General features: G+C 50.2%; 4 protein-coding genes across 8 annotated transcripts; 2 read left to right on the top strand and 2 right to left on the bottom strand.

The window, feature by feature from the left end:
- Positions 1-13485: 13485 nt before the first annotated feature.
- CAPNS1 (calpain small subunit 1) lies at positions 13486-82714 on the top strand. Of its 2 annotated transcripts, none has more exons than XM_075323470.1 (11): positions 13486-13579; positions 66182-66313; positions 68039-68072; positions 68572-68661; positions 68775-68832; positions 70095-70159; positions 79968-80036; positions 80511-80589; positions 80868-80984; positions 81589-81647; positions 82437-82714. In XM_075323470.1, the coding sequence occupies exons 2-11, from the start codon at positions 66195-66197 to the stop codon at positions 82461-82463; spliced, it is 717 nt and encodes a 238-aa protein (XP_075179585.1). In that variant the 5' UTR covers positions 13486-13579; positions 66182-66194; the 3' UTR covers positions 82464-82714. The 2 variants fall into 2 exon arrangements, with proteins under 2 accessions (XP_075179585.1, XP_075179584.1); XM_075323469.1 differs by lacking the exon at positions 13486-13579 and adding an exon at positions 62292-62397.
- Positions 22975-55012, bottom strand: LOC142250376 (adenosine deaminase domain-containing protein 2-like). Of its 3 annotated transcripts, none has more exons than XM_075322534.1 (9): positions 54653-54742; positions 52723-52806; positions 50301-50423; positions 50089-50227; positions 49713-49877; positions 48614-48822; positions 48190-48424; positions 25426-25549; positions 22975-23443 (listed from the first exon to the last, which is right to left on the bottom strand). In XM_075322534.1, exons 2-9 carry the CDS (start codon positions 52787-52789, stop codon positions 23276-23278), a joined length of 1230 nt encoding a protein of 409 aa, XP_075178649.1. In that variant the 5' UTR covers positions 52790-52806; positions 54653-54742; the 3' UTR covers positions 22975-23275. The 3 variants fall into 3 exon arrangements, with proteins under 3 accessions (XP_075178649.1, XP_075178648.1, XP_075178646.1); XM_075322533.1 differs by lacking the exon at positions 54653-54742 and adding an exon at positions 54944-55012 and having other exon boundaries at positions 22976-23443; XM_075322531.1 differs by lacking the exon at positions 54653-54742 and adding an exon at positions 54787-54899 and having other exon boundaries at positions 22976-23443.
- Positions 82715-85707: 2993 nt separating the features above from the next.
- On the top strand, positions 85708-101552 carry LOC142250375 (synaptosomal-associated protein 25-like). 2 transcript variants are annotated; one of them, XM_075322529.1, is made up of 8 exons: positions 85708-85794; positions 91043-91150; positions 91420-91461; positions 93646-93694; positions 97524-97635; positions 97981-98106; positions 100746-100890; positions 100968-101552. In XM_075322529.1, exons 2-8 carry the CDS (start codon positions 91082-91084, stop codon positions 101034-101036), a joined length of 612 nt encoding a protein of 203 aa, XP_075178644.1. In that variant the 5' UTR covers positions 85708-85794; positions 91043-91081; the 3' UTR covers positions 101037-101552. The 2 variants fall into 2 exon arrangements, with proteins under 2 accessions (XP_075178644.1, XP_075178645.1); XM_075322530.1 differs by lacking the exons at positions 85708-85794; positions 91043-91150; positions 91420-91461 and adding an exon at positions 92151-92189.
- A 3622-nt stretch (positions 101553-105174) lies between these two features.
- On the bottom strand, positions 105175-124124 carry LOC142250374 (cytochrome c oxidase subunit 7A1, mitochondrial-like). The gene is made up of 4 exons (XM_075322528.1): positions 124018-124124; positions 109152-109241; positions 107007-107091; positions 105175-105298 (listed from the first exon to the last, which is right to left on the bottom strand). Exons 1-4 carry the CDS (start codon positions 124030-124032, stop codon positions 105243-105245), a joined length of 246 nt encoding a protein of 81 aa, XP_075178643.1. The 5' UTR covers positions 124033-124124; the 3' UTR covers positions 105175-105242.
- Positions 124125-135154: the final 11030 nt, after the last annotated feature.

Here is a 135154-nt window from a genome sequence, read left to right as displayed (position 1 = left end):
GCTGCGCACCCCCCATCGTGCTCCATCCCCCATGCTGCGCACTCCCCATCGTGCTCCATCCGCCATGCTGCGCACTCCCAAACGTGCTCCATCCGCCATGCTGCGCACTCCCAAACGTGCTCCATCCGCCATGCTGCGCACTCCCAAACGTGCTCCATCCGCCATGCTGCGCACTCCCAAACGTGCTCCATCCGCCATGCTGCGCACTCCCAAACGTGCTCCATCCGCCATGCTGCGCACTCCCAAACGTGGTCCATCCGCCATGCTGGCCGCAGCATCAGCCTCTGTGCCCGCAGCATCAGCCTCTCTGCCCGCAGCATCAGCCTCTCTGCCCGCAGCATCAGCCTCTCTGCCCGCAGCATCAGCCTCTCTGCCCGCAGCATCAGCCTCTCTGCCCGCAGCATCAGCCTCTCTGCCCGCAGCATCAGCCTCTCTGCCCGCAGCATCAGCCTCTCTGCCCGCAGCATCAGCCTCTGTGCCCGCAGCATCAGCCTCTCTGCCCGCAGCATCAGCCTCTCTGCCCGCAGCATCAGCCTCTCTGCCCGCAGCATCAGCCTTTTCTGTCCCCAGCATCAGCCTCTCTCCTCCCAGCCTACCCCAGCCTCAGCCTCCCCCAACATCAGCCTCTCTTTTCTCAGCCTCCACCCTCCCAGCCTTCCCCAGGATCAGCCTCTCTCCTCCCAGCCTCCTCCAGCACGCCGTGCTCCTCTGCAGACACTCACAGATCCGATCGTATACACTCACACACACACACCCACCCACCCGATCGCATACACTCACACCCACCCGATCGCATACACTCACGCACACACACATTGACGATATTACACATAGGCGCTCATACTCACAACATCCGGAGATACCACATGCTTCTGGCCATGTGATCCTCCGGCAGGTCCTGAAAGCTCACAGCACAGTATCGCCGCCGAGAAGCAAGCGATATCCCAGGATGTTGTGAGTGTGTGGATGTGATGTGTGTGTGAGAGTGAGTGTGATGTGTGTGTGTGTACTCACATGGGGCTCCGTGTCAGTTGGGGGAATGCGTGCGGGGGGAGGGGGCCAGAGCGAGCGTGCATTGCGTGAGGGGGGCGGGGCCTGCAGAGAGCTGGGGCGAGAGGTCAATCCGTGTGTGGGGGCGGGGCCATGGCGAACCCAGCAGCCAATCAGCTTTGTGTCACCGTAAGGACACAATTTTGGAGCATGACAGACAGACAGACAGAATAAGGCAATTATATATATAGATATATATATATGTATGTGTATATACAGATTATATATATGTATGTGTATATATATATTATATATATATATTATGCATTTTTTACACTGGGAATATTCGAGACTCAACGTTCCTGATCTGTCAGAAAATGTACATGTACATAAGCAAAGAAGGGAATTTTGTTACTTACCGTAAATTCCTTTTCTTCTAGCTCCTATTGGGAGACCCAGACGATTGGGTGTATAGCACTGCCTCCGGAGGCCACACAAAGCATTACACTAAAAAGTGTAAGGCCCCTCCCCTTCTGGCTATACACCCCCCGTGGGATCACGGGCTGCTTTTAGTGCTAAAGCAAGAAGGAGGAAAGCCAATAACTGGTTTAAACAAATTCACTCCGAAGTAACATCGGAGAACTGAAAACCGTTCAACATGAACAACATGTGTACCCGAAAAAAACCAACAATCCCGAAGGACAACAGGGCGGGTGCTGGGTCTCCCAATAGGAGCTAGAAGAAAAGGAATTTACGGTAAGTAACAAAATTCCCTTCTTCTTCGGCGCTCCATTGGGAGACCCAGACGATTGGGACGTCCAAAAGCAGTCCCTGGGTGGGTAAAGAAATACCTCATGTTAGAGCTGCAAAGACAGCCTTCCCCTACGGGGAGGTAACTGCCGCCTGCAGGACTCTTCTACCTAGGCTGGCGTCCGCCGAAGCATAGGTATGCACCTGATAATGTTTGGTGAAAGTGTGCAGACTCGACCAGGTAGCTGCCTGGCACACCTGTTGAGCCGTAGCCTGGTGTCGTAATGCCCAGGACGCACCCACGGCTCTGGTAGAGTGGGCCTTCAGCCCTGATGGAACCGGAAGCCCAGCAGAACGGTAGGCTTCAAGAATTGGTTCTTTGATCCATCGAGCCAGGGTGGCTTTGGAAGCCTGCGACCCTTTGCGCTTACCAGCGACAAGGACAAAGAGTGCATCCGAGCGGCGCAGGGGCGCCGTGCGGGAAATGTAGATTCTGAGTGCTCTCACCAGATCTAACAAATGTAAATCCTTTTCATACTGAAGAACTGGATGAGGACAAAAGGAAGGCAAGGAGATATCCTGATTAAGATGAAAAGAGGATACCACCTTAGGGAGAAACTCCTGAATAGGGCGCAGCACTACCTTGTCCTGGTGGAACACCAGGAAAGGAGCCTTGGATGACAGCGCTGCTAGCTCAGACACTCTCCGAAGAGACGTGACCGCCACTAGAAAGGCCACTTTCTGTGAGAGACGAGAAAGTGAAACATCCCTCAGAGGCTCGAAGGGCGGCTTCTGGAGAGCAACTAGTACCCTGTTTAGATCCCATGGATCTAACGGCCGCCTGTACGGAGGGACGATATGACAAACCCCCTGCAGGAACGTGCGCACCTGAGAAAGTCGTGCTAGACGCTTCTGAAAAAACACGGATAGTGCCGAGACTTGCCCTTTAAGGGAGCCGAGCGACAAGCCCTTTTCCAACCCAGATTGCAGGAAGGAAAGAAAAGTAGGTAACGCGAATGGCCAGGGGGATACTCCTTGTGCAGAGCACCAGGATAAGAAAATCCTCCACGTTCTGTGGTAGATCTTAGCAGAAGTGGACTTCCTAGCCTGTCTCATGGTGGCAACGACTCCTTGGGATAATCCTGAAGACGCTAGGATCCAGGACTCAATGGCCACACAGTCAGGTTCAGGGCCGCAGAATTCCGATGGAAAAACGGCCCTTGGGACAGTAAGTCTGGTCGGTCTGGTAGTGTCCACGGTTGGCCGACCGTGAGATGCCACAGATCCGGGTACCACGACCTCCTCGGCCAGTCTGGGGCGACGAGTATGACGCGGCTGCAATCGGATCTGATCTTGCGTAGCACTCTGGGCAAGAGTGCCAGAGGTGGGAACACATAAGGGAGCCGGAACTGCGACCAATCTTGCACTAAGGCGTCTGCCGCCAGAGCTCTTTGATCGCGAGACCGCGCCATGAACGTCGGGACCTTGTTGTTGTGCCGCGACGCCATTAGGTCGACGTCCGGCACCCCCCAGCGGCGACAGATTTCCTGAAACACGTCCGGGTGAAGGGACCATTCCCCTGCGTCCATACCCTGGCGACTGAGGAAGTCTGCTTCCCAGTTTTCTACGCCCGGGATGTGAACCGCTGATATGGTGGATGCTCTGTCCTCCACCCACAACAGAATCCGCCGGACTTCCTGGAAGGCTTGCCGACTGCGTGTCCCTCCTTGGTGGTTGATGTATGCCACCGCTGTGGAGTTGTCCGACTGAATTCGGATCTGCTTTCCTTCCAGCCACTGCTGGAAGGCTAGTAGGGCAAGATACACTGCCCTGATTTCCAGAACATTGATCTGAAGGGTGGACTCCTGCTGAGTCCACGTCCCTTGAGCCCTGTGGTGGAGAAAAACTGCTCCCCACCCTGACAGACTCGCGTCTGTCGTGACCACTGCCCAGGATGGGGGTAGGAATGATCTTCCCTGTGATAATGAGGTGGGAAGAAGCCACCATTGCAGAGAGTCCTTGGCCGTCTGGGAAAGGGAGACTTTCCTGTCCAGGGAAGTTGACTTCCCGTCCCATTGGCGGAGAATGTCCCATTGAAGTGGGCGCAGATGAAACTGTGCAAACGGGACTGCCTCCATTGCTGCCACCATCTTCCCTAGGAAGTGCATGAGGCGCCTTAAGGAGTGCGACTGACCATGAGGGAGAGACTGTACCCCTGTCTGTAGTGACCGCTGCTTGTCCAGCGGAAGCTTCACTATCGCTGAGAGAGTATGAAACTCCATGCCAAGATACGTTAGTGATTGAGTCGGTGACAGATTTGACTTTGAAAAGTTGATGATCCACCCGAAAGTCTGGAGAGTCTCCAGCGCAACATTCAGGCTGTGTTGGCATGCCTCTTGAGAGGGTGCTTTGACAAGTAGATCATCCAAGTAAGGGATCACCGAGTGTCCCTGGGAGTGCAAGACTGCTACTACTGCTGCCATGACCTTGGTGAAAACCCGTGGGGCTGTCGCCAGACCAAAAGGCAGAGCTACGAACTGGAGATGTTCGTCTCTTATCACAAAACGTAGAAAACGTTGGTGCTCTGTAGCAATCGGCACGTGGAGATGAAGGGAATTTTGTTACTTACCGTAAATTCCTTTTCTTCTAGCTCCTATTGGGAGACCCAGACGATTGGGTGTATAGTACTGCCTCCGGAGGCCACACAAAGCATTACACTAAAAAGTGTAAGGCCCCTCCCCTTCTGGCTATACACCCCCAGTGGGATCACTGGCTCACCAGTTTTAGTGCAAAAGCAAGAAGGAGGAAAGCCAATAACTGGTTTAAACAAATTCACTCCGAAGTAACATCGGAGAACTGAAAACCATTCAACATGAACAACATGTGTACCCGAAAAACAACCAAAAATCCCGAAGGACAACAGGGCGGGTGCTGGGTCTCCCAATAGGAGCTAGAAGAAAAGGAATTTACGGTAAGTAACAAAATTCCCTTCTTCTTCGGCGCTCCATTGGGAGACCCAGACGATTGGGACGTCCAAAAGCTGTCCCTGGGTGGGTAAAGAAATACCTCATGTTAGGGCTGCAAAGACAGCCCTCCCCTACGGGGAGGCAACTGCCGCCTGCAGGACTCTTCTACCTAGGCTGGCGTCCGCCGAAGCATAGGTATGCACCTGATAATGTTTGGTGAAAGTGTGCAGACTCGACCAGGTAGCTGCCTGGCACACCTGTTGAGCCGTAGCCTGGTGTCGTAATGCCCAGGACGCACCCACGGCTCTGGTAGAATGGGCATTCAGCCCTGATGGAACCGGAAGCCCCGCAGAACGGTAGGCTTCAAGAATTGGTTCTTTGATCCATCGAGCCAGGGTGGCTTTGGAAGCCTGCGACCCTTTGCGCTTACCAGCGACAAGGACAAAGAGTGCATCCGAGCGGCGCAGGGGCGCCGTGCGGGAAATGTAGATTCTGAGTGCTCTCACCAGATCCAACAAATGTAAATCCTTTTCATACTGATGAAGTGCATGCGGATAAAAGGAAGGCAAGGAGATATCCTGATTAAGATGAAAAGATTTACCCGTTTCAATTGCGACAAAATGGAAATGCAAGCCCTACAAAATTTAGAAAAAGATCACAAAATCGTAATAAAACCCTCAGATAAAGGAGGTAATACGGTGATCCTAAATGCGGAACAATACAAGGAGATGTGCCTACAAATCCTTAAGGATAAAAATACGTATGAAATTCTGAGATCTAACCCCACCATACATTATCTTGATGAATTAAGAGATATTCTAAATAATGGCCTTGCAGAAGGTGTAATCACCAAAACTGAGTTTGATTTCTTGATGCCAGACAACCCAGTGGTGGCGACTTTTTACAGCCTGCCAAAGGTGCATAAGGGTCTCAATCCACTAAAAGGTAGACCCATTGTGTCTGGTGTCAACAACATCAGCCAGAACAGTGGGCTCTACCTGGATGAGATCCTTGCTCCATTTGTGTCAGCGTTACCATCACACGTGAGGGATACCTCAGATCTATTACTAAAACTTGATGGTCTTTCCGTAGATCCCAAAACCTTACTGGCCAGCATTGACGTGGAGGCTCTGTACTCCTCCATCCCTCATGCAAGAGGGATGGAGGCAGTAGACAGCTTCCTAGGCACAAGAGGGCTGCAGTTCCAGCAGCATAACCAGTTTATCAGACAACTCTTGAATTATTGTCTTACTCGCAATTTCTTCCTATTTGACCACAAATTTTTCCACCAACTCAGGGGCGTGGCAATGGGGTGCCCTTGTGCCCCCACGTACGCAAACATCTACCTGGGTTGGTGGGAAGAAACAGTAGTATTTGATACATCGAAGGCCCATGGGAACTATCTGTCTAAGGTGGAATTATGGCTCCGTTATGTGGATGACATATTCATCCTATGGTCAGGAACACAAGAGGAGTTTCGGTCCTTTGTCAGTCTGCTGAATATTAATAACCTGGGTTTGGCTTTTACGTCTGAAATTAAGGAGACAGAAATTGCATTTCTAGACGTCTTAATTAAAAAAAGCGTAACAGGGGATATCTGTACGGATATGTACCGTAAACCGACAGCCTCCAATTCCCTCTTACGCTGGGAAAGCAGCCACCCAGTAGCTTTGAAGCGAGGGATACCAAAAGGACAATACCTGCGGGCTCGCAGAAACTGTTCTGATGGGGAAACATTCAGCAGACAAGCAAGGGACCTGAGACAACGATTCCTGGACAGAGGGTACCCAGGTGGAATCTTGAAAAAGGCATACGGAGAAGTAATAAACAAGAACAGAACACAACTTCTAAACCCAATTAAGAGTCCTAACATCAATGAAAACGAGCCTTTCAGATTCATTACCACCTTTGATAATGGAGCCCAACAAGTAAGGGAGATTTTGCAAAAATACTGGGGTGTGTTGCATATGGACAGTGATCTTAAAGGAGGCCTCTGTGAACAACCGAGTATAACATACAGGAGGGGGCGCTCCTTAAAGGATCGTCTAGTCCATAGCCACTTTCAGGCACCTACTAATGAAACCTGGCTGAAGTCTAACATCAGAGGTTGCTTTAAATGTGGCAATTGCATTGCTTGCCCTTTCATCACTAAAAGCAAGACCTTTGCCAGCCATGTCACAGGGAAAGAGTATGACATTAGAGAATTCATAAACTGTAAGACTGAAGGCGTAATTTACAAAATGACTTGCGCTTGTAGCAAAGAATACATCGGCAAAACAAAGCGTGAATTACGTCGCAGAATTGGCGATCATTTGGGAGATGTCCTACACAAAAGGGACACCCCAATCGCCAGACATATCAACGCCTTTCACGGCGGGGACACAAAGGCCATGAGTTTCCAGGGCATTGATATAGTGAGAAAACCACTCAGAGGCGGCCCTTGGGATCAGAAAATCCTACAGAAAGAATCCAAGTGGATCTTTATCCTAGATACAATAGCACCAAAAGGCCTAAATGAACAGCTCAGTTATAGCTGCTTTCTCTGACTTTCTTGGCTCTGAACATCTTTCTCTTTCTCTCTCTCCCTTCAACCTATCATTTATAATGCACAGATCTGTGTTAATGGTACTCGAAAGAACCTGTTATGGTCTTTACTGGCCAAGAAACCTCATGTGAGCTAACTGATGAACCTTCAGTGAGCTCACTTCATTTGTCTTTAAATACATAATGTGATCAAACAAAGGGTTAATCCCTCTAGTTATGGTGTAAATTAATTTAATGGAACGTATTCTATATAATCTATACCGCCAAAATTATCACATTTATCTGTTCTATTGATACTTATATCCTAGTTAAGCCTTGGGACTTGGTACGTCATGGGATTATCTGGCATATCCAATTAACCATTACAACGTCTGTCTAATTTTGGTTATGTTTAATATCAATTTGATTATATTTAGGCATGACTTATCCTATAGCATCTTGGGGGTTAAAATCTGTGCTGATTGCGCAGCAGCATGTTTGCCTGCTTCTGTTTGTTTAGTCGGCACCAGTTCCCCTCATATGCTAAGACTAAGCATCTTAGGGGTTAAAATCTATGCCGATCGATCGCACAGCAGCATGTCTGGCTGTATCTGTTTGTTTAATCAGCACCATTTCCCCTCATACACTAAGATGCTCGATGACGTGATCTTGGAGGTGGGGCAGTGTGTTCAGCACTGCCCCACACTGTGCACGTCACAGCCACCATCGCCTGGAGCATTCTGGGTTTGATGATGCTCCCAGCTGGGCGGGACTAGATGCCCACACCCTGCACGATCCTATACTGGATGCTGTATGCTGTGCTTTTTGTCTAAATCGGCTCCAGTCCACTCCATGTAGCATGGCATTGTGGGATTGATGACGTGGGTTTGGGGGCAGGGCGGTGCTGTGATTCAGCACTGTCCTGCACTATGCATGTCAGTCAGTGTGGTGTGTAGCATTCTGGGATTGATGACATGCCCAGGTGGGCGGGACAAGATGGCTGCGCCCAGCACTGCCCCACGCTGTGTGATGTTTTGCTACCTATAGTTACCTGTTACAACAGGCAGGTGAGTTTAAACACTCGTTTTGATGTATTATTGGTTGGTTTTTTTGATTGTCTGATTGGAGCAACAATTAATGGTCTATTTAATAGTGGACACTTGCAGTGGCAGCTTACCCTAGAGTCTGACCACTTGTATGTTGGGGTCGCTATACCTGCATCTTGAGCCCTTCACCTACAGTATCTCCCCTGATGAATCCTGGCGGAGGAAACGCGTCGGGAGGTTCCATGGTGATGAATCTTTAGGGCTAATTTAATCAGGGTCAGTTTGGGACGGTCCTTGTAAGGGCTGGAGCTAATAGGGCTTGAGGGTTCAGCTAGTTCCTGCCAGGGAGAGAGCTCCTGCCCGGCCATGGACAGCCACCCGATTCATCTATCCTGATGACCCCCTTCTAACTACTGACCTGCACCTACAACTGGGTGAGACCATTCCATTTCTCTATTTATAATTGCATGATGTATAAATGAGCCGGTCATTATAAGCAAGAGGCAATAATTATACCTATATGTTTACTGCCGTGATTATACTCTGAATTAAATCCAAGAAACACCACTGTGATCTTGGATGGATTTTTGTTAGATTTCTGTTAGGTTATGGTTGGTAATTGGTGTTTACATGTATGAAAAGCTTGTTTTTTGGGGGATTTAGTAACCCCATACTGTATATTACATTGGTGAGTCCTATTGGGGGGCTTGGTTCCCACTGGAATATATCCTCCCATGACCCTAACCTGACTAATAGGATTATAGGTTGTTGCCCCATTTATCCGGCCCATAGTAGTCATCAATTCACAGTGTCTATGAATCTTGGACACTGATTTGGCGTCGAAGCCCCTCAATGTCCATCTGGTGATTATGGTCTATCATTGACGGACACCACCGGGGGGGCTCCAACGCTATCTTTGTTGGTCCTCTTGGACATGAGTATTGTTTCATTTTTTTGCACAAAAAATTAATTTATAAATTGCAGCACTACGCAATTTTTCTAATAATTCTAATAAAAGTTATGTATTATTCCCTTTCTCACTGCTGATACTTATCTTAATTTTGAGAGGTAATTTGGGAACGGCTTCTCATCACCTGTTTCTATACTGCTGGTATTTGTTAATTTTTTGGAAGGTATGGCCGGTTTTTTATCAACAGGTATAAATACCGAGTTATGGTTGGAGGAAGCTAAGGAGGTATTTTCGGAACAAGCATTTAGCCAGAGGAAATATACACCGTCATTTAATACGGCCTTCAAAGAATTAACTCAGACCTACCAGGATCAGACCACCTCTTGGTGGGAAACACAGAGCCTTGAGAATTATTTGAAGGCCGGCATAGTCCCTAGGGGACTCAGGATCACGCTCACTCCAGGCCCTAGACATAGAAACTCTGAATTCATCACCAAATGGGAAAATGAAGCAACAGCATGCTCCCTAAAATTTATGCAGCTGTTGTTAGATCAAGAGAAACAGACACTAGCCTCTCTTAATGATAAATTGAAAGAACAAATCGAAATAACAAAAAAATTCTCTAATGAACCTGACTTTGTAACCAAAGAAACCAAATTACGTGATACCATCGATAGATTCCAATATAAATTAAAGGAGAGGAAACACAAACAATTCATACGTGACTTACAAGACTTTAAAAATAACAAAGTCTATTCTCAACTAGGCAGACACATCCCGGAAACGGAGATTGAACCCTCCTCTACAGACACAGAGCAATCTGACACTGAAGGAGGAAACCGCAACACTAGAGGGCAAGGACGGGGTAGAGGGCGTTATTACGGAGGCAATAGGCCCAACACACGACAGTATCAGCAAACTAACCCCTCCCCCTCTTTTTTAGATCACGGGTACTACCTGAGAAACAGAGGCAACACAACGAGGGGTCGCAATTGAAACAGGGGACTCAAGTTATCAACTTGTCTTCCCGAGTACTTACCTCTAAAGAATTGTCCATTCTTGAAAAAGGCCTGTCCTTCGTGCCTAGCTCCAATTTTGATCTCTTTGGATCTATTAAGGATCTAAATTTATTTGTGCGTAAATTGAGGTGGCATAAGCATTTTGCAGCACAGGAGAAACGTAAATGTAATGAATTGGGTATCCCAGTTGAGTTATTATCAGGGGTAGAGTTACTTGCGAGTTTGGATGAACCTGACCCCAATACCCTTGGGAAAGGCCCATTTAGTAAAGTACGTGCTAAGAGCAAAAAGATGCCCCCAATTTCTATGGAAACATCAGCTATCGATGTTTTTCTTGAGCTAGTCTCGAGGGACATGAAGCATCTAGCCCAGACAAAATCATTTACCCGTTTCAATTGCGACAAAATGGAAATGCAAGCCCTACAAAATTTAGAAAAAGATCACAAAATCGTAATAAAACCCTCAGATAAAGGAGGTAATACGGTGATCCTAAATGCGGAACAATACAAGGAGATGTGCCTACAAATCCTTAAGGATAAAAATACGTATGAAATTCTGAGATCTAACCCCACCATACATTATCTTGATGAATTAAGAGATATTCTAAATAATGGCCTTGCAGAAGGTGTAATCACCAAAACTGAGTTTGATTTCTTGATGCCAGACAACCCAGTGGTGGCGACTTTTTACAGCCTGCCAAAGGTGCATAAGGGTCTCAATCCACTAAAAGGTAGACCCATTGTGTCTGGTGTCAACAACATCAGCCAGAACAGTGGGCTCTACCTGGATGAGATCCTTGCTCCATTTGTGTCAGCGTTACCATCACACGTGAGGGATACCTCAGATCTATTACTAAAACTTGATGGTCTTTCCGTAGATCCCAAAACCTTACTGGCCAGCATTGACGTGGAGGCTCTGTACTCCTCCATCCCTCATGCAAGAGGGATGGAGGCAGTAGACAGCTTCCTAGGCACAAGAGGGCTGCAGTTCCAGCAGCATAACCAGTTTATCAGACAACTCTTGAATTATTGTCTTACTCGCAATTTCTTCCTATTTGACCACAAATTTTTCCACCAACTCAGGGGCGTGGCAATGGGGTGCCCTTGTGCCCCCACGTACGCAAACATCTACCTGGGTTGGTGGGAAGAAACAGTAGTATTTGATACATCGAAGGCCCATGGGAACTATCTGTCTAAGGTGGAATTATGGCTCCGTTATGTGGATGACATATTCATCCTATGGTCAGGAACACAAGAGGAGTTTCGGTCCTTTGTCAGTCTGCTGAATATTAATAACCTGGGTTTGGCTTTTACGTCTGAAATTAAGGAGACAGAAATTGCATTTCTAGACGTCTTAATTAAAAAAAGCGTAACAGGGGATATCTGTACGGATATGTACCGTAAACCGACAGCCTCCAATTCCCTCTTACGCTGGGAAAGCAGCCACCCAGTAGCTTTGAAGCGAGGGATACCAAAAGGACAATACCTGCGGGCTCGCAGAAACTGTTCTGATGGGGAAACATTCAGCAGACAAGCAAGGGACCTGAGACAACGATTCCTGGACAGAGGGTACCCAGGTGGAATCTTGAAAAAGGCATACGGAGAAGTAATAAACAAGAACAGAACACAACTTCTAAACCCAATTAAGAGTCCTAACATCAATGAAAACGAGCCTTTCAGATTCATTACCACCTTTGATAATGGAGCCCAACAAGTAAGGGAGATTTTGCAAAAATACTGGGGTGTGTTGCATATGGACAGTGATCTTAAAGGAGGCCTCTGTGAACAACCGAGTATAACATACAGGAGGGGGCGCTCCTTAAAGGATCGTCTAGTCCATAGCCACTTTCAGGCACCTACTAATGAAACCTGGCTGAAGTCTAACATCAGAGGTTGCTTTAAATGTGGCAATTGCATTGCTTGCCCTTTCATCACTAAAAGCAAGACCTTTGCCAGCCATGTCACAGGGAAAGAGTATGACATTAGAGAATTCATAAACTGTAAGACTGAAGGCGTAATTTACAAAATGACTTGCGCTTGTAGCAAAGAATACATCGGCAAAACAAAGCGTGAATTACGTCGCAGAATTGGCGATCATTTGGGAGATGTCCTACACAAAAGGGACACCCCAATCGCCAGACATATCAACGCCTTTCACGGCGGGGACACAAAGGCCATGAGTTTCCAGGGCATTGATATAGTGAGAAAACCACTCAGAGGCGGCCCTTGGGATCAGAAAATCCTACAGAAAGAATCCAAGTGGATCTTTATCCTAGATACAATAGCACCAAAAGGCCTAAATGAACAGCTCAGTTATAGCTGCTTTCTCTGACTTTCTTGGCTCTGAACATCTTTCTCTTTCTCTCTCTCCCTTCAACCTATCATTTATAATGCACAGATCTGTGTTAATGGTACTCGAAAGAACCTGTTATGGTCTTTACTGGCCAAGAAACCTCATGTGAGCTAACTGATGAACCTTCAGTGAGCTCACTTCATTTGTCTTTAAATACATAATGTGATCAAACAAAGGGTTAATCCCTCTAGTTATGGTGTAAATTAATTTAATGGAACGTATTCTATATAATCTATACCGCCAAAATTATCACATTTATCTGTTCTATTGATACTTATATCCTAGTTAAGCCTTGGGACTTGGTACGTCATGGGATTATCTGGCATATCCAATTAACCATTACAACGTCTGTCTAATTTTGGTTATGTTTAATATCAATTTGATTATATTTAGGCATGACTTATCCTATAGCATCTTGGGGGTTAAAATCTGTGCTGATTGCGCAGCAGCATGTTTGCCTGCTTCTGTTTGTTTAGTCGGCACCAGTTCCCCTCATATGCTAAGACTAAGCATCTTAGGGGTTAAAATCTATGCCGATCGATCGCACAGCAGCATGTCTGGCTGTATCTGTTTGTTTAATCAGCACCATTTCCCCTCATACACTAAGATGCTCGATGACGTGATCTTGGAGGTGGGGCAGTGTGTTCAGCACTGCCCCACACTGTGCACGTCACAGCCACCATCGCCTGGAGCATTCTGGGTTTGATGATGCTCCCAGCTGGGCGGGACTAGATGCCCACACCCTGCACGATCCTATACTGGATGCTGTATGCTGTGCTTTTTGTCTAAATCGGCTCCAGTCCACTCCATGTAGCATGGCATTGTGGGATTGATGACGTGGGTTTGGGGGCAGGGCGGTGCTGTGATTCAGCACTGTCCTGCACTATGCATGTCAGTCAGTGTGGTGTGTAGCATTCTGGGATTGATGACATGCCCAGGTGGGCGGGACAAGATGGCTGCGCCCAGCACTGCCCCACGCTGTGTGATGTTTTGCTACCTATAGTTACCTGTTACAACAGGCAGGTGAGTTTAAACACTCGTTTTGATGTATTATTGGTTGGTTTTTTTGATTGTCTGATTGGAGCAACAATTAATGGTCTATTTAATAGTGGACACTTGCAGTGGCAGCTTACCCTAGAGTCTGACCACTTGTATGTTGGGGTCGCTATACCTGCATCTTGAGCCCTTCACCTACAGTATCTCCCCTGATGAATCCTGGCGGAGGAAACGCGTCGGGAGGTTCCATGGTGATGAATCTTTAGGGCTAATTTAATCAGGGTCAGTTTGGGACGGTCCTTGTAAGGGCTGGAGCTAATAGGGCTTGAGGGTTCAGCTAGTTCCTGCCAGGGAGAGAGCTCCTGCCCGGCCATGGACAGCCACCCGATTCATCTATCCTGATGACCCCCTTCTAACTACTGACCTGCACCTACAACTGGGTGAGACCATTCCATTTCTCTATTTATAATTGCATGATGTATAAATGAGCCGGTCATTATAAGCAAGAGGCAATAATTATACCTATATGTTTACTGCCGTGATTATACTCTGAATTAAATCCAAGAAACACCACTGTGATCTTGGATGGATTTTTGTTAGATTTCTGTTAGGTTATGGTTGGTAATTGGTGTTTACATGTATGAAAAGCTTGTTTTTTGGGGGATTTAGTAACCCCATACTGTATATTACATTGGTGAGTCCTATTGGGGGGCTTGGTTCCCACTGGAATATATCCTCCCATGACCCTAACCTGACTAATAGGATTATAGGTTGTTGCCCCATTTATCCGGCTCATAGTAGTCATCAATTCACAGTGTCTATGAATCTTGGACACTGATTTGGCGTCGAAGCCCCTCAATGTCCATCTGGTGATTATGGTCTATCATTGACGGACACCACCGGGGGGGCTCCAACGCTATCTTTGTTGGTCCTCTTGGACATGAGTATTGTTTCATTTTTTTGCACAAAAAATTAATTTATAAATTGCAGCACTACGCAATTTTTCTAATAATTCTAATAAAAGTTATGTATTATTCCCTTTCTCACTGCTGATACTTATCTTAATTTTGAGAGGTAATTTGGGAACGGCTTCTCATCACCTGTTTCTATACTGCTGGTATTTGAAAAGAGGATACCACCTTAGGGAGAAACTCCTGAATGGGGCGCAGCACTACCTTGTCCTGGTGGAACACCAGGAAAGGAGCTTTGGATGACAGCGCTGCTAGTTCAGACACTCTCCCGAAGAGACGTGACCGCTACCAGAAAGGCCACTTTCTGTGAGAGTCGAGAAAGTGACACATCCCTCAGAGGCTCGAAGGGCGGCTTCTGGAGAACAACAAGGACCTTGTTTAGATCCCACGGATCTAACGGCCGCCTGTACGGAGGTACGATATGACAAACCCCCTGCAGGAACGTGCGCACCTGAGAAAGTCGTGCTAGACGCTTCTGAAAAAACACGGATAGTGCCGAGACTTGCCCTTTAAGGGAGCCGAGCGACAAGCCCTTTTCCAACCCAGATTGCAGGAAGGAAAGAAAGACAGGTAACGCGAATGGCCAGGGGGATACTCCTTGTGCAGAGCACCAGGATAAGAAAATCTTCCACGTTCTGTGGTAAATCTTAGCAGAAGTGGACTTCCTAGCCTGTCTCATGGTGGCCACGACCCCTTGGGGTAATCCTGAAGACGCTAGGATCCAGGACTCAATGGCCACACAGTCAGGTTCAGGGCCGCAGAATTCCGATGGAAAAACGGCCCTTGGGACAGTAAGTCTGGACGGTCTGGTAGTGCCCACGGTTGGCCGACCGTAAGATGCCACAGATCCGGGTACCACGACCTCCTCGGCCAGTCTGGGGCGACGAGTATGACGCGGCCGCAATCGGATCTGATCTTGCGTAACACTCTGGGCAAGAGTGCCAGAGGTGGAAACACATAAGGGAGCCGGAACTGCGACCAATCTTGCACTAAGGTGTCTGCCGCCAGAGCTCTTTGATCGCGAGACCGCGCTATGAAGGTCGGGACCTTGTTGTTGTGCCGAGACGCCATTAGGTCGACGTTCGGCACCCCCCAGCGGCGGCAGATTTCCTGAAACACGTCCGGGTGAAGGGACCATTCCCCTGCGTCCATGCCCTGACGACTGAGGAAGTCTGCTTCCCAGTTTTCTACGCCCGGGATGTGAACTGCTGATATGGTGGATGCTCTTTCCTCCACCCACATCAGAATCCGCCTGACTTCCTGGAAGGCTTGTTGATGTATGCCACCGCTGTGGAGTTGTCCGACTGAATTCGGATCTGCTTTCCTTCCAGCCACTGCTGGAAGGCTAATAGGGCAAGATATACTGCCCTGATTTCCAGAACATTGATCTGAAGGGTGGACTCCTGCTGAGTCCACGTCCCTTGAGCCCTGTGGTGGAGAAAAACTGCTCCCCACCCTGACAGACTCGCGTCTGTCGTGACCACTGCCCAGGATGGGGGCAGGAATGATCTTCCCTGTGATAATGAGGCGGGAAGAAGCCACCATTGCAGAGAGTCCTTGGCCGTCTGAGAAAGGGAGACTTTCCTGTCTAGGGAAGTTGTCTTCCCGTCCCATTGGCGGAGAATGTCCCATTGAAGTGGGCGCATATGAAACTGCGCGAACGGGACTGCCTCCATTGCTGCCACCATCTTCCCTAGGAAGTGCATGAGGCGCCTTAAGGGGTGCGACTGACCCTGAAGGAGAGACTGCACCCCTGTCTGTAGTGACCGCTGCTTGTCCAGCGGAAGCTTCACTATCGCTGAGAGAGTATGAAACTCCATGCCAAGATACGTTAGTGATTGAGTCGGTGCCAGGTTTGACTTTGAAAAGTTGATGATCCACCCGAAAGTCTGGAGAGTCTCCAGCGCAACATTCAGGCTGTGTTGGCATGCCTCTTGAGAGGGTGCTTTGACAAGTAGATCGTCTAAGTAAGGGATCACCGAATGTCCCTGAGAATGCAAGACTGCTACCACTGCCGCCATGACCTTGGTGAAAACCCGTGGGGCTGTCGCCAGACCAAATGGTAGAGCTACGAACTGGAGATGGTCGTCTCCTATCACGAAACGTAGAAAACGTTGATGCTCTGTAGCAATTGGCACGTGGAGATAAGCATCTTTGATGTCTATTGATGCAAGGAAATCTCCTTGAGACATTGAGGCAATGACGGAGCGGAGGGTTACATCCGGAACCGCCTGGCCTTCACGTGCTTGGTGAGCAGTTTTAGGTCCAGAAGGGAACGGAAGAGCCACCCTTTTTTGGCACCCCAATCAGATTGGAGGAAAAAACCGTGTCTTGTTCCTGAAGAGGAACAGGGATTACCACTCCTTCTGCCTGCAGAAGAGCATCGGCTCGGTGGGGGGGATGAAGAATCGAGCCGGAGGACGAGAACAGAGCTCTATCCTGTACACGTGAGACACAATGTCTCTCACCCACCGGTCTGTGACCTGCGGCAGCTAAATGTCGCCAAGCGGGAGAGTCTGCCACCAACCGCGGATGCGGAGAGAGAGAGCTGAAGTCATGAGGAGACCGCCTTGGTAGCGGTTCCTCCTGCAGCCTTCCTTGGGCGTGATTGAGCCCGGCCGGAATTTGAGCCCCTCTGAGCCTTTTGAGCCCTTTTGGACGAGGACAATTGGGACCTGCCCGAGCCTGGGAAGGACCGAAACCTCGACTGTCCCCCCAGGACAGCATTACTAGGGTAAGTCGCAATGCAGACATTGCGAGGTTAAGGACACCACCTGCGGCACAGATGTACATGTGCTCAAGACCAGCTGCGCAAGACCAGCTGAAATAGCTTAGAGTGCCCATACGGCTGCGAATGCCAGAGCAACCGACACGCCGATAGCTTCACAGACAGATTTCAACCAGAGGTCCATCTGTCTGTCAATGGCATCTTTAAGGGAAGTCCCATCTCCACTGCAACTATGGATCTAGCCGCAAGCCTGGAGATTGGGGGATCCACCTTTGGACCCTGGGTCCAGCGCTTTACCACGTCAGGGGGAAGGGATAACGTGTATCCTTAATACGTTTGGAGAAAAACGCTTATCTGGTAAGCGTGGTGTTTCTGAACTGCTTCTCTGAAGTCAGCGTGGCCAGAAAAGTACTCAATATACGCATGAGATACTGAAAAAGGGATTTCTCCTGCTGTAAAGCTGACTCCTCCACTGGGGGAGCTGAGGGAGCAATATCCAACATTCCATTGATGGACGCTATAAGATCATTCACTATGGCGTCACCATCCGGTGTATCCGGATTGAGAGCGGTGTCAGGACCAAAGCCCTGATCAGCTACGTCTGCCTCATCATACAGAGAGTCCTCCCGCTGGGACCTTGACCAGTGATGAAGCCGAGTGCCGCACCCAGCGAGCTAGCTTAGGCTGTCTGGGTCACCCTGGAATGCCTGGGACCCCCCCGGAGCACTGATTATGTTCCAAATGAGGGTGGCCAGGGAGCATTAATCAAGATTGCCCATGGCCTGTCTGGACTGCGTCTATCAGCCGAAACTGCAACTCCGTCCCTGTCCCTGGACAGGGTTCACAGGTGGTTCCTTTGGCCACCTCTAGTAGAGACCCCGGCTGACCAAGTGCTACAGGGGAGCATTGCACACAATGGGGGTCAGTGGAACCTGCCGGTGGAACAGTATCACATGCAGGAAAAGCAGCATAGAAAGCCTGTGTTGCTTTTTTGCTGCTGTATTCTAGCCATCTATGCAATGTATAGCATACAAGCATAAACACTTCAGCACATGCAATACAAGCAGCATAGAAAGCCTGTGCCTTGGCACCCTTGCTTTCTTGCTGCTGTTGTCCAGCCATCTAGGAGAATATAGCCAAGAGTAGCGACCGTACAGTGCAATGTATAGCATACAAGCATAAGTACAAATGAACACTTCAGCACATGCAATACAAGCAGCCTATAAAGCCTGTGCCTTGGCACCCATGCTTTTTTGCTGCTGTTGTCCAGCCCTCTAGGAGAATATAGCCAAGAGTAGCGACCGTACAGTGCAATGTATAGCATACAAGCATAAGTACAAATGAACACTTCAGCACATGCAATACAAGCAGCCTAGAAAAACTGTGCCTTAGCACCCTTGCTTTTTTGCTGCTGTTATCTCGCCATCTAGGAGGGCATATAGCCAAAGATAGCGACCTACAGTGCAGTGTATAGCATACAAGCATAAAATACAAATGGACACTTCGGTATTTAGTGGGGTCAGCACTTCAGGTGCTGCTTACCGCCCGCCTATAACGCGGGTGTGTGGTCGCCAGAGCCCTGTGAGTGGTTGCCCAGAGCATGTCTGCGTTCCCCAGCTCGGACTGCGTGCAGGAATGGCTGCCGGCGTCCTTCTCCAGCTCGTGTGACGAGGGGCGGGCCGTGGGCGTGCCCCAGACAAGAGCAGGAAACTGGCGTCCCACTGTGTCCAGTGAAGGGGGCTGGAGAATGCAAAGCAGACTCCAGCCCTCGGCGCTGACTGTTTGTACAGCGTCCCGCCTCTCCCCTGACTGGCAGGGCTGGAGGCGGGAACGAAACGAAAACTAGGCCGCAAAGCCGGGGACTCGAGTAATAAGCGCGGCCGTCCATGTGCACGGCCAGCGCGGAAGTCCCCGGCGCACCACAAGTCCCAGCCGCGCCACAATGTAAAAAACACCCAGCAGCGGCCGGCGCGGCAGTTCCCAATACATAAAGTCACTCAGCAAAGCTGTAGTGAATAATAGCACGAGCGCTCCGCGCTGTTGCCCCCGGCGCACTAACACTCCCAGCAATGCTGGTGTGTGTGCGCGCTTGCCCGGGGACACAGAGTACCTTAATGTAGCAGGGCCTGTCCCTGACGATACTCAGCTCCATATCCAGCAGGTTCTCCGGGTCTGTGGATGGAGCACGGTCTCAGTGCCTGGAGACCTGTAAGATCCCACTTCGCCCAGAGCCCTGAGGGGGGATGGGGAAGGAAAACAGCATGTGGGCTCCAGCCTCCGTACCCGCAATGGGTACCTCAACCTTAACAAACACCCGACAAAAGTGGGGTGAGAAGGGAGCATGCTGGGGGCCCTAGTATGGGCCCTCTTTTCTTCCATCCGACATAGTCAGCAGCTACTGCTGACTAAACAGTGGAGCTATGCGTGGATGTCTGACCTCCTTCGCACAAAGCAGAAAACTGGTGAGCCAGTGATCCCACTGGGGGTGTATAGCCAGAAGGGGAGGGGCCTTACACTTTTTAGTGTAATGCTTTGTGTGGCCTCCGGAGGCAGTACTATACACCCAATCGTCTGGGTCTCCCAATGGAGCGCCGAAGAAAAGCGTCTTTGATGTCTATTGATGCAAGGAAATCTCCTTGAGACATTGAGGCAATGACGGAGCGGAGGGATGCCATCCGGAACCGCCTGGCGTTCACATGCTTGTTGAGCAGCTTTAGGTCCAGAACAGGACGGAACGAGCCGTCCTTTTTTGGAACCACGAAGAGTTGGAGTAAAAACCTTGCCCTTGTTCCTGAAGAGGAACAGGGATCACCACTCCTTCTGCTCTTAGTGAGCCCACCGCCTGCAGAAGAGCATCTGCTCGGTCGGGATGTGGGGAAGTTCTGAAGAACCGAGGCGGAGGACGAGAACTGAACTCTATCCTGTACCCGTGAGACAAAATGTCTGTTACCCACCGGTCCTTGACCTGTGGCAGCCAAATGTCGCAAAAGCGGGAGAGCCTGCCACCGACCGAGGATGCGGAGGGATGAGGCCGAAAGTCATGAGGCAGCCGCCTTGGAAGCGGTTCCTCCGGTTGCTTTCTTGGGGCGTGAGTGAGCCCGCCAGGAATCTGAGCCCCTTTGCTCCTTCTGAGTCCCTTTGGACGAGGAGAATTGGGCCTTGCCGGAGCCTCGAAAGGACCGAAACCTCGACTGCCACCTCCTTTGTTGAGGTTTGCTTGATCTGGGCTAGGGTAAGGAGGAGTCTTTACCCTTGGACTGTTTAATGATCTCAGCCAATTGCTCACCAAACAGTCTGTCTACAGATAGTGGCAAGCTGGTTAAACATTTTTTGGAAGCAGAATCCGCTTTCCATTCTTTTAACCACAAGGCTCTGCGCAAAACCACCGAGTTGGCAGACGCCATTGAGGTACGGCTCGTAGAGTCCAGGACAGCGTTGATAGCATAGGTCGCAAACGCAGACATTTGCGAAGTTAAGGACTCCACTTGCGGCACTGCTGGACGTATGATAGAGTCCACCTGTGCCAGGCCAGCTGAAATAGCTTGGAGCGCCCACACGGCCGCGAATGCTGGAGCAAACGACGCGCCGATAGCTTCATAGACAGACTTTAACCAAAGGTCCATCTGTCTGTCATTGGCATCTTTAAGTGAAGCCCCATCCTCCACTGCAACTATGGATCTAGCCGCAAGTCTGGAGATTGGGGGATCCACCTTTGGACACTGGGTCCAGCGTTTGACCGCGTCAGGGGGAAAGGGATAACGTGTATCCTTAAGACGTTTGGAGAAACGCTTATCTGGGTAAGCATGGTGTTTCTGGACTGATTCTCTGAAGTCAGCGTGGTCCAGAAAAGTACTCAGTTTACGCTTGGGATACCTGAAATGGAACTTCTCCTGCTGTGCAGCTGCCTCTTCTGCTGAAGGGGCTGGGGGAGAAATATCCAACAGTCTATTGATGGCCGCTATAAGGTCATTTACCATGGCGTCACCATCAGGAGTATCCAGATTGAGAGCGGTGTCAGGATTAGACTCCTGATCACCCTCCTCTGTCTCATCACGCAGAGACTCTTCTCGCTGAGACCCTGATCCGCGTGATGACGTGGAGGGTCTCTCCCAGCGAGCACGCTTAGGCTGCCTGGGACTGTCATCTGAATCAGAGCCTTCAGCCTGAGATGCCTGGGACCCCCTTGAAGCACGGATTAACTCCAACTGAGGGGGACCGGGGAACATTGACGCAGCAGTGCCCATGGTCTGAGTAACTGGCCTGGCCTGCAAGGTCTCTAGGATTTTTGTCATAGTGACAGACATCTTATCAGCAAAAACTGCAAAGTCTGTCCCAGTCACCGGGACAGGGTTCACCGGTGACTCTGCCTGGGCCACTACCACCATAGACTCCGGCTGACGAAGTGGCACAGGGACCGAACATTGCACACAATGGGGGTCATTGTAACCTGCCGGTAGATTAGCCCCACAAGCGGCACAAGCAGCGTATACAGCCTGTGTCTTGGCACCCTTGCGTTTTGCGGATGACATGTTGTCGTCTCCTCAGAGCAATATAGGGTATACAGCCAAGAAGCGACCTTACAGTGCAATATATATATATATATATGGTATAGAGAAAAAAATACACCAATATAACACTGTGGCACTAGTGGGGCCAGCACTAATGTGCTGCTTACCGCCCGCTTAACGCGGGTGTGTGGTCGCCAGAAATCCCTTGTCTGGGTCTCCCAGAGCCTGTGTCCGTTCTCCAGCCAGACTGCATGCAGGAATGGCTGCCGGCGTCCTGTGGAGAGGGGCGGGCCCTGGGCGTGTGCAGACAAAGTGCGGGAAACCTGCGCCCCACTGTGCTCAGTGAGAGGGCTGGAGCATGTAAATAAGACTCCAGCCCTCGGCGCTGACTATCGTACAGCGTCTCTCCCTTGCCCTGATTGACAGGGTGGGGGCGGGAACGAAGCGGAGCTAGGCCGCAAAAGCCGGGGACTAGATTTATAAGCGCCGCCGTCGTAAAAGCACGGTCGGCGCTAAGTCCCCGGCGCACCACAAGTCTCAGCCGCGCCGCCGCTCCAGGGGCGGCCGGCGCGGCAGTCCCCAACACATAAAGTCCCTCAGAGAAACTGCAGTGACTGTAACCCCAGCGCGCAGCGCTACTGTCCCCGGCGCACTAGCACACCCAGCAAGTCTGGAGTGTGCGCGGCCTGTCCATACGGGGACACAGAGTACCTGAATGTTGCAGGGCCTTGTCCCTGAACGGTACCCAGCTCCGTATCCAGCAGGTTCTACGGGTCTGTGGATGGAGCCCGGCCTCAGGGCTTGGGGGCCGGTAAGATCCCACTTCCTCAGAGCCCCTCAGGGGGATGGGGAAGGAAAGCAGCATGTGGGCTCCAGCCTCCGTACCCACAATGGGTACCTCAACCTTAACAAACACCGCCAATAGGAATGGGGTGAGAAGGGAGCATGCTGGGGGCCCTAGTATGGGCCCTCTTTTCTTCCATCCGATATAGTCAGCAGCTACTGCTGACTAAACAGTGGAGCTATGCGTGGATGTCTGACCTCCTTCGCACAAAGCTTGAAAACTGAGCAGCCCGTGATCCCACGGGGGGTGTATAGCCAGAAGGGGAGGGGCCTTACACTTTTTAGTGTAATGCTTTGTGTGGCCTCCGGAGGCAGTGCTATACACCCAATCGTCTGGGTCTCCCAATGGAGCGCCGAAGAAATAAAAAAAATACGCAGCATTTGTCAACACACAGGATTTTTTCCAGCCTTCTGAGCTCTGAACTTGCAGCTCCACAAGCAGAGACAGTGTAAATATCATCTAATGGATCTAGGCTGGGGGACTGGGGGGCCCGATGACCCTGTGCTGCCAATAACACACAAGCGGCACGTGACGAGCACTGTTTATTCACAGCACAAAATAATGCAAAACACGAGAAAAGTAACACAAACCTCCATGTGGATTTGCAAAAGCAGCAAAGGATTTAACCAAAAGGATAAAAAACAATAGGTCTAAACAGATTACCAGCAGTGATCAATGACGGTCCCAGTTAAGCTGAATCCATGAGTCTCTGTCCGGCCCCTGCAGTGATGACACTTTGAAACTGTCCACACAAAGCTTCCGGGGCCACATGCCGTGACCGTGTTCATACAGCTGAGTGTACAGCAGCTCCTTCACCCGCCTGTACTGGTCCGAGGAGGCCTGAAACGCAGAAAGACAACACTCTGCTTATTATATACATAGCCGTACATATAATAACCGTGTATAATGCTCAAATATCCAACGTACACAATAGGAGATGTAAAAGCTCACCTCCTCCTGTTTAATGACCTGAGAACACCTCTATATACAGCTGATAACACAGGACGCACTGTTCACAACAGGCAAAGTCACAGCTCACCTCCTTCCCCTTCTGTATAATGACTGAGAACACCTCTATATACAGCTGATAATAACAGGAGACACCATTCACAATAGGTGATGTCACAGCTCACCTCCTCCTCCTGTACAATGACTGATAACACCTCTATATACAGTAGATAACACAAAATCCACTACCATTCCAATTAGGCAGTCACAGCTCACCTCCTCCTCCTGTACAATTCTTTATAAGACACACACAGATATTATATATATATATATATATATATATATATATATATATATATATATATATATATATATATATACACACACACACGCTGTATATATATTAGTATAAATACAGGATCCACGATTCACAATAGGTGATGTCACAGCTCCCCTTCTTCTGTACAATAGAAAGTATCAACTCTATATATTGTGCAGTACATAGCACAGGATCCACCATTCACAATAGATTGCGTCACAGCTCACCTCCTCCTCCTGTACAATGACTGATAACAACCCTATATACAGTAGATAACACAGGATCCACAATAGATGATATCACAGGGTCCACAATAGGTGATGGCACAGTTCACCTCTTCCTCCTGTACGATGACTGATAACGCCTCTATATATTGTAGATAACACAGGATCCACAAAAGGTGATATCAAAAACTCACCGTCTCCTCCTCCTGTAAAATGACTGATAACACCCCTATATACAGTAGATAACACAGAATCCACCGTTCATAATAGGTGATATCACAGCTCACCTCCTCCTTCTGTACAATGACTGACATTACCTCTATATACAGTAGATAACACAGAATCCACCCTTCACAATAGGTGATATCACAGCTCACCTCCTCCTGTACAATGACTGATAACATCACTATATACAGTAGATAACAAGGGGTGCAACATTCACAATAGGGGATATCACAGCTCACCTCCTCCTCCTGTACAATCACTGATAACACTTCTATATACAGGAGATAACTCAGGATCCACTATTCACAATAGGTGATGTCACAGCTCAACCTATATTACTGAGAGAAACACTCTGAGATCACATCTAACCTATATTACAGGGAGAGACACTCTCACAAAGGAAAAATGTGAAACTGAGATCTGGCTTTATGCATACAATGGGGTCTAAACGTGAAGGAATAAAGATTCCAGTCATAACCTAAGCTGCACATAGCATTTAAATGGGTTTTCTGGTTATAGAAATCCTCTTCCCACAGTTACAGGGTTTTTAACAAAGCAAGGTGCGTACTAATCACCCTTTTTGGATCCAGTGCCGAGTGCCCACCTCTGCCAACTCATCAACAGAGCTTCAGACAATCAGTGAGCGTAGTAGCTTGTGTTGTCTATTGGATGCAGCGCTTTTGACGCAATGTCAATTAGGCTGGGGCCACACGGGGATTACTGCGATCCCCTCGCATGACACTTGGCTCATGCTAACAGACACACAGGGAGGAGCGGTGGAGGCTAAGCAATTCTCCTGGGGAGTAAACTGCAGGCAAAAAAAAGTTGTTTTCAGAAAACCCCCTTAAATGACCGTGGATGTTCTATGCAATTCAAAAATGCCCCACTAGATGGCAGCATAAAGCAGCAGATGGATCCGGATCCTGTAAGAGGCGAGAGCTGAGTATAATGGAGGAGAGAATGGAGCGGCCGAGTCCTGGGGTGTCCACACAGCGTCAGGACATGCAGCGGGCGCACACTGATAAGTGGCACTGCCACGTTTTAGCGCGGAAGCTGAATTATGCTGCACCGTGCAGAAGTCTCCGTGGGCACAAGCCTCGCCTTACCTTCGCCTGGACGTAGCTGTCCTGAAACGGCAGTTTCATTATTGAACACTGGACCTGCATGTTGTACATGAGCATGGCGGCTTTACAGAGTCGGCTCCAAGGAGAAGGCGGCCGGCTGAAAAGACTGCAAAAGTAAGAAGAGGGATGAAATACACGTCTGCATTATAGATCGGAGACATCAACGACCCTAAGGCTACTTTCACACGTGCGTTGTTTTCCTTCCGTCACAATCCGCCCTTTTGGAAAACAGCGGAATCCGTTAACGGATTCCTTTGTTTCCCATAGACTTGTATGGATGACGGATTGCGAGTGATGGACCTGCGTTGCTTCCGCTGGTCGACGCTGCGTTGCTGCCGCCAGGCGGAAGGAACGCAGCATGTAACGTTTTTTGAGCAGTGGAATCCTTAGGATTTCACTGCGCATGGTCTCTCCGGCTCTATGCACCCGTCACCAGGGTACACATCGGGTTACTAAGCAAAGTGCTTTGCTTAGTTACCCGATATTTACCATGGCTAGGTATGCTAGGAGCCAGTGCTAAGCGGTGTACGCTGGTAACCAAAGTAAATATCGGGTAACCAAGCAAAGTTCTTTGCTTAGTTACCTGATATTTACCCTGGCTACGTGTGCAGGGAGCCAGACACGTCCCCGCTTGGCTCCGCCACCTCCCACCCTCCACTCGTACACACGCGTACACACACACGCACGCACACACACACACTCACCTGTCCTCAGCGCCATGTTCCCGCTCGGCTCCACCCACCCCACACTCCGCCCCCCACACACATTCTCGGCGGCCGAACGATCAGCTGATCACCCGGCGACCGGCTGCTGTGAGTGATCAGCTGAGCGGCAGGCAGTCGGGTGATCAGCTGATCGTTCACAATAGTCTGCTGCCGGTGAAACTGTAAAATAAAAAAAAAAAAAAAAAAGCTGATTCCGTTGTTTTGTACAATCCGTTACATCCGTCACACAACGCAATGCAACGGATACCGTTCAACGCAAGTGTGAAACTAGCCTAAGACGCACTGCTGTGTATAGGACAAGAGATCAGACCATCGCACACGCAGACTATTACATACAGTAATGAGTTAAAAAAAAAAAAAAGACAAAAAAAAAATAAAAAATATACATATTTGGTTCATAAAAGTCCGACCTATCAAAATGCTAAATTAATTTGATTGGCAAACGGTGCAAGGCAAGAATTAGGGTTTGGATTTTTTGCAATCCGCAACATTGCAGTAATAGGTGATGAATACATTGTATCTTCCCCAGAGGGTATCAATAACACATCAGCTCCGGGTGCAAAAAAATAAGGGGTCACACAGCCCCAGATACTGAAAAATGGAAACAATGGAGACACACGCAAATTGTTTTTTTTTCCTTTCTGATATTTTTTCTCACCACTTGAGGCTAGGTTCACACTTCCGTTGTTGTGCATCAGTCACAATTGAGGTATTACGATATCCTGCAAAATATTTTGCATGAACCCATTTTTCCCCATAGACTTTTATTAGCGACGGATTGTGACTGATTACCTTGCGTTGCATCCGCTGCCTGACGGATCAGTCGTTTAGTGACCGTCAGGCGGGAGCAACGCTGAATGTAACGTTATTGGAGCGGCAAAAAAAACGCACTCCGCAGGATTCCGTCGCCATCCGTCAAAAGCTATAATGGATGTCGATGGTGCTGGATTCCGTCATGCTCTACCGAGCATGCCCAGCATGTCTGGCGCACCCACTGGGCTGTCCCAAACACAAACGGATGCACAACGGACGCGACGGATCAGTTTTTTCACAGGACTCCTGTGAAATAAGGCTAGTTTCACACTTGCGTTTAACGGTATCCGTTGCATTGCGTTGTGTGACAGATGCAACGGATCGTACAAAACAACGGAAAGCTTTTTTTTTTCTTCTTTACAGTTTTACCGGCAGCAGACTATTGTGAATAATCAGCTGACCGCTCTCACATGCCAGCGGCCGGGGATGCTCAGCTGAGAGCTCTCACATGCCGGGGGTGCTAAGCTGAGAGCTCTCACATGCCGGCGGCGCTTAGCTGAGAGCTCTCACATGCCGGGGGTGCTAAGCTGAGAGCTCTCACATGCCGGCGGCGCTTAGCTGAGAGCTCTCACATGCCGGCGGCGCTCAGCTGAGAGCTTTCACATGCCGGCGGCGCTCAGCTGAGAGCTCTCACATGCCGGCGGCGCTCAGCTGAGAGCTCTCACATGCCGGGGGCGCTCAGCTGAGAGCTCTCACATGCCGGGGGCGCTCAGCTGAGAGCTCTCACATGCCGGGGGCGCTCAGCTGAACTCTCACATGCCGGCGGCCACCGAGAAACAAAATAAAGTTTCTGTGATTTGAAAAAAAAAAAAAAATATGAGCACGCGCAGTGAAAAATAAAGGTTTCCGCTGCTCAAAAAAACGTTACATGCTGCGTTCATTCCGCCCGACGCAGCGTCAAAATAACGACGCTGCGTCGTCCAGCGGATGCAACGCTGACACTTGCGTTACAGTGCGTCGTCCATACAAGTCTATGGAGAATAGCGCAGTGCGTTAACGGACTGCGCTATTCTCCATAGTGACGGACTGCGCTGAACGCAAGTGTGAAAGTAACCTAACATATACGTTGCATCAGTTGACATCTCAAAAGCGACAGATCTGTCCTTGCGTCACAACGACAGACCTAATGGAAGCAAAACAATGGAAATGTGAACATAGCCTAAGTGAAAGGGGAAAAGAAAAAAAAAAAGATGCATGTTTGGCGTCTATGTAATCATACAGACCTGGAGAATCCGATCGCCAAATCACTTATTGTACAGTGAAGATGGTAAAAAAAAAAATGAATAATAAAAAAAAAATAAATTGTGGAATTGCACTTTTTTTTTGCAATTTCACTGCACTTTGACTTTTTTACACTATATGGCGTCATTCAAAATTACAACTCGTCCAGAAAGAAGGGAATTTTGTTACTTACCGTAAATTCCTTTTCTTCTAGCTCCAATTGGGAGACCCAGACAATTGGTGTATAGCTACTGCCTCCGGAGGCCACACAAAGCACTACACTTAAAAGTGTAAAGCCCCTCCCCTTCTGCCTATACACCCCCCGTGGGATCACGGGCTCCTCAGTTTTAGTGCAAGAGCAAGAAGGAGGAAAGCCAATAACTGGTTTAAAAACAAATTCGATCCGAAGAAACATCGGAGAACTGAAACCATTCAACATGAACAACATGTGTACCCGAAAAAACAAAAATCCCTAAGAAAACAGGGCGGGTGCTGGGTCTCCCAATTGGAGCTAGAAGAAAAGGAATTTACGGTAAGTAAACAAAATTCCCTTCTTCTTTGTCGCTCCTAATTGGGAGACCCAGACAATTGGGACGTCCAAAAGCAGTCCCTGGGTGGGTAAAATAACACCTCGTGATAGGGCCGTAAAAACAGCCCTTTCCTACAGGTGGGCAACCGCCGCCTGAAGGACTTGTCTACCTAGGCTGGCGTCCGCCGAAGCGTAGGTATGCACCTGATAATGCTTGGTAAAAGTGTGCAGACTCGACCAGGTAGCCGCCTGGCTCACCTGCTGAGCCGTAGCCTGGTGCCGTAATGCCCAGGATGCACCCACGGCTCTGGTAGAATGGGCCTTCAGCCCTGAGGGAACCGGAATCCCAGCAGAACGGTAGGCTTCAAGAATTGGTTCCTTGATCCACCGAGCCAGGGTGGATTTGGAAGCTTGCAACCCTTTACGCTGGCCAGCGACAAGGACAAAGAGTGCATCCGAGCGGCGCAGAGGCGCCGTGCGGGAAATGTAGATTCTGAGTGCTCTCACCAGATCCAACAAATGCAAATCCTTTTCACATTGATGAACTGGATGAGGACACAAAGAAGGTAAGACGATATCCTGATTGAGATGAAAGGGGGATACCACCTTAGGGAGAAACTCCGGAATCGGGCGCAGAACCACCTTGTCCTGGTGAAACACCAGGAAGGGAGATTTGCATGACAGCGCTGCTAGCTCGGACACTCTCCGAAGAGACGTGACCGCTACTAGAAAGGCCACTTTCTGAAAGGCGAGAAAGGGAAACATCCCTCATAGGCTCGAAAGGCGGCTTCTGGAGAGCAATTAGAACCCTGTTCAGATCCCAGGGCTCTAACGGCCGCTTGTAAGGAGGGACGATATGACAAACCCCTTGCAGGAACGTGCGTACCTGAGGAAGTCGTGCTAGGCGTTTCTGAAAAAATACAGATAGCGCTGAGACTTGTCCTTTAAGGGAGCCTAGCGACAAACCTTTTTCCAAACCGGATTGCAGGAAGGAAAGAAGAGTAGGCAATACAAATGGCCAGGGAGAAACTCCCTGAGCAGAGCACCAAGATAAGAATATCTTCCACGTCCTGTGGTAGATCTTGGCGGAGGATGGTTTTCTAGCCTGTCTCATGGTGGCAATGACCTCTTGAGATAATCCTGAAGACGCTAGGATCCAGGACTCAATGGCCACACAGTCAGGTTCAGGGCCGCAGAATTCCGATGGAAAAACGGCCCTTGGGACAACAAGTCTGGTCGGTCTGGTAGTGCCCACGGTTGGCCTACCGTGAGGTGCCACAGATCCGGGTACCAGAACCTCCTCGGCCAGTCTGGAGCGACGAGGATGGCGCGGCGGCAGTCGGACCTGATCTTGCGCAGCACTCTGGGCAACAGAGCCAGAGGTGGGAACACATAAGGTAGCCGGAACTGCGACCAATCTTGAACTAAGGCGTCCGCCGCCAGAGCTCGGTGATCGTGAGACCGTGCCATGAAAGCCGGGACCTTGTTGTTGTGCCGGGACGCCATTAGGTCGACGTCCGGCATCCCCCAGCGGCGACAGATCTCCTGAAACACGTCCGGGTGAAGAGACCATTCCCCTGCGTCCATACCCTGGCGACTGAGGAAGTCTGCTTCCCAGTTTTCCACGCCTGGGATGTGAACTGCGGATATGGTGGATGCCATGTCTTCCACCCACGTCAGAATCCGCCGGACTTCCCGAAAGGCTTGCCGACTGCGTGTTCCTCCTTGGTGGTTGATGTATGCCACCGCTGTGGAGTTGTCCGACTGAATTCGGATCTGCTTCCCTTCCAGCCACTGCTGGAAGGCTTGTAGGGAAAGATACACTGCTCTGATTTCCAGAACATTGATCTGAAGGGTGGACTCTTGCTGAGTCCACGTACCTTGAGCCCTGTGGTGGAGAAAAACTGCTCCCCACCCTGAAAGACTCGCGTCTGTCGTAACCACCGCCCAGGATGGGGGTAGAAAGGACTTTCCTTTTGACAATGAGGTGGGAAGAAGCCACCACTGAAGAGATTCCTTGGCCGCCTGAGAAAGGGAGACGTTCCTGTCGAGGGACGTCGACTTCCCGTCCCATTGGCGGAGAATGTCCCATTGTAGTGGACGCAGATGAAACTGCGCGAAAGGGACTGCCTCCATTGTTGCTACCATCTTCCCTAGGAAGTGCATGAGGCGTCTCAAGGGGTGTGACTGGCCTTGAAGGAGAGATTGCACCCCTGTCTGTAGTGAACGCTGTTTGTCCAGCGGAAGCTTCACTATCGCTGAGAGAGTATGAAACTCCATGCCAAGATATGTTAGCGATTGGGTCGGGGTCAGATTTGACTTTGAAAAGTTGATGATCCACCCGAAACTCTGGAGAGTCTCCAGCGCAACGTTCAGGCTGTGTTGGCATGCCTCTTGAGAGGGTGCCTTGACAAGTAGATCGTCCAAATACGGGATCACAGAGTGACCTTGAGAGTGCAGGACTGCTACTACTGCTGCCATGACCTTGGTGAAGACCCGTGGGGCTGTCGCCAGCCCGAAAGGCAGAGCTACGAACTGAAGGTGTTCGTCTCCTATAACGAAGCGTAGAAAACGCTGGTGCTCTGGAGCAATCGGCACGTGGAGATAAGCATCCTTGATGTCTATTGATGCTAGGAAATCTCCTTGAGACATTGAGGCGATGACGGAGCGGAGGGATTCCATCCGGAACCGCCTGGTTTTCACGTGCTTGTTGAGCAGTTTTAGATCCAGAACGGGACGGAAAGACCCGTCCTTTTTTGGCACCACAAACAAATTGGAGTAAAAACCGTGACCTTGCTCCTGAAGAGGAACAGGGGTCACCACTCCTTCTGCCTTTAGAGTGCACACCGCTTGCAGAAGAGCATTGGCTCGGTCGGGAGGTGGAGAAGTTCTGAAGAATCGAGTTGGAGGACGAGAACTGAACTCTATCCTGTACCCGTGAGACAGAATGTCTCTCACCCAACGGTCTTTGACCTGTGGCAGCCAAATGTCGCCAAAGCGGGAGAGCCTGCCACCGACCGAGGATGCGGAGAGAGGAGGCCGAAAGTCATGAGGAAGCCGCCTTGGTAGCGGGTCTTCTGGCTGTCTTTTTTGGGCGTGACTGAGCCCGCCAAGAATCTGAGCTCCTCTGATCCTTTTGAGTCCTTTTGGACGAGGAGAATTGGGACCTGCCCGAGTCTCGAAAGGACCGAAACCCCGACTGTCCCCTCCTCTGTTGGGGTTTGTTTTGTCTGGGCTGAGGTAAGGATGAATCCTTACCCTTGGACTGTTTAATGATTTCATCCAAACGCTCACCAAACAGTCGGTCACCAGAAAATGGCAAACTGGTTAAGCACTTTTTGGAAGCAGAATCTGCCTTCCATTCCCTTAACCACAAGGCTCTGCGTAAAACCACGGAGTTGGCGGACGCCACTGCCGTACGGCTCGTAGAGTCCAGGACAGCATTAATCGCGTAAGACGCAAATGCAGACATTTGAGAGGTTAAGGATGCCACCTGCGGAACAGATGTACGTGTGACCGTGTCAATCTGTGTAAGACCAGCTGAAATAGCTTGGAGTGCCCATACGGCTGCGAATGCTGGAGCAAGCGACGCGCCGATAGCTTCATAGATGGATTTCAACCAGAGCTCCATCTGTCTGTCAGTGGCATCTTTAAGTGCAGCCCCATCTTCCACTGCAACTATGGATCTAGCCGCAAGCCTGGAGATTGGAGGATCCACCTTGGGACACTGGGTCTAGCCCTTGACCACGTCAGGAGGAAAGGGATAACGTGTATCCTTAAGCCGTTTGGAGAAACGCTTATCTGGATAAGCGTGGTGTTTCTGGACTGCCTCTCTAAAGTCAGAGTGGTCCAGAAAAGTACTTAATTTACGCTTGGGATACCTGAAATGGAATTTCTCCTGCTGTGAAGCTGACTCCTCCACTGGAGGAGCTAGGGGAGAAATATCCAACATTCTATTGATGGACGCTATACGATCATTCACTATGGCGTCACCATCAGGAGTATCCAGATTGAGAGCGGTCTCAGGATCAGAATCCTGATCAGCTACCTCCGCCTCATCACACAGAGAGTCCTCCTGCTGGGACCCTGACCAGTGTGATGAAGTCGAGGGCCGCTCATAGCGAGCTCGCTTAGGCTGTCTGGGACTGTCGTCCGTGTCAGAGCCTTCACCCTGGGATGCATGGGACACCTCCGGAGCCCGGAGCTGTTCCAACCGAGGGGGACCAGGGAGCAATGATTCAACAGTGTCCATGGTCTGAGATACTGGTCTAGACTGCAATGTTTCTAGAATTTTAGTCATAGTCACAGACAATCTATCAGCAAAAACTGCAAACTCCGTCCCCGTCACCTGGACAGTGTTCACAGGTGGTTCTCCCTGGGTCACCTCTAGCAGAGGCCCCGGCCGAGCAAGTGCCACAGGGGCCGAGCACTGCACACAATGGGGGTCAGTGGAACCTGCCGGTAGAGTAGCCCCACAAGCGGTACAAGCAGCATAGAAAGCCTGTGCCTTGGCACCCTTGCTTTTTGCGGATGACATGCTGTTGTCTCCTCTGAGCAATCTAGGAGGGTATATAGCCAAAAATCACCAGCGACCGTACAGTGCAATGTATAGCATGTAAGCATAAAAGAAGGGAATTTTGTTACTTACCGTAAATTCCTTTTCTTCTAGCTCCTATTGGGAGACCCAGACGATTGGGTGTATAGCTACTGCCTCCGGAGGCCACACAAAGCATTACACTAAAAAGTGTAAGGCCCCTCCCCTTCTGGTTATACACCCCCAGTGGGATCACTGGCTCACCAGTTTTAGTGCAAAAGCAAAACCACCATTAATTGAATAAGATCCATAGTATCATGAATTTTAATATCTCTGAACCATGATCCCAAAATCTACATTGAAGCCTACAAATGATCATTGGTTATCAATAAACCCATAAATAACAATCCAATTGGACACGTCTTTATCTGAAAAATTGTATATAAATCTTTATTATCAAAATTAATTTTTGTGAGGGCACACAATATGGATAGACAGTGTTGTTAAAAACATGTGTAAACCACCATATTAAAAACCAACAGGGCAGTGTGGTCAGTAAGTAATATCATTCAAATGAAGCATAATACAGCGGTCATGGTTAAACATCACAGGCTCAATTGTCCCCAAAGGGATAGTGATCAATGCATTACAATTTGTATAACAGCTTAAGATGGTGTTCCCCAGGTCACATACACTGGGAAACTTCAATCCATAAAACACAAATGTCAAGTCTGCAAATAATCCTGACAACCAGCAAAATAGTGCAATTTATTGGCAACATATATAGAGGTAGTCAATATTTAACCTCATTATTATAGATAATGTGATCATTTTTATCAGCCAAAATTTATCAGTGCAAAAGCAAGAAGGAGGAAAGCCAATAACTGGTTTAAACAAATTCACTCCGAGTAACGTCGGAGAACTGAAAACCATTCAACATGAACAACATGTGTACCCGAAAACAACCAAAAATCCCGAAGGACAACAGGGCGGGTGCTGGGTCTCCCAATAGGAGCTAGAAGAAAAGGAATTTACGGTAAGTAACAAAATTCCCTTCTTCTTCGGCGCTCCATTGGGAGACCCAGACGATTGGGACGTCCAAAAGCTGTCCCTGGGTGGGTAAAGAATACCTCATGTTAGAGCTGCGAAGACAGCCCTCCCCTACGGGGAGGCAACTGCCGCCTGCAGGACTCTTCTACCTAGGCTGGCGTCCGCCGAAGCATAGGTATGCACCTGATAATGTTTGGTGAAAGTGTGCAGACTCGACCAGGTAGCTGCCTGGCACACCTGTTGAGCCGTAGCCTGGTGTCGTAATGCCCAGGACGCACCCACGGCTCTGGTAGAATGGGCCTTCAGCCCTGATGGAACCGGAAGCCCAGCAGAACGGTAGGCTTCAAGAATTGGTTCTTTGATCCATCGAGCCAGGGTGGCCTTAGAAGCCTGCGACCCTTTGCGCTTACCAGCGACAAGGACAAAGAGTGCATCCGAACGGCGCAGGGGCGCCGTGCGGGAAATGTAGATTCTGAGTGCTCTCACCAGATCTAACAAATGTAAATCCTTCTCATACCGATGAACTGCATGAGGACAAAAAGAAGGCAAAGAGATATCCTGATTAAGATGAAAAGAGGATACCACCTTCGGGAGAAACTCCTGAATGGGGCGCAGCACTACCTTGTCCTGGTGGAAGACCAGGAAGGGAGCCTTGGATGACAGCGCTGCTAGCTCAGACACTCTCCGAAGGGATGTGATCGCTACCAGAAAAGCCACTTTCTGTGATAGTCTAGAAAGTGAAACCTCCCTCAGAGGCTCGAAGGGCGGCTTCTGGAGGGCAACTAGTACCCTGTTCAGATCCCATGGATCTAACGGCCGCTTGTACGGGGGTACAATATGACAAACCCCCTGCAGGAACGTGCGTACCTTAGAAAGTCGTGCTAGACGCTTCTGAAAAAAGACGGATAGCGCCGAGACTTGCCCTTTAAGGGAGCCGAGCGACAAACCTTTTTCTAACCCAGATTGCAGGAAAGAAAGAAATGTAGGCAATGCAAATGGCCAGGGAGACACTCCCTGAGCAGAGCACCAGGATAAGAATATCCTCCACGTTCTGTGGTAGATCTTAGCGGACGTGGGCTTCCTAGCCTGTCTCATGGTGGCAACGACCCCTTGGGATAATCCTGAAGACGCTAGGATCCAGGACTCAATGGCCACACAGTCAGGTTCAGGGCCGCAGAATTCCGATGGAAAAACGGCCCTTTGGACAGCAAGTCTGGTCGGTCTGGTAGTGCCCACGGTTGGCCGACCGTGAGATGCCACAGATCCGGATACCACGCCCTCCTTGGCCAGTCTGGGGCGACGAGTATGACGCGGCTGCAGTCGGATCTGATCTTGCGTAGCACCCTGGGCAAGAGTGCCAGAGGTGGAAACACATAACGGAGCCGGAACTGCGACCAATCCTGCACTAAGGCGTCTGCCGCCAGAGCTCTGTGATCGCGAGACCGTGCCATGAAGGTTGGGACCTTGTTGTTGTGCCGGGACGCCATTAGGTCGACGTCCGGCCATCCCCAGTGGCGACAGATTTCCTGAAACACGTCCGGGTGAAGGGACCATTCCCCTGCGTCCATGCCCTGGCGACTGAGGAAGTCTGCTTCCCAGTTTTCTACGCCGGGGATGTGAACTGCGGATATGGTGGAGGCCGTGGCTTCCACCCACATCAGAATCCGCCGGACTTCCTGGAAGGCTTGCCGACTGCGTGTCCCCCCTTGGTGGTTGATGTATGCCACCGCTGTGGAGTTGTCCGACTGAATTCGGATCTGCCTTCCTTCCAGCCACTGCTGGAAGGCTAGTAGGGCAAGATACACTGCTCTGATTTCCAGAACATTGATCTGAAGGGTGGACTCTTGCTGAGTCCACGTACCCTGAGCCCTGTGGTGGAGAAAAACTGCTCCCCACCCTGACAGACTCGCGTCTGTCGTGACCACCGCCCAGGACGGTGGTAGGAAGGATCTTCCCTGTGATAATGAGGTGGGAAGAAGCCACCACTGCAGAGAGTCCTTGGCCGTCTGGGAAAGGGAGACTTTCCTGTCCAGGGATGTTGACTTCCCGTCCCATTGGCGGAGAATGTCCCATTGAAGTGGGTGCAGATGAAACTGCGCAAACGGAACCGCCTCCATTGCCGCCACCATCTTCCCGAGGAAGTGCATGAGGCGTCTTAAGGAGTGCGACTGACTTTGAAGGAGAGCCTGCACCCCAGTCTGTAGTGACCGCTGCTTGTCCAGCGGAAGCTTCACTATCGCTGAGAGAGTATGAAACTCCATGCCAAGATACGTCAGTGATTGGGTCGGTGACAGAGTTGACTTTGGGAAGTTGATGATCCACCCGAACGTCTGGAGAGTCTCCAGTGCAACATTCAGGCTGAGTTGGCATGCCTCCTGAGAGGGTGCCTTGACAAGTAGATCGTCCAAGTAAGGGATCACAGAGTGTCCCTGAGAGTGCAAGACTGCTACCACTGCCGCCATGACCTTGGTGAACACCCGTGGGGCTGTCGCCAGACCAAATGGCAGAGCTACGAACTGAAGATGGTCGTCTCCTATCACGAAGCGTAGAAAGCGTTGGTGCTCGGTAGCAATCGGCACGTGGAGATAAGCATCTTTGATGTCTATTGATGCTAGGAAATCTCCTTGAGACATTGAGGCAATGACTGAGCGGAGGGATTCCATCCGGAACCGCCTGGCGTTCACATGCTTGTTGAGCAGTTTTAGGTCCAGAACAGGACGGAATGAGCCGTCCTTTTTTGGCACCACAAAGAGATTGGAGTAAAAACCTTGTCCTTGTTCCCGAAGAGGAACAGGGACCACCACTCCTTCTGCTCTTAGAGAATGCACCGCCTGCAGAAGGGCATCTGCTCGGTCGGGATGTGGGGAAGTTCTGAAGAACCGAGGCGGAGGACGAGAACTGAACTCTATCCTGTACCCGTGAGACAAAATGTCTGTTACCCACCGGTCTTTGACCTGTGGCAGCCAAATGTCGCAAAAGCGGGAGAGCCTGCCACCGACCGAGGATGCGGAGGGAGGCGGCCGAAAGTCATGAGGCAGCCGCCTTGGAAGCGGTACCTCCGGTTGCTTTCTTGGGGCGTGAGTGAGTCCGCCAGGAATCAGAGTTCCTTTGCTCTTTCTGAGTCCCTTTGGACGAGGAGAATTGGGGCTTGCCCGAGCCTCGAAAGGACCGAAACTTTGACTGCCACTTCCTCTGTTGAGGTTTGCTTGATCTGGGCTGGGGTAAGGAAGAGTCCTTACCTTTGGACTGTTTAATGATTTCCGCCAATTGCTCACCAAACAGTCTGTCTCCAGATAATGGCAAGCTGGTTAAACATTTTTTAGAAGCAGAATCTGCTTTCCATTCTTTTAACCACAAGGCTCTGCGCAAAACTACAGAGTTGGCGGATGCCATTGAGGTACGGCTCGTAGAGTCCAGTACCGCATTGATAGCGTAGGTCGCAAACGCAGTCATTTGCGTAGTTAAGGACGCCACTTTCGGCACCGCTGGACGTATGAAAGAGTCCACCTGTGCCAGACCAGCTGAAATAGCTTGGAGCGCCCACACGGCCGCGAATGCTGGAGCAAACGACACGCCAATAGCTTCATAGACAGATTTCAACCAAAGGTCCATCTGTCTGTCATTGGCATCTTTAAGTGAAGCCCCATCCTCCACTGCAACTATGGATCTAGCTGCAAGCCTGGATATTGGAGGGTCCACTTTTGGACACTGGGTCCAGCGTTTGACCACGTCAGGGGGAAAGGGATAACGTGTATCCTTAAGACGTTTGGAAAAACGCTTGTCCGGATAAGCATGGTGTTTCTGGATTGATTCTCTGAAGTCAGAGTGGTCCAGAAAAGTACTCAATTTACGCTTGGGATACAGGAAATGGAATTTCTCCTGCTGGGCAGCTGCCTCCTCTGCTGAAGGGGCTGGGGGAGAAATATCCAACAGCCTATTGATGGCCGCTATAAGGTCATCTACCATGGCGTCACCATCTGGCGTATCCAAATTGAGTGCGGTGTCAGGACCAGACTCCTGATCACCCACCTCTGTCTCATCATATAGAGACCCTTCTCGCTGAGACCCTGACCCACGTGATGACGTGGAGGGTCTCTCCCAGCGAGCTCGCTTAGGCGGCCTGGGACGGTCATCAGAGTCAGAGCCCTCAGCCTGTGATGCCTGGGACCCCCTTGCAGTACGGATTAGTTCCAACTGAGGGGGACCGGGGAACATAGACACAGCAGTGTCCATGGTCTGAGCAACTGGCCTGGACTGCAAGGTCTCCAGGATTTTTGTCATAGTCACAGACATTTTATCAGCAAAGGCTGCAAATTCTGTCCCCGTCACCGGGGTAGGGTTCACAGGCGTCTCTGCCTGGGCTACCACCACCATAGGCTCTGGCTGACGAAGTGCCACTGGGACTGAACATTGCACACAATGAGAGTCGTTGGAGCCTGCTGGTAGATTAGCCCCACATGCTGTACAAGCAGTGTATACAGCCCGTGCCTTGGCACCCTTGCGTTTTGTGGATGACATGTTGCTGTCTCCTCAGAGCAATATAGGGTATACAGCCAAGAAGCGACCTTACAGTGCAGAATATATATATATATATATATCTGGTACAGGAAAAAGTACACCAATACAACACTGTGGCACTAGTGGGGCCAGCACTAATGTGCTGCTTACCGCCCGCTAAACGCGGGTGTGTGGTCGCCAGAAATCCCTAGTCTGGGTCTCCCAGAGCCTGTGTCCGTCCTCCAGCCAGACTGCATGCAGGAATGGCTGCCGGCGTCCTGTGGAGGGGGGGGCGGGCCCTGGGCGTGCTCAGACCAAAAGCGGGAAACTGCGTCCCACTGTGCCTAGTGAGAGGGCTGGAGCATGTAAATAAGGCTCCAGCCCTCGGCGCTGACGATTGCACAGCGTCTGTCCCATTCCCTGATTGACAGGGAGGGGGCGGGAACGAAGCGGAGCTAGGCCGCAAAAGCCGGGGACTAAATTTATAAGCGCCGCCGCCGTAAAAGCGCGGTCGGCGCTAAGTCCCCGGCGCACTACAAGTCCCAGCCGCGCCGCCGCTCCGAGAGCGGCCGGCGCGGTAGTTCCCAGCACATGAAGTCACACAGCTAAGCTGCTGTGACTCAAACCCCAGCGTGCAGCGCTACTGTCCCCGGCGCACTAACACACCCAGCAAGCCTGGCGTGTGCGTGCCTGTCTGTACGGGGACACAGAGTACCTGAAAGTTGCAGGGCCTTGTCCCTGAACGGTACCCAGCTCCGTATCCAGCAGGTTCACTGGGTCTGTGGATGGAGCCCGGCCTCAGGGCTTGGGGGCCGGTAAGATCCCACTTCCTCAGAGCCCCTCAGGGGGATGGGGAAGGAAAACAGCATGTGGGCTCCAGCCTCTGTACCCGCAATGGGTACCTCAACCTTACAAACCACAAGTGGGGTGAGAAGGGAGCATGCTGGGGGCCCCATATGGGCCCTCTTTTCTTCCATCCGACATAGTCAGCAGCTACTGCTGACTAAACAGTGGAGCTATGCGTGGATGTCTGACCTCCTTCGCACAAAGCAGAAAACTGGTGAGCCAGTGATCCCACTGGGGGTGTATAGCCAGAAGGGGAGGGGCCTTACACTTTTTAGTGTAATGCTTTGTGTGGCCTCCGGAGGCAGTAGCTATACACCCAATCGTCTGGGTCTCCCAATGGAGCGCCGAAGAAATACAAATGTACACTTCGGCACCAGTGGGGTCAGCACCAGAGGTGCCGCTTACCGCCCGCTCAAACGCGGGTGTGTGGTCGCCAGAATCCCGTGTCTGGGTCTCCCAGAACTTGTCTCCCCTCTCCAGCTCAGACTGCACACAGGAATGGCTGCCGGCGTTCTGTGAAGAGGGGCGGACCGTGGGCGTGCCTCAGACAAAGTGCGGGAAACTGGCGTCCCACTGTGCCCAGTGTGAGGGCTGGAGTATGTAAAGTAGACTCCAGCCCTCGGCGCTGACGTTCTGTACAGCGTCCCGCCCTTCCCCTGACTGGCAGGCCTGGGGGCGGGAACGAAACGAAACTAGGCCGCAAAAGCCGGGGACTCGAGTAATAAGCGCGGCCGTCATATATGCACGGCCAGCGCGGAAGTCCCCGGCGCACCACAAGTCCCAGCCGCGCCGCAGCGTGAACTGACAGCAGCGGCCGGCGCGGCAGTTCCCAATACATTGACTCTCTCAGCAGAGCTGTAGCTAGTAATGGCACAAGCGCGCAGCGCTGTTGTCCCCGGCACACTAACACACCCAGCAAGCTGCAGTGTGCGCGCGGACTGTACGGGGACACAGAGTACCTTGACGTAGCAGGGCCCTGTCCCTGACGATACTCAGCTCCATATCCAGCAGAATCCCCAGGGGCTGTGGATGGAGCACGGTCTCAGTGCCTGGAGACCGGTAAAATCCCACTTCACCCAGAGCCCTAAGGGGGATGGGGAAGGAAGCAGCATGTGGGCTCCAGCCTCCGTACCCGCAATGGGTACCTCAACCTTAACAAACACCGCCGACAAAAGTGGGGTGAGAAGGGAGCATGCTGGGGGCCCTAGTATGGGCCCTCTTTTCTTCCATCCGACATAGTCAGCAGCTGCTGCTGACTAAACAGTGGAGCTATGCGTGGATGTCTGACCTCCTTCGCACAAAGCATGAAAACTGAGGAGCCCGTGATCCCACGGGGGGTGTATAGGCAGAAGGGGAGGGGCTTTACACTTTTAAGTGTAGTGCTTTGTGTGGCCTCCGGAGGCAGTAGCTATACACCAATTGTCTGGGTCTCCCAATTAGGAGAGACAAAGAAAGAAACAGGGTCTCATATGGCTATATATATATAAAAAACAAACAAAAAACAAAAAAAAATCAGAAAGCGTCCATGGTGTGAAGGGGTTATATAGGGGGGTGTCAAACAAAAGAAAAAGAAAAATCAAGTGATCAAAAATTCCAAATTTATTCAACCAGATTAAAAGCAGGATACACGATGGGGTGACAGCTATTGGGGATCAAACAGTAATCTGCAGCAATTACACATGTGATGGGACAAACCCTTCAGAGAATCCTCTGCCGTCTGCTGCTTTATATCGGCACATTGGAGCGGTGCACAGTGTCCATAACTACCATGCACTATACCGCAGCGTGGCGTCTCCTCACATAAGTGTGGTCAGATCCGCCCGATGTAATCCCGATGGTCAGGCTGCATTCACACTTCCGTTGTTTTGCATCAGTCACAATCCGTCGCCTTGATGAACTTTTGTATCCTGCAAAATATTTTGCAGGAACCTGTTTTTTCCCCATAGGCTTCTATGACTGACGGATTGTGACTGATAGCCCTGCGTTGCATCTGCTGCGTGATGGATCAGCCGTTTTGTGAGCGATCAGCTGATCAGCCGCCATTTGTGAGCGATCAGTTGATCAGCCGCTTTTTGTGAGTGATCAGTTGATCAGCCGCTTTTTGTGAGCGATCAGTAGATCAGCCGCCTTTTGTGAGCGATCAGTTGATCAGCCGCCATTTGTGAGCGATCAGTTGATCAGCCGCCATTTGTGAGTGATCAGTTGATCAGCCGCCATTTGTGAGTAATCAGCCGCCATTTGTGAGTGATCAGCTGATTGTTCAGAAAAGGCGGCCGCCAGTAAAACAGTAATAAAAAAAAAAAACAAAAACAAAACCCCAAAAGACAATGGCTCGTTTTCTGCAGCATCAGTCACATCAGTTGTGCCACTATCTGCATCCGTTGCATCAGTCACACAATTGACTGTAACGGCTGCAAAGAAGGGAATTTTGTTTACTTACCGTAAATTCCTTTTCTTCTAGCTCCTATTGGGAGACCCAGACAATTGGGTGTATAGCTTCTGCCTCCGGAGGCCACACAAAGTATTACACTTTAAAAAGTGTAACCCCTCCCCTTCTGCCTATACACACCCCCGTGCATCACGGGCTCCTCAGTTTTGGTGCAAAAGCAGGAAGGAGGAAACTTATAAATTGGTCTAAGGTAAATTCAATCCGAAGGATGTTCGGAGAACTGAAACCATGAACCAAAAGAACAATTCAACATGAACAACATGTGTACACAAAAGAACAACAGCCCGAAGGGAACAGGGGCGGGTGCTGGGTCTCCCAATAGGAGCTAGAAGAAAAGGAATTTACGGTAAGTAAACAAAATTCCCTTCTTCTTTGTCGCTCCATTGGGAGACCCAGACAATTGGGACGTCCAAAAGCAGTCCCTGGGTGGGTAAAAGAATACCCCGATAAAAAGAGCCGACAACGTCCCCCTCTTACAGGTGGGCAACCGACGCCTGAAGGACCTGCCTACCTAGACTGGCATCCGCCGAAGCATAGGTATGCACCTGATAGTGTTTCGTGAAAGTGTGCAGACTAGACCAGGTAGCCGCCTGACACACCTGCTGAGCCGTAGCCTGGTGCCGCAATGCCCAGGACGCACCCACGGCTCTGGTAGAATGGGCTTTCAGCCCTGAAGGAATCGGAAGCCCAGAAGAACGGTAGGCTTCAAGAATCGGTTCCTTAATCCACCGAGCCAAGGTTGACTTGGAAGCCTGCGAACCCTTACGCTGGCCAGCGACAAGGACAAAGAGTGCATCAGAACGGCGCAGTGGCGCCGTGCGAGACACGTAGATCCGGAGTGCTCTCACTAGATCTAACAAATGCAAATCCTTTTCACATTGGTGAATTGGATGAGGGCAAAATGAAGGTAAGGAGATATCCTGATTGAGATGAAAAGGGGACACCACCTTGGGGAGAAAGTCCGGGACCGGACGCAGAACCACCTTATCCTGGTGAAATACCAGGAAGGGGACTTTGCATGACAGCGCTGCAAGCTCTGACACTCTTCGGAGTGACGTAACTGCCACTAGAAAGGCCACCTTCTGCGAAAGACGTGATAAAGAGACATCCCGCAGCGGCTCAAAAGGTGGTTTCTGAAGAGCCCGTAGAACCATGTTAAGATCCCAGGGTTCCAGCGGCCGCTTGTAAGGTGGGACTATGTGGCAAACTCCCTGCAGGAACGTGCGGACCTGCGGAAGTCTGGCTAGACGCTTTTGAAAAAACACGGAAAGCGCCGATACTTGTCCCTTGAGAGAGCCGAGAGACAACCCCTTGTCCATTCCGGATTGAAGGAAGGAAAGAAAAGTGGGCAAGGCAAACGGCCAGGGGGTAAACCCCTTATCAGAGCACCAGGCTAAGAAGATCCTCCAAGCTCTGTGATAGATCTTGGCTGACGTTGGTTTCCTGGCCTGTCTCATAGTGGCAATGACCTCTTGAGATAACCCTGAGGACGCTAGGAGCCAGGACTCAATGGCCACACAGTCAGGTTGAGGGCCGCAGAATTCAGATGGAAAAATGGCCCTTGAGACAGCAAGTCTGGGCGGTCTGGGAGCGCCCACGGTTGACCCACCGTGAGGTGCCACAGGTCCGGGTACCACGACCTCCTCGGCCAGTCTGGAGCGACGAGGATGGCGCGGCGGCAGTCGGACCTGATCTTGCGCAACACTCTGGGCAGCATTGCCAGAGGAGGGAATACATAAGGCAGTCGAAACTGCGACCAATCCTGAACTAATGCGTCCGCCGCCAGAGCTCTGTGATCTTGAGACCGTGCCATGAATGCCGGGACTTTGTTGTTGTGCCGGGACGCCATGAGATCGACGTCCGGCGTTCCCCAGCGGCAACAGATCTCTTGAAACACGTCCGGGTGAAGAGACCATTCCCCTGCGTCCATGCCCTGGCGACTGAGAAAGTCTGCTTCCCAGTTTTCTACGCCCGGGATGTGAACCGCGGAGATGGTGGAGGCTGTGGCCTCCGCCCACAGCAGAATCCGCCGAACTTCTTGGAAGGCTTGACGACTGCGAGTGCCGCCCTGGTGGTTGATGTACGCGACCGCCGTGGCGTTGTCCGACTGTATTCAGATCTGTCTGCCCTCCAGCCACCGATGGAACGCTTTTAGAGCTAGATACACTGCCCTTATCTCCAGAACATTGATCTGAAGGGAGGACTCCGTCGGAGTCCAGGTTCCCTGAGCCCTGTGGTGGAGAAAAACCGCTCCCCACCCTGACAGGCTCGCGTCCGTCGTGACCACCGCCCAGGATGGGGGCAGGAAAGATTTTCCCTTCGACAGAGAAGTGGGAAGAAGCCACCACCGAAGAGAGGTCTTGGCTGCCAGAGAAAGAGAGATATTCCTGTCTAAGGACGTCGACCTCTTGTCCCATTTGCGAAGAATGTCCCATTGGAGTGGACGCAGATGAAACTGCGCAAAGGGAACTGCCTCCATTGCTGCCACCATCTTCCCCAGGAAGTGCATGAGGCGCCTCAAGGGGTGTGACTGGGCCCGAAGGAGAGAGTGCACCCCTGTTTGCAGCGAACGCTGTTTTTCCAGCGGAAGCTTCACTATCGCTGAGAGAGTATGAAACTCCATCCCGAGGTAAGTCAGTGATTGGGTCGGAGTCAATTTTGACTTTGGGAAATTGATGATCCACCCGAACCTCTGGAGAGTCTCCAGAGCCACGGTCAGACTGTGTTGACATGCCACCCGGGAGGGTGCCTTGACTAGGAGATCGTCTAAGTACGGGATCACCGAGTGGCCCTGAGAGTGTAGGACTGCCACAACGGATGCCATGACCTTGGTGAATACCCGTGGGGCTGTCGCCAGGCCGAAAGGCAGTGCCACGAACTGAAGGTGTTCGTCCCCGATGGCGAAACGCAGGAAGCGTTGATGCTCTGGAGCGATCGGCACATGGAGATAGGCATCCCTGATGTCGATTGACGCTAGGAAGTCCCCTTGGGACATCGAAGCGATGACAGATCGGAGGGATTCCATGCGAAACCGCCTGGTTCTCACATGTCTGTTGAGCAGTTTGAGGCCCAAAACGGGACGGAATGAACCGTCCTTTTTTGGTACCACGAACAGGTTGGAGTAAAAACCGCGACCCCGTTCCTGAAGGGGAACGGGGATCACAACTCCTTCTGTCTTCAGAGTGTTCACCGCCTGAAAAAGAGCATCGGCTCGCTCGGGGGGCGGAGATGTTCTGAAAAAACGAGTCGGAGGACGAGAGCTGAACTCTATCCTGTAACCGTGAGACAGAATGTCCCTCACCCATCGGTCTTGGACATGTGGCCACCAGGCGTCGCAAAAGCGGGAGAGCCTGCCACCGACCGAAGATGCGGTTTGGGGAGGCCGAAAGTCATGAGGAGGCCGCCTTGGAGACGGTGCCTCCGGCGGTCTTTGGAGGACGTGACTTAGACCGCCATGCCGAAGAGTTTCTCTGGCTCCTCTGTGGCCTATTGGACGAGGAGGATTGGGATCTGGCTGAGGGCCGAAAGGACCGAAACCTCGCTTGAATTTTTCGTTGCTGAGGTCTCTTTGGTTTGGGCTGGGGTAAGGACGAGTCCTTTCCCTTGGATTGCTTAATAATTTCATCCAATTGTTCGCCAAACAATCGGTCGCCAGAAAAAGGCAAACCGGTCAAGAACTTCTTGGAAGCAGAGTCTGCCTTCCATTCGCGTAGCCACATGGCCCTGCGGACTGCCACCGAATTGGCGGATGCTACCGCTGTACGGCTAGCCGAGTCCAGGACAGCATTCATGGCGTAGGACGAAAAGGCCGATGCCTGAGAAGTTAAAGACGCTACTTGCGGAGCCGAGGTACGGGTGACCGCATTAATCTCAGACAGACAAGCTGAGATAGCCTGGAGTGCCCACACTGCTGCAAAGGCTGGGGCAAAGGACGCGCCTATGGCTTCATAGATGGATTTCATCATGAGCTCTATCTGCCTGTCCGTGGCATCCTTGAGCGTTGAACCGTCAGCCACTGCCACTACGGATCTAGCCGCCAGTCTAGAGACTGGAGGATCCACCTTGGGACATTGAGCCCAACCCTTAACTACGTCAGAGGGGAAGGGGTAACGTGTGTCATTAAGGCGTTTAGTAAAGCGCTTGTCCGGGAAAGCCCTGTGCTTCTGGACAGCCTCTCTGAAGTTCGAGTGATCGAAGAAAGCACTCCGAGTACGTCTGGGAAACCTAAACTGGTGCTTCTCCTGCTGTGAAGCCGACTCCTCTATAGGTGGAGTTGGGGGAGAAAGATCTAGCACCTGGTTGATGGACGCTATAATCATTTACTATGGCGTCCCCTTCAGGTGTATCAAGATTGAGAGCAACGTCAGGGTCAGAGTCCTGGGCTGCGACCTCCGCTTCATCCTCCAGAGAGTCCTCATGCTGAGACCCCGAACAGCGTGATGAAGTCGGGGAAGATTCTAAGCGAGCCCGCTTAGCCGGTCTAGGACTGCGGTCCGTGCCGGAGTCCTCCACGTAATAACTAGAGGCCACCCCAGGCGCACGCTTCGTCGTAGACCGAGAGGGGCCTGGGGGCGATCCCGCAGTGCCCGGGGCCTGTGTAAGGGCTGGTCTGGACTGCAAGGCTTCTAGTATCTTAGCAGACCATTTGTCCATAGACTGAGCCATGGATTGTGACAGTGACTCAGAGAGTTTCTCAGCTAAAACTGCAAACTCTGTCCCTGCCACCTGGACAGGGGAAACCGGCGGTTCTACCTGGGCCGAGGGTCCCACCAGTGCCCCAGGCTCCGGCTGAGCGAGTGCCACATGGCCCGAGCATTGCTCACAGTGAGGGTAGGTGGAACCTGCAGGTAGCATAGCCGCACAAGAGGTACAGGTTGCAAAATACCCCTGTGTCTTGGCACCCTTGCTCCTTGTGAACGACATGCTGTTGTCTCCCAGGAGAGTGATCACTGAGGGATATATAGCCACAAGTTAACAGTACAGCCGAACCGAGAAAAAGTATACAAATATAATATATATATATATATATATATATATATATATATACAGTTCGGCACTCTATGGGGCCCAGCACCGGGTGACCGGTGTGGCTTACCGACCGCTCAAGCGGTGTGTGGCCCCCAGATTCCCTGCCTCGGGTCTCCCAGAGATGCAGCCAGAAGTCCTCCACCGGCAGAATGTGCTAAAACATGGCTGTCGGCGTTCACAGGGGAGGAGGGAGCCGTGGGCGTAACTACAAAAGTGCGGGAATCTGGCCCCAGAGTGATTAGTGAGGGGGGCAGAGGACAGCTACGTGTGCTCCAGCCCTCACTGTCGGCGTCAGACCGACCGTCCCGCCCTTCCCCCTTACTGGCAGGCCCGGGGGCGGGAGTTTAATGCACTAGGCCGCAAAAGCCGGGGACTAAAGTTAAAACCGCGGCCGGCAAGCAGGCGCGGTCGGCGCGGTAGTCCCGGTCTCATACCAACACCACAGTCGCTGCAGCGTCTGAGGCCAAGGTGCTCCATGCACCGTCCCCAAGGGGACACAGAGTACCTGTAGATGCAGGGCCCTGTCCCTGATGGTACTCAGTCTCCTGTCCGTCAGAATCCCACAGGGGCTGCGGAGGGAGCCCGGTCCCAGTGCCCTGGATGACCGGATAGGATCCCACTTCTCCCAGAGCCCCTAAGGGATGGGGAAGGAAAACGGCATGTGGCTCCAGCCTGTGTACCCGCAATGGGTACCTCAACCTTAACAACACCGCCGACTTAGTGGGGTGAGAAGGGAGCATGCTGGGGGCCGTGTTAGAGGCCCTCTTTTCTTCCATCCGATACAATCAGCAGCTGCTGATGTCTAAAATGGGAGCTTGAGTGAATGTGTGCCTCCTTCAACACAAAGCATAAAACTAACTGAGGAGCCCGTGATGCACGGGGGGGTGTATAGGCATAGGGGAGGGGTTACACTTTTTAAAGTGTAATACTTTGTGTGGCCTCCGGAGGCAGAAGCTATACACCCAATTGTCTGGGTCTCCCAATGGAGCGACAAAGAAACAACACAAGTGTGAATGCCGCCTTACCAGTTACCTCCATACTGGGCCGTACTCACGTTTCCACGGTTTGGCCGGTGCTGGCATCTATAATTTCCACGTTCTTGTCTCCCTTACTCCAGTTGATGCTGTGGGAGCGATGGACGGGTGCGGATTGTATGGACTTTACTTCTGGGCCGCAATAAAAATGTGGCAGATGCCCCCCGTAGGGCGGGAACAACGACAAGTCCAAAGGGGGCTGCAGGCGACCAGCTACGGCCTTGGCGAAAGCTTCTTTCTGTTGCATGGAGGATCCTGTATTTGGAGTAAAAAGCAGACAATCCCATATGAGGCCTGAATCTCCGTGCTACGGACCGGCCGCGGCTGTCCTGACCCAAAAATCCCAGCCTCGTGTATACCTATGAGGTTAGGAGACCGGGCCGGTCTGTGACTCACATAGATGTGTGAATGCAGCGTGACAATCCACGTACGCCCCCGCCTTACCTATGATGAAGCTCGTTATGTACAGAGGGTCCATGTACTGACTAAGCAGAGCCCCCTGGACCCCGACCGTGTTCCACTTCAGCAGCTTGTCAGTGGCGGACATACAGCACACGTGTGCGGCCAACACGCTGGGGGGACACTCGGACACTGGGAGCAGGGAGCCTTTAGCGTGAATATTCAGGTGCAAAGTGGATTGTCTGAGCCAGGATCTAAGAGACACAACAACACAAGGGGGTTTAGTGCAAAATAACCGTAGGCTGCGCGTCGTGAGCGGCTGCGCGTCGTGAGCGGCTGCGCGTCGTGAGCGGCTGCGCGTCGTGAGCGGCTGCGCGTCGTGAGCGGCTGCGCATTTGTGGTTGTCAACTAGGTCAATGCATCGAGATCATCTGTCCCTAAAAGACGGGGGCAGCCAGAAAACATCGGAGTGATCTGTAAAATAGGTATGCGAGGAGTTAATTTAGACACACACCATAGTGAGAAAATTGTTTGCCAAACAATTTTTCCTGGCAACCCCTCTATGCACATGTATGCTCAGCTCAGCTGTGCGTGCGAGAAAGGAGAATTCACAGGTAAGATGTCAGAAAGGATTGGGCTTGTTGAAATGCAGCATGTCCGATCCAATCACTGGGTGTAACCATTAGGCACATTAAGTCTACGGATACACAGCGAGAGCCTTCTGTGCCAGGGGTCCTGCATAGTAAACCGAGATTCATAGTCTGAGAAGAACCGACCTAAGAGTTAGCAAAGAAGTGGTGCAGGACCACCACGGCTACCATGGGGGATAGGACACAGGGGGGACCGGACACAGGGGGGGACTGGACACAGCAGCGCTCTGGAGGGGGACCGGACACAGCGGCGCTCTGGAGGGGGACCGGACACGCTGGTGCCGCCGGGGGACCAGACACAGCGACACCCCCGGGGGGACCGGACACAGCGACACCCCCGGGGGGACCGGACATAGCGACGCCCCCTGGTGGGGGGGGGGGGGGGGGGACCAACACAGTGGCGCCCGGAGGGGACCGGACACAGTGGCGCCCGGAGGGGACCGGACACAGTGGCGCCCGGAGGGGACCCCTCTGTAATGTAGCATGGTACTCACGGGCCGCTGTGTGTGGCTCCTTCAGGGATGCAGCTTAAGTACAGATGCAGGAAGACGTTGGGTTTCAGCACCAGGGACTGCGTCTTGCTGGAGGTACAGAAGATGCTCTTCTCCGCGGCCCCGGGGAGGTCACTGTACAGCAGGGTGACCTCTTTGTACAGATATCTAGGAAGAAGAATGGATGCGATGGTTAGTGGAATATGAGTGACGGGCGGAGAGGAACAGGTTTGTCAAAATCACAGCCTATTTAACCTTTCAAAGGGATCGAGATTGTTACCAACGTCAATAATTACACACCATAGCTTGTGCACGGATAGCGCCACAACACTAGTGACCGCTGCGTGCGCAGCATCGGTGACCGGCGGCTCGTCCTCACCTCAGCAACGCCCTCCTCGCTATGACCGGAGCGTGGCAATCGTGTACCAGCAGGCCGTCGTACTCCTGCCATCCCTGGTACCAGGTCACGCCCGTTCCCAGTGCCACCACCTCGTAGATGTCCTCGTCACCCCCCACGTCTGCGGATCAGAGGCATATTAGCGTGGGGGACGATAGACAATCGGGGTACACGCAGCAGAACAATGGCCGCACCTCTCTGCAGGATGAAGGCCGCCAGGCTAGTCCTGTGCTTGTAATATTCCGTTTCACCCATCAAACTCTGAAATACGCAACTGGCCACCGCAGAGCATCGCTCCTCATGTGTGACGAGGGACTCTGCAGGAGAGAAAACCGGTATATGTGAGCGTCACAGGGGCACGTATAGTATATTCTATAGGTGATTGGGCAGGTCGCCAGTCTAAGGACAGTAAAGGATAGCAAAGAAAAGGCCGAGCTCAGGGTAGTACATGGCTTATATGTCATGCAAAAAGTTGTTGCTTCCTCCACCCACTCATACAGAAAGCCTGTGAGTCCTGTTTCCCCCGCCTTCTTATAGAGAAAGCCTGTGAGTCCTACTTCCTCCGTTCACTCATAGAGAAAGCCTGTGAGTCCTGCTTCCCCCGCCCACTCATAGAGAAAGCCTGTGAGTCCTGCTTCCCCCACCCACTCATAGAGAAAGCCTGTGAGTCCTGCTTCCCCCGCCCACTCATAGAGAAAGCCTGTGAGTCCTGCTTCCCCCACCCTCTCATAGAGAAACCCTGTGAGTCCTGCTTCCCCCGCCCACTCATAGAGAAAGCCTGTGAGTCCTGCTTCCTCCGTCCACTCAAAGAGAAAGCCTGTGAGTCCTGCTTCCCCCGCCCACTCATAGAGAAAGCCTGTGAGTCCTGCTTCCCCCGCCCACTCATAGAGAAAGCCTGTGAGTCCTGCTTCCCCCGCCCACTCATAGAGAAAGCCTGTGAGTCCTGCTTCCCCCGCCCACTCATAGAGAAAGCCTGTGAGTCCTGCTTCCCCCGCCCACTCATAGAGAAAGCCTGTGAGTCCTGCTTCCTCCGTTCACTCATAGAGAAAGCCTGTGAGTCCTGCTTCCCCCGCTCACTCATAGAGAAAGCCTGTGAGTCCTGCTTCCCCCACCCACTCATAGAGAAAGCCTGTGAGTCCTGCTTCCCCCGCACACTCATAGAGAAAGCCTGTGAGTCCTGCTTCCCCCGCCCACTCATAGAGAAAGCCTGTGAGTCCTGCTTCCCCCACCCACTCATAGAGAAAGCCTGTGAGTCCTGCTTCCCCCGCCCACTCATAGAGAAAGCCTGTGAGTCCTGCTTCCTCCACCCACTCAGAGAAAGCCTGTGAGTCCTGCTTCCCCCGCCCACTCATAGAGAAAGCCTGTGAGTCCTGCTTCCCCCGCCCACTCATAGAGAAAGCCTGTGAGTCCTGCTTCCCCCGCACACTCATAGAGAAAGCCTGTGAGTCCTGCTTCCCCCACCCACTCAGAGAAAGCCTGTGAGTCCTGCTTCCCCCGCCCACTCATAGAGAAAGCCTGTGAGTCCTGCTTCCCCCGCCCACTCATAGAGAAAGCCTGTGAGTCCTGCTTCCCCCGCCCACTCATAGAGAAAGCCTGTGAGTCCTGCTTCCCCCGCACACTCAGAGAAAGCCTGTGAGTCCTGATTCCTCCACCCATAGAGAAAGCCTCTGAGTCCTGCTTCCTCCGTCCACTCATAGAGAAAGCCTGTGAGTCCTGCTTTCCCCGCCACTCATAGAGAAAGCCTGTGAGTCCTGCTTCTCCCGCCCACTCATAGAGAAAGCCTGTGAGTCCTGCTTTCCCCGCCACTCATACAGAAAGCCTGTGAGTCCTGCTTCCTCTGCCCACTCATAGAGAAAGCCTGTGAGTCCTGCTTCCCCCACCCACTCATAGAGAAAGCCTGTGAGTCCTGCTTCCCCCACCCACTCATAGAGAAAGCCTGTGAGTCCTGCTTCCCCCGCCCACTCAGAGAAAGCCTGTGAGTCCTGCTTCCCCCGCCCACTCCAGATTTCCAAGGTGCATGTGGACAGCACAAACACCAAAAATCCGCTTGTCTATCCCAAAAATACAATTTACAACATTCCTTTTAACATGTTAGATGTAAATGATGATGTCAGAGGTTCTCACCTGGGATACTCGGGCTCCTTTATTTGCCATTAGTTGAGAGGGAATCTGTGAGCCGGTTTTTGCTATGTAATCTGACAGTAGTGTCATGTAGAACTTGAGAGCCTTATTCCAGCAATGTATCATTTATCAGTTTTATGTTGCTGTTTCAGTATGATCATTGTTTATCAGCAGGAGATTATCACTAAAGGACTAGTTGTCTCCTGCTGTTCTGTGTAACCCCGCCCCCATTACTGATTCAGCTTTATGGCAATGCACACAGGAAGCTGTGAATCCCAGCACTCTGAGCTCTGCTACATCTACAGTAGAGAAAACTGACTGTATCAAAATAACATTGAGCAAGTGACACAGCGCTGGAATCAGGGTCTCTGCCCCCACATTATACTGCGGTCAGATTTCATAGCAGAAACCTAGTGACAGGTTCCCTTTAAGGGCTCTGTGCTAACATATCAGGGGCGGTGTACCTGGTGGCCCCCTGTGGACCCAGGAGCTTACCTTGATCTCCACAGAGATTCAGGTCCTCAGCTGCGTGGTATCGCTGCAGGAGGCGCTGCATCGTCATCACCGAGACCCCCCAGGCTGCAAACAAACAACAGGCAGACATCACCTACTGGACTGTGATAGGGGGAGACTGGGGCTGACACTGCGTAAGGGGGGGGGCACTCTCCATAACACCGATTATGGGGGAACTCTGTCCTTCATTGATTGGGGGGCACTGTCTGACACTGATTGGGGACACTCACACTGATGGGGGGGTACTCATTTCGAGGAGCACTCCCTGACATTGATTAGAGGGGGCACTCTCTGAGACTGATTAGAGGGGGCACAGTGAGATTTTGACTATGAGAATGCTCGTCACTCGTAACTAGTGATGAGCGGACACTACCATGCTCAGGTGCTCAGTACTCGTAACTAGTGATGAGCGGGCACTACCATGCTCAGGTGCTCAGTACTCGTAACTAGTGATGAGCGGGCACTACCATGCTCGGGTGCTCAGTACTGGTAACTAGTGATGAGCGGGCACTACCATGCTCGGGTGCTCAGTACTCGTAACTAGTGATGAGCGGGCACTACCATGCTCAGGTGCTCAGTACTCGTAACTAGTGATGAGCGGGCACTACCATGCTCGGGTGCTCAGTACTCGTAACTAGTGATGAGCGGGCACTAACATGCTCGGGTGCTCAGTACTCGTAACTAGTGATGAGCGGGCACTACCATGCTCAGGTGCTCAGTACTAGTAACTAGTGATGAGCGGGCACTACCATGCTCAGGTGCTCAGTACTGGTAACTAGTGATGAGCGGGTACTACCATGCTCAGGTGCTCAGTACTAGTAACTAGTGATGAGCGGGCACTACCATGCTCGGGTGCTCAGTACTGGTAACTAGTGATGAGCGGGCACTACCATGCTCGGGTGCTCAGTACTAGTAACTAGTGATGAGTGGGCACTACCATGCTCAGGTGCTCAGTACTGGTAACTAGTGATGAGCGGGCACTACCATGCTCGGGTGCTCAGTACTGGTAACTAGTGATGAGCGGGCACTACCATGCTCGGGTGCTCAGTACTGGTAACTAGTGATGAGTGGGCACTACCATGCTCGGGTGCTCAGTACTGGTAACTAGTGATGAGTGGGCACTACCATGCTCGGGTGCTCAGTACTAGTAACTAGTGATGAGCAGGCACTACCATGCTCAGGTGCTCAGTACTGGTAACTAGTGATGAGCGGGCACTACCATGCTCGGGTGCTCAGTACTGGTAACTAGTGATGAGCGGGCACTACCATGCTCGGGTGCTCGGTACTCGTAACTAGTGATGAGCAGGCACTACCATGCTCGGGTGCTCGGTAATGGTAACTAGTGATGAGCGGGCACTACCATGCTCGGGTGCTCAGTACTGGTAACTAGTGATGAGCGGGCACTACCATGCTCGGGTGCTCAGTACTGGTAACTAGTGATGAGCGGGCACTACCATGCTCGGGTGCTCGGTAATGGTAACTAGTGATGAGCGGGCACTACCATGCTCGGGTGCTCGGTAATGGTAACTAGTGATGAGAGGGCACTACCATGCTCGGGTGCTCGGTAATGGTAACTAGTGATGAGCGGGCACTACCATGCTCAGGTGCTCGGTAATGGTAACTAGTGATGAGCGGGCACTACCATGCTCGGGTGCTCGGTAATGGTAACTAGTGATGAGCGGGCACTACCATGCTCGGGTGCTCAGTACTGGTAACTAGTGATGAGCGGGCACTACCATGCTCGGGTGCTCGGTAATGGTAACTAGTGATGAGCGGGCACTACCATGCTCGGGTGCTCGGTAATGGTAACTAGTGATGAGTACCGAGCATGGGAGTGGTCGCTCATCACTACTTTTGATCGTTCACACAGATCGGCAGCCGATGACCTCACACTGACAGAGCGACCTCAGACCTGCAAGAAGAGTTAAACTACGGCAATAAATCCCACACTGCGGGGTCCAGCTCTGGACATGGGGGAGGGGTGCAGAATCCGGTGTGCCGCATCACTCCCTGGATACTATGATGTCCGCCTCCGCCACTGCTCACATGTAACCATTTCTAGGTACAGTGCCGGTCCGCTGCCTCTGCAGACTGTGTGAGCCTTGCCCGGTATCCCTGCGCCCGGTCCGCCCCTGCCCAGTACGGAGCGTGCACCGAGGCTGCGGGAGAGCCCGTGTATGACGCCGCCGTGCCGCCCGCTCACCTCTCCGCGATCCAAACCTTTCCCCACAGCTCCTCGCACACGTGAGCAGGAGCGCACAGCCAATCAGCGCCCACATCCCCCCACTCTTAGCAAATGAGCGGCCGCGCTCTTCTTTCTCCCAATCAGGATAAGCGCGCTTTGTGACTAACCAATCAGGAGGAGCGCTCGGTGCCATGGTGTTGTCGTGCGCACTTGTTGTCGGAGCTCAGCGGTAAAGGGGCGGAGCTTGTGTACATACACACCAGTAGTACTACACTACAACTCCCAGCATGCCCTGAATGATTCAGGAATAAACAAGTCCATGATGAATGATGGGGGATTGATGATGAGGTCTGTGGAATATGATGGCGCTAGATAAACAAGAAGTGGTGATGTCAGGATCGTCACCGCTTATCACAATCCAGGGATCAGGAGAGCGTAGCTTCTGCTCAGAGTCTATGGAACCTCATTTTGAGGCTCCATAGACTTTGATGCAGTTAATCGAGGAACGTCGTGGGAACCAGTGGATATCAGAGCCATAACTTTTTTATTTTTCAGTCAATATAGCCATATGAGGGCTTGTTATTAGCGGGACGGGTTGTACTTTTGAACGACACCATTCATACTGCCCCATATTGTACTGGCAAAGGAGAAAAAAGTTCCAAGTGCAGTGAAATTGCAAAAAAAGTGCAATTCCACAAAGTTTTTCAGATTTTTTATTTACCATACTCACTATATGGTAAATCTGACCTGTCGGTATGATTCCCCGGGTCGGTACGAGTTCGTAGACACCAAACAAGAAGAGTTTTATTTTTATCTAACTAGTAAAAAAAATGAAGTTTAAAAAAAAAATAAAAAAATAAAAAATAAAATAAATAAATAAATAAAAAATTGCTCTTTTGTCATAGCGCTCTCATTTTTCGGGATCTGGCACTCAGTAGCGGCTTATTTTTTGCGTCCTGAGCTGACGCTTTTAATTATACCATTTTTTATTAGATATAATGTTTTGATCACCTGTTATTGCATTTTATTGTAATGTTGTGGCAGCCCCCCCCCCCAAAAAAAAAATCTTTGGTTTTGATTTTTTTTCTCGCTATGTAGTTTCTGATCCGATTAATTGATTTTAGATTTTGATAGATCGGGGATTTCTGAATGCGGCGATTGCGTTTTTTTGTTTTCTTTGAATGGGGTAAAAGGGGGGTGATTTGAACGTTTGTGGGTTTTTAATTTTTTCAGATTTTTTAAAACTTTTTTTTGTCACTTTTTATTGTTTTTACTAGTCCAATTTGGGGAGTTGAAGCTGCAATACTCCGATCACTTGTGCTGTACATGTAGAGCAGGGCATCAGCATCGCTCTGTACAGCAGAAATGCTGATCTCCTGTGATGTCCGGCGCTCACAGGAACTGTCATGGCCATGGCAGGGGTTGTGATGACTCAGCTTCTGGCCACTTGTGTGGTGGAAAACGGATCTTAATTAGGCCAGAAGTATTGTTCCTTTGTTCGGTCCAGCCTGTCAAGGTCAGTGACGTACAGGCCCAAGGACTTCACAGGGATCATCATCTGACCCCCAGCTGTCATGACAAGCCATCGGTGCCCCGTGATCACGTCACAGGCCTTCGATGGAGGTGAGTAATAATGTGCTCCACACCGGCGTGCATTAAATCCCACTGTCAGAGATTGACAGGGGGATTTATCTAGTTAATAGAGACGTGGGTGGATCTCTGATCCACCCTCAACTGTTAGAGGCAAATATTGGATAGTCACATCAGCCGACATGTGAAGGGGAACATGGCGTGGCATGTGAGCCCACATCAAAGCATGACACACATGTACGTCATAGGTCGTGAAGGGGTTAATCTGTATACTTACTGGGTTAGTAATAGCGGTGCATTATTGACGCCTCTCCATTACTAATCCCTGGGCTTCAAGTATGCTGACACTACAACGCTGATATCAACCTATTACCCTGATTGCTACCGCACCAGGGCAATCGGGAAGAGAACTGGAGCAACTAATGGATGCACCACTTCTGGGGTGGCTGCGGGCTGCTATTTTTAGCCTAGGAAGGGCCCAATAACCATGGGCCTTCCCAGCCTGATAATACCAGCCACCAGCTGTCTGCTTTACCTTTACTGGTTATCAAAAATGAGTGGCACCCCATCCGTGCGTAAAAAAACCCCGGATATGTCTCTATGGGGTTTACAGGGACACACAGTCCGTGTGAAAAAATGGAGGTGTGAAGATCAATAAGATTGTAATGAGTGTGTGTGTCTGATCGTGTCGCCGGTACGTGTGAAAACAGACACCACACATGCTGGAGACATGGAGGTGTTCCTATATTAAAAATATCAATTTTTATTAGTCATTTTCTAAAAAACTGTCAGTGCAGTCACAAGAGGAATAGCCACTTAAAAGTGGTTGGGCGGGTGAATGGGAAACAAGTGCGCCAGATGTCGATATTGAGGATATAGGCAGGGGAGGGGGGGGCCTATCCTAGCCCTATGAATTTCCCCTACCTACCAGCAGAGTGTAAACACCCTAACACTCGGTGCCCCCGCTCCTCGGCGGCTGTCCCTTACTGTCCCTCCAACCATAAAACCACCATCACCAAATAGTGTACGTGAAAAAACAGTGCAGGTCGAAAAAACCTAAAAAAGTCTGGTATGCAGTATTGTTAATACATATGTAATCAAGTAGTTCCCCTATCAGGGTGAACCATAATCAAAATAGTTCCCTTAAGGATGACCAGAAGGTACTCTCATCCCAGAGGACACAAGCCTAAATAATCTGGGTAACCCCTCTATATTGTTATACATATCAGCGCCACTTGAAAATATCATGGACAGTAAGTCTCATGGGGGCGGGATAAAATGGCACTGATCGAGTTGATATAAGTGGAGGTGGTGTATGGCCAAATGAGGCATTACCTCTGATACCACTAATGAACTAGGACCCAGATTCGTGTGGTCCATAGTGGCGTTACCAGGCACAGCAACCGTTCCTCCATTGTGAGATCGGCTTTACAGATTGAAAATCTCCTGATGAACCCCCAGACATCCTGAGGGAGAAACGCGTTGAGATATGCTGAGATGATACGCTAAGTGACATGATAAGTACTTTAATCATTGTGAGATAAATATTATGATATAACATGACAAGGGATTTAATAAGTACTTTAATCATTCCAAAATATTTTAACCTGAGATTGGTGTGCAGTTGTATTTACATGTCCTGTAGGATGGAAGTACAGCCTGTTTATCCTGAAGGAAAGTAGTGCAATTTGGGTTTACCCTGAGAGGGGAACTACTTGACCTGACATGTATTTACAATAGAGAGTAGTTACCCTGACTATTTAGGCTTGTGACTTTTGGGATAAAAGTATCTTCTGATCATCCTCAAGGGAATTATTTTGATCATGGTTCACCCTCTGAGGGGAACTATTTGATTACATATGTATGTTGACCTGATATGTATAACAATATAGAGTGGTTACCCAGATTATTTAGGCTTGTGTCCTCTGGGATGAGAGTACCTTCTGGTCATCCTTAAGGGAACTATTTTGATTATGGTTCACCCTGATTGGGGAACTACTTGATTACATATGTATTAACAATACTGCATACCAGACTTTTTTAGGTTTTTTCGACCTGCACTGTTTTTTCACGTACACTATTTGGTGATGGTGGTTTTATGGTTGGAGGGACAGTAAGGGACAGCCGCCGAGGAGCGGGGGCACCGAGTGTTAGGGTGTTTACACTCCGCTGGTAGGTAGGGGAAATTCATAGGGCTAGGATAGGCCCCCCCCTCCCCTGCCTATATCCTCAATATCGACATCTGGCGCACTTGTTTCCCATTCACCCGCCCAACCACTTTTAAGTGGCTATTCCTCTTGTGACTGCACTGACAGTTTTTTAGAAAATGACTAATAAAAATTGATATTTTTAATATAGGAATTTCTTTATGGTTTTTTTGACAATTGTGTTCCTCCCTTTATTTAGAATTTGAGGTATAAATTAGACATGGAGGTGTAAAGGGGCCTAAGCCAATACTCAGGCCTACGAATGAGGCGGGTTTAGGAGCTAAACCAGCCTCAAATCCGCTGCTTCTGAAAAAAAGAAATAAATAAAAGAGGTTAAAAAATTAATAAATTAAACACGAGCAACTAACTGTCGCTATAAGTGGTCATAACCAAGGATACCTGAGCTGCAATGCCCTGCACATGAGGTAGGAGACATGACTAGGTCTGGAGAACTATACTACATTTCTAATTGGAGGTATGTATTAATATTATTATTATTACATCTACTACATATTGGGATAGGATCTTGGAGATGGGAAAAAACGAATGTGAAAACATAAAAATCTGCCACAATGGGAAGGGGTTAATAGATATTAAATGGATTCTCTAAACAGAAGCAAGCGTTGTCCTATCAGGGCGTATACTGCAGACAGACGTCAGGACCCCTCCCGTTAATCCCATGGATTTTCGGCCTTGGAGTCATGTAAACTATTTTTTTCGGTGTAAACATGTTTTAGGAGGTTCCCGGAGGCTCCACGTTATATAAGCCGCACTCCTGAGGGTGAGGAGGCCGCCGGCCTGACAGCAGTCCCCGGAGAAATGTGCGGACAATGAGGACGCCTCTGCCTGATATCCTGTGTTGAGCGGCATCCTGCTGTTTTTCAAGGAGTTGTCTAGGAAAACACCTTTTAGAGAGAAACTTTCACTTTCACTGGATTTTAGTTAATGTAAACAGTGTTTCCTCCGATTGTCGCTGCTCCGCTGATTCTGGGCCAGGTTTCCTTTTTCTTACGTACCCGTCTGTTCCAGTTATACCCCTGAAAATAAAGATGAAGTTTCCCCTTCAACCACCTGGGTGTGAAGAAGAGATCGTTTACTTTCCACAGAGCTCAGCTTTCATTTACCAGAACAACCAATCAGAGCTCAGCTTTCATTTACCAGAACAACCAATCAGAGCTCACCTTTCATCACACCAGAGCAACCAATAAGAGCTCAGCTTTCATTTACCAGAACAATCAATCCAACCTCAGCTTTCATCACACCAGAGCAACCAATCAGAGCTCAGCTTTCATCACACCAGTTTGCAACCAATCAGAGCTCAGCTTTCATCACACCAGAGCAAACAATCAGAGCTCAGCTTTCATCACACCAATGCAACCAATCAGAGCTCAGCTTTCATTTACCAGAACAATCAATCCGACCTCAGCTTTCATCACACCAGAGCAACCAATCAGAGCTCAGCTTTCATCACACCAGAGCAACCAATCAGAGCTCAGCTTTCATCACACCAGTGCAACCAATCAGAGCTCAGATTTCATTATACCAGAGCAATCAATCAGAGCTATCATTTACCCGAGCAACCAGAGCTGAGCTTTCGTTATACCAGCGCAACAAATCAGGGCTCAGCTATCATTTCTCCAGAGTAACGAATCAGAGCTCAGCTTTCATTACACATGTGCAACCAATTAGAACTCAGCTTTCATTATACAAGAGCAACCAGAGCTCAGCTTTCATTATACCAGAGCAACCAATCAGAGCTCAGTTTTCATTATATCACAGCAACCAATCAGAACTCAGCTGTCATTATACCAGAGCAACCAAGCAGAGCTCAGCTTTCATTGCACAATAGTAACCAATCAGAGCTCAGCTTTGATTATACCAGAGCAACCAATCAGAGCTCAGCTTACATTATACCGATGCAACAAATCAGAGCTCAGGTTTTATTACAATAGAGTAACCACTCAGGCTCAGCTTACATTATACCGATGCAACCAATCATAGCTCAGCCTTTATTATAACACAGCAACCAATTACAGCTCAGCTTTTATTATACCAGAGGAACCAATCAGAGCTCAGCTTTTATTATTCCAGAGCAACCAATCAGAGCTCAGCTTTTATTATTCCAGAGCAGCCAATCAGAGCTCAGCTTTCATTACACCAGTGCAACCAATCAGAGCTCAGCTATTATTATATCACAGCAACCAGAGTGCAGCTTTAAATATACCAGTGCAACCAATCATAGCTCCGCTTTCATTATAACAGAGTAACCAATCAGAGCTCAGCTTTCATTGCAACAGAGGAACCAATCAGAGCTCAGCTTTCATTATACCACAGCAACCAGAGCTCAGCTTTCATTATACATGTGCAACCAATCAAAGCTCATCTTTCATTACACCAGAGCAACCAATCAGAGCTCAGGTTCCATTATGTCAGTACAACCAATTAGACCACAGCTTTTATTATACCAGAGCAACCAATCAGAGCTTAGCTTTCATTTTACCAGAACAACCAATCAGGGTTCATCTTTCATTATACCACAGCAACCAATCAGAACTCAGCTGTGATTACACCAGAGCAACCAATCAGAGCTCAGCTTTCATTATACCGATGCAACAAATCAGAGCTCAGCTTTTATTATGCCAGAGGAACCAATCACAGCTCAGCTTTTATTATTCCAGAGCAACCAATCAGAGCTCATCTTTCAGTATACCACAGCAACCAATCAGAACTCAGCTGTCATTCACACCAGAACAACCAATCAGAGCTCAGCTTTCATTATACCAGTGCAACCAATCAGAGCTCAGCTTTCATTATAGGTGTGCAACCAATGAAAGGTCAGCTTTCATTACACGAGAGCAACCAATCAGAGCGCAGCTTCAATTATACTAGTGCAACCAATCAGAGCTCAGCTTTTATTATATCACAGCAACCAATCAGAGCTCAGCTTCAATTATATCAGTACAACCAATCAGAGCTTAGCTTTCATTATACCAGAGCAACCAATCAGAGCTCAGGTTTCATTATACCAGAGCAACCAATCAGAGCTCAGGTTTCATTATACCAGAGCAACCAATCAGAGTGTAGCTTATATTATACATGTGAAACCAGTCAGAGATCAGCTTTTATTATACCAGAGCAACCAATCAGAGCTCAGTTTTCATTATACCATAGCAACCAATTAGAGCTCAGCTTTTTTTTTTATCTGCTGGGATAAAATGAAAGCTGTGCGGTCATTGGTTGACATGGGCACCAGAATTATTGGGGGCACTCGGGGTGTTGACTTCTCATAAGTATAACCCTATAGTGTAAGGGCGGTCGCCATCACACAGAATTGCTCTTTAGTGGAAGCCGCTTTCTTCCGTGAGACAATCTGTGCTGTGGGTGTGGTGCCCGGCAGCTGCAATCTCTTCCCGCAGTATCACTGCTGCCATACAGGGGGTCTGAGTGTCTGCAACCCGCGGCCATGTTGTGGAGGACCATTTTGTATGCAGACCACAGCACACTGGACTCCACAAAGATGGCGGCAATCGTGCAGGCGACATAGTGCGTGCTGACATATGGGCGTGTTTATAGTGTGGGCGCGTCCGCCGCTGTCAGCAGCGCAGTGAGTCACAACCGCGCCCTGTCCGGAACCGAGGAGGAGAGAGAGGAGCCCGGAACCAGCGGCGGACGGAGGTGAGAGCACCGGGACAGCAGGCGGGGGGACAGCACAGCACGCACGGCATGTACAGATATACACCTCCTGTATATACATATGTGCGAGTGTGTATAGCGCAGCGTGCTGTTAGTGCATGTACACACTATACACACGACTTCCAGGTTTAGCCCCCACCTCTCTATCCCACCTCTTCCTTTTTTTTTTTTTTACAAAACAAACTGTGCTTTGCTCCCCATCTCCAGGTCCACCGCTGAGTCTCTGCTGCTGCTATGTCACCCAACAGCACCGCAGCCATTCAGTGAGCTCAGTACGGGCAGGTAGAGCCGAGGAGCTCATTGATTGGCTGCGGCAGGGGAGACTCGGTGCTGGACCTGGGGAGGGGGGAGGCTCCCCGATATGTCACATCCTCAGGTGTGCATCTATTTAATGCAATTGTGCTATAAAATGGCTGTGATTGCTGGTGCCTGGTATGTACGGGGCACTCACTGCTGCCGCACGGAGCAGTGTCGTTACAGTGTAGCAGGTGCCGTAGTCCCCTCCACTGGAGCACGTGGCACCTCTCCTGTGGTACCTGGCGCCCCACACTGTTATTTTTCTGCAATCGTCTTTCGGGTGCGATGATAGAAGTGACTGGACCCGCGCGCCAGTGTCTCTTATGTATGTTATGTGCTTCTATTGCGCCATTCATTTCCACATTGTACAGCCATCAACTCTGTCCCCGTTGGGGCTCACAAGCTACACTCCCTATCAGTATGAGTCTTTGGAGTGTGGAAGGACATCAGAAAACACGGAGGAAACCCACGCAAACACGGGGAGAACATACAAACTCCTTGCAGATGGTGTGCTTGGTGCTATTTGAACCCAGGACACCAACTCCGCGAAGCAGTAGTGCCGTTATCTGGGTTGCGGGGGGTTGTGCCGTCCCCTTGGGCGGTGTGCCAGTGGCTGGGCAGTCGATGGTCGTGCCGTCCTCTGTTGCGCCGAGGGGGTTGCGTGCCGTCCTCTGTTGCGCCGAGGGGGTTGCGTGCCGTCCTCTGTTGCGCCAAGGGGGGGGGGGTTGCGTGCCGTCCTCTGTTGCGCCAAGGGGGGGGGGTTGCGTGCCGTCCTCTGTTGCGCCAAGGGGGGGTGGTTGCGTGCCGTCCTCTGTTGCGCCAAGGGGGGGTGGTTGCGTGCCGTCCTCTGTTGCGCCAAGGGGGGGGGGGCGGTGTGTGTCGTCCTCTGTTGCGCCAAGGGGGGGGGGGGGGGTTGCGTGTCGTCCTCTGTTGCGCCAAGGGGGGGGGGGGGTTGCGTGTCGTCCTCTGTTGCGCCAAGGGGGGGGGGGGGGGTTGCGTGTCGTCCTCTGTTGCGCCAAGGGGGGGTGGGGGTTGCGTGTCGTCCTCTGTTGCGCCAAGGGGGGGTGGGGGTTGCGTGTCGTCCTCTGTTGCGCCAAGGGGGGGTGGGGGTTGCGTGTCGTCCTCTGTTGCGCCAAGGGGGGTGGGGGTTGCGTGTCGTCCTCTGTTGCGCCAAGGGGGGGTGGGGGTTGCGTGTCGTCCTCTGTTGCGCCAAGGGGGGGGGGGTGGTTGCGTGCCGTCCTCTGTTGCGCCAAGGGGGGGGGTGGTTGCGTGCCGTCCTCTGTTGCGCCAAGGGGGGGGGGTTGCGTGCCGTCCTCTGTTGCGCCAAGGGGGGGTGGTTGCGTGCCGTCCTCTGTTGCGCCAAGGGGGGGGTGGGGGTTGCGTGTCGTCCTCTGTTGTGCCAAGAGGGGGGGGGTTGCGTGCCGTCCTCTGTTGGGCCAAGGGGGGGGGGGGTTGCGTGCCGTCCTCTGTTGGGCCAAGGGGGGGGGGGCTGTTGGGCCAAGGGGGGGGGGGGTTGCGTGCCGTCCTCTGTTGGGCCAAGGGGGGGGGGTTGCGTGCCGTCCTCTGTTGGGCCAAGGGGGGGGGGTTGCGTGCCGTCCTCTGTTGGGCCAAGGGGGGGGGGTTGCGTGCCGTCCTCTGTTGCGCCAAGGGGGGGGGTTGCGTGCCGTCCTCTGTTGCGCCAAGGGGGGGGGTTGCGTGCCGTACTCTGTTGCGCCAAGGGGGGGGGGAAGGGGGGTTGCGTGCTGCTGAGTGCTGGGCCAGATAGGGCTGTCGGGCTGAAACCTCATGTCCTCACAATTGATGATCCGTCCTGAGAGCAGGTCGTCAGTGTTAGAAGTCACAGGCCCCCTGAACCCCAGATTCCTTCCCCCAGTACGGAGACCTTTTGTTGGTGCCCGGATGCCTTATGCACAGGACGGGCCCCCTCCAGCACAGGGCCACTGACCCCCCCCCCCCCCCCCCCTGCGTGTTGCAGACATGAGTTTGGCACTGGGAGCCTCCGCTTTGAGCTGGCGTCCACATTAATGTTTCCCTGTGGGTTCCACTGTTCCGGATCTCTCTATACTTGGAGATGAGCGTCACTAGTCACCCGGCAGCCCCTTCTCTCGGTCTGGCTGTTCGCCTGCACAGTGCAGCACGGTCAGTGACTGGCGGCTGCTGTCTGTGCTCGGCCTGCAGTCACCGCGCCCGCGTATCGCTGGCATCCTCTGCAGACTGCAGCTGTCACTTTCTAGGAATCGCTCTCCGCCGTGCACTACCACTCCTGCTCTCCGCACTGCCTCATTCATGTGTTATCATGTGCAGCTCTATGTAGGGAGTGCTATCCCCCCGGGTGCAGTAGTAGCGCTGATTTGTGACGAGGGAGGGGGGGGGTTCCTGACATTTAGTAGGGAGCGGTTACACTTACACATTCCTCTCAAACCAGCCCGACCGGTGCAGTGTGTATTATTATAGGCTGCCTTATATCCGCAGCGGAGGGATCACCGGCGCCTGCGCTGCACCTGGATCAGCGCTTGGCTGCACATCGCCGCAGGGCAGCTTTTGCCTCTCTCCAACATCAGCCCCTGAATCACAAACCTGCCCGACCGGTTCCTCCAGCGACTTTACTGTATTTACTGTACTGTATATAGAAGTGATGACGAGGGAGGGGTCCGAGTCAACATGGTGACAGCAGAAGGATCCAGGCCAATGAAACTGCTGAGATACGGCAGTTTTTATTGGTGCGAGATCTCTGCTGACCCCACCCTCCAACAACACACATGCACTCTCAACTCTGCTGAGCGTGCATGTGTTCACAACAGGGAGATAGGAGACAGTCAGTCCATACCAGAGAGCTCTGACATCAGCTCATCTCCCCTGAGCACAAAGGGTTAAGTATGTTAATATCTTGCTGCTTTTTCTGCTCACATCTACCCGCCGCTCCCCTGAGTTTTCCTTTTTTTTTCTTTTGTAAATCCGCCCTATGGTTCCAGAGATATGGGCCTTTTTTTTATTTGCAGCTAATTTTATTGGGTGTACATTATAAAGACCCGCCCCTGAGGATCCTGCGAGCCACGCCCCCTTGTAGAGCACCAAATAAAAAAGCTCATATCTGTGGAACCGTGTGGCGGATTTAGAAGCAATAAAAAGCGATATGCTCAGGGGAGCAGCGGGAATAACGTAAGGGCGAAATACCGGCTACAGGTCACATGATGACCGGTCGTCTTTGTAAACCCCCTTTTAAAGAGATATTACAGTCTAGACATGTCCCTTGGATCGGTGCTGTTAGACCAGCGCTCGGACCTTAACTCATCGCTCGTACAGGAGATGTTTCATTCAAGTCTGTGACTCTGAAGAGACCCGAGGTCAATAAGAAGCTACTTGACTAGTGAGGATGGTTAGGAAAAAAAATCAATCTCCCACCGTTTTGGGTACACAGCTCTAATGCAGATGTTTGTCAATTTTTTTTTTTCTTTTCTTTCACTTTTAGGTAGACTTCAACAATGTTCCTGATCAATCAGTACATGGGAGGAGGAGGCGGTGGCAGAGGCGGTGGCGGAGGCTACTTTAGTGGCGGTGGAGGTGGCGCCGGACTCTTCGGAGGAATTTTCAATGCTCTCAGGTAGGTGGCGGTATAGGCGAGCCGTCATAGTGCGTAAATTTCACTGTGTCCCTGAGGATGGATCTGAGGACAGTTCACACTCGGAGGTGGACAGATGCCGAGGCCCTCCCGGCTGGTCCCAGGGGGCGGACGCCAGTCACTCATGGAGGACGGGATTACTGTATCTGATATCAGACTCTTCTCTCTATGTTAGGATATGGCGGGCGAGGCTAATTTTTGGGTTTTATGTATATACATTGGTCTAGGAGTGGCGGGACATTATAATCCAGGGATCTGGCACCAGAGGTTCCCTTTAACCCCTTCCCACACCCGCCTGCGTCCTGACAGCGTATGTTATACGGCGGCTTCGATCCCCACTCTTGCCCAGAGTCACAGATGGCAGCATTTATATGGTTATATTCCAGCATCCAGCCTCTCCCTCACACTGACATCATGAGGTGCTGACGCGTTCCCATGTCACGTGGAGGTATATGAAATGCCCCCATCACCGCCATTTTTGTTCTCCCATGAAGTCCAGCCTGTGCCTGGGTCAATAAATTTAAAGGACCATGATCCACTGTCCACGTCAATAGTCCATGGCTGCAATCCTCCTCCTACCCGTCTATCACCCGCCACCCGATTTTTAGGCCCAGTGTGATGTCATCATAGCGACTTGATACATGTGACATCACGCCGAACCTACTAATCATAGGAGGTTAATGTAATCACAGCTCATTTAGACCTACAGGTATCCCAAATGGTGGGTGGTGCCAGACATTTCAGGCCGGATCCTGGTGTAGTAACGATGAACAAGAGAAGTGGAAAAAGCCAGCAACCATCTTGGAAAAAACGCTGAAGCGTTATTGTGAAAAATCCATAAAAAAAACATACAGTGGATAAAAATCAGTGTGTAAACAAGGGTCTACGCGTTTCAGGCCTAACATAGAACTGTCCCTTAATCATGATTAAGGGCCAGTTCTGTTACGTCTGAAACGCGTCAACCCTTGTCTGCACGCTGAGCTTTCTCATGTTAGGCCTGAAACGCGTCGACCCTTGTCTGCACGCTGAGCTTTCTCATGTTAGGCCTGAAACGCGTCGACCCTTGTCTGCACGCTGAGCGTTCTCATGTTAGGCCTGAAACGCGTCGACCCTTGTCTGCACGCTGAGCTTTCTCATGTTAGGCCTGAAACGCGTCGACCCTTGTCTGCACGTTGAGTTTTTTATCCACTGTTTTTTTTTTTATGGATTTTTCACAATAAAGCTTCAGAGTTTTTCCAAGATGGTTGCTGGCTTTTTCCACTTCTCTTGTTAATCATAGGAAGTGTTGGGGATACTTGCAGTTAGAAGGTTCGCGTTTCTCCTGTCCGGTGGCCACAGATTATGGACGCGGTCAGTGGACCACGATACTATGAGTCGATTCATATACCAAAGTATTGCAGTGTTCCAGTAAAGGGTTAATGTCGGCTACCGCTGCTGTGATCCACCACTGAGGTTGCTCCTGGGACCCCTGTTAACAGCTGATGTTACTGGGGGGCGGGATCAGGACAGACAGCTGCACATTTTCCTTGCAGTGGCCCCCTACAGGAGAAATGTAGTATTACACGCATATATAGAGGGTAAATTGCAGCCCCCTGTGTCCGGACACCAGAATTCCCCTGTTAAATATAGGGTAAGACATTATATTACTGATACGAGTGTCCTATCATTCTACAGATAGTTATAATAATGTTTTTTTTTTTTTTTTAGTGACGCAGCCGCAAACTACAACCCAACCCCACCGGTGAGTGATTGGTACATTCCCTGTTAGTGGTGGGCTCTGAGGAGGGTGTCACTCGATACTAGCAGACCCCCAGCATAGATTGTTCGGGGCCTGGCACCACACTGGCCACATGGCATGAACATTATGGGCCCAGCGGGTGATTAGTGCACACATGACCCGGCTTTATACACAGGCTTCTTGGTCGCCCCAATGATATGCAGTCGCTTTTCGGAGCCAGGCTGTGATTGGCAGCTAAGCCCCTGCTGTAAGGTGATACTCTGGGGTCCCAGTTATCAACAATCCATGCCTTTGTGGAAAACCCCTTTAATGCCCAAAATATGCCCTCAAGTGGAAAACACCCCCTAACCTTCCCTTGTTGCACACCAGGTCTGTGATGGAGCAGGGGACTACTAAAATGACTGATACCAGAAAGCGAGAGAGATCATGCACTACGCAGCCAGTTATGGACGAGTACAGGTCCACGGCTGCCTAATTTCACCCCTCTGTCTCTCCTCTCCAGCCCCCGCGGAGCCACATTTCCGTCATTCAGTCCAATGAGAGCGAGGAGGAGCGGCAGTTCCGTCGGCTCTTCAGCCAGCTGGCCGGAGATGTGAGTGACGGGCGTGCGTTGGCACGTGCTCCAGGGTTGGCACTGTCGGTGTTGTCATAGGGAGGGTGCTCCGTACCGCACTATGATTAATGTTGACGCCTGTGTTTCTCCAGGACATGGAGGTCAGCGCCTGCGAACTGATGGGAATCGTCAACAAAGTGGTTGCACGACGTGAGTATTGGAGGGATTGGACGGCCCGAATTAGAGGGGAAAGTCACAATTACCAGCAGATTGCAGCCCCCTCTCCACTGTGCCACCGTCCGCGGAGAGGGGGCTGCGCATGCGCGGAGTCTTTCTAATGATTTGTTAGGCAGTTCAAAAATTTGCACGTGGGTCAATATGAAGAGCGGTTTCAAGTGGAACGTCTCTCGAGATGTATACGGTCCCTCCGATAGGACCACCGGATGTCATACTTTCTGTTCTGTACATAGCTGGAGGTCCTGCTGCAGGGACAGGCATCCATTAAGTACAACATTGATGATAGATGGTGGTCCTACTGCTGGGACCCACACCCAACATGCTTTTTGTTCTTAAGATGGAGCTGGTCCCAGCAGTAGGACACGCCCCCCCCCCCCCCAATCTATCATACTTTCTGTTCTCGAGATGGAGCCGGTCCCATTAGTACGAACACCCCCCCCATCTATCATACTTTCTGTTCGTAAGATGGACGCGGTTCCAGAGGTAGGACCCCCATCTATCATACTTTCTGTTCTCGAGATGGAGCCGGTCCCAGCAGCACAAAACCCCCCCATCTATCATACTTTCTGTTTTCAAGATGGACGCGGTTCCAGCGGTAGGACCCCCTTCATCTATCATACCTTCTGTTTTTTCTGTTCGCGAGATGGAGCCGGTCCCAGCAGTACGACCCCCCCCCCCCCCCCCCATCTATCATACTTTCTGTTTTCAAGATGGACGCGGTCCCAGCGGTAGGACCCCCATCTATCATACGTTAGTCATATCCTATGGCTATACAATGGATATGTAAGACTGGACAGCCCCTTTTAAGGCTCTGCTGCCGGTCTTGTTCGCAAGTGATTTTTCTGAGGTGATTTTATGAGGCCTATCGATGGGATACGTCATCACTCTATGATCAGTGGGGGTCCGAGCTCGGAGACCACACCAGATCCTGAAATGGAAATGCTCATCTCTAGTCCTTCCCTGCACAATGGTGCCCGGACACGCCAGTGAATAGTACCCGCTCCTGCACGGCCGGTGGTCTATGCGGGGAGAAGGGTAACGGTCAGCACTGTGCCCCGTCGGTCTCAAGGATCAGTCCCCTGTACATACAGGTCCTAGTAATGGGAATACGAGGCCAGTCCCAGGCTTCATATTTCGGCTTGCACCAGGCCGAGCCTCATGTAAATGTCGGCTCTTATATTTGCATTCAGAGGCGCCCGTTACCATAGTGACCGCGCCATCCTCTTCTCTTTCAGATCCGGACCTGAAGACGGACGGCTTCAGCATCGACTCGTGCCGCAGTATGGTGGCCGTGATGGACGTATCCTTATACACTGTGTGATGTGCCATAGCCACGTTAGCAGCTCTTGCCCATGTCCTTCTCCTGCCCCCCACATTAATGGGGAGAGGGGAGTAAGCCGCTGCCGCACTCCTCTGTTGATCTCCCCCAGCAATAAAACACGGCGGCCTTTTTTATTGCTTTCACCAGCGTAGCCATACATTCGGCTGCAGCGTTGACGGCAGTTATAACGCTGCAACCAGTCACTGAGCTCAGAAAGCTTTTTCAAAGGGGACAACCCCTTTAAGGGGTCAGTGGAGATGTGTTATATAAAGGCAGGTGGTGACTGTATACAGCGGGCTCAGCTCCTGTGCCGGACAGAGGGGGTTAATATAATGTATATGGGGCCGTTACACCGCGAACATGTTTGTTTCCTTGAAATGAGACTCGGCCATAACTTCAGGCTCCCAGATTACATTGATGAAACCAATATTAAAAAGTTGGTACAGATCACTGTCCACTAGGGGGCGTCCTCTCTCCTCCAAGTTTGATTGACAGGTCTCCCTATTTAAAAATGAAACATGGCTGCTTTCTTCCTGTGAGGTAAATCCTGGGATATGAAGAGGAATTATGACTAGAAGTCATAATTGCTCTCATCACTCCCTGGCAGTGCCCCCCCCCCCTCCCTTCTGGTTCTCAAATGTCCAGCATCTGTGAAGGTGTCACATCCCACTTACACCTCCAACAGCCATCTCCTCTGATATGGAGATGAGATGATGTGAGGACAATGGACCCAGGATGACTCCCTGCCGTCCCCCTGTAACAAGAGTTGTATCTCATTAGCAAGGCTTGGAAGTAGCCAGACAGAACGACTCCAGTAAAAAATGGTTCATATCTCGCAAGCCATATCTCCGATAAATATGGCAACCATAAAAATGGTGTTTGCGCAGGCGGACGATGCTGGCACACATTTTTTATGGAAGGGGGAGCTTGGGAAATACCCCAGGCGTGATATCAGCCATATGGGAACTCGTAGACAGGTCATGAGTCCCCTCGTTCTGTAGCTAAATTCATAACTGTCACAATGAGAGCATTGGCGTCCGCCTACGACGCTCCCAGGCAAAGTTATGGCCCATATTCCATGTTGTGAATTTGTCCATAACTCCAGCCAGGGGTGGAGCAGTGTTCCCTGTGAGGTCACTAAGGTAGGAGGGGACCTGGATCTGCCCAGGTTGATAACCCTACTTCGGCCATTTTCCAGTGTTCTTCTGCTCGGGGGCCTGGTTGGGAAAGACCTGTGAGGGAGTTCCTGGAAACCTGGTCTACAGCGCCCCCCTGTGGCCAGACGCAACAAGGTAACTGCTGGAACTGTGTATGCCTGTTTGTAACCCATGCTTTGATTGTAACTGTACTCTGACATATGTATATTCTGTAGATTCCCTATTGTATATATTGTAGTTTCTAGTGTGCTTTAGGCTGATTAAATTATATAATTAATCTTGGGCTGTTCTGTTATCTCGATCTTGAATCCCACGTCTGTGTGTTCGGCTAATAGTTACCGTAAATCGGTTGGTGGCAGCGAATTGTGCCAAGGATTATTGTGGGGAGGCCAGTGAGATTCGGGGAGATTTTATATATTCCGCCCGCGGAGGTCGGGGGAATATATACCTTACTCTCACCGGGGACCCTTCAATAATCGGCATAAGTAGTATAGCGGCCTCCTTGCTTATGGTCGGGCAATTCCATAATTGGCCTGACTATAAGAGGGGCGCTAGAGAGCGCGTCACGTGCTCTGTCTGTCGGTCGGGAGGTATAAAGGAGGGGTGACCCCCCACTTGTTACCCCCCGATTGTGACGTACTGGTAGCCAGCGCGGGGGATTTCTGAGTGACCCCCCCGGTGGTTTGTGACATATTGGTGGCATAGCAGTGGGATCGAGATAATAGTGTGTGTGAGTGTGAGACCCATACTCCCAGACACTAAAGACTGCCTGCAGCAGCTGTGGCTGCTGGGGTCTTCAGACTAGCTCAACACTAGAGTGTCAGAGTGCAGATACTGTAAGGTGTGTGGAGGCATCAGGTGTCAGTTCTGTGTCAGTGACCAAAAGTCTGCAAGAATGGCTGATGGCACCAGGAGCAGAGCTATGCAACTGGCCAATGCTAAGGCAGGAGCCGAAGAGAGGGAGGACGGTGCTGTGGACAGCAATGAGGAGGTTGCCCACGAGTCCTCCAGGAGCTCGACGCCAGAAAACAGCTCTGCAGAGGACATTGCACAACCGGGCACTGCTGGACAAGATGAGGAGCAGCTCACCCAAGGGTCCTCAACGAGCCAGATGCCAGCCCTCCGCTCTGCAATGGACAGTGAATCACCCGGCTCCGCAGCGGGCCGCAGATCACCACGTGCCATTCCACCGAGCCTGGGAGGCTCGGATAGCCTTCTTCAAATGGCTATGGCCCTTCTCCAGGCTGGAGACCAGGAGGGCTACAAGGGACTCCTGGCAGAGCACAGGGCAGAGCGGCAGGCAGCGCGTGATGCTGAGGCTGCGGAGCGGCAAGCAGTGCGTGAGGCTGCGGAGCGGCAAGCAGCGCGTGAAGAGCGAGAGCGACAGGCAGAGCGTGACTACCAGCTGCAGCTAGCTCAGCTCCGGCCCTCATCAGCCACACGTGACCTTCAAGACACCAAACTTCCAAAGGTCCGTGTTGAGGACTTCCCAGTGCTGGAGAAGGATGGAGACTTGGACTCTTTCTTGACTGCTTTTGAACAGACTTGCTTGCAGCACCATCTGAACAAGGACCAGTGGGCCAAATACCTGACCCCCCGTTTAAGGGGTAAGGCCCTGGATGTCCTTGGGGACTTGCCTGCTGAGGCAGATCAGGGCTACGACACCATCAAGCGGGCCCTGATCCAACAGTACAACCTCACTCCAGAGTCCTACCGCAAGAAGTTCCGGAGCCTACAGAAGGGACCAAAGGACTCCTGGGCTGACCACCGGCGGGCACTTGCCCGAGCTGCCGACCACTGGACCCAAGGCCTGCAGCTTTCCACCGGACCGGAGATCCTGGACTTGTTCATCACGGAGCAACTCTTGTGGAACTGCCCTGAGGATCTCCGCCAGTTCATCCGAGACCAGAAGCCAAAGGGGTCCACGGCTACAGCTGCCCTTGCCGATGACTACACCAACAACCGGGCCCCTGAGGCCAGGAGAGCGGCCACCAGCAGCACCTGGAGAGGGGGTAAGATGAATTCTGCGACTGCCCCACCTGCCCCTAGACTGCAGGGGGTGTCCCCCTCAACTCCCCTCTCCAGGCCCGTGGCGGAACCAAGACGGTGCCACCAGTGCAACCTACCTGGACACTTCAAGGCCATGTGCCCTCAGCGTCCCAAGGCCCCGGCTCCGTCCCCGTCCCAAGGGCCGCCCAAGGTGTATTGTGTGGGTGGGGGTGGTGGTAGGTCCCTGGACAGCTTCCAACCTGTCACCGTCGGCCAGTCTGTGACCATAGGACTGCGAGACAGCGCCTCGGAGGTGACTCTGGTGCGGCCTGAGATGGTGTCCCCCCAAGACTTGATCCCTGGAAAAACCCTCGCTGTCTCCGGGATTGGAGGCATTGACCCGGCGCTGCCTGTTGCTGACATTTATGTGGACTGGGGCGCAGGGCGAGGGGTGAGGGAGGTGGGGGTAACGGATCGGATCCCTGCAAACGTGCTACTTGGGACAGATTTGGGGCAAATAACCTCCCAGTTTGGCCCCGCCCCAAGGGCTGAACCTTCAGCCCGTACTGACATGACTCCTAACAATGTTAATGTGTTATCTATGAATGATGTAAGGGAGGAGGGAGTGAACTCTGATATTTCTGCTTGCATAGACACCATAGACACACACTCAGCTGCAGCTGTGACAGGGGAGGGGGTCAGAGAAAGGTGTGACCATGCCTCTACAAGTAACCAGCCTGTGAGCTGGGATCTGTTGCCCTCTGCAGGGATAAGCAGAGAGCAGGGTGCTGCAGGGGGAGGACCAGTGTGTGGGGTGGGGGCTACCACAGCAAATGTGGGGTCCCCAGAGATTTCACAGCGGGGTTCTGTTGCTGCAGAGGGGGAACAGGCAGGTGAGATTGGGGCCGGTCCAGGAGCGGAAGTGCTCCCAGGTAAGATCTCGGTGCAGGGTTCCCCCACAACCGGGGTGTCAGGAAGCCAGGTAGGTCTGCCTGAACCGGCGACTTGGTCAGGAACGGAGGAGGAGCAGGCACGACCCACGGTCGCTGTGGCCGCTGTCACCCGCAGTGGGAGTGCTGGAAGCCAAGGGGCCTCCCGGAGGTCCGATAGCTCTTCCCCTTCTGACCAAGTGGCAGCCGAGTCAGGTGGAGGCCAGGACACAGGTCCCGGGGTACTGACCGAAGATGTGACAGTCTCGTCGATTCTGGCCACATCTGGTCAGGGGTTTCAGGCAGCGTTAGAAGCTGACGACAGCCTGAAAGCTCTAAAGGAGCAGGCGGCACAGCCTCCCTCGGACTCGGACCCGGAGCGAGTGGTCTGGGACCAAGGACGGCTGTACCGGGCCACGGTCCAGCAGGGTTCACCGGAGGCGTGGCCCAGGGACCGACAGTTGGTGGTACCCTATCCGTTCCGGACGGAGTTGTTGCGGATCGCACATGAGATTCCGATGGCCGGACACCTAGGGATCGCTAAGACCAAGGCCAGGTTAAACCAGCATTTCTACTGGCCAAAAATGGGGGCCGATGTGGCTGCCTACTGCCGTTCGTGTGAAACCTGTCAGAGAGTGGGGAAGGCGGGGCCACACCCCAAAGCCCCACTAGTATCTCTGCCAATCATCGATGAGCCTTTCAGGAGGGTGGCTGTGGATCTGGTCGGCCCGCTGGCCATCCCCAGCAGCTCCGGGAAACGCTTCATACTGACGGTAGTTGACTATGCCACCCGGTACCCAGAAGCAGTGGCCTTGTCGTCCATTCGGGCTGACAAGGTGGCCACCGCATTGCTGGAGATTTTCTCCCGAGTGGGTTTTCCCCAGGAAATGCTCACCGACCGGGGGACCCAATTCATGTCCCAGCTGATGGAGACCCTCTGTAAGCAAGTCCAGGTGCGACATCTGGTGGCCAGCCCGTACCATCCACAGACTAATGGCCTGTGCGAGCGGTTCAATGGCACCTTAAAGCAGATGCTTAAGATGTTGGTCGACTCCCATGGGCGTGACTGGGAGCGGTATCTCCCACACCTGTTATTTGCTTACCGGGAGGTTCCACAGGCCTCAACAGGATTCTCACCGTTTGAGCTCCTGTACGGGCGACGTGTGCGGGGCCCCCTGGCTCTGGTGAAAGAGGCTTGGGAAGGGGATTTGGCCACCCCTGGAGTGTCGGTCATCGAGTATGTCATGCGCTTCCGGGACAAAATGCAGGCCTTGACGCAACTGGTACACGACAATATGGCTCAAGCCCAGGCCGATCAGAAGCGTTGGTACGACCAGAACGCTTGTGAGAGGACCTACCAAGTGGGTCAAAAGGTGTGGGTACTGGTCCCCGTACCACAGGACAAGCTTCAGGCAGCCTGGGAAGGCCCATACCTCGTGTACCAGCAGCTCAACCCTGTAACGTACCTGGTCACCCTGGACCCCGCCCGTGGAAGGCGAAAGCCCTTCCATGTGAACATGATGAAGGCACATCATGAGCGGGAGGCATGTGCGCTCCCCGTGTGCAACCTGCCCGAGGAGGGAGAAGCGGAAACCCTCTTGGATATGCTAGCCCAGGTTAGGGCAGGCGGATCCATTGAGGATGTGGAGGTTGGCCACCAGCTCTTGGAGGACCAACGGTCCCAGCTGTGGGCCACCCTCCTCCCCTTCCGGGGGTTGTTTACCAACCAGCCCGGAAGGACTGACTTGGCTGTCCATCACGTGGACACTGGGGATCATCCCCCGATCCGGCGTTCAGCATATCGGGTCTCCCTGGAGGTGCAGCAACACATGCGCCAGGAGATTGACGAGATGCTGAAGCTGGGGGTGATCCAGGCATCCAACAGCGCTTGGGCCTCGCCTGTAGTCCTCGTCCCTAAGAAGGACCGAACCACTCGGTTCTGCGTGGACTACAGGGGGCTCAATGCTGTCACGGTCGCCGATGCGTACCCAATGCCACGCATCGATGACCTGCTCGATCAGTTGGCCGGGGCTCAGTACCTGACCATCATGGACCTGAGCCGGGGATATTGGCAGATCCCCCTGACTCGCAAGGCCAGGGAACGCTCTGCCTTTATTACCCCATTTGGACTGTACGAGTCCACGGTGATGCCATTCGGGATGAGGAATGCCCCTGCCACTTTCCAGCGGATGGTCAACACCCTGCTCAAGGGACTTGAAGGGTACGCGGCCGCGTACCTGGATGACATTGCCGTCTTCAGTCCCACCTGGGAGGACCACCTAGAGCATCTAGCACAGGTGCTCAGGCGGATCCACCGGGCAGGTTTGACCATCAAGCCGGGAAAGTGTCAGCTGGCCATGAGCGAGGTCCAGTACCTCGGTCACCGGGTAGGTGGGGGAACGCTGAAGCCCGAGCCTGAGAAAGTGGAGGCCATCGCATCCTGGCCCACCCCCAGGACCAAGAAGCAGGTGATGTCCTTCTTGGGGACCGCTGGGTACTATAGGAGGTTTGTTCCATGCTATAGTAGCCTGGCAAAGCCCTTGACGGACCTCACCAAGAAGAAGCTGCCCTCTGCAGTCGATTGGACAGTGGACTGCGAGACAGCCTTCCGGGCCCTAAAGGACGCCCTGTCCAGCCCGCCCGTGCTACAGGCAGCCGACTTCACGCGGCCGTTTGTAGTACAGACCGACGCCAGTGACTTCGGCCTCGGTGCGGTGCTCAGCCAGGTGGACTCTGCGAGCCAAGAGCACCCAGTCTTGTACCTGAGCAGGAAGCTGTTACCAAGGGAAGTGGCCTATTCTACAATGGAGAAGGAGTGCCTGGCCATAGTGTGGGCCCTGCAGCGTCTGCAACCCTATCTATACGGGCGCCACTTCATCGTGGAGACGGACCACAATCCCCTCAGCTGGTTGCACACCGTCTCTGGGACGAATGGGCGATTGTTGCGATGGAGCCTTGCGCTCCAGCAATACGACTTCACCATTCGCCACAAAAGGGGCCGTGACCACGGTAACGCAGACGGGCTGTCCCGACAAGGAGAGGTCGCGGACGGGCGCACGGGGGAACACCGGAGTGTGCTGCCCCCTAGCGCCCTCAAAAGGGGGGAGGTGTGAGGTAAATCCTGGGATATGAAGAGGAATTATGACTAGAAGTCATAATTGCTCTCATCACTCCCTGGCAGTGCCCCCCCCCTCCCTTCTGGTTCTCAAATGTCCAGCATCTGTGAAGGTGTCACATCCCACTTACACCTCCAACAGCCATCTCCTCTGATATGGAGATGAGATGATGTGAGGACAATGGACCCAGGATGACTCCCTGCCGTCCCCCTGTAACAAGAGTTGTATCTCATTAGCAAGGCTTGGAAGTAGCCAGACAGAACGACTCCAGTAAAAAATGGTTCATATCTCGCAAGCCATATCTCCGATAAATATGGCAACCATAAAAATGGTGTTTGCGCAGGCGGACGATGCTGGCACACCTTTTTTATGGAAGGGGGAGCTTGGGAAATACCCCAGGCGTGATATCAGCCATATGGGAACTCGTAGACAGGTCATGAGTCCCCTCGTTCTGTAGCTAAATTCATAACTGTCACAATGAGAGCATTGGCGTCCGCCTACGACGCTCCCAGGCAAAGTTATGGCCCATATTCCATGTTGTGAATTTGTCCATAACTCCAGCCAGGGGTGGAGCAGTGCTCCCTGTGAGGTCACTAAGGTAGGAGGGGACCTGGATCTGCCCAGGTTGATAACCCTACTTCGGCCATTTTCCAGTGTTCTTCTGCTCGGGGGCCTGGTTGGGAAAGACCTGTGAGGGAGTTCCTGGAAACCTGGTCTACAGCGCCCCCCTGTGGCCAGACGCAACAAGGTAACTGCTGGAACTGTGTATGCCTGTTTGTAACCCATGCTTTGATTGTAACTGTACTCTGACATAACTGTATATTCTGTAGATTCCCTATTGTATATATTGTAGTTTCTAGTGTGCTTTAGGCTGATTAAATTATATAATTAATCTTGGGCTGTTCTGTTATCTCGATCTTGAATCCCACGTCTGTGTGTTCGGCTAATAGTTACCGTAAATCGGTTGGTGGCAGCGAATTGTGCCAAGGATTATTGTGGGGAGGCCAGTGAGATTCGGGGAGATTTTATATATTCCGCCCGCGGAGGTCGGGGGAATATATACCTTACTCTCACCGGGGACCCTTCAATAATCGGCATAAGTAGTATAGCGGCCTCCTTGCTTATGGTCGGGCAATTCCATAATTGGCCTGACTATAAGAGGGGCGCTAGAGAGCGCGTCACGTGCTCTGTCTGTCGGTCGGGAGGTATAAAGGAGGGGTGACCCCCCCACTTGTTACCCCCCGATTGTGACGTACTGGTAGCCAGCGCGGGGGATTTCTGAGTGACCTCCCCGGTGGTTTGTGACACTTCCTGAAACAGCGCCACTCCTGTCCTCAGGTTGTGTCTGGTATTGCAGACAAGCTCCATTTACTTATATAAATCCAAAAACTGAAATAGAGATCCATAATCTATATATGCATGTCCACCAAACAGAGTATATAAACCTACACTAGACCTGCGCAATCACATAGTACATCAATGAAAATACACATGATTTCAAAAAAGTATTACAAATTTTTATTAACATGATACCAATAGACAATATATCACATGATTCGAGATGGATATCAAAAAACAGTAAAAAGTCATTACCCCTTAAAAACACAGAAAAAATCCTGGGACAGTGTGGTCTTAAAGTTGGTACATTATAGTGGTCACATAGGATGTATACATGCACCCCAAAACACATCAAAGGTAATATTACAAGACCAGCAATCTGGTATACTGTAGTTGAACAGGATGCAGGCATAAATCCCAAATACATCAAAGGTACAAAGCTGGCACTCCAGCAGAAATTTAATATTGCTGTATCAATTTATCATGTCATGCAATTATAAGCATATAGTACATAAAGAAACCCCTGCGGATTACATAAATCACAGCATATCTATCTACAATGAGATTTTACCCCACATGGAGTTATGCCAGCATTCAGGTCAGTATTGAACCATCCCATCACCCAGTGAAGGGAGATGGGAAGAATTCGGACCTGAAACACTGCTGGAGGCAAATTGAAGTTGGTAAGAGACCACTACCTGGTGAACCACACTGCCCAGCACCTCTACGCGCACGTTTCACACTCGCTTCGTCAGGTGTACCTTCACCTTTGATGTATTTGGGATTTATGCCTGCATCCTGTTCAACTACAGTATACCAGATTGCTGGTCTTGTAATATTACATTTGATGTGTTTTGGGGTGCATGTATACATCCTATGTGACCACTATGATGTATCAACTTTAAGACCACACTGTCCCAGGATTTTTTCTGTGTTTTTAAGGGGTAATGACTTTTTACTGTGTTTTTTGATATCCATCTCGAATCATGTGATATATTGTCTATTGGTATCATGTTAATAAAAATTTGTAATACTTTTTTGAAATCATGTGTATTTTCATTGATGTACTATGTGATTGCGCAGGTCTAGTGTAGGTTTATAAGCTCCATTTACTTCAGGGGAGCTGAGCTGCAAAACCAGATACAAATCCTCCTCCGTCCATATAGTGACTTTCCACACCCGATCGCGCTCGTGCTGTATCTGCACACGGAGACTACAGCGATGGGGGAGATGTTTGGGCCTTAACCCCTCTGTACAGAGCGACAGCACCGGCAAACTGGGCTTTGAGGAATTCAAGTACTTGTGGAACAACATAAAGAAATGGCAGGTAATGAAAGCTGGAGAATACAGGCCGCCGGGAAACCGGGCCCGGGACTGTGACCCCGGCCGATGATCATAGGGGGCAGTAATGAGCGCATTGTAACGACTGAAGGGCTTGGGGTAATATCTGTATGAGGAGAGATGCCTGTGCACCATACATTCAATTAAAACCTTATTCATAAAGAAGTTCTGAGATGTATTATGAGGTTCTGCAGCAGCTGAGGTATATATTGAGGTTCTGCAGCTGCTGAGGTGTATATTTTGAGGTTCTGCAGCTGCTGAGGTGTATATTATGAGGTTCTGCAGCTGCTGAGGGGTGTGTGTTATGAGGTTCTGCAGCAGCTGGGGTGTGTTATGGGATTCTGCAGCAGCTGGGGTGTATATTATAAAGTTCTGCAGCAGCTGGGGTTGTGTTTTATGATGTCATTCAGTGGCTGAGGCATGTAATGTATTATATTTTGTTCCATTTGTACTTTTCCAGGCGATCTACAAGAGATATGACGCTGACCGATCGGGAACGATTAACGGCAATGAGCTCCCCGGGGCGTTCCAGGCAGCAGGTGGGTGGTGGTAGTGCTGTACTACAGCTGCGGTCCTCTCACATTCAGTGCACAGGAAGGAGGAGAGACTTGGTAAAGCCGCATCTCCCTGGTTGTGCTGCACTGCACACTGTCCTCTGTTATTCCTCCTGGAAATGAGTACCATTTCTCTTGCCAGTGGATCATTGCTTGTCAGATCTGCGCAGGGACATGGAGGATGGTAACGACCCCCTGTCCATGGTGGAGCCGCCCAGAGACCGTCCATTATACTGATTGCGCTCATTGATCCCTTTTTTTAGGATTCCAGCTCACCGATGACTTGTACAAAATGATCAGTCGCCGTTATTCCGATGAGAGAGGCGACATGGACTTTGACAACTTCATCGGCTGCCTGGTGCGGCTCGACGCCATGTTCCGTAAGTAATATTACGCCGGCCGTCTCCAGATATGGCGACACACAACATTATTATTTTTGCATCATAAGAGCCATAAAAATACTTAGAAAAACAAACGATACATGTTTGGAGCCTCTATATCACCACTGAGCTAAAGACTCGTGTGAGCGGCTCCGTTTTGCCCAACATTAAAGGGAATCTGTCACCAGGTTTTTTTCTCTCTCCCATCTGAGAGCAGAGACAGAGAGCCTGATTCCAGCAATGTGTCACTTACTATCATTTTGATAGGATCACTGTTTTCTCTGCTGCAGATCTAGCAGTTATACAGAGCTCATGAATAGGCTTGACTACCTGCAGCACACAAAGTAGTCCTGTAATGATAATCTCCTGCTGATTAAACTTTTATCAAAACTACACTAAGCAGCCCATTAAGTGACACATCGCTGGAATCAGGGTCTCTGCCCCTACATTAACCTGCCCTCAGGTTAGGTGGCAAAAATTGGGTGACAGATTCCCTTTAAATGCTCTACAAAGAAAATCCAAAGAACAGTGGTGGGATTTGGCCCCCTCTTCTGGAGGAGGGTCGTAGTCGTGGGTATTCATACTTCACTTTCTTGCTTTCCAGGTGCTTTTAAAGCTTTGGATAAAGATGGAGATGGGAAGATCCGGGTGACCATTCAGGAGGTGAGTGCTGATTTTTTTTTTTTTTTTTTATTTTTTTTTTCCCGGCGGCTGCACATGGTGTTTCCACAATTCTAATATATATTACTGATAGTCTTGCAGTGCTGGGGTCCTGGTTTCAAATCCCACAAAGGACACCATCTGCAAGGGATCTGTATGCTCTCCCCGTGTTTGCGTGGGTTTCCTCCGGGTTCTCCAGCTTCCTTCTACACTCCAAAGACATACAGATAGGGACTCTAGATTGTGAGCCCCAATGGGGACAGTGTTGCCAATGTATGTAAAGTGCTGAGGAATTAACAGCGCTATATAAATGAATAAATATTATTATTATTATTATTATTATTATTATTATTATTATTATTATTATTATTATTATTATTCCCTGAATTGAATGTTACCCCCCCCCCCCCACCCCCCTCCCATTACTTATGTTGACTGTGGGGGGGTTAATCAGTTGACATTGATCACCCCCACAAACTTTGACCCAAACCCCCTCCCCAGGCTACTCCCCAGGCTACTCCCCTGGCTCAATGTCAGTTGTGGGCAGATAAGTAAATCAGTTGACGGAACGATTCCAAAAAAATCAATTATAGACTATATACTTAAATGGCCTCTAAAGACATTGTAAACAGCGCCACCCCTGTCTGTGGTTGTGTCAGGTATTGCAGCAAAACTCCAGAGAAGTGAATGATTCTGAACTGTAATAACTCATACAATCCAGTGTGGCCGAGCTTCTATAGATCTGGACAATCCCTTTAAATGATTGTCATTTGTGTTCCTTTATTTTCGCAGTGGCTGCAGCTGACCATGTATTCATGAAGCAGGAGACCGGCCGCCTTGTGGAGCTGTGAAGGACTCTCCCCTCTGTCCCAGCTGTATACATGCCTGTTTTTTTACACTCCTTACCTTTGTAAACTTTAGGAAAAAAAGTTTCACTTTAATATTGGAATCTGGGTGCCCAGCGGTCTATGGCAGCGGACCTGCTGGCACCATGTACTGTGTGACGCCTCTGCTTTTATATGCTCTGTAATGCCAGGTGAATGACAATAAATCCAACCAGTTCAACTGTGCACAGCTTTATTTGTATGCCGCCCATTGTCAGCGACCTGGTATCCTAGTCATTGATCATCCTTGCATGGAATATCAGACAGCACCATAGTACGGCATTCATTCATAGGGACCGTAATGGGTCCCATCACACCCAAAAGAGTTAGTTTTGTGCTTTTTCATCAGATGACATGTAAAATACCGCCATAATACAATGCCACCATATTTGTGCTCTATTCACTTCTTCTAGAAACTATTACTTTACTATAGTGTGTCCACCCATATCCAGTCCACCGCCATTACCTTGAGAACGGCGGCAGCTATAGGCATAGAAGTGGTGTCTAGGTATAGTAAAGTAGCCATATGCTTCGCAATGAAACCACCAATAGCGCCACCTGGTGGAAAACAACCAGCATTTTTATCTCAAAAACGGAACGAGATAGAGGGAAAAAAGTGAATTACAAAGTTGTAGGGCATCATCAATACAATACGAATCGACACCTTGCATACAGAAATGCTATGATATGAAACCCATGACCCCACTGAATGCTGGTCACGCATATGGCGCTCATTTAACTTCGATGCTCAAAGTGTCCCCCGTCAGCTGCAATGCACATCTGGCCTCTGCACAGCATACTGTATCTTGCTGCACGTTGTGCAATATGGTAGGTGACACGTTTGCACAAGCATCTGTGATACGTCGTCGTAGGTCCTGCAATGTTGGTGGAGGGGTCGCATACACCTGCTGTGTGATGTGACCTCACAGAAAGAAGTCCAATGGGGTCAGGTCAGGTGAGCGGAGGCCACACCACACAGCCACCATACCCAATGACTTGTAGGAAGGTCTCCATGAGGTATCGCTTCACGTCCGCAGCCTTGTGAGGTTTACACGTTCTAATCATAGCATTTCTGTATACAAGGTGTCGATTCGTATTGAATTGATGATGCCCTACAACTTTGTAATTCACTTTTTTTCTCTCTCGTTCCGTTTGAGATAAAAATGCTAATTCCGTTGTTTTCCACCAGGTGGCGCTGTAGGTGGTTTCATTGTGTAGCGCATGGCTACTTTACTATACCTAGACACCACTTCTATGCCTATAGCTGCCGCCGTTCTCAAGTTAATGGTGATGGACAGGATATGGGTGGACACACTGTATAGTACAAACGTTCAGAGGTTCAAGTGCTCTATGGGGACTAGATTTGCGCTGCCCGAACCAAGGGCATTGGAAAGAAAATTTTATAATTTTAAGACCCGATCGAGAACAATAGGCGAAGATGAGACTAGTCCGGCATGGCCCCAGCCGGCTATACCCAGCGCCACTCATGGTGATGAACTGGTCTCTTGCAAAGTGGACACATTGGAGAGAGCTGTCAATCACCATGAGTGATGCAGAGAATAGCCAGGCTCGCCTGATCTCCGGTTATGGCTCCCGATCTGATCTTTCCAAGTTTAAAAACTCCAAAACACATTTAACATCTCGTCCATAAAAAAAATCCTGTATATTAAAGACCAATACCATTTATCCAGGACCTTTATGTTGACGGCCTATCCTTAGGGCAGATCTTCAATATCTGATCAGTGGGGTACACCACCTGGCACCCTCTGTCAATCAGCAGCCACCGGTGCCGGATGTGTGGAGTTGCAGAGCTACAGTTTCATAGTGGTCGCAGCCGGGAACTGCAGGTCTGCCCCACCCCCTCTCCCCTATTGATTAAAATACAAGGTGGATGCGCAGTACCCGGCCACAGCCATTATGTAGTTGACAGAGTGGTGCTGTGCAGCTCCACAACTCGCACATTGGGAGTTACACAGTTGACCCCGCAATGTCCTCCCAAACATAATGACGCCCCTACAATGTCCACCCACAGACTGTTACCCACAGTGCCCATTGCACAGTACAATGTCTCTAGTGTCACCCTACACAGTATAGTGTATGATGCCCTCCGTTTTCCACCTCAAACAATGTGATTACCCCACAGTGCCTCCAACATAATATAATGCTCCTATTTCCCCTCCTCCACCAAACATTATGATGCCATAGTGCCACTTTGGCACCCTGAACAGGGTTCCTCCACCCCACAGGCAATATCGATCTCTACGCTGCTCTACGCTCTACACGCTGCTCTGCTCTCTACACGCTGCTCTGCTCTCTACACGCTGCTCTGCTCTCTACACGCTGCTCTGCTCTCTACACGCTGCTCTGCTCTCTACACGCTGCTCTACACGCTGCTCTACGCTGCTCTACGCTCTACTCTCTACACGCTGCTCTACTCTCTACACGCTGCTCTACGCTCTACTCTCTACACGCTGCTCTACTCTCTACTCTCTACGCTGCTCTGCTCTACGCTGCTCTACGCTTTACTCTCTACGATCTACCCTCCCCTATTCCCGGTATAAGAGGATTAGTTCTCTGCTCTGTGCTGTCTGCTTCTGGGACAGCAGCCACCATATCGTGCCATCATTGCACCTCGTGCACCGAGCCTCAGGCAGCACAGGTGAATGGGGGAGCAGGGAGCTGATGCTCTCTGCTCCACCAAACTATTAAATTGTACACAAACCATCCGGGATGGTTGGGAGACATGGGCCTGACATATGTACGGCATAAAGAAGAGACGTTTACCCCGGGATATTAGAGGACGGTTCTGTAAAATGCCACACAGCAGCTGCTTTATGAATCACAAGCCCGGTGACCCCAGATTACAAGCCACAGTCTGCACCTCCTCTCCATGGAAACTTACTGAGAGGAGGATGAGAAGAAATCATATGTTTCCATAAGAAAATACATCCTTAATTGGTCAAATATGATTTTTTTTTTTCTTTCTCTCTAAATATAACCCCCCTCCGGCCCACCCCGGTGTACGAGATAACTAGCCATCATGCTCCGCTGTCATTGTCCTTTCCCGCCCTTTGCGGAGATTGCTGTTTCCATGGTGAGGTTATTAAGATGTCGCCATGGCAGCCAGCTGCGTTCTACAGGGTGAGAATTATTGGTTGGCAAGTTTCCTCCGGTTGCCAATCACAACATATAGAAGCTGCCGCCGCCACAATCCCCGGGGACACGGCGCGGCGCTCACAGCCAGACGACGGGTGCTGGCGACACAGGTGAGGTGTCTGTACGATGTCATGATATCAACATGTTGTCACGATACGGGAAAGTATTAAAGTGCTGTAACTTTGGATGTCTGTTGTGACGGTGTAAGTTGTCGCCTCTCAAAGTTTGTAATAATGTCCTCAATGTCACCACAGTGTCACAATATGGAGTCACAACATGTCAGGATATGATGTCTGTGTTCTGTGTAGTGAAGGCACATTCCCCTTCCCCCGATGGAGGACTGCACCATCCCCTCGTTCCCCAAATCTTCATCACTTTCGACCATTAGAACTTTTCCCTCTACTTTTCCTTTTCAACTGCTGCTCGTTTTCCATATTGACAACTTTCAACTCGGGGCCGTGTCCTCCATCATCCAACCTCCCCAAAAATAACCCGCCTGGTGTCTCCTCTCCACCCTCCTGCACCGCTCTCCATGAATTCACTCCTCCCTCCTATTACCATGCTGTTCCCCTCAGATTCTCCTCACCCGTTATTCCTATGCCAAGTTGGCTAGAAACTAGTATCTAAGACAGATCCACGACCACCCCTCCTGCAGTGCGGTCCCCTTCTCTGCTTTCCCCCCTAGTACAGTGCGGTCCCCTTCTCTGCTTTCCCCCTAGTACAGTGCGGTCCCCTTCTCTACATTCCCCCTAGTACAGTGCTGTCCCCTTCTCTGCTATCCCCCTAGTACAGTGCTGTCCCCTTCTCTACATTCCCCCTAGTACAGTGCTGTCCCCTTCTCTACTATCCCCCTAGTACAGTGCTGTCTCCTTCTCTGCTTTCCCCCTAGTACAGTGCTGTCCCCTTCTCTACTTTCCCCCCTAGTACAGTGCTGTCCCCTTCTCTGCTATCCCCCTAATACAGTGCTGTCCCCTTCTCTACATTCCCCCTAGTACAGTGCTGTCCCCTTCTCTGCTATCCCCCTAATACAGTGCTGTCCCCTTCTCTACATTCCCCCTAGTACAGTGCTGTCCCCTTCTCTGCTATCCCCCTAATACAGTGCTGTCCCCTTCTCTACATTCCCCCCTAGTACAGTGCTGTCCCCTTCTCTATCCCCCCTAGTACAGTGCTGTCTCCTCTACTATCCCCCTAGTACAGTGATGTCCCCTTCTCTACATTCCCCCTAGTACAGCGCTGTCTTCTTCTCTACATTCCCCCTATTACAGTGCTGTCTCCTCTACTATCCCCCTAGTACAGTGCTGTCCCCTTCTCTACTTTCCCCCTAGTACAGTGCTGTCCCCTTCTCTACTATCCCCCTAGTACAGCGCTGTCTTCTTCTCTACTTTCCCCTTAGTACAGTGCTGTACCCTTCTCTACATTCCCCCTAGTACAGTGCTGTCCCCTTCTCTACTATGCCCCTAGTACAGCGCTGTCTTCTTCTCTACTTTCCCCTTAGTACAGTGCTGTCCCCTTCTCTACATTCCCCCTAGTACAGTGCTGTCCCCTTCTCTACATTCCCCCTAGTACAGCGCTGTCTTCTCTACTTTCCCCCTAGTACAGTGCTGTCCCCTTCTCTACTATCCCCCTAGTACAGTGCGGTCCCCTTCTCTACTATCCCCCCTAGTACAGTGCTGTCCCCTTCTCTACTTTCCCCCTAGTACAGTGCTGTCCCCTTCTCTACTATCCCCCCTAGTACAGTGCGGTCCCCTTCTCTACTTTCCCTCTAGTACATTGCTGTCTCCTCTACTATCCCCCTAGTACAGTGCGGTCCCCTTCTCTACTTTCCCTCTAGTACATTGCTGTCTCCTCTACTATCCCCCTAGTACAGTGCTGTCCCCTTCTCTACATTCCCCCTAGTACAGTGCTGTCCCCTTCTCTACATTCCCCCTAGTACAGTGCTGTCCCCTTCTCTACTATCCCACTAGTACAGTGCTGTCCCCTTCTCTACATTCCCCCTAGTACAGTGCTGTCCCCTTCTCTACATTCCCCCTAGTACAGTGCTGTCTCCTTCTCTACATTCCCCCTAGTACAGTGCTGTCCCCTTCTCTACATTGCCCCTAGTACAGTGTTGTCTCCTTCTCTACATTCCCCCTAGTACAGTGCTGTCTCCTTCTCTACATTCCCCCTAGTACAGTGCTGTCCCCTTCTCTACATTCCCCCTAGTACAGTGCTGTCCCCTTCTCTACATTCCCCCTAGTACAGTGCTGTCCCCTTCTCTACATTCCCCCTAGTACAGTGCTGTCTCCTTCTCTACATTCCCCCTAGTACAGTGCTGTCCCCTTCTCTACATTCCCCCTAGTACAGTGCTGTCTCCTTCTATACTATCCCCCTAGTACAGTGCGGTCCCCTTCTCTACTTTCCCTCTAGTACATTGCGGTCTCCTTCTCTACTATCCCCCTAGTACATTGCTGTCTCCTTCTCTACTATCCCCCTAGTACAGTGTTGTCCCCTTCTCTACATTCCCCCTAGTACAGTGCTGTCCCCTTCTCTACATTCCCCCTAGTACAGTGCTGTCCCCTTCTCTACTATCCCCCTAGTACAGTGCTGTCCCCTTCTCTACATTCCCCCTAGTACAGTGCTGTCCCCTTCTCTACATTCCCCCTAGTACAGTGCTGTCTCCTTCTCTACATTCCCCCTAGTACAGTGCTGTCCCCTTCTCTACATTCCCCCTAGTACAGTGCTGTCCCCTTCTCTACATTCCCCCTAGTACAGTGTTGTCTCCTTCTCTACATTCCCCCTAGTACAGTGCTGTCTCCTTCTCTACATTCCCCCTAGTACAGTGCTGTCCCCTTCTCTACATTCCCCCTAGTACAGTGCTGTCCCCTTCTCTACATTCCCCCTAGTACAGTGCTGTCCCCTTCTCTACATTCCCCCTAGTACAGTGCTGTCCCCTTCTCTACATTCCCCCTAGTACAGTGCTGTCCCCTTCTCTACATTCCCCCTAGTACAGTGCTGTCTCCTTCTCTACATTCCCCCTAGTACAGTGCTGTCCCCTTCTCTACTATCCCCCTAGTACAGCGCTGTCTTCTTCTCTACTTTCCCCTTAGTACAGTGCTGTCCCCTTCTCTACATTCCCCCTAGTACAGTGCTGTCCCCTTCTCTACATTCCCCCTAGTACAGCGCTGTCTTCTCTACTTTCCCCCTAGTACAGTGCTGTCCCCTTCTCTACTATCCCCCTAGTACAGTGCGGTCCCCTTCTCTACTATCCCCCCTAGTACAGTGCGGTCCCCTTCTCTACTTTCCCTCTAGTACATTGCTGTCTCCTCTACTATCCCCCTAGTACAGTGCGGTCCCCTTCTCTACTTTCCCTCTAGTACATTGCTGTCTCCTCTACTATCCCCCTAGTACAGTGCTGTCCCCTTCTCTACATTCCCCCTAGTACAGTGCTGTCCCCTTCTCTACATTCCCCCTAGTACAGTGCTGTCCCCTTCTCTACATTCCCCCTAGTACAGTGCTGTCCCCTTCTCTACATTCCCCCTAGTACAGTGCTGTCCCCTTCTCTACTATCCCACTAGTACAGTGCTGTCCCCTTCTCTACATTCCCCCTAGTACAGTGCTGTCCCCTTCTCTACATTCCCCCTAGTACAGTGCTGTCTCCTTCTCTACTATCCCCCTAGTACAGTGCGGTCCCCTTCTCTACTTTCCCTCTAGTACATTGCTGTCTCCTTCTCTACTATCTCCCTAGTACAGTGCTGTCCCCTTCTCTACATTCCCCCTAGTACAGTGCTGTCCCCTTCTCTACATTCCCCCTAGTACAGTGCTGTCTCCTTCTCTACATTCCCCCTAGTACAGTGCTGTCCCCTTCTCTACATTCCCCCTAGTACAGTGCGGTCCCCTTCTCTACTTTCCCTCTAGTACATTGCGGTCTCCTTCTCTACTATCCCCCTAGTACATTGCTGTCTCCTTCTCTACTATCCCCCTAGTACAGTGCTGTCCCCTTCTCTACATTCCCCCTAGTACAGTGCTGTCCCCTTCTCTACATTCCCCCTAGTACAGTGCTGTCTCCTTCTCTACATTCCCCCTAGTACCGTGCTGTCCACTTCTCTACATTCCCCCTAGTACAGTGCTGTCCCCTTCTCTACATTGCCCCTAGTACAGTGTTGTCTCCTTCTCTACATTCCCCCTAGTACAGTGCTGTCTCCTTCTCTACATTCCCCCTAGTACAGTGCTGTCCCCTTCTCTACATTCCCCCTAGTACAGTGCTGTCCCCTTCTCTACATTCCCCCTAGTACAGTGCTGTCCCCTTCTCTACATTCCCCCTAGTACAGTGCTGTCTCCTTCTCTACATTCCCCCTAGTACAGTGCTGTCCCCTTCTCTACATTCCCCCTAGTACAGTGCTGTCTCCTTCTATACTATCCCCCTAGTACAGTGCGGTCCCCTTCTCTACTTTCCCTCTAGTACATTGCGGTCTCCTTCTCTACTATCCCCCTAGTACATTGCTGTCTCCTTCTCTACTATCCCCCTAGTACAGTGTTGTCCCCTTCTCTACATTCCCCCTAGTACAGTGCTGTCCCCTTCTCTACATTCCCCCTAGTACAGTGCTGTCCCCTTCTCTACATTCCCCCTAGTACAGTGCTGTCTCCTTCTCTACATTCCCCCTAGTACAGTGCTGTCCCCTTCTCTACATTCCCCCTAGTACAGTGCTGTCCCCTTCTCTACATTCCCCCTAGTACAGTGTTGTCTCCTTCTCTACATTCCCCCTAGTACAGTGCTGTCTCCTTCTCTACATTCCCCCTAGTACAGTGCTGTCCCCTTCTCTACATTCCCCCTAGTACAGTGCTGTCTCCTTCTATACTATCCCCCTAGTACAGTGCGGTCCCCTTCTCTACTTTCCCTCTAGTACATTGCGGTCTCCTTCTCTACTATCCCCCTAGTACATTGCTGTCTCCTTCTCTACTATCCCCCTAGTACAGTGTTGTCCCCTTCTCTACATTCCCCCTAGTACAGTGCTGTCCCCTTCTCTACATTCCCCCTAGTACAGTGCTGTCCCCTTCTCTACATTCCCCCTAGTACAGTGCTGTCTCCTTCTCTACATTCCCCCTAGTACAGTGCTGTCCCCTTCTCTACATTCCCCCTAGTACGGTGCTGTCCCCTTCTCTACATTCCCCCTAGTACAGTGCTGTCCCCTTCTCTACTATCCCCCTAGTACAGTGCTGTCTCCTTCTCTACATTCCCCCTAGTACAGTGCTGTCCCCTTCTCTACTATCCCCCTAGTACAGTGCTGTCCCCTTCTCTACATTCCCCCTAGTACAGTGCTGTCCCCTTCTCTACTATCCCCCTAGGAGGCGTGAATCTATTTTACCTGCTCTTCTCTGTAGTGATCCACTCCAGACTCCTGCAGACTGCGAACCCTTAAGATGGAGAATAAAGGCCGAAGTGACCATGATGTACAGCTGAAGAGGCGCGTGGACCAGGTGACGGACGAGGTGAGCTCAGATCACACGCGGTCACTTTCTAATTTGGGGCCACACTACGCTGCAGTGGAAACCTTACTTATTGGTCTGTCTATAAGGAAGCGCTTGTGACCCCGGGGAGTCCCCAGATAAAGATTCAGGGGGCAGGGGGTATTTGGGTCTCAGGTGCCTCCTTGGAAAGTGACTGCATGGTCACTTCTCAGGACTAAGATGATCTTGGGATCTACTGGAGATCCACTATGCAGACAGCAGTGCTATAACACTTCTGCTCTCTTTTGTAGTCTCTGGACATTACCCGTCGTATGGTGCAACTGGTGGAAGAGGTGAGAGATCGAAAGACAAACATTTGATTGCCGCATATGTTATTTGATTTTTTTCCTAAAATTCCTAAAAAAAATAAAGTTTTAGTTTAATACAGGTACAGATTGTGCTGCCTCCTCCTCTTATTTCTGTTTATAATGTAGGTACAGATAGTGCTGCTTCCTTGTCTTAGCCCTGTATATAACGTAAGTACAGATATCCCTGGCTGCAGCTTATCTCCATTAATGATGTAGGTACCGATAGTGTTGCCTCCTTGTCTTATTTCTGTTTATAATGTAGGTATAGATAGTGTTGCTTCCTTGACTTATTTTTGTTAATAATGTAGGTACAGATAGTGCTGCCACCCTGTTCAATTTCTGTTTATAATGTAGGTGCATATAGTGCTGCTTCCTTCTCCTATTAATAATGTAGGTACAGATAGTTTCCTCCCTGACTTATTTTCTGTTTATAATATAGGTACAGGTAGTGCTGCCTCCCTGTCTTTTCTTTTTATAATATAGCTACAGATAATGCTGCTTCCTTGTTTAATTTCTGTTAATAATGTAGGTACAGGTAGTGATTCCTCCCTGTCTTATTTTCTGTTTATAATGTAGGTATAGATAGCACTGCTTTCTTGTAGTTTTTCCTGTTAATAATGTAGGTACAGATAGTGCTGGTTCTTTGACTTATCTCTGTTTATAATATAGGTACAGATAGGCCTGTATAAGCCTCATCTCTATTAATCATGAAGGTACAGATAGTGCCCTGTCTTATTTCTGTTAATGTCTCCCTTACTTATCTCTGCCAACTATGTAGGTACAGATAGTGCCGCTTCCCTGACTTATCTCTGTTAATAATGTAGGTAGAAATTGTACTACCCCTTGTCTTATTTCTGCTATTATTGTAGGTTCAGACAGCTCCGCCTCCCTGTTAATGATGTGGGCATAGTGCTGTCTCCCTGTTTTATTTCTGTTAATGATGTGAATACAGATAGTACTGCCTCCTTTTTATCTCTCTTAATGATGTGGGACAGATAGATAAAACAGGGAGGAAGTACTATCTATACCCACATCATTAACATAGTACTGCCTCCCTGTTTTATCTCTGTTAATGATGTGGGTACAGATAGTACTGCCTCCCTGTTTTATCTCTGTTAATGATGTGTGTACAGATAGTACTGCCTCCCTGTTTTATCTCTGTTAATGATGTGGATACAGATAGTACTGCCTCCCTGTTTTATCTCTGTTAATGATGTGGATACAGATAGTACTGCCTCCCTGTTTTATCTAGGCTGCTTTCACACATCAGTTTTTTGCCATCAGGCACAATCCGGCAGAAACATGAAAAAACGCGTCCGGCATCTGTTGACGCCGGATGCGTTTTTTGCCCCATAGACTTCTATTAACGCCGGATTGCGCCGGATGGTCTTGCGTTCCATCCGGCAAAATTTGCATGTCCGGCGGCCGGATGGAGCCTTGAGGTGAACGTTTTTTTTCTCTGGTGAAAAACCGTATCTCGCCGAGATCCGGCGCCGTACGGCGTGTTTTATAATGGAAGTCAATGGACGGCGTAATATGTCAAAAAACGTATTACGGCACTGGATCCGTTTTTTTAACTGAGCATGCTCAGTATCAAAACGGATCCGTCAAAAAATGGAAGAAACGGATGGAAAAAACGGATCCGGCGAAAAGCGGATCAGTCGCATTCGTTTTTTCCGTCACTTTTTTTGCCGGATCGTGCCTGATGCCAAAAAACTGATGTGTGAAAGTAGCCTTAAAGGTGTGGGTACAGATAATACGGTCTACCTTTCCTGGGTTGTCTGGGAACGACATATAAATGGCTAATCCTTAGGATGGATCATCATTACCTGATTCCGCGCAGCGCCCCCGCCGATCAGCTGATTCCTGGCTGCCAGAACCACACAGTATATCACAACTCCATACCCTGCCTAGTGGCCATACATGGGTACTGCAGCTCAGTTCTCTGATGAAAAGCCTCATTACATTTTTTGTTTTATGTATATTTTTTAACAAGGCCCGATAATACTTATTATTATTATTATTATTATAATACGGAATATCAGATAATTTGATTTCCTCGTTCTATTTTCTAAATGGATCCATAACTATAGTTGTAGCACTAATAAATTATAGACGAAAACTAGTAACTTTTATATATTTTTCTTTACTCATTCCATTATGTGACAGAGTAAGGACGCTGGAATAAGGACACTGGTGATGCTGGATGAGCAGGGAGGTAAGATGACTATAATTAATAGCTTTTCATCTACTCAATGTTCTATAAACCCCCAAAATTGAGGCAAACAAAAAAGTAACAAAACAATCAAAGTTTTCCCAAACTTCCTGTACAAGTGTCAGCTAAAATAATAAGTTACTCTACAGTGGCCTCTAGTGGTGAAAATGTAGATTTCATCTACTAATATAATTACCCTACAGTGGCCTCTAGTGGTGAAAATGTAGATTACATCTACTAATATAATAAATTACCCTACAGTGGCCTCTAGTGGTGAAAATGTAGATTACATCTACTAATATAATAAATTACTCTACAGTGGCCTCTAGTGGTGAAAATGTAGATTACACCTGCTAATATAATAAATTACCCTACAGTGGCCTCTAGTGGTGAAAATGTAGATTACACCTACTAATATAATAAATTACCCTACAGTGGCCTCTAGTGGTGAAAATGTAGATTACACCTACTAATATAATAAATTACCCTACAGTGGCCTCTAGTGGTGAAAATGTAGCTTACACCTACTAATATAATAAATTACCCTACAGTGGCCTCTAGTGGTGAAAATGTAGATTACACCTACTAATATAATAAATTACCCTACAGTGGCCTCTAGTGGTGAAAATGTAGATTACACCTACTAATATAATAAATTACCCTACAGTGGCCTCTAGTGGTGAAAATGTAGATTACACCTACTAATATAATAAATTACCCTACAGTGGCCTCTAGTGGTGAAAATGTAGCTTACACCTACTAATATAATAAATTACCTTACAGTGGGCTCTAGTGGTGAAAATGTAGCTTACACCTACTAATATAATAAATTACCCTACAGTGGCCTTTAGTGGTGAAAATGTAGATTACATCTACTAATATAATAAATTACCCTACAGTGTCCTCTTGTGGTGAAAATGTAGATTACACCTGCTAATATAATAAATTACCCTATAGTGTCATCTACTGGTGAAAATGAAGATTACACCTACTAATATAATAAATTACCCTACAGTGGCCTCTTGTGGTGAAAATGTAGATTACACCTACTAATATAATAAATTACCCTACAGTGGCCTCTAGTGGTGAAAATGTAGCTTACACCTACTAATATAATAAATTACCCTACAGTGGCCTTTAGTGGTGAAAATGTAGATTACATCTACTAATATAATAAATTACCCTACAGTGTCCTCTTGTGGTGAAAATGTAGATTACACCTGCTAATATAATAAATTACCCTATAGTGTCATCTACTGGTGAAAATGAAGATTACACCTACTAATATAATAAATTACCCTACAGTGGCCTCTTGTGGTGAAAATGTAGATTACACCTACTAATATAATAAATTACCCTACAGTGGCCTCTAGCGATGAAAATGAAGATTACACCTACTAATATAATAAATTACCCTACAGTGTCCTCTACTGGTGAAAATGAAGATTACACCTACTAATATAATAAATTACCCTACAGTGGCCTCTAGTGGTGAAAATGTAGATTACACCTACTAATATAATAAATTACCCTACAGTGGCCTCTAGTGGTGAAAATGTAGATTACATCTACTAATATAATAAATTACTCTACAGTGGCCTCTAGTGGTGAAAATGTAGATTACACCTACTAATATAATAAATTACCCTACAGTGGCCTCTAGTGGTGAAAATGTAGCTTACACCTACTAATATAATAAATTACCCTACAGTGGCCTCTAGTGGTGAAAATGTAGATTACACCTACTAATATAATAAATTACCCTACAGTGGCCTCTAGTGGTGAAAATGTAGATTACACCTACTAATATAATAAATTACCCTACAGTGGCCTCTAGTGGTGAAAATGTAGCTTACACCTACTAATATAATAAATTACCCTACAGTGGCCTTTAGTGGTGAAAATGTAGATTACATCTACTAATATAATAAATTACCCTACAGTGTCCTCTTGTGGTGAAAATGTAGATTACACCTGCTAATATAATAAATTACCCTATAGTGTCATCTACTGGTGAAAATGAAGATTACACCTACTAATATAATAAATTACCCTACAGTGGCCTCTTGTGGTGAAAATGTAGATTACACCTACTAATATAATAAATTACCCTACAGTGGCCTCTAGCGATGAAAATGAAGATTACACCTACTAATATAATAAATTACCCTACAGTGGGCTCTAGTGGTGAAAATGAAGATTACACCTACTAATATAATAAATTACCCTACAGTGGCCACTAGCGGTGAAAATGAAGATTACACTTACTAATATAATAAATTACCCTATAGTGGCCTCTAGTGGTGAAAATATAGATTACACTGCTATGTTAATTTAGAAACATGGATGTAGCAGAGCTGAATTTGTTTGTTGACTAAATGAGATCCTGATGTTCAGTCCATGGAGGTCAAGAAGATGAACTTGTTAAATGATAATTTGCCAGGTATATCTGCTTGACAACCATAATTACTTTTGCATACCATATTATGATGATGGACCAGTAGTGTAAAACAGCAGGTTAAATAGCAAAGATGAAAATATGATGCCAGCATTATGATGGTGGGTTTAGCCATTTAGGTCAAAATGTCCTTATGTTTTTTAGCCCCACATCCATTGCGTCAATTTCGGACTCCTTTTTTTCTGGTAATATGGCCTTACCTCCGCACTGTCCTGACCTACATATTTATCCCATAAAAATAAAGTATCATGACTTGGCAGATATGTCTGAGAGTGGTCGTTTCTTAGACATTCATAATAGGTGGGACAGTGGCTGACAATATGACCTATCCTATAGACCCCCATACACAGTAAAGCATTGATACCAACTTTGAACTCCACATATAATGGACAGGTTTCACGATATGTGGAGCCGACCTTTGCTGCTTTGTGCTGTGGGAAGCTTGGAGCAGCAGGCGCCGTATAATGATGTGATTGTACCTCCTGCACCTGGACTCAGACGGCTTAGAGGGAAATCACAGTCTGGATGGTGGAGCAGGGGGACGACGGCTCCTTGCTCCATCATTGCATTTAGTTTTATCTGCATCCTAAGGTTGTAGATACCCAGTCATGTGTGTGGGGTAGTTGTGAGAGATAGCGGTCAGGTGATAGTTATATAAGAAACAGACAGCAAATAATCTATATATCCTTCTATCCACACAACCATCCATCCAACCATCCATCTATTCATCTATCCAACCATCTATTCATTCATCCATCCATTCATCCATCTATCTATTCATCCATCCATCCAACCATCCATCCATCCAACCATCCATCCAACCAACCATCCATCCAACCAACCATCCATCCAACCATCCAACCAACCATCCATCCACGCAACCATCCATCCACGCAACCATCCATCCATACAACCATCCATCCATCCATCCAACCATCCATCCATCCATCCAACCATCCATCCAACCAACCATCCATCCAACCATCCAACCAACCATCCATCCATCCAACCATCCATCCACACAACCATCCATCCACACAACCATCCATCCATACAACCATCCATCCATACAACCAACCATCCATACAACCAACCTTCCATTCAACCATCCATCCATCCATCCATCCATCCATACAACCAACCTTCCATTCAACCATCCATCCATCCATCCATCCATCCATCCATACAACCAACCTTCCATTCAACCATCCATCCATCCATCCATCCATCCATCCATCCATACAACCAACCATCCATACATACAACCAACCATCCATCCATCCATCCATCCATACAACCAACTATCCATTCAACCATCCATCCATCCGTCCGTCCGTCCGTCCGTCCATCTATCTTTTTATTTTATGCATTCAGAGCAGCTGGAGCGAATTGACAAGGGTTTGAACCAAATCAATCAGGATATGAGAGAAGCAGAAAAGAACCTAACGGACATGAGTAAATGCTGTGGACTCTGCTCCTGCGACAGGTAAAGGCTCCTATCTGTTACGTAAAATTCTGCATCCGTTTCTGTGAAGCTGACTATCATTGCTCCTGACCCCCCATATGCACATGCGCACTCGGTTGGCTCAGCGTGCATGTGTTCTGAGCAGGTAGGCTGGAATAATCCAGTGCCAGACTCCTCTGGTGACGGCTAATCTCCTTGACAAATGATTGGGCATGTTACAGGTCCTTCCACAGTAGATGTTCGGCCTTTGCTGGAGAAATCGGTGACCTTCAGAGCTGTAACCAAACCCATAACAAAGAAATTGTTAAAGACTAATACAATATTTTTTAATCGTGGCCCCGATCAGTTATAATTGTGATTCCTCAGGTTGACGAACAGCGCCACGTACAGAGCGGCCTGGGGTAAATCTAACGACGAGGTTGTCTCGGCTCAGCCTTCCCGAGTCGCTGATGAACGGGAAAGGATGATGATGAGCGGAAGCTACATCCGAAGGTAACACCATGTCAAATGGAAGAATTCGTCTCTATAAGTCTTTTCAGGCTCGCTCTTCACCGTTGTCCCTATTGGTTTGGGGTCACCCATTCATGGTCTATTTAATACAATGGGCCCATTATGGTTCTGAGGACCCAGGTCATAGACCTCAGCTCTAGTTGATCTACCGTTGGGTTATCCATGCCCAAATTAATAGTCCACCAACTTGTCCACGGATTAATCCTGCTTGATCCACAGGCCGGAGGTATCACAGACTGATGAATTATAGCAGCCCGTGTAGATTTTACTCTTAAACCCTGCAACATTTCAGTAAACACATACTTAGAAAAGTTGCCAGAAACTATTCGCCTTCGAAGACTAGTCCAAAAGTCCGGCCAAGGTGGCTTCTCCTCGCCCCAATCCCCATGAATGACAGGTCCATCACTCATATGTGTATAAAGGGCGAGAACTGTTATTCATCTGGAATGGGGTAGGAAGTAGCCAACAGCACTGCCTTTTGGACTAGTCATATGAGGTGCATAGTTTCTGGATTAATTTTTTTACTGAAACATTGCTCGGTTTCAAACTGAAACACGCACAGCTGAAATAACTCATTCAGTCACTGATTCTGCTTGTGGTTGCTGCCTGAGGTAAGAAGAGGCTGTTCAAACTGCTGTCCACCCAATCTATTACTGGAGATACCAGAGGTGCTGAGGTAAGAAGAGGCTGCTCACACTGCTGTCTACTCTATCTGATCTGGAGATACTGGAGATATCAGATATACTGGAGATACCAGATTTGCTGAGGTAAGGAGAGACCACTCAAACTGCTGTCCATTCTATCTGATCTAATACTGAAGAATACCAAATATGCTGAGGTAAGAAGAGGCTGCTTACACTGCTGCCCCTGTCAGTAGAGATACCAGAGGTGCTGAGGTGAGAATAGAGGCTGCTCACACTGCTGTCTTCTCTGACGAGACCACTCACACTGCTGTCCACCCTGTTTACCTTATCTAATACTGGATATACCAGAGGTGCTGAGGTGAGAATAGAGGCTGCTCACACTGCTGTCTTCCCTGACGACACCACTCACACTGCTGTCCACCCTGTTTACCTTATCTAATACTGGATATACCAGAGGTGCTGAGGTAAGAATAGAGGCTGCTCACACCACTGTCCGCTCTGTCTCTATGATCTAATGCTGGAGATACCATAGGTGCTGAGTTAAGAAGAGGCTATTCACTTTGCTGTCCACCCTGTCTATCTGATCTAATACTGGAGACACCAGAGGTGCTGAGGTAAGAAGAGACTGCTCACACTGCTGTCCCTCTCATACTGCTGCCCCTTTGTCACTAGAGTTACCAGAGGTGCTGAGGTAGGAATAGACCACTCACATTGCTGTCCATTCTATCTGATCAAATACTGGAGATACAAGAGGTGCTGAGGTAAACAGAGGCTGCTCACACTACCTTCCACCCTAACAAGACCACCCACACTGCTGTCCACCCTGTCTATGTTATCTAATATTGGAGATATCAGGAGTGCTGAGGTAAGAAGAGGCTGCTCACACCACTGTCCACCCTGTCTATCTTATCTAATATTGGAGATACCTGGAGTGCTGAGGTAAGAAGAGGCTGCTCACACTGCTGTCCACCCTGTTTCTGTAATGTAATACTGGAGATACCAGGAGTGCTGAGGTAAGAAGAGGCTGCTCACACTGCTGTCCACCCTGTTTCTGTTATGTAATACTGGAGATAACAGGGGTGCTGAGGTAAGAAGAGGCTGCTCATACTGCTATCCACCCTGTTTCCATTATGTAATACTGGAAATACCAGGAGTGCTGAGGTAAGAAGAGGCTGCTCACACTGATGTCCACCCTTTTTCTGTTATGTAATACTGGAGATACCAGGAGTGCTGAGGTAAGAAGAGGCTGCTCACACTGCTGTCCACCCTGTTTCTGTTATGCAATACTGGAGATACCAGGAGTGCTGAGGTAAGAAGAGGCTGCTCACACTGCTGTCCACCCTGTTTCTGTTATGTAATACTGGAGATACCAGGAGTGCTGAGGTTAGAAGAGGCTGCTCACACTGCTGTCCACCCTGTTTCTGTTATGTAATACTGGAGATACCAGGAGTGCTGAGGTAAGAAGAGGCTGCTCACACTGCTGTCCACCCTGTTTCTGTTATGTAATACTGGAGATACCAGGAGTGCTGAGGTAAGAAGAGGCTGCTCACACTGCTGTTCACCCTGTTTCTGTTGTGTAATACTGGAGATACCAGAAGTGCTGAGGTTAGAAGAGGCTGCTCACACTGCTGTCCACCCTGTTTCTGTTATGTAATACTGGAGATACGAGGAGTGCTGAGGTTAGACGAGGCTGCTCACACTGCTGTCCACCCTGTTTCTGTTATGTAATACTGGAGATACCAGGAGTGCTGAAGTAAGAAGAGGCTGCTCACACTGCTGTCCACTCTGTTTCTGTTATGTAATACTGGAGATACCAGGAGTGCTGAGGTAAGAAGAGGCTGCTCACACTGCTGTCCACCCTGTCTTTCTGAAAGCTAAGTGGCTGCTGTGATCTAAAGACAATGTGACAGTACTGCTTACTAATTTTTTTCTATTCCAGTAAAAACATTTTAACCATTACTTTTTTTTGTACTGTAGGATAACAAGAGATTCTCGAGAAGATGAGATGGAGGAAAACCTAACTCAAGTTGGAAGCATTCTGGGCAATCTCCGTAGCATGGCGCTGGACGTTGGAAATGAAATCGATATCCAGAACAAACAAGTTGAAAAAATCGTGGAGAAGGTGAGACGCGGAGACCTGGTCGGGGCAGGGGCCTTCAGTTTTAGGCACTTTTAATTATTTTTTTTTCTCCATTACAGGTTGCGGTAAATCAGGATCGAATACAAGATGCAAATACTAAGGCCAAGAAGATCCTGAAGAGCGTGTGATACATGATGTGGGTCTATGTGGAAAGTCGTCATATCTCTGTGGAAACGTCTTCGCTTACGGCCTTATATTGTAGGGATTCTTTAAATCCAGAGAAAGTGAAGCCCCATTAAACCTTCAGAGGTTTCTCCTTCTGAGAGTTGGTCTACATCTTCTCCTATGCATTTGTTTTGGCCAGATTTGCTGGAATCGATCAGCAATTTGGTGGAAAATGGCCCGAAAATATGTTTATTAATAAAGGGCTACCCAGACCCTATAGCACAATAAATGGAGGGGAGGGGTAACAAAAATGATACTCACCTGTCCTTGCCCGTGCCTTGTCTTCTTCTCCCTGGTCCTCACCCGGACGCTATTCCTGATTCCCGGGGCCGTGTAGCTTCTAGTCTGGACTATAAACTTTATTGCTTGTGCCTATATGTGATTCACATATGTGTGGACAGAGGGTGCACATACTTTTATGGCATAACGGAGGTCACGCTCTGCATTGTGTTTGTATTTTTTTCCATTGGAAAAGTAAAGTGGTGAAGTTGTAGGATTCTTGTCATGGTCTTCATCTCCATCACAATATGGTGTATATGTAAAAAGAAAGCTTCATTGGCCTCATCGTGGGAGTCTGTCGTGGGTTTTACGGTCGGTACGGTGCAGACTAATTGGATGGGTTTTAACGTTCTCCTCTTTCGGCCATCTTTGTCCTCCTACTTCTGAAGCCGGGGTGCATGATGCGTCCTAAGTCATCCACACTAGCCGGCATTGACATCCTGCCCAGGCACACTACAATACTTTGATCTGCCCTGCTCAGGGAAGATCACAGTGCGCCTGCGCAGGACCTCAATGCCGGCGCGTGTGGATGATGTAGGACGCGCCATAGGACACCCAGGCTTCAGAAGAAGGAGGACAAAGATGGCTGAAAGAGGAGGCGCCGGTGCTGGAGAACGGAGACACCCATCCAATTAGTCTGCACCGCACCACCCCTTAGGTGAGTATTATTAAGTGATTTTTACGTTGTACACATTGGCCTGGGCTCTTATATACAGTATGTTAGAATGCTATATATAAGAGCTCACTGGTGGTGGCCGCAGCTTATAGGCCCCAAATCTGCTGACAGGTTCCCTTTAAAGAAGTTTCCACTACTTTTACATTGATGGCCTATCCTTAGGGGCACTTTGCACACTACGACATCACAGGTGCGATGTCGGTGGGGTCAAATTGAAAGTGACGCACATCCGGCGTCGCAGGCGACATCGTAGTGTGTAAAGCCTTTTTGATACGATGAACGAGCGCAAAAGCGTCGTAATCGTATCATCGGTGTAGCGTCTGTCATTTCCATAATTTGGAAATGACCGCTGTTACGATGTTGTTCCTCGTTCCTGCGGCAGCACACATCGCTGTGTATGAAGCCGCAGGAGCGAGGAACATCTCCTTACCTGCGTCCCAGCCGGCAATGCGGAAGGAAGGAGGTGGGCGGGATGTTTACATCCCGCTCATCTCCGCCCCTCCGCTTCTATTGGCCGCCTGCCGTGTGACGTCGCTATGACGCCGTACGACCCGCCCCCTTAATAAGGAGGCGGGTCGCCGGCCAGAGCGACGTCGCAGGGCAGGTAAGTCCATGTGAAGCTGCCGTAGTGATAATGTTCGCTACGCCAGCTATCACAAGAGATCGCAGCTGTGACTGGGACTATCGTGCTCGGCATCGCACCATCGGCTTACGATGTCGCAGTGTGCAAAGTGTCCCTTAGATAAGGTCATCAATGTCTAATCGGCTGGCGTCAGACACCGCACACCCCAGCTGATCAGCTGATCTTGGTGCCGACGGTGGCAGCTAAAAATGCTCAGTTCTGGAGCTGCTCTTTCTTCTGATAGCCGCCATGGTTGGGACTGCACCTCTGCCTCCTATTGATTTGCATAGGAGGCAGATGCGCAGTACCCGGCCGCAGCCGCCATCAGAAGACGGAGCAGCTCCGGAACTTAGAATTTATGGCTGCCTGCTGCCCCCGGGAACAGCTGATTGGCAGGGGTGCTGGGTGTCAGACCCCGGCCATCAGACATTGATGACCTATCCTAAAGATAGGTAATCATTGTAAAAGTAGTGGACAACCCCTTTAACCCTTGACTGGTTGACAAGTTCTAAAAGTCTTAAAAAGTAACCGTCAATTTAAATCAATAGTACACATGAAAATAAACAACTTTGTGTTATATCTTATCAAATAAATCTGCTTCTTTCTCCTCCAGGACTGATCATTCATTTCTCAAAATTCTCAATTCATATAATAATAATAATAATAATTAATAAATAAAATAAAAATTAATAGGTAAAGGCTGTGTACACACAGCTCGTTTTTGGGTGCAGTCTTGTCAAAAAGCTGCATGCAAAACCTTATGCCAGCAAAGTCAATGAGAATCCTAAAGTTTTGTGCACATGTTGCTTTTTTCAATGCAGATTTGGTGCAGAAGTAAATCTGCAGCATGTCAATTCTTTGTGTTTTTGCAGTGTTTTTTTCCCACCCCAGAATACATAGAAAACGCACAAAAAAATAAAAAAACAAGGCAAAAAAGAGTGTTAAATATGTGTTTTTTTTCCCCTGAAGATTTGGTGCAGAAGTTTATGCAGCCAAACACTCAGCGTGTGCACATAACCAAAATCTGTATTCCGTGAATACGCACTGTCCCATTACTGAGATAGGACATGACAGTTGGTGCTCATAGAGTTCTATGGAGGAGGGAAGAGCTAGAGGCCGACACAGACATTCTACTGCTGGTTCCATAGAACTCTATAAACACTAACTGTCATCTCATTTCCAATCTCAATAATAGGGAAATCTGTATTCACTGAAGACACATTCTACCAATTAATTGAGAAAGAAAGATCAGTCCAGAAGGAGTCTTCTTTGCTCAGAAGGTTGGATTGTAGGGATTCAATAGGTTTGTAGATGTGTCAATGTGACGCCCTGGACTAGCCAGGTAGTCACACACAGGCCCCTGCACAACACTAACCCCCCCTAATACGGTGACAGCAGCCAACCTACAAAACCTAGTCACCTCCCTCAGGGTTTGATGTCCACACCAGGGAGGCGGAGCCAGGTGGTTGGCCACACCCACACATGCCCTGAGGCAGGGAAAAGGAGAGCAGATCAGTTTTGGAGAGGAGGAGAGCAGTTAAGAGGAGTAAATCTGTCCAGTGCCCTGGGTTGGAGCCCGGGCACTTTGGCTAGGAGGCAGACGGTGGTGGCCGCCTGCAGGAGCTGGGATTACATCCAGTGGAACCATAAGGGACCGGGGCAGGGTAGTGGCCCACCGGTACCGAACTGGGGAACCGCTTGGAAACCAGAGCACCAGTTTAGGGGGTACTCAGACCCCGTACGAGACCCAGAAGCCACTGCACCGAGTCGAATTCACTGATTGGGGTCTGGATTCTAGGTCCTTTCCCCACCCAAGACCCGAAGGAAGACAACAGCCCAACCAGAGGGATAGAAAGCCACCGCCCAGGCATCGAGATCCCACGGGCCAGCCCTCTGCGGGCAAGCGGGCTCTACTGGCACACACAAAGCTGGGGAGCGGACTACCGTTGCTCAGGCATAGGAGGCAAAGTCCTACTACAAGTGAGGTGCAGGAGAAAGGCGAATACCACCAACCTGAAAAGGGGAGAAGCGCAGCCGGCTGCGGGCACCGTCCATTAGCTTGTTTGGTTTACTAGAGACTCCAGTGTGTCTGTAATAGTGAGTACAGCAGTGCCCTCGGGCCGCGTACCGCACTGACACGCCAGCACGCACCCATCCCCTCGCCTCAGCACCTCCCTCGGGCCCCCGGGACCATCACCCCTTTACCCATGGAGGGGTCAACACCAAGCTGCGCAACACCGTCCCCGGGAGCCTAGTCAACGGCAGCGGTGGTGTCCATCCATTCACCACAACCCGTGGGTGGTGTCACGAACTTTAAATCTAAAAAAACCCCTTCAAAGCGCCAGCCCCCTTGCAGAGCGACGTGACCCCCCCGGTCCGGAGGTGCTCGAGCCATCGAGCCACCGACACATGGGCCCGGATCCGAGCGGCTCGGCAGCGGCTGAGTGCGGTGCGGTACACCAATCATAGATAATGTCCATTTTCCCGCTTTTGTAAAATAAATGAATAAGGGACGACAGTGACAAAAGGTGAACACATTACGGCTTTAATTGGACAGAATTCTCAGGATCTCGAATGTTGCTGAAGTTCTCGTCACTTCTTGTGCGGTAAAGACGCCAAGACGATATTCCCGAAGGCGAGGAGGCTCCCTGCAAGACAAGGAGGATTATTATATACTGCAACAACATGGGGATGAGGAGTACGAGGGGCTGCGGGGTCATCGTCATTACTGCAAGTACCAGTTTCACCAGTTATGTTGCCCCCTTAATACAAACCTTTTGCTTTTTGGTGGAAAGAAAGTGACCACATAATTATACTCTAGGCATAACTCAAGACTCAAGAGGCAATAAAGAGAAATAGAGAATGACCTGTGTAAATTAAAAGTATTTTTTTTTTAATCTGCCATACTTAATATTTACATTGGTTACCAGGCCTAATATTAGACTGAGGAGGAGGTGAGCTGTGACATCATCTGTTATGAATGGTGGATCTTGTGTTTTCTTCTCCATATAGAGGTGTTATCGGTAATTGTAAAGGAGGAGGGAGGAGGTGAGCTGTGACATCACCCATTGTGAATAGTGGATCCTGTGTTCTCTACTGTATATAGAGGTATTCTCAGTCATTGTACAGGAGGGGGAGGAGGTGAGCTGTGACATCACCTGTTATATATGGTGAATGCGGTGTTTTACATTCTATATGGAGGTGGAATTAGTCATTGTACAGGAGGAGGTGAGCTGTGACATCACCTACTCTGGTGGCTCGAGTGTTATTAGTCATTGCACAGGAGGAGGAGGTGAGCTGTGACATCACCTGTTATAAATGGTGGATGCTGTGTTTTCTACTCTATATAGAGGTGGTATTAGTCATTGTACAGGAGGAGGTGAACTATGACATCTTCTATTGTGAATGATGGATCCTGTGTTATCTACTGTATACAGTATAGTGATATTATCAGTCATTGTACAGGAGGAGGAGGAGGTGAACTGTGACATCATCTGTTAGGAATGGTGGATCTTGTGTTTTCTACTCGATATAGAGGTGATATCGGTAATTGTAAAGGAGGAGGGAGGAGGTGAGCTGTGACATCATCCATTGTGAATAGTGGATCCTGTGCTTTCTACTCTCTATAAAGGTGTTGCCTTTTATTGTAATCCTATCTGTCTTATAGTAAGACTACTGAAGAGCCATTTGTGCAGAACAGAAGTATGAGTTTAGTATTACACTTTATAGTCAGTGATATTTTTTATATAGTGTTATGGAAAAAAACATTAAAAATACATTTAATAAAAACCTTTTTTAAAGAATATCATTTCTCATAATACTACAGATGGTGCTTCTAAATTCTCATACCCCCATGTGATAAGAAGGCAGATGTCTAATCTTTGATGCACTATAATAGATTTTTTCTAAAACATTTTGATCAGGATTCTGAATTACAATTTAAAAAATAAACAAAACAAAAAACCTCCCACAAAGTGTTAACTAATGATAAATCTTCCTTTAGACATCCAAAACTATGCACACCCCTGTCCATGATGTGGGCCTGCTGGACATCCCAATAAAAACCGAGGGGGTTAATATGGAGTTGGATCCCCTTTAGTTGCATCAACAGTTTTCACTGTTGGGGGTGAAGACATTCCCCATACTTTTGGGGGGTATCCAAGGGAATTTGTTCCCAGTTAGTCATAAAGAGCATTTGTGTGATTGTGAAGTTGGGATCGAGATGATAAAAATTCATCCCAAAAGTCTTGAATGGGGTTGAATTTGGGAATCCAAAATAAATAAATCAAATGCTTGCACAACGCCAAGTTCCTTATCGGGCCCAGTCTTTAGATAGTCATTGCTTATGTTGCATACCTGCAATGGTGATGCCCATTGTGATTCGGTAGAGGATGAGATCTACTGAGCCTCCTTTCAGGTGAACCGGCAAGTCATTGTCAGCCTAGACAAGGTAAGGAAATCATTAATTATACACTGTGTATTGGAATTATACAGTAATCAAGTGACAACTTGCCAACACCCAGATGATTCCACCAATGAGACAGATGAGCTACTTGGTGGACTCCTCTCAATCAATGTTGTTCCATCATCTCTGTTTCTTTGGTGGAGTAATCTCTATCAACATGGTGGCTTCATCTCCTCTTATTTGGTGGCACCATCTCCCTAGTTAGTGGCTTAATCTCCTCTTATTTGGTGGCACCATCTCCCTAGTTAGTGGCTTCATCTCCTCTTATTTGCTGGCACCATCTCCCTAGTTAGTGGCTTCATCTCCTCTTATTTGGTGGCACCATCTCCCTAGTTAGTGGCTTCATCTCCTCTTATTTGGTGGCACCATCTCCCTAGTTAGTGGCTTCATCTCCTCTTATTTGCTGGCACCATCTCCCTAGTTAGTGGCTTCATCTCCTCTTATTTGGTGGCACCATCTCCCTAGTTAGTGGCTTCATCTCCTCTTATTTGCTGGCACCATCTCCCTAGTTAGTGGCTTCATCTCCTCTTATTTGGTGGCACTATCTCCCTAGTTGGTGGCTTCATCTCCTCTTATTTGGTGGCACTATCTCCCTAGTTGGTGGCTTCATCTCCTCTTATTTGGTGGCACCATCTCCCTAGTTGGTGGCTTCATCTCCTCTTATTTGGTGGCTTCATCTCCCTAGTTGGTGGCTTCATCTCCTCTTATTTGCTGGCACCATCTCCCTAGTTAGTGGCTTCATCTCCTCCTATTTGGTGACACCATCTCACTAGTGGGTGGCTTCATCTCCTCTTATTTGCTGGCACCATCTCCCTAGTTAGTGGCTTCATCTCCTCTTATTTGGTGGCACCATCTCCCTACTTGGTGGCTTCATCTCCTCTTATTTGCTGGCACCATCTCCCTAGTTGGTGGCTTCATCTCCTCTTATTTGCTGGCACCATCTCACTAGTTAGTGGCTTCATCTCCTCTTATTTGCTGGCACCATCTCCCTAGTTAGTGGCTTCATCGCCTCTTATTTGCTGGCACCATCTCCCTAGTTAGTGGCTTCATCTCCTCTTATTTGCTGGCACCATCTCCCTAGTTAGTGGCTTCATCTCCTCTTATTTGGTGGCACCATCTCCCTAGTTGGTGGCTTCATCTGCTCTTATTTGGTGGCACCATCTCCCTAGTTGGTGGCTTCATCTCCTCTTATTTGGTGGCTTCATCTCCCTAGTTGGTGGCTTCCTCTCCTCTTATTTGGTGGCACCATCTGCCTGGTAGGTGGCTTCATCTCCTCCTATTTGGTGGCACCATCTCCCTAGTTGGTGGCTTAATCTCCTCTTATTTGGTGGCACCATCTCCCTAGTTGGTGGCTTCATCTCCCTAGTTTGGTGGCTTCATCTCTTCTTATTTGGTGGCACCATCTCTTTACTTGATGGCTTCATTTCTTCCTATTCGGTGGCATCATCTGTCTACTTGGTGACTTTATCTTCTATTTGTTGGCACCATCTTTCTACTTGGTGACTTCATCTCCTCTAATTTGGTGGCTTGGTGGAATCATTTCAATCTTGGTGTAATGATCTCTGTCTCTTTGGTGGATGAGTCTTTGATGAAAACTGAAGCCACCAACTAGAGATAATGCTACTGACTAGATCTGCTGGATGTAATCATCTTAATATACATGGTAGCATCGTCTTTGTTTACTTGATGGCTTTGTCTCTTTCATGAGACAATTTTGGAACCTCAGGTTCCAACTTTGCTTTATGAAAGTTATGGATCAAATTCGAAAGAGATACAACCTATTCTTAGATGAGATCTATTGAGCTCATTCATGATTTATGGTTACGTATAGTAGCTTTAGGCAAGCTCCATCATGAAAGTTCACTTGACTTTATAAAAAAAAATGGTGCCATCATGAACAATCAGAATTCAATTTTCTCTCAATTTCTTGGAAGCTGCAGTGTCCAGTGAACATACCCTTAGTTATCAATGACCGTGTTTTGTAGAGTACTAAATGACTACTAAGCACTTGTGAACACATGTTGGTGGAACAATACCTGGAATATTTTCTGTTTCTCGGGGACGCGGTTTAGCATCTGTGTACGACTAGACGTGGTGAAGGCTCGTGAGATCCTCTGACCCAAAACCTGTAAAGAGTTCAAAGAGGATTCTATCAGATTATCACAAGTCATAAGACACAAACACTAAAGGGTGCTTTACACGCTGCGACATCGCTAACGATATATCGTCGGGGTCACGGTGTTTTGTGACGCACATCCGGCGCTGTTAGCTATATCGTTGCGTGTGACAGCTAGGAGCGACGATCAACGATTGCAAAATCGTTAAAAATCGTTGACACGTTGCTCCTTTTCATAATGTTGGTGCATGCCGCTGGTTGTTCGTCGTTCTTGCGGCACCACACATCGCTATGTGTGACCCTGCAGGAATGACGAACATCTTACCTGCCTCCACCGGCAATGCGGAAGGAAGGAGGTGGGCGGCATGTTCCGGCCTCTCATCTCCGCCCCTCCGCTTCTATTGGGCGGCCACTTAGTGACGCCGAACGAACCACCCCCTTAGAAAGGAGGCAGTTCGCCGGCAACAGCGACGTCGCTAGGCAGGTAAGTCCGTGTGACGGGGCCTAACGAGGTTGTGCGCCACGGGCAGCGATTTGCCCGTGCCGCACAACCGACGGGGGCGGGTACGCTCGCTTACGACATCGGTAATTTGGTAATATGTAACTTCTATATTGAGATACCTTAGGATCACTTGAAGTTAAAAGGTCCAAAAGCCTGAAGTTGCAGAGATTCTGAAGACAACATGCCTTCTAATTTCCTTCAGGTGTTGGGTTTTATTATGGAGAGTTTTTATGGGTTTTGTAAGGCTGGTTTCACATCAGCGTTTTTCTGCCGGTTGGCAAAAAAACGCAAAATGCATGTTGCCGGATCCGTTGTCTACTCAATGCAATTGTGACGCCCTGGACTAGCCATGGGGTCACAGATAGGCCCCTGCACAACACCTTCCCCCCCCAATAAGGTTCCACCAGTCAACCAAAACCCTGAGTCACCCCTATCTGTTCCAGATATCCACACCCGGGGGCGGGGGTCAGGCGGTTGGCCACGCCCACCGAAGAGGATTGATGGGCAGGGGCGGGGAAAACAATGGTGTTAGGGAGAGGAAAGGAGAGGAGGTGAAAGTGCGAGCTGAGAAGTAAATCTGTCAAGGCCTAGGTGGGAGCCTAGGGACCCTGTGGCCAGGAGACAGACGGTGGTGGCCGTCTGCAGGAGGCCGGGAGTAGAACCGGCGGAATCGTCAAGGCACCGGGACAGGGTCGTAGCCCGCCGGTACCGAATCGGGGAGTCAAACTGAAACCGGAGCACCATAGAAGGGTACTCAGACCCTGTACGAGACTTTAGGTCCACTCCCACCCAAAGTCCCGATAGACGGCAACAGCCCACCGAGGGGAATAGGAAGCCACCGCCCAGGCCCCACAATCCCACGGGCCAGCGCTTGCGGGCAAGAGAGCTCCTCCGGCACCTACAAGTCGGGGAGCGGACTACCGTTGTTCAGACATAAATAGTCATACAGTCTACAGAGGTGCAGGGAAAAGACGACACCACCAACCTGAGTAGGGGGAATCACGCAGCCGGCTGCGGGCACTGACCACCATCCCGTTTTTGGTTTACCAGTGACTCCGGTGTGTTTCTTCTGCGTGAGTACATCAGTGCCCTCAGGCACAGCGCCGCGCTACGCCGCCCTGCCCTGCATCCCACGGAGGGGTCAACACCTAGCTGCGCCACAACACCGCCACCCGGGAGCCCCCACCATCACCAGCAGCGGTGGTGCCAACTATCACCACGACCCGTGGGTAGCGTCACGAACAATCTCCATAGCGGCCCCGGCTGCGCACCCACCCGATCACCAAAACAAACCCCCCTTTTCAGAGCGACGTGACCCCCCGGGTCCGGGGACGCTCGAGCCACCGAAACACCCGAGCCCGGACCCGAGCTACTCGGCGGCCGCAGCCGAGCTCCAGGGCGGTACACATCATCAATGGATTTGCGGCAACATGTGTTTGCATGCGGCTATGTCGGGATCCGGTGAATTGCAGTTTTTTTACCTTTTAAAAAAAACGCAACCTGTTGTTGCGTTTTTCACCTCCGTTCAAAAACTGCATCTGACCGGATCCTGCACATTGCGGCAGTAGCTGCAATGTATTTCAATGGGCGACGGATCCGGTTTTCACAGTTGCGGTTGTATGCGGCTTGAAGGATCTGGCTTGTGGTGAATCTGTATAGGACCAAGTCCCGGTGTAATCGTAGTGGGGGTTATGGAGGTGGCCATCACCTGAGCTCACTCATCACTAGTTACGAGTACCGAGCATGGTAGTACCCGCTCATCACTAGTTACGAGTACCGAGCACCCGAGCATGGTAGTGGTAGTGTGGCGTCCTGGACAAGCCAGGACGTCACAGGTACTACAACAACACACCCCACACCCCGGCTAGGCACATCTAGGTCAAACACAAATCCTTGTTGCCTCCCTCCAGGGGCTGATGTCCACACTAGGGGGTGGGCCAGGCGGTTGGTTACAAGTACTGAGCACCCGAGCATGGTAGTGCCCGCTCATCACTAGATACGAGTACAGAGCACCCGAGCATGGTAGTGCCCGCTCATCACTAGTTACGAGTACTGAGCACCCGAGCATGGTAGTGCCCGCTCATCACTAGTTAAAAGTACTGAGCACCCGAACATGGTAGTGCCCGCTCATCACTAGTTACAAGTACTGAGCACCCGAGCATGGTAGTGCCCGCTCATCACTAGTTACCAGTACTGAGCACCCGAGCATGGTAGTGCCCGCTCATCACTAGTTACGAGTACTGAGCACCCGAGCATGGTAGTGCCCGCTCATCACTAGTTACGAGTATTGAGCACCCAAGCATGGTAGTGCCCGCTCATTACTAGTTACAAGTCCCGAGAATGGTAGTGCCCGCTCATCACTAGTTACGAGTACTGAGCTCCCGAGCATGGTAGTGCTCACTCATCACTAGTTACGAGTACTGAGCTCCCGAGCATGGTAGTGCCTGCTCATCACTAGTTACAAGTACTGAGCACCCGAGCATGGTAGTGCCCGCTCATCACTAGATACGAGTACAGAGCACGGTAGTGCTCACTCATCACTAGTTACAAGTACTGAGCGCCCGAGCATGGTAGTGCCCGCTCATCACTAGATACGAGTACAGAGCACCCGAGCATGGTAGTGCCCGCTCATCACTAGTTACGAGTACTGAGCACCCGAGCATGGTAGTGCCCACTCATCACTAGTTACGAGTACTGAGCACCCGAGCATGGTAGTGCCCGCTCATCACTAGTTACGAGTACTGAGCACCCGAGCATGGTAGTGCCCGCTCATCACTATTTACGAGTACTGAGCACCCGAACATGGTAGTGCCTGCTCATCACTAGTTACGAGTATTGAGCACCCGAGCATGGTAGTGCCCGCTCATCACTAGTTACAAGTACTGAGCACCCGAGCATGGTAGTGCCCGCTCATCACTAGATACGAGTACAGAGCACCCGAGCATGGTAGTGCCCGCTCATCACTAGTTAAAAGTACTGAGCACCCGAACATGGTAGTGCCCGCTCATCACTAGTTACAAGTACTGAGCACCCGAGCATGGTAGTGCCCGCTCATCACTAGTTACAAGTACTGAGCACCCGAGCATGGTAGTGCCCGCTCATCACTAGTTACGAGTATTGAGCACCCAAGCATGGTAGTGCCCGCTCATTACTAGTTACAAGTCCCGAGCATGGTAGTGCCCGCTCATCACTAGTTACGAGTACTGAGCTCCCGAGCATGGTAGTGCTCACTCATCACTAGTTACGAGTACTGAGCTCCCGAGCATGGTAGTGCCTGCTCATCACTAGTTACGAGTACCGAGCACCCGAGCATGGTAGTGCCCGCTCATCACTAGTTACGAGTACTGAGCACCCGAGCATGGTAGTGCCCGCTCATCACTAGTTACAAGTACAGAGCACCCGAGCATGGTAGTGCCCGCTCATCACTAGTTACGAGTACTGAGCACCCGAGCATGGTAGTGCCCGCTCATCACTAGTTACGAGTACCGAGCACCCGAGCATGGTAGTGCCCGCTCATTACTAGTTACTAGTACCAAGCACCCGAGCATGGTAGTGCCCACTCATCACTAGTTACGAGTACTGAGCACCCGAGCATGGCAGTGCCCGCTCATCACTAGTTACGAGTACTGAGCACCCGAGCATGGTAGTGCCCGCTCATCACTAGTTACAAGTACTGAGCACCCGAGCATGGTAGTGCCCGCTCATCACTAGTAACGAGTACTGAGCACCTAAGCATGGTAGTGCCCGCTCATCACTAGTTACTAGTACCAAGCACCCGAGCATGGTAGTGCCCGCTCATCACTAGTTACGAGTACTGAGCACCCGAGCATGGTAGTGCCCGCTCATCACTAGTTACGAGTACAGAGCACCCGAGCATGGTAGTGCCCGCTCATCACTAGTTACGAGTACTGAGCACCCGAGCATGGTAGTGCCCGCTCATCACTAGTTACGAGTACCGAGCACCCGAGCATGGTAGTGCCCGCTCATCACTAGTTACGAGTACTGAGCACCCGAGCATGGTAGTGCCCGCTCATCACTAGTTACAAGTACTGAGCACCCGAGCATGGTAGTGCCCGCTCATCACTAGTAACGAGTACTGAGCACCTAAGCATGGTAGTGCCCGCTCATCACTAGTTACTAGTACCAAGCACCCGAGCATGGTAGTGCCCGCTCATCACTAGTTACGAGTACTGAGCACCCGAGCATGGTAGTGCCCGCTCATCACTAGTTACGAGTACTGAGCACCCGAGCATGGTAGTGTCCGTTCATCACAGACAGCCTTAAAATACAGATGTCTTTTGCTCACTGCTCACCCTACTCCACAGGAATGTTTTGCTCAGAGATGACTTAGTGGACTTGTGCATGAATCACCAGTTTTGATAAATTCTCCTCTTTGTGGAAGTAAAACGCATTGTATATGTGTCGCCCTGGGCAAGCCAGGGGTCACAGGTCACAACACCACCACACCCCACACTCCAGGTAGGCACATCAATGCTAACCAGAAATCCTTGTTGCCTTCCTCCAGAGGCTGATGATTCACACCAGGGGGTGGGCCAGGCGGTTGGCTCCGCCCACCAAGGAGGTCACAGCTCTGGAGGCGGGAGAAACCAGGCAGTTGAGCCCAGGGAGGGCAAGAGAAAGGAGAGAACAGTTAGGGGAGTGAAGGAGAAAACAACTAAGTGAAAGTAGTGAAAGTAAGAAAGTGGTAAAGGAGGAAAGCAAGTGAGGTGACAAGAAGGAAGGAAAGCCTGAAGGGTCCAGCTTTGTGTAGGGCCAGATCAGCAAGGTCAGCGACGGCGGTGACTGTCTGGAGGGGGACCGTTTGGAAGTTCCTGGAAGGACCCCGATGGCTGTGTGCCCGGTGGTCTGGAGCAGTGTTCCGAAGGACAGTCAGCACCAGGGCAGGGGCCTCTCGGACCCCGGCAAGGCTAGGAGTCGCCAAATTTGCCGAATCCGTCAGTGAAGGGGACGTAGATCCCCCAACAACCAAGTCCCGATTGAAGGCAACAGCCCAACCTGAAGCAGAGAGACACCGCCACCGCCACGGCACCAGTTTCTCAGGGCCAGCGCCTGCGGGCAAAGTGTAGAGCTCCTCCGGCCCAGATTGCAGTCGGGGAGCGGGTAACCGGAGGGAATCCACCGCTACCACCAGTCAAACATAGGTGCAAGGAAGAGGGACATCACCGTCACCTACCGGGAGTGCAGGTGCAGCCGTCTGTGGGACCGTCCTACCAGCCGTTTGGTTTACCGTACAAACTGTGTCCATGTCTTAGGCTGAGTGAGTACCACAGTGCCGCAAGGCACAGCGCTGCCCCCGCATCCCTGCGCCCACCAGGCCCCGCACCTCCTTCTCCACCACCGGGCCCCGGGATCACCAACCCCTACCCACGGAGGGACAACACAACACCTGGCTGCTCCGCATCACCATCCCCGGGACCCCCGAATTGAGCAGCGGTGGTGAAATCACCACAACCGTGGGTGGCGTCACGAACTATAACAATCCCCCACACCCAACCACAATCCCCTTTCACTCACGGGCGAGGAGTGTCGCTCGAGAAACCCCGGGATCCGGCCCACAGCTCGAGCCACCACTGAGCAGCTGCCGGACCCGAGCAGAAGGGGTGAGCGTAGTGTGCCGACACCCTCCTCCCCGCCCGCGACAACTTGGCGTCACGAACAGGATCTTACCGCTCTGCCGTCTGGTAGAGGTGCGCCTTGTTACCGCCGGAGGTATCCGGCAGAAAAATTTCAGAAGCCGCCATCTTTGGCGGGAAGAGTTCCCGCTCGAGCGTCTTCTCGAGCAGTAGCGGCGCGAAGGCCAAAACCCCGCCCCGAGAGAGGAGGGGCCGGGAAAGAGCTAAGGGGGACGCGATGGCGGCTGGCGGCATGTAGTCGCGGCTATAAAAGCAGGGACGCCAGGACCTTGCAAGCATACCGTTCCTGCAAGAAAGAGAGAAAGACACCATGTGGATGCCGTCCCGAAACACCGTGGCCCCCGCACCGGGAACCGCAGCGTGGGTGGAAATCCGGACCGCGCAGCTCCATCTAAGGCTGCAGGTCAAAATGCAGCTCCTCTTGGAGGAGTGGGAGACCGACATGGCGGACGTTATAGCCACCGTGCGGAGACGCGAGGAGGAAGCGGAGGAAGGGAGGGTGAGTGACCCACGCCCCTATGTCCCGGAGGGACCGGTCGCTGCGGCTGAGGGACCCGGTCCAAGCCCTCTCCCCCCGTTGCCTCCCTCGCCACCCGTCTCGGGGGCCGTGACCCCGCCACTAGGCCCGCTACCACCGCAACCGGTAGCGATACCCAGCCCGTCCGCCCCAGCGGACCGACCTGTAGCCGGAGCCCGTAGCAAACCGGAGGTGTTGCCATGGAAGGCCCCGAAGATTGTGCCAGAGACAGTCCCCGAGCAGTTTCCCGAGCCGGAGCCGATGGCCCGCTCCGAGCCGAAGGCCCAGCTAAGGAAAGCCCCTGTGCCCATGTGAAGCCCCACAGGTGTTGTGTCGGTGCATTACCTTCAGGGACTCCACGTAGCTGGATCTGGTCACAGGTAGGAGATCTTCTTCTTGTCGTGACGCCACTCTCAGAATTGCGGTCAGTGGGGACCGCCACTGCAGGTTAGGGGACGCCTGGGGCTGATGGTGTGTGCAGTTAGTTGGAATAGCCTCCTGAGAGTGAGGCAAGCCCCAGGGCCCGGTGTAGGTTTGTAGTACCACAAGGCGCAGAATAACTCCACACAGGCAGAATTGTCTTTCAAGGGCTTTACTCACATTTGATGGCAGGGTGAGTAGCCCGGGCGTAGCTGAGATGAACCAGGCTGGAACCAGGTATCCTTCAGGCTGACTTTATGAGGGTGACTACTGACTCACCTTCCTTAGCCCTTGGTGGTTTGGGGTGACCCCGACTTTTAGTCCCTATGGGGGTCGCCCAGGGAAGATGCTGCAGCCTCTCTCCCCCTTTTGTTTGCCGTTTGCTTGTTCCCCGGACCAGGCCACTCCAGCTTCTTGCCTCCTGTGACCTATGGGCCCTCACTGCGGTTACGTGGCTGCGGCTTTTGTGGTATTGTGGTGTGGGCTTTGAGAGCCCCACACCGGCAGGTTTAGCAGAAGAAAGCTGGATCTATCTTCGCTTCGGGATCTGCCGCCCGGTTGGGCCTGGTGCTCTCTAGCAGTCTCCTTACTTCCCACTCCGTGCTTTCTCTCTAGCTGAAGCTGGCTTTCAGGCAGCACTCCTAGTTGACCGTTCTCCCCCGTCAATAGCCACTGCGCGGGCGCTGTTAGACAGCATCAACCCCACAGGTCTGCTCCTCTCTGAGCCCTCTGGAGTTCTCCTCTAACTGACTCACTGCTCCTCCTCTCCTGTTCTTGCCTACGCCACCTAGCAACCAGACTCTCCACCACACCCCTTGAGAGGAGATGGAGGCTTTTTACCCCCTGCCACTATTCCAGTGGAGGTATAGGCTTTGCCCCCTCCTGGGATCCCCAGGGGTCCTCTCATGGGTACATGTGTGAGACCTGATCACTATGCGCCTGTGTACCACACCCCTGTCAGCCTTCTGGATTACCTGTATTGTACTGTCCCCAGCATGGGTGCAGTACTCAGTGGTGCCTGACCAGGTCAGGGGCGCCACATTCCCCCTTAGTTATCACCAGCACGTCCTCGGGCTGCAAGACAACATTTTAAAATGCATAAAACATTAAAACATGTAAAACATTTAAAAGCACCAGGTACCATACATCACCACCCTCCACCCACAAGTCCGTTAACCCACCCAAAACCCTTTCACGTTGGCCGCGACTTCAGCCACTTCTGGCAGGATGTAGAGGCGGCTTACATGGGCTGGTGGTTTCAGGGTATACCTGGCCTGGTGGATCCGCGCCTTCAGCCTCCACAGTTGGTGCTGACCAGGTACCCTCTTTGTGGTGGTGAGCCAAGGCCCCATAAACAGGCGTGCTCTCTGGTTGCAGGTGAGCCAAGGCCCTATATACGGACGGGCTCCTCCTGGTTGCAGACGAGCCAAGCCCCTAAACAGGCTGACTCTGGTGGCGGTGGTGCCCTCTGGTGTAACTATTTACACTGCGAGAGTTTGTGGCTATAGCCAGTTCATAGCCTTAAGGTTTATTTCTCACAATAGTTTTTGTGGGCACATGCTTAAACGTGAACGTTGCAAAACAAACTTTTCAAAACTTCATCTGGTAACTTCTTTCTTTACTTTACTTTACTCCTCTTTACCAGGGCTTGAGCCTGTATGGCGGTGGCACCTGCTGCTTTCCTGCTCTTTATCGTCGTCTGTGGTCGTCTCATCCGTAGGTTCTTTTTCTCTGCTTTGTCTTCCTTCTCTTTCTTTAGGACTTTGTGTTACGTCCAGGGCATACAATCCTCTTTCACCTTGATGCATAGTAAACTGGACTGAATCTCCCATCTTTAGATTTCTGCCAGGGTGTCCTCGAGGCAGATGAGCTCTCACATCTCTTCTGTTGACAAATATCCCTTCTTTGATACCAGGTGCTACGATGAATCCGTATCCACTTCTCAGATTAAAATCCTCCACTACTCCTCTGAAAAGGGGTCCTCTGGCCTGGGCTTTGGACCTTCTCAGGGCTCGTTTTTCTTGCAGGTCTCTGACGGTGACTTCTCTCTGCTCTGGAGATGACGGTGCAGGGGATAGTTGCGTTCTGTTGCGGTGTGTCTTACGGGCTGGATTCTGTAGGGTGCAGCTCACAAACTCCCAAGTAAGGCTTTTGGGCAGTTCTTCTTCTGCAGATGGTGTCAGATCTTCCTCATCCCAGCGAGAATAGGGCAGCATCTCTGGCTCTGGGTATGGCTCTGGAGTCAGCTCTTCAACCTCCTGGCCTCCTCCCCCCCTTAGTTCTTCCTGGCACTCCTTGGGTAGCAGTGCTGGGGATGGACTTCTTTCTGCCGGCCCAGGTGGGGAACTCTTTGCCGTGGTTGCTGCAGGAGCTGTCGGGATACTCTTCGGGGTGTGCGGAGGGAGCATGTACCGCTCCACCATCTCCCGTGGGAACTTAGCTTCCAGGTCGGCTTTTAGCTGCCAGTATGCGGAGTCCTCACCTACCAGGGATTGCCTAGCAGGGACTTCCTGAACCTGGGGAGCCTTGTCTGCTCTGGCCTTGCAGGCCGGGGTAAATGGTACGTCAGCCTTGTCTTGGCGGGCCGCGCCTGGCATGGCGGCGGCCTGTCTTGGCGGGCCGCGCCCTGTATGGCGGCGGCCTGGTCTTGGCGGGCCGCGCCCTGTATGGCGGCGGCCTGGATCGGCGTCGCAGCTGCGATGGGGTCTGTGCAGGCTGGGCTGGGCATCGCTGCAGGGACCGGGTCTTGGTGGGCCGAGCAGGGCATCGCTGCGGCGGCCGGGGCTTGGCGGGCCGAGCAGGGCATCGCTGCGGCGGCCGGGTCTTGGCGGGCCGAGCAGGGCATCGCTGCGGCGGCCTGGGCTTGGCGGGCCGCACCTGGCGTGGCTGCGGCCTGGCTCAGCGTCGCCGCGCCGGGCGCCTCTTCAGGGACCGCGGGCGTGGCAGTAGGGGTCGGGGAACTTGCGCTAGCCGGGGCATCACTCGACTCACCCATCGTTGGCAGCATCGGGGTCTGAGTTGTCACCGCCCGATCTGGCACTCGGTGCGCGGCTCTCTCCTCGTAGGCCCGAACCGCCGCGGTCATCCATAGGAACTCCTCGCGTCCCTCTCTGATCAGCCTTCCGACCCTGGCTTCCAGTTGATCGCAGAACTCGGCGAGCTCCCGACACCACCAGGCAGCGGAGCCTGGCTCTGAGTCTCTGCTCTCAGACGCCATCTTCATTAGCAAGCTGCTGGCTTCTCTTCTGCTCCGCCGTCTCCGGACGCTTCCGCTCTCTTTGCTGGCAAGCTCCGAACTCTGCAGGGGATCTCTGGGTAGCCACACCTCTTCGTGGGCGGTAACTTCTTCCAGCGCGGGCTGCTGTTGTTTTTCAGCGCGCTTTTCATGGTGGCAATATGGCGGCGCTTCCAATTTTTCAAGCGGACCGCCTAGGCACATGGTCACCTGTCTGAACAGGTCTAGTCCTTATCCTGTTCGTGACGCCAGATGTGAAGCCCCACAGGTGTTGTGTCGGTGCATTACCTTCAGGGACTCCACGTAGCTGGATCTGGTCACAGGTAGGAGATCTTCTTCTTGTCGTGACGCCACTCTCAGAATTGCGGTCAGTGGGGACCGCCACTGCAGGTTAGGGGACGCCTGGGGCTGATGGTGTGTGCAGTTAGTTGGAATAGCCTCCTGAGAGTGAGGCAAGCCCCAGGGCCCGGTGTAGGTTTGTAGTACCACAAGGCGCAGAATAACTCCACACAGGCAGAATTGTCTTTCAAGGGCTTTACTCACATTTGATGGCAGGGTGAGTAGCCCGGGCGTAGCTGAGATGAACCAGGCTGGAACCAGGTATCCTTCAGGCTGACTTTATGAGGGTGACTACTGACTCGCCTTCCTTAGCCCTTGGTGGTTTGGGGTGACCCCGACTTTTAGTCCCTATGGGGGTCGCCCAGGGAAGATGCTGCAGCCTCTCTCCCCCTTTTGTTTGCCGTTTGCTTGTTCCCCGGACCAGGCCACTCCAGCTTCTTGCCTCCTGTGACCTATGGGCCCTCACTGCGGTTACGTGGCTGCGGCTTTTGTGGTATTGTGGTGTGGGCTTTGAGAGCCCCACACCGGCAGGTTTAGCAGAAGAAAGCTGGATCTATCTTCGCTTCGGGATCTGCCGCCCGGTTGGGCCTGGTGCTCTCTAGCAGTCTCCTTACTTCCCACTCCGTGCTTTCTCTCTAGCTGAAGCTGGCTTTCAGGCAGCACTCCTAGTTGACCGTTCTCCCCCGTCAATAGCCACTGCGCGGGCGCTGTTAGACAGCATCAACCCCACAGGTCTGCTCCTCTCTGAGCCCTCTGGAGTTCTCCTCTAACTGACTCACTGCTCCTCCTCTCCTGTTCTTGCCTACGCCACCTAGCAACCAGACTCTCCACCACACCCCTTGAGAGGAGATGGAGGCTTTTTACCCCCTGCCACTATTCCAGTGGAGGTATAGGCTTTGCCCCCTCCTGGGATCCCCAGGGGTCCTCTCATGGGTACATGTGTGAGACCTGATCACTATGCGCCTGTGTACCACACCCCTGTCAGCCTTCTGGATTACCTGTATTGTACTGTCCCCAGCATGGGTGCAGTACTCAGTGGTGCCTGACCAGGTCAGGGGCGCCACACCCATCCCCCACACCTCGGCTGAGGTGGCGCCGGGTTGTTGCTGCAAGGCAGCGCCCAAGGCCATGACACCGCGGGATACGCCGCCCACCTTCCTGACAGTGGGTAACGTTCTGGATGTCCCGCGGGGCCCGACTCGTGCGCCGGCGCTGGCAGCAGCGCCATATTGGGACAGGGAGCCGACAAAGCTGGGCCTGGAGATCGCGGAGAGGGAGAGAAGGAAAGCCGAGCTGGTGGCCCGAGCCATTCGGGAGAAGGAAAATCTTCGGCAGGCGACCTTCCGTGTCCGGGGCCCGTTGTATGAAGGGCAGGTGAGGCAGTTTGATGTCCGCCGGGGCTATGGATTTATATATGAGCCGGGCCTGGAGGCCGAAGTGTTTGTCGCCCGGCGGGATGTGAATGCCCACCTGCCCGAGGAGCATCCTGGCCGTAACCTCATGCCGGGAGACATGGTGCGGTATACCCGACACTGCGGAGAGAGGGGGTGGTTTGCCCTGGATGTGAAGCTCAGGGGCAGCAATGAGAGCAGGGTGAGCTCTGCACCCCCTCCCTCGGATGAAGCAGCAGAAGGACCGGAGTAGGGCAGCGGATGCCCGTTGCACCGTCCCCGTTGGGACCACCACTGGAGTTGTTGTTTGTTTAAAAGTTTTGGAAAGAATGATAAGGAAAATGAAAATTACCGAAGTTTCACCTGATTTGCTTGTGATTGAACCGGCAGGAGCCGGCACTGTTGTCCCCGTGGGGACCGTTTAAAGTTTAGCATGGAGGACTATCCATGGACAAGCCCGTGAACTTGCAGGGCACCACAAACGTTAAGTGGCTTGTAAATATGTTGGTTACCGTTTCCGCAATGCCGCCTCCGGAGAGGCAGGTTGGAGGGAGGGCCCTGAGCAGAGCAGGCTAGGGCCCAGCTACCCTCTGGAGGGGAAGGACAGATCCCGCTCGGGTAACTTGTGCTGGACTGTGGGTCAAGGGGTGCTGCCTGGGCTTTAGGGGCAGCATCAGGGCCAGGTTGCTTGGGTGGGAGAGAGCGGAAACCGTAGCCGTAAACCGTTGCAACGTTAAAAGTAAATGTGCCTCCCGTCTTGGGAAGAGTTGTTAAAAATGTTATTCATGTTTGCTTAACCTTGTTACCCCCTTTTTCAGAAAAATAAAACCGGTGTAGGACGGCAGCCCGCGGACGTTCTGCATTTTGCTAAGGGGGAATGTGTCGCCCTGGGCAAGCCAGGGGTCACAGGTCACAACACCACCACACCCCACACTCCAGGTAGGCACATCAATGCTAACCAGAAATCCTTGTTGCCTTCCTCCAGAGGCTGATGATTCACACCAGGGGGTGGGCCAGGCGGTTGGCTACGCCCACCAAGGAGGTCACAGCTCTGGAGGCGGGAGAAACCAGGCAGTTGAGCCCAGGGAGGGCAAGAGAAAGGAGAGAACAGTTAGGGGAGTGATGGAGAAAACAACTAAGTGAAAGTAGTGAAAGTAAGAAAGTGGTAAAGGAGGAAAGCAAGTGAGGTGACAAGAAGGAAGGAAAGCCTGAAGGGTCCAGCTTTGTGTAGGGCCAGATCAGCAAGGTCAGCGACGGCGGTGACTGTCTGGAGGGGGACCGTTTGGAAGTTCCTGGAAGGACCCCGTTGGCTGTGTGCCCGGTGGTCTGGAGCAGTGTTCCGAAGGACAGTCAGCACCAGGGCAGGGGCCTCTCGGACCCCGGCAAGGCTAGGAGTCGCCAAATTTGCCGAATCCGTCAGTGAAGGGGACGTAGATCCCCCAACAACCAAGTCCCGATTGAAGGCAACAGCCCAACCTGAAGCAGAGAGACACCGCCACCGCCACGGCACCAGTTTCTCAGGGCCAGCGCCTGCGGGCAAAGTGTAGAGCTCCTCCGGCCCAGATTGCAGTCGGGGAGCGGGTAACCGGAGGGAATCCACCGCTACCACCAGTCAAACATAGGTGCAAGGAAGAGGGACATCACCGTCACCTACCGGGAGTGCAGGTGCAGCCGTCCGTGGGACCGTCCTACTAGCCGTTTGGTTTACCGTACAAACTGTGTCCATGTCTCAGGCTGAGTGAGTACCACAGTGCCGCAAGGCACAGCGCTGCCCCCGCGTCCCTGCGTCCACCAGGCCCCGCACCTCCTTCTCCACCACCGGGCCCCGGGATCACCAACCCCTACCCACGGAGGGACAACACAACACCTGGCTGCTCCGCATCACCATCCCCGGGACCCCCGAATTGAGCAGCGGTGGTGAAATCACCACAACCGTGGGTGGCGTTACGAACTATAACAATCCCCCACACCCAACCACAATCCCCTTTCACTCACGGGCGAGGAGTGTCGCTCGAGAAACCCCGGGATCCGGCCCACAGCTCGAGCCACCACTGAGCAGCTGCCGGACCCGAGCAGAAGGGGTGAGCGTAGTGTGCCGACACCCTCCTCCCCGCCCGCGACATATATCTGAGGTGGATTTTCAGCATGGATTGGTTTACGAAAATCCACAGCATAATATGTTAGCACCTGCGTAGTTGCTCTGCAAATCTGCCGGGAGATTTGTAAGAAAATCCACAGCGAAAATTCTCATGTAACATAAATGGATTTAGCTGCGGAAAGTCTGCAGAAAATCAGCTGTGTCAGCATTGCCGCTATTAGGCTACCTTCCCACCGTGAGCTTTTGATATTGTATAATTTTTTCATTGCTTTTTTTTACGTGTTTTTTGTCTTTTTATGTCAGGCTTTAGTTAAAGTTGCTTTGTTTTTGATGCTTCTTGGTGTTCGGCTTTGATAAAACTTACATTATGTGTTACTGCCGTGGAAAAGCACTACAAGAGCATGTGTGTTTTTTAACCTGCAAATCTGTGGGGAAAATCTGCACAGAAAACTCAGTGTTTCGGATTTGGAAAAGATCAGTTTACGCAGGAGTGGGCTGCGTTTCTGATGTATGGAAAATACGCAGCGTCAAAAACTCATGGTGGGAACAAAGCCATAGTAAGACGATATAAGGGTTAATATAACTTTTGCGCTACTTCTACAAGTCACATTAACATATATTTCTACCTACCCAGTAATTCCTCATGGTGCCGACGGCCGCCCTGCTCTGTGCTTCACTCGTCCTTTGTGGGTCATCTGACAAGGACGCGCACAGATGATCTCCCCGGACAGAAATAGACGTAGGAGAGCGGCCAAAAACGTCTACAACCGAGACACTGGAAGGGGGGAGTAACAGGAGGGGAGGGACCATGGGAGCAAATAAAACCCTTGGACTGAGAAGGTTCCGGAAAAGTTTTGGGCTCCTATATTCCCTTACACCTGCCATAACGTCGCCCCGTCCCCGCAAACCCCAACGGAGCGCATTCAGAACGTTATGGCATCTGATTTAACCCCTTTGTAACCTGGCCTCATTTACATCTGTGTATCCTTAACAAAACAACCTCACGTTCACAATGATTTTTACGACACGCGACTTCTACTCGTATTTGAAGACATTACCCCCCACCCCACCCAAAAAAATCTGCCTTCTATCCAACGGCCTGCTGCCCGTCACCGGATGTTTCACTCCGTTTACAAGTTCTCCTGATGTTTTAATTACGCCCCCTATTTGGCGTACACCGACTGTTTGTAAAATACATGTTAAAAAATGAAAAAAAAAAAAAAAAATCAGAAAATTGCAAAAAGTAAAAAAAAAAACAAACAAAAACTAAAATATATATAAAAAATACTAGTCTGACTTGGAACAAAATAGCACACGCTATGCTGGATCCCCGTGGATGGTGTGAGCTCCGTAGCGCTGGCACATAATGTAAGGACAGTCCGAATCTTAGAAAATACCAACACAAACCAAATTATTTTTTTTTTTATAATATTTTTTTTTTACATTTTTTTTTAATTTTTTATACCACATTCACCACTGAAATAATAATAATAATAAGAATTAAAAAAATATTAAAAATAACATATAAAAAACTTCTACAAACTTGGTATCGCTGTAAAATTCTACTGACCTGAAAAAAAAAAATAAATCTTGATGATCAAGGTCATTTCTACTGCATAATAAATCGTGTGAAAACAAAACAAAAAAAGTAGAATTGAGGTTTTGTTTTTCTTTTTTTTTTACACCTTTTTGAGTCACTTGGTACTTTTGAACGACACCATTCATTTTTAGTGATGAGCGAGCATGCTTGTTACTACTCGGTACTCGCACGAGTATCGCTGTACTCGGGCTGCTCGGCGGGGACCGAGTAATCTCGCGATACTCGTGCTGTACTCGTGGTCTTCATCCCTGCATGTTGGCGCTCTTTTGAGAGCCAGCCCTCATGCAGGGATTGGCTGGCAGACCACTGCAATGCCACAGCCCTGTTAGTTGTGGAATTGCAGTGATTGGCCGGCCTGGACAGCGTGACCGAGCCTTTATACCGGCGGGCGCGCTGTGCTCTGCTCACAGCTATCCAGACAGTCAGTGCAGGGAGAGTGTCGCTGCTTCAGGGAAAGGTTTGCGGCCCTTTATAGCTATTTCCGTAGCAGGGCTGCAAACAGTGTGACCAAAAGTCCTTCTCAGGACTATTCTAGTTGTATACAGGCAGGCAGGGTATAGCCAGGTCGGAGTACAGTAGCAGAGTCCTTCTCAGGACTATTGTTGCTGTATATGTGGCGCCCCTGACCTGGTCAGGCACCACTGAGTACTGCACCCATGCTGGGAACAGTACAACACAGGTAATCCAGAAAACTGACCGAGGTGTGACTACACAGGCGCATAGTGATCAGGTCTCACACATGTACCTTTGAGAGGACCCCTGGGGATCCCAGGAGGGGGAAAAGCCTTCACCTCCACTGGAATAGTGGAGGGGGCCAAAAGCCTCCATCTCCACTCAAGGGGTGTGGTAAGAGAGTCTGGTTGCTAGGTGGCGTAGGCAGGCACAAGAGGGAGAAGGAGGAAAAACAGTCTGAAGCAGAGTGGGGAGGAGTGAGGAGCATGGAAGAGGAGCTCTGACAGGAGCAGCAGTGCAGGTCCCTCAAGTGAGCCGGTTCAGTGTGTAGAGTTCAGGGAGCTCGAGTGAGGAGCAGACCCCTGGGGCTGTGCAGTCTGACAGCGCCCGCGCAGTGGCTACCGACGGGGGAGAACGGTCAACTAGTAGTGCTACCCGAAATCCATCTTCAGCTAGAGAGAGAGCAACGGAGTGGGAAGTAAGGAGACTGCTAGGGAGTACCAGGCCCAAATGGGCGGCAGATCCCGATGCGGGGATAGATCCACCTTTCCTTGCTAAACCTGCCGGTGTGGGGCTCTCAAAGCCCACGCCACAACACCACAAAAGCCGCAGCCACGTAGCCAGAGTTAGGGCCCATAGTTCGCAGGAGGCAAGCAGCTGGAGTGATCTGGTCCAGGCGACAAGCAAACGGCAACTGAAGGGGAGTGAGGCTTCAGCAACTTCCCTGGGTGACCCCCAAACCAAAAAGGGCTAAGGAAGGCGAGTTGGTAGTCACCCTCACAAGTCAGCCTGAAGGACACCTGGTTCCCACTTGGTTCATCCCAGCTTCGCCCGGGTTACTCACTTTGCCACCTTCTGTGAGTAAAAACCCTGAAAGACATCCTGCTTGTGTGGAGTCATTCTGCGCCTTGTAGTTCTACACATCTCCACAGGGCCCTGGGGCTTGCCTCACTCTCAGGAGGCTACTAGAACTGACTGCACCCACCATCAGCCCCAGGCATCCCTTAATCTGCAGTGGCGGTCCCCACTGACCGCAATTCTGAGAGTGGCGTCACGACAAACAGAAGATTTCCTACCGGTGACAGGATCCAGCCGAGTGGAGTCCCTGAAGGTAATGCACCGACACTGCATCAGCGGGGCTTCACATCTGGCGTCACGAACAGGATAAGGACTAGACCTGTTCAGACAGGTGACCATGTGCCTGGGCGGTCCGCTTGAAAAATTGGAAGCGCCGCCATATTGCCACCATGAAAAGCGCGCTGAAAAACAACAGCAGCCCGCGCTGGAAGAAGTTACCGCCCACGAAGAGGTGTGGCTACCCAGAGATCCCCTGCAGAGTTCTGACCTCGCTTGTGAAGAGAGCGGAAGCGTCCAGAGACGGCGGAGCAGAAGGGAAGCCAGCAGCTTGTTGCTAGAGAAAATGGCGTCTGAGTGCAGAGACCCAGAGCCAGGCTCCGCTGCCTGGTGGTGTCGGGAGCTCGCCGAGTTCTGCGATCAACTGGGCAGGGTCGGAAGGCTGATTAGAGAGGGACGGACGGAGTTTCTGTGGATGACCGCGGCAGTTCAGGCCTACGAGGAGAGGGCCACGCGCCGAGTGCCAGACCGGGTGGTGACGACTCAGACCCCGATGCTGCTACCGATGGGTGAGTCCAGTGTTGCCCCTGCCAGCACGAATGCCCCGACCCCTGCTGTCACGCCCGCAGTCCCTGAAGAGGCGCCCGGTGTGGCGACGCTGAGCCAGGCCGCAGCCACGCCAGGTGCGGCCCGCCAAGCCCAGGCCGCCGCAGCGATGCCCTGCTCGGCCCGCAAAGAACCGGCTGCCACCGCGACCCTCATCCGCGCCGCAGGCGTGACGCTGACCCAGGCCGCCGCCATGCTAGGCCCGGCCCGCCGAGACCCCACAGCAGCAGCAACGCTTGTCCGCGCCGCAAGTGAGGTGCTGAACCAGGCCGCAGCCACGCCAGGTGCGGCCCGCCAAGCCCAGATCGCTGCAGCGACGCCCAGCCCAGCCTGCACAGAGCCCATCGCAACAGCGACGCTGATCCAGGCCGCCGCCATGCCAGGCGCGGCCCGCCAAGACCAGGCCGCCGCCATGCCAGGCGCGGCCCGCCAAGACCAGGCCGCCGCCATGCCAGGCGCGGCCCGCCAAGAAAAGACAGACGTACCCTTATTTACCCCGGCCTGTAAGGCCAGAGCAGACACTGCTCCCCAGTCTAGGGAAGTCCCTACTAGGAAATCCCTGGTAGGTGAGGACCCCGCATACTGGCAGCTGAAGGCTGACCTGGAGGCCAAGTTCCCACAGGAGATGGTGGACCGGTACATGCTCCCTCCGCACACCCCCAAGGCAACTCCTGCCGCCACTACGCCAAAGAGTTCCCCGTCCGGGCCTGCCGATGAAAGCCCGTCCCCAGCACTGCCACCGAAGGAGTGCTCAGAAGAACTAAGGGGGAGGGGAGGCCAGGAAGCTGAGGAGCTGACCCCGGAGCCACCAGCAGTGGATCCATGCCCAGAGCCGGAGATGTTGCCATATTCCCGCTGGGATGAAGAAGACCTGACACCGTCTGCTGAAGAAGATCTGCCCAAAAGCCTCACCTGGGAGTTTGTAAGCTGTACTCTGCAGAATCCAGCCCGCAAGACACGGCGTCGTAGCAGAACACAGTTTTCCCCTGCACCACAGTCTCCAGAGAATAAAAAGGAAATAACGGCCAGAGATTTGGAGGAGAAACGGTTCCTGAGAAGGGCCAAAGCCCAGGTCAGAGGACCCCTTTGTAGAGGAGTAGTAGAAGATTTCAGCCTAAAATCAGGATACGGCTTCATAGTAGCACCTGGTATGAAAGAAGGCATTTTTGTCAATAGAAGGGACGTTAGAGCTAATTTGCCCAGAGGACATCCTGGAAGGAACCTAAGGATGGGAGATTCAGTGCAATTCACCATGCATCAAGGAGAAAGAGGCTGGTATGCGCTTGATGTGACACCATGTCCTAAAGAAAAAGCAACAGACACAGAAGAAGAAAGGAAAGACAGAGATAGAGAAAGAACAGATAAAGAACCCACTGATGAGACTACCACGGACGAAGAAAGAGGTCAAGAAAGCAACAGGTGCCGCAGCCCTACAGGCCCAAGCCCTGGTGAAGAGGAATCTGCATAAAATAAAGAAAGAAGCACAGAAGTTACCAGTTTGATAAGTTATGAAAAAGTTTGCAACGTTACTGTTTAAGAGATGTGCCCACATAAACTAATGTGAGAAATAAACCTTAAGGCTATGAACTGGCTATAGCCACAAACTCTCGCAGTGTAAATAGTTACACCAGAGGGTACCACCACCAGAGCCAGCCTGTTTAGGGGCTTGGCTCGTCTGCAACCAGAGAGCATGCCTGTTTATGGGGCCTGGCTCTCCACCACAAAGAGGGTACCTGGTCAGCACCAACTGTGGAGGCCGCCTCTACATCCTGCCAGAAGAGGCTGAAGGCGCGGATCCACCAGGCCAGGTATACCCTGAAACCACCAGACCATGAAAGCCGCCTCTACATCCTGCCAGAAGTGGCTGAAGGCGCGGCCAACGGGAGAGGCAGATTGGAGGAAAGGTCTGGGGAAGTGGATGGCCCAGACCTGGTTACCAAAAGGACCGGTGACCTGCCTCCTGAGAGGGTTCTGGGTGGGTTAACGGACTTGTGGGTGGAGGGTGGTGATGTATGGTACCTGGTGATCTTAAAAATGTTTTACATGTTTTAATGTTTTATGCATTTTAAAATGTTGTCTTGCAGCCCGAGGACGTGCTGGTGATAACTAAGGGGGAATGTGGCGCCCCTGACCTGGTCAGGCACCACTGAGTACTGCACCCATGCTGGGAACAGTACAACACAGGTAATCCAGAAGGCTGACCGAGGTGTGACTACACAGGCGCATAGTGATCAGGTCTCACACATGTACCTTTGAGAGGACCCCTGGGGATCCCAGGAGGGGGAAAAGCCTTCACCTCCACTGGAATAGTGGAGGGGGCCAAAAGCCTCCATCTGCACTCAAGGGGTGTGGTAAGAGAGTCTGGTTGCTAGGTGGCGTAGGCAGGCACAAGAGGGAGAAGGAGGAAAAACAGTCTGAAGCAGAGTGGGGAGGAGTGAGGAGCATGGAAGAGGAGCTCTGACAGGAGCAGCAGTGCAGGTCCCTCAAGTGAGCCGGTTCAGTGTGTAGAGTTCAGGGAGCTCGAGTGAGGAGCAGACCCCTGGGGCTGTGCAGTCTGACAGCGCCCGCGCAGTGGCTACCGACGGGGGAGAACGGTCAACTAGTAGTGCTACCCGAAATCCATCTTCAGCTAGAGAGAGAGCAACGGAGTGGGAAGTAAGGAGACTGCTAGGGAGTACCAGGCCCAAACGGGCGGCAGATCCCGATGCGGGGATAGATCCACCTTTCCTTGCTAAACCTGCCGGTGTGGGGCTCTCAAAGCCCACGCCACAACACCACAAAAGCCGCAGCCACGTAGCCAGAGTTAGGGCCCATAGTTCGCAGGAGGCAAGCAGCTGGAGTGATCTGGTCCAGGCGACAAGCAAACGGCAACTGAAGGGGAGTGAGGCTTCAGCAACTTCCCTGGGTGACCCCCATAGGGACTCAAAGTCGGGGTTGCCCCAAACCAAAAAGGGCTAAGGAAGGCGAGTTGGTAGTCACCCTCACAAGTCAGCCTGAAGGACACCTGGTTCCCACTTGGTTCATCCCAGCTTCGCCCGGGTTACTCACTTTGCCACCTTCTGTGAGTAAAAACCCTGAAAAGGCTGCTAGAGATGAGGAAACAAAAGGCGCAAATAGGGTCTTACCCGGCAATAACCGTTTAGAAAAACACGAATGAGAACACTCACCTGATGAGGTTGTGCCAGTCACAACCCCTTGAAAAGCCTGTGAGTGTCAGCGTGGTTCCAAGCAGCGGCCCCGAGATGATCGTGACAAAGATTTTTATATATGTATATACATATATGAGAAACGGGTTTATGCCGCGCTCAAGAATCACTGTATCCAAGGAATTTACTTTAAAACTCTTTTTTTATTTCAGTTCCAACGCGTTTCAGAGACATATACCGTCTCCTTCTTCAGGGAAAAGAGAAAATGTATCCACAGTATGCAGACCAGATGGTTATATAGGAGTCCATTAAAGACACGTTAATCCTAATGACGTCAATGCTCTCATGGTAACAGAGTGACTCATGAGCACGTGGAGACTGCAGAAAAACTGTGTTAACATTAAAAAAATTTTATATATACAAGCATCTGAACTTTTTCAAACCATAAATAACTGAAAAATAAAAATGAATAAAAATGATAAATAAACCGTATATAAAAAGATGTTTGGTTTATTTCCCAAGGCGTATAAATGTAATGATGAACATAAAATTGTTAAGTGTGGTGCTAGAACCCCAAAGGAGGGAGTATTTCCTTGAGTTCTGACTCAGAATGGCTTGTAAGCATCCATTGTTCCATGGCTGGCTGCTTATTTGAGATGGCGCAATCAAGCAGCTACTGAATAAACCCACAATAAAGGGAATCATAAAGGTGTACATTTATAACGTGCAAAAGTGCTGATGTGAAAAATGTGCATGTAGATGCCAGAGATATTTATGTGTAAAATAAAATGTGTCAGTTTAATGAAAGAATGTGCATTTGAAATTGATGCTTGAATGACTAGTGTGTCAATGTTATAAAGGACTGTGCATATGGAACCAGAACATGTGCATATAGATACTGAAGAAACAAGAGACTTCCGAGAGATTCCTAGAAAGCAGAAGCCGTGAACTTAAGGAGAAAGAAAAGCGCCTGCGCAGAGCCACTAAGCTAGTTCTCAATGAAAAACAGGGTGAAATGAGTTCAACCCGTGGGAAAAAAAGAGAGACAGCGCATGCGTGAAAAATACAATGAAAGTGACTCGGGTGCAAATGCCCCACCAACATTCTGGGTGCAAAAACGGGCATGCAACACATATTGGAGCAGTGGATATATGGATAGGATGAAAATATAGTACAAGATTATTGCTCAACAAATATAAAAAAAAAAAAAAAAAAAAAATGTAAATAAATATGAATAAAAATGAATAAAAATGTAAATAAAAAGCACCTCATACTATTGTAGATGACTTTGATGAAAGATATATATATCATAATGAATGTACACATTTATATGAAACATATTAAAAATGTTTGGTTAATTTCCAAAGCGTATAAATGTGGTGATGGACATAAAATTGTTAAATGTGGTACTAGAACCCCAAAGGAAGGAATATTTCCTTGAGTTCTAACTCAGAATGGCTTATATCCGTCCATTCCTCCATGGCTAGCTGCTTATTGAAGATAGCAAAAACCAGCAGCTACTGAATGATCCCATAATAAAGGGAATCAAAAAGGTGTATATTTATCCCGTACGAATGCGCTGATATAAAATGTGCATGTGGATGCCAAAGGTGCTGATGTGTGGGATGAAGATATGTCGGTTTAATGGAAGAATGTGTATTTAAAATTGGTACGTAAATGACCAGTGCGTCAATCTAGTAAAGGACTGTGCATTTGCAAACAGAGCATGTGTATATAGATACTAATTAAACAAGAGACTTCCGAAAGATTCCTGGAGAGCAGAAGCCGTGAACTTAAGATAAAAGAAAAAACGCCTAAGGGAAAACACTAAGCTGGTTCTCAATGAAAACCAGGGTGAAATGAGTTCAACCCATGGAAAAAAGAAGAAGGAGAAAGACAGCATGCGTGAAAAAAGCAATAAAAGTGACTCGAGTGTAAATACCCCACCAACATTCTGAGTGCGTAAAAACAAGCATGCAACACATATTGAGGAACTGAATATATAAATAGGAGAAAAAATATAGTGCAAAAGATTGTTGCTCAACAAATATATATAAATAAATGTAAATAAATATGAATGAATATAAATGAATAAGCACCTCATATAGTTACAGATGACCTGGATAAAGGATATATACATCATGATAAATGTACACATTTATACGAAATGTATATAGACATATATAGATGTAAAATATATATAAAAGATATAAAATAATTTCTTTCAATAATTTTTTGGATGCAGTACTTAATAATTTATGATAATTAATGAGGACTGACATTTAAATAAAGGAGACTAAGTCCACATGACATGGAAACGCGCTGGGATAAAAACTTCAATAAAAACAATCAAATAAAATCAAGTGATTATACTTGAAATGCTAAATAATATTCATATCCAAATAAATATATAAATATATATATATATATGAAATATACATACATATACACATATAAAATTCATGTGAAAGGAGAAATAAAATTGGTCTCCTTGAGAACCATATAAAATTCATCAATAAACATATGGGGAATATATTTGCCCATTAATACAAACCGCAAGTGAAGAAATATATTATAAAAATTATAAAAATTAGTGTTAACTAAAAAGGGGATAAATGATAGTATTATTGCCCATTAGAACCTATATCTAGCCGTTAATAGAACAGATCTACAACTTCATTCAATCCGAAGGGGGTTAGTGTATTTAGTTTGTGAATCCAAAAGGTCTCCTTGCGACTAAGCATCTCTGATCTATTGTGAATCAGGGGACTGATCTGTTCAATTGGGGTGATCGTAAAATCCAGATTTCTGTTGTGCTGGACTGTGCAGTGTCTGGACAAACTATGCAGGAGAAAACCAGTTCTTACATTGTGGCGATGCGAATTGAGCCTGTTATGAAGGGCTTGGCTTGTTCTGCCAACATATAACTTGCCGCAAGAACATTCTATGAGATATATGACGAAATTTGATAGGCAGGACATGCGGTCTTTTATTTTAAAATATTCACCTCCATTTGAGGAGCAGAAAGAGGTCCTATTGTGACAGATGCTTTTGCAACAGAGACATTTCCTGGATCCACATCTATATGAACCCGCCACAATACAGGATTTAGGCTGCGCTTTTATGGATCTTAATCTACTGGGGGCCAGAATATTTTTGATTGTGGGGGCCCGCCTAAAAGTAATCCCCGGGGTGGGGGGTAAAACCAATTTGAGGAAAGGATCATTTTGCAAAATCCCCCAATGTTTGGACAGAACATTTTTTATTGCTCTATTATCACTACTATACGTAGTGATTAAATTCAGACTTCGGTCTTGTCCATTCCCAGGAGTTATTTCTCTGGAAGCCCTGCAAGCACCAGGCGGGGTAGGGATATCTTTTTTACGTTTTACCAGATCAATCTGTTTGAGACCTGACGATGCTTTATAAGCTTTCTTTACCAATGATTTTGGGTAGTTCTTCTCCAAAAAACGATTTTTTAGAATTTCTACCTGATTTTTAAAAACAATATCTTGCGAGCAATTCCTTCTAATTCTTTTATATTGGTTAAGTGGAATGTTATTTAACCATTTTTTGTAATGTTCGCTATCATAATGGACATACCCATTCGTGTCCACCTTTTTGAAGAAATTCTTAGTATATAATTTATTGTTTTTATGATAGATCGTTAGGTCCAAAAAATTAATTTCATCAGGATGGACTGTGGAGGTGAACTTAAGGCCCCACTCATTGGTATTCAAATGGTCTAATAAAATATCCACGTCAAAGAAATCCCTATCCCATATGATGAATAGATCATCGATAAATCTTTTATAAGTTATGCATGATGCATGCTCTTACGCTAACCTGTTCATGGGGGTTTTCGAACTGTTACACATAGAGAATGGTCCTCATGAGAGAGGGATCATAACTTATAAAAGATTTATCGATGATCTATTCATCATATGGGATAGGGATTTCTTTGACGTGGATATTTTATTAGACCATTTGAATACCAATGAGTGGGGCCTTAAGTTCACCTCCACAGTCCATCCTGATGAAATTAATTTTTTGGACCTAACGATCTATCATAAAAACAATAAATTATATACTAAGAATTTCTTCAAAAAGGTGGACACGAATGGGTATGTCCATTATGATAGCGAACATTACAAAAAATGGTTAAATAACATTCCACTTAACCAATATAAAAGAATTAGAAGGAATTGCTCGCAAGATATTGTTTTTAAAAATCAGGTAGAAATTCTAAAAAATCGTTTTTTGGAGAAGAACTACCCAAAATCATTGGTAAAGAAAGCTTATAAAGCATCGTCAGGTCTCAAACAGATTGATCTGGTAAAACGTAAAAAAGATATCCCTACCCCGCCTGGTGCTTGCAGGGCTTCCAGAGAAATAACTCCTGGGAATGGACAAGACCGAAGTCTGAATTTAATCACTACGTATAGTAGTGATAATAGAGCAATAAAAAATGTTCTGTCCAAACATTGGGGGATTTTGCAAAATGATCCTTTCCTCAAATTGGTTTTACCCCCCACCCCGGGGATTACTTTTAGGCGGGCCCCCACAATCAAAAATATTCTGGCCCCCAGTAGATTAAGATCCATAAAAGCGCAGCCTAAATCCTGTATTGTGGCGGGTTCATATAGATGTGGATCCAGGAAATGTCTCT

The sequence above is a fragment of the Anomaloglossus baeobatrachus genome, chromosome 9 (genome assembly GCF_048569485.1).
Source record: "Anomaloglossus baeobatrachus isolate aAnoBae1 chromosome 9, aAnoBae1.hap1, whole genome shotgun sequence".
NCBI classification, from domain to species: domain Eukaryota; kingdom Metazoa; phylum Chordata; class Amphibia; order Anura; family Aromobatidae; genus Anomaloglossus; species Anomaloglossus baeobatrachus.
This window is presented reverse-complemented; position numbering and strand designations above follow the sequence as displayed.

What these genes read in the sequence shown, in the direction of transcription:
- LOC142250376 (XM_075322531.1), bottom strand. An exon ending in GAATCTCTGTGGAGATCAAG is followed by an intron (nt 50,424 to 52,722) that starts GTAAGCTCCTGG and finishes TCTCTCCTGCAG; the next exon opens with AGTCCCTCGTCACACATGAG. An exon ending in CATAACGAGCTTCATCATAG is followed by an intron (nt 48,425 to 48,613) that starts GTAAGGCGGGGG and finishes CTCCAAATACAG; the next exon opens with GATCCTCCATGCAACAGAAA.
- CAPNS1 (XM_075323470.1), top strand. Translation starts at nt 66,195, where the DNA reads ATGTTCCTGATCAATCAGTACATGGGAGGAGGAGGCGGTGGCAGAGGC. An exon ending in ACTACAACCCAACCCCACCG is followed by an intron (nt 68,073 to 68,571) that starts GTGAGTGATTGG and finishes TCTCCTCTCCAG; the next exon opens with CCCCCGCGGAGCCACATTTC. An exon ending in TCCGGGTGACCATTCAGGAG is followed by an intron (nt 81,648 to 82,436) that starts GTGAGTGCTGAT and finishes TTATTTTCGCAG; the next exon opens with TGGCTGCAGCTGACCATGTA.
- LOC142250375 (XM_075322529.1), top strand. Translation starts at nt 91,082, where the DNA reads ATGGAGAATAAAGGCCGAAGTGACCATGATGTACAGCTGAAGAGGCGC. An exon ending in GATGCTGGATGAGCAGGGAG is followed by an intron (nt 93,695 to 97,523) that starts GTAAGATGACTA and finishes TTATGCATTCAG; the next exon opens with AGCAGCTGGAGCGAATTGAC. An exon ending in GGACTCTGCTCCTGCGACAG is followed by an intron (nt 97,636 to 97,980) that starts GTAAAGGCTCCT and finishes GTGATTCCTCAG; the next exon opens with GTTGACGAACAGCGCCACGT.
- LOC142250374 (XM_075322528.1), bottom strand. An exon ending in AGAAACAGAAAATATTCCAG is followed by an intron (nt 107,092 to 109,151) that starts GTATTGTTCCAC and finishes TACCTTGTCTAG; the next exon opens with GCTGACAATGACTTGCCGGT. An exon ending in AATGGGCATCACCATTGCAG is followed by an intron (nt 105,299 to 107,006) that starts GTATGCAACATA and finishes CTTGTCTTGCAG; the next exon opens with GGAGCCTCCTCGCCTTCGGG.